This window comes from Notamacropus eugenii, chromosome 5 (assembly GCF_028372415.1).
Source record: "Notamacropus eugenii isolate mMacEug1 chromosome 5, mMacEug1.pri_v2, whole genome shotgun sequence".
NCBI classification, from domain to species: Eukaryota; Metazoa; Chordata; class Mammalia; order Diprotodontia; family Macropodidae; genus Notamacropus; species Notamacropus eugenii.
In genome coordinates, this window is record NC_092876.1 from 79230727 (window position 1) to 79353616 (window position 122890).

The 122890-nt window shown below is 40.6% G+C and overlaps 1 protein-coding gene and 1 pseudogene across 1 annotated transcript; one reads left to right on the plus strand and one right to left on the minus strand.

Annotated features, from left to right (window-relative positions):
- The first annotated feature begins 5777 nt into the window (after positions 1 to 5777).
- TRIT1 (tRNA isopentenyltransferase 1) lies at positions 5778 to 93333 on the plus strand. The gene is made up of 11 exons (XM_072609940.1): positions 5778 to 5992; positions 54763 to 54903; positions 57795 to 57893; positions 58967 to 59133; positions 64730 to 64872; positions 79561 to 79672; positions 80354 to 80466; positions 80841 to 80918; positions 87873 to 87982; positions 89861 to 89978; positions 92386 to 93333. The coding sequence occupies exons 1-11, from the start codon at positions 5813 to 5815 to the stop codon at positions 92505 to 92507; spliced, it is 1383 nt and encodes a 460-aa protein (XP_072466041.1). The 5' UTR covers positions 5778 to 5812; the 3' UTR covers positions 92508 to 93333.
- Positions 24023 to 24672, minus strand: LOC140504674 (barrier-to-autointegration factor pseudogene; annotated as a pseudogene).
- Positions 93334 to 122890: the final 29557 nt, after the last annotated feature.

Below are 122890 nucleotides of genomic sequence, written 5' to 3' on the forward strand. Positions count from 1 at the left end.
CCCCTCCCATCCCCTCCCCTCCCCTCCCTTTCCCTTCCCTTCCCCTCCCTCCCTTCTCTTCCTTTCCCTTCCTTCTTTCTTTCTCGTCTCCTTGGACCCTAAAGCCTTGGACCCCATGTACTCTGAAGCCCATGGATTGAACAGGGAAGGGTTCCTGCCCAACGGCTGGTTTTGGACCCTCCTGGCTTAGAGTGAAAGTCAATAGTAACAGTTTCTCTTCAAAACAACAACCCTGAGGCTGCTGCCCTTCCCAGAGTGATTTATTCATTTGCTTCTATTAAAGGGGCCATCCCCTTAAAGATGCCTATTCACTGAATAGGCATTATCTCACTCTAAGTGAGTACCTGAAAAGTCCTTAGCCTAAAAGGCCAAGGTCTCTAGTCATCCTGATGAATATCTGGTCACTGGATCCAGATGGCTCAGGAGGGAGAAAGTGAGACTGGTGACCTTGTACAACCCTCCCTCACTTGAAACAGAGTCAAGTGCAAGTCATGTCATCATTTCTCTGATGTCATGGTCCTCTTCAAAAACGAAGGACAAACACAACAATCCTTCTATTCTTGGCTACCTGGGTTTTATTTATACAAGAAAATTTTATAATTGAATGAATTTTATAATTTAAATTACCCCTTTTTTTTATTTCAGCAATGCTGTCATCATATGATATAGTTTAATGTTTGAAACTGCTGAATCTACTTCCTTTACATCTTTTTCCCCTGGCTTCTTTGAAATTTTTGATCTTTTGTTCTTCCAAATGAACTTTGTTATTATTTTTTCTAACTCAGTAAAAATAATTTTTTTTAGTAATTGGGATGACATTGAATAAATAGATTAGTTAGGTAAAATTGTCATTTTAAAAATGATACTCGTTTTATCTACTTATGAATAATAAATATTACTTTAATAATTTAGATATGTTTATGTGTATAAAAAGTATTTTATGTTTATGTTCATATAGTTCCTGTGTCTGTTTTGGCAGGCCTGTGCTCAGGTCTTTTATACTGCCTATGTATTTTAAATGGTCTAAAACTATATTGAATAATATTGCTTACACATAGTGTAGTTTCTATATCTTTCACTTTTGGTTAAATTTATTTTAACTTTAACTTTGTCTGACATCATGATTACTATCTCTGCTTTTTTTCATACTAAATTCTATTCCTGCCCTTTATTTTATCTTTGTGTGTATCTCTCATTTTTATACTGTTTCCTGAAAGCAACATATTGTTGAATTCAAATTTTTAATCTGCTATGTTTGCATTTTATAGGTTAATTCAGCCCATTCACATTCTAAGCTACCATTACTTGGATAATTCTTTCTTCCTATTTTTCCTCACTATGCTTCTCACCCTATTTGCTCTATCCCTCCTCACTCCTCTGCTTTACTTCTACCTGCTCCCTTGCCCTTCACCTATCCACCCCTCTGAGTCTCTTCCTTATCCTCTCCCCCCCCAATCTTAATCTACACATCCTTCTATACCCCCTCATCCTGTTCCCTCACCCTCTTATTTCTTTATAAATTTAGAAGATTTTTATACCTTTCTAAGTGTATATATTGTTCTCTCTTTAGCCCAGATCTGATGTGAGTAGGGTTTCAGCAGTACCAGTTCTGCTCCCTGATCTGATTCTTCCATATCAGGTCTTTTTCTCTCTTCTCATTTGTATGAGATAATTACTCTCTTTACCTTTTCCTACATAATTTTCCTTTTCAGGATCCTATCATACTCAACTCTATCTCAATCTTTCTTTCAAACTACCCAATTACTAATGACAATCTTAAGCATATAGTTTATATTTCCATGTTTAAAAAGTAAACAATTTGTCCTTATTGAGTCCCTTGTAATTGGTCTGTGATGTTTACCTTATATTTCTCCTGGATCCTGTATGTCAAATTTTCTATTAAGTTGTGGTCTTTTTACGACAAAATCCTGAGTGTATCAATTCATTGAATGTCCTTTTTAAAATTTATTTATTCAGGATTATACTTAACTTTACTGGGTGTGATATTTTTGGCTGTAACCCCAGTTCTTTTGTTCTTTGATAGATGGTGTTACAAGACCTTCAGTCATCTAGCATAGGCAGCGCTAAGTCTCATGTAATTGGGGCTCTGCAATATTTGAATTGTTTGTTAACATTCATTTAAAAAATTTTGAATTCCAAGTTCTCTCCCTCCCTACTGCTCCTCCCCCACCCCTTAAGAAGGCAAGTGATATGCTATTGATTATACATGCTAAGTCATGCAAAACATTTCCATATTACCATGTCTCAAAAGAAAAGACATACAAAAAAAGAAAAACAAAGAAAGAGAAAAAGGTATGCTTTGATCAGTACTCATCTGTCCTATCTCTCTGGAGAAGGATAGCACTTTTCATCATAGTTCCTTTGGAATTGTACTGATCAGAGTAGCTAAGTCTTTCACAGCTGATCATCATACAATATTGCTGTCATTGCGTACAATGCTCTGGTTCTGATTACTTCACTTTACATCAGTTAATATATGATTTCCCAAGTTTTTCTGAAACTACAGGATGTATTTTTTTAAAAACATATTTTGATAACTGTATTTCAATAAATTAGCTTCCTTCTTGATACTGTGTAATTTATTTTATGCATCTAAGAGCATTATTCTGAGAAACATTCCATAAGCTTTGCCAGATAGGTTGCTAAAAGGTCAATACTGAAATAGAACTCCTGGACCAAAGGAAGGTTTTCAAGCTGCTCTATGAATTATCTGTGGGAGGATTATGGGCAGTACCATAGGATGAGATGTGGGTAGCTTGGAATGTCCCTCTTGTAGGAAATATCTATACAGACAATACCAAGAATGAGCTAGAGGAGAGAAAGCACAATTCCCAGCCCTGAGGACTCCTCCCTCATCCGGGGCAATCTGTTAGTCCATCAACTGTTGTTTAATTGTTCAGTTTTGTCCAACTCTATGTGGCCCCATATATATGTCCATTAGGTTTTCTTGGCAAAGCTACTGGAGTGGTTTTCCGTGTCCTTTTCCAATGTGTTCCCATTTTACAGATGAGTAACTGAGGCAAGCAGGGATTAAGTGACTTGCCCAGGGTCACACAGCTAGAAGGTTTCTGAGATTTGAACTCAGATCTTCTTTACTCCAGGCCCAGTGCTCTATCTAGGGCACCACCTAACTGCCTTCATTGATAGCTTTACCAAGAGTGTATTCCTACCCCAGACAAACAGCATTTAATAAATGCCCACTTATGTGCCCAGCACTGTGATTGGTTGGTTGGTAACCTTCGTTCTTGAAGAGGACCAAAATGATATCACCACGATAAAGCTAAAGCTTCAATGTGTCTGACTGTGGTTGATCAGACCAATATGAGCTTGAAATGCTCTACCATAGATTGGGCACAGATAGTCCCTGTGAACATTTGAGGTGAATATTCCAAATTTGCTCATCCTACATTTCCTTTGTGCTGTCTCAATTCTGCTTTGCTCATAGAGCACAGCACCCTGTCTGATGTGAGCATGCCATGCTGAGCATGTCTTCCATGTCGCACAATCAAATCCAAAGTTGTTGAGAGAGACCTTGAGAGTGTTCTTGTATCCCTTCTTCTGACCACCGCTTGATCACTTGCACCATGATGAGTTCTCCATAAAATAGTCTTTTTGGCAAGCGTACATTGTGCATTTGAACAATGTGGCCAGCCCATCAGACTTGCTCTCTCTGAAGCATAGTTTACTAGGATAGGTAGGAATACAAAGAAAGATAAAAGACAGCCCCTACCTTCAAAAAGCCCAGTCTAATGGATGCTAGGAGCAGGGGCAGGAGACAACATGCCAACAACTACTTAAACAAAAGGTAGAGAAAGGATAACTTGGATTTGACCAACAAAGAAAAGGTACTAGCATTAATGAGGATCAGAAAAGGCTTCCTATAGAAGGTGGAATTTTTAGCCTGAATTGGGTTCACCAACATTTACTGATGTCAAAACATAGTATTAAAAATGACTCTGGGCTCTGGGAGGCTAGGCCCAGTAGGGCACAAGCTCTGACCAAAAGGCTTTCTAGCACAGTTGAAACAACTGATGGTGTCAGTTGTCTAAAGGCCAGCCTAGCTAACTTTGGAGAGTCATATAACTAGCTGGTTGGCCAGGGATACCCATGAAAGAGGTAAATACCTGCTATACTAGGACAAAGTCTATTAAGTTCCTTTAGCTCAGGGTTCTATGTATGTAATTTAAACATTTTTTCATAAACAAATGAGTAATTCACTGGGCTCTGCCACTAATTGGTTGTTTGAATTAGGGCAAATCCTTTCTTCCCCCCAGGCCTCAGTTTCCTTATCTGTAAAATAAAGATATTGGATCAGGGGGTCCCCTCTAGCTCCAAGATCCTACATTTCCTTTTGGTCATTTCAAAGGAGAACAGTTCTAACCAGTCTCTGGGGCCTAGTAATGCCTTCTTAGCCTAATTCAGCCAAACTCTAAACATCCAGAGATGGTCTCCTGGGGTAATAGTGGCAGGACACCATCTTTTTGTGGCGCTCATCTCCTTCCTTCTTAGGTCAGAGCCACTATTGCTGAACGATCTGATACTGCTATTAGTGAATGCTATTTTCTCTGGTCCCATGGGTGAACCAGCACAGTACAGTGGGCAGTTGTAGGGGTGGGTAGGGGTCTACTGGAAGCCTGGTTGATGGTGGGAATCTTCAGAAGGCCAGTTAAAAGTGACTGAGGCTCTCTGGGCCTCAGTTTCCTCTGCTAGAAAACAAGGAGGTTAGATTAGATGGTCTCTGAGGTCCTTTCCAGATGTGTATCTGTATCCTGTGAATGTTACAGTATCTGCTGCGAAGACCTATTTCTATAAATAAAATAAAAATTTCTATAAAGACAGTCTTCTGGACAGCTCTGGTTCTGAAGTTGTTTTCCTCAGCAGAAATTAAGTGATAATGATAACGCCCTCCTGTCTCTAGTGTAGTGCTTGGTGATCCTACAGGGAAGGGGAAGGAACAAGCCTTTATGAAGAGCCTACTATGGGCAAGCTAAGGGCTTTACAAATATTCTTCCATTGGATAACAGCGCTTTTCTACAACGCTGCACAGTTAGTGGGACCTGGGTCATCATCCCCACTTACATGATACATGAGGACAATGAGTCCCAAAGATAGACTTGTCCCAGGTCAATGGACTCAGACCTTATTGGCCTTTGGCAACATCCCTTAATTTCTCAGAGGCAGCGGACGTACAGGGGAGAAAGCCCTAGGGAGGGTGTCAAAAGACCTGGACAGAGATCGCTGGTCTGCGGCTTATTAGCGGGAGATCCTTAAGAAATCCCTCCCTTTCTCTTATCATGGGCCACGTGGGAGAAGACCAGAAGCGCAGTGGAGAGGAGCTGTGAGCTGAAAATCGCCCCGAGACGTTTCCTAGCGGTGGGACCGCTGCCTGCCTCGGTCTCCTCTTCTGTGAGATGGGGATAAGGTAGAGAGGCGCTCCCAGGGTCGCTGCGAGAACCCGGGGAGATCATGATGCTCAAGTGCTCAGCCGGGCGCGCACGCAGCAGGCCTTCACACAGGCTGCGCAGCAGCAGCAGAGACCCTTCCAGCTCGGACGTTCTGGGATTCCGCGGATCCGCCCCCGCCTGCAGAGACTCCGCCCTTTCTTTTTCTTTCTCCACCTGCCTCGCACAATCTGGGTCGCCGTGGCCCCGCCCCCTCCTTCCCCCACACCCCCGGCGCCGCGGTTACCATGGGGATGGCTTACAGGGGGCGGGGCGGGATGCCGATCTGCGCGCGCGCTCACTGGGCGTGCTCTCGCGATGCTTCCGGCGCGGCCGTGGTTCCGGTGTGGATGGCGGCCGCGGCCATGGCGGCTGCTAACGCGGCTCGGGCAGGGCCCAGGGCTCGGGCCCTGCGCGGGTCTCTGCCGCTCGTGGTAATTCTCGGGGCCACGGGGACGGGCAAGTCCAAGCTGGCGCTGCAGCTGGGGCAGCGGCTCGGCGGCGAGATCGTCAGCGCCGACTCCATGCAGGTAAACGCGGCCCCGGCCGGCCCGGGGATGAGGGGCGAGCGAGCGAGGAAGGCCTGGGGTGGCGGGAGGCGGGAGCGGGACAGAGCGGGGAGGGAGAGGCCTGCTCCGCGTGGCCCTCCCCGAGGTGGCCACGCTGGGCCCTTCGCCCCTCACCGGGCCAGGCTGTCCCAACTCTTCCCCTCCCCCTTCCCCTTCCCTCTCTCTCCGCCCTTCCCTTCTTTTCTCTTCTCCCCTTTTCCTTCCCCTTTCCTGCTCCCTTCCCTCCTTTCCTTTCCTTTCTCTCTTGGGTGTTTTCCTCCCCTATGGCCTTCCTTCTCTAATTTTTCTTGCCTGATATTTCCCTTCCTTCCTTTTTCTCCCTATCATGCCCCCTCTAGTCTCCTTATTTCATTCAAGATGGTGACACATAGCAAAGAATGTAAAAAGGACCCGAGTTAAAATACTGGTCTCTTCTTATTACCTTTGTGACCTTGGAGCAGCCATGTAGCCGCCTTCTCTTCTTGAGGTCAGGAGCCCATTTGTTCCTGTCTTTGTATCTCTAGCACCTAGCATAGTGCCTTATATAGAGTAGGTGTACGAAAGGAGTTGGGCCATATGTTCACTATGGTCCTTCCCAGCTCTAAATCCGTGATTCTCTTCTCTCCTTAACCTTCTCTGCTTCTCTCCCACTTCTCCCCCACCCCTTTCTCAGAATCATAGAAATACATAGACCTTTCTCCTCCCTATAAAGGTTCTTTAGGATACCATGCTTAGTTAGGAATGCTGGGTCCTGGTGCCTATTTAGGAGTGTTGAAGGATTGTGGAAAGGATTCTATAAGTATTCAGTAAATATTAAATGACTGCTCTCTATCCCCTGTATGTTAGGTGTGAGTGTTTGGGTGGAAAGGGAATGGATACGTACAGAGACCCTTATTTTTTAGATCTTCTCTTAGTGGCAGGGAACAGACATTTAAATTTCTTTTTCAGAGAGAAGCCTGTCCTCGGGCCTGTGGAATATAGAGAATTACTTAGATTGCTTTTCTTAGTGTTTGAATGTTCTGTTTTAAAAGTGAGAAATGATGGAAGAATGAGAGTAAAATATTACTGATTTTGAAGTAATCTGTTGATATTTGAGTGCCGGGAATATGCCCATTACCAAACTGGAAATTAGAGAAGGAATATAAACTATGGTCCTCAGCCTCAAAAAGACTAGTAACTGGGGAGATAAGACAAGTGAAACTCACCAAATGATATGACAGTAGCGAATTATGTTCTCAACTTTAAGGGACAAACCAAGTACTGTCCAAGTTCAGAGAAGAGGAAAGTAAATGAAGGAAGGCTTCCTCTGGGAGGTAGTACTTGAGTTGTACCATTAGAATAGACAGAAATGGGAAAGGCCACAGGAGGGAGGGAGGGTGTAGAGATTATGGGGAAGGGAGCAAAGGCTTGAAGAAAAAAATGAATGTGAGATGTTTGAGTAAATAGAGAAGAGCCTTTATTTTGGAAGGAACAGTACAAAAATAATTTTATGTATAGAGAGATTTAGAACCTTTCAACCCCTACTGTAGATTTCAAGGACTAGGTTCTGAAAAGTTGTGGTAGAAGGTAGGGAGTCGTGAAAGGTTTGATCCCTCTTAATTGTAGCACTTTCCCTCTCTTGATGATTTCCGGTTTATACTGTAGCTAGTTTGTTTGTACATTGTTGTTTGCATGTTGTCTCCCACATTAGACTGTAATCTTTTTGAGAACAGCCACTATCTTTTGCCTTTCTTTGTATCCCCAACTCTTCAGTGCCTGAAACATAGTAGGTGCTTAATAAAAGCTTATTGACTGACTTAGCAGTAAGGTGAAGTCTTCTTTCCGGAGGACATAACTAACACATTCTCCTACAGATTGTTTTTCCTATTGCTTGGATTCATAAAGACAGCAGGCAGAGTTGGTGTATTTCAGAGCTTTCCTTCTTTCATTGCTGCTTCCAAATTTTTCTGTTTCCTGACTTTCATGACTTCTCTTTTCAGGTCCATGCAATCTGTCTGAGTTACCTCCTCCCCAATCATATTGTTGACAAGCAGTTTCCAGATGACTTCCTCAGCTTTCCTCAGTGACTGTAATACCTCTTCCATTCCTTGCTATCATCCTCAGGAATTTTACAGTTCATATTGAAGACTTTTCTAACAACTTGACTGCATAATATTTTGATTCCAGTGATGTTCTCAACCCTACATCAGCCTTTATGGTCATGACTTAGCCTTCTTGTAATTTCACTGTGTACAAGATTATTTTTTTTAAGTTGTATTTTTTTTTCAGTTCCAAATTCTTTCCCCCTTCCTTCCTCATTGAAAAGGCAAGAAATATAAAAAACCCGTTACAAATGTGAAGTTATACATCCAAGATTCTAAGGGTTGAAATTTTATTTTCCAACCACAGACTGATCTGCTTTTATCTCTTCCAGTCTTTTACTTATGCTAAATCTATTCTTTGCCCTTGTCACTATCAGGGCTTTTGACCTGTCTTATTGCTTACCACCGTTTTACTTTTTCTTTTGCTCTCAGCTTTGAATTTATGGTCTGCCATTTTAATATTTCACCAACCACTATGCTAGAGTCTTGTACTTGACCCCTAGATTTTTTAATATTCCAGATAAACCTCATCTCTGGTTAAATACTACTATATGATTCTTTGACTTCTTACTTTTGGACTGCAGAGTGTTGCTGGAGAAAGTCAAGAAATTGAGCTGATTGGTGCATAACCTCAACCAGACCTTTGCTGCTGATTGTCAGCCCTTCTGCTCTTACTGATTATCTTCTCCTCCCTGTACTAAGCCTTTTCTTCTCCTCTTGAACTGCCAACACACAGCATATAGCTTAGGATAATAAGTTTGTAGACCTAGAACTGGAAGAGATTTTTGAGGTTCAGCTCACTCCATATATCCAGGAAAGTAAACTGATTTGCCCAGGGGTGAAGGTAGGAAATGGCAGAGCCTAGATTGAAACCCAGATCTTCTGCCTCCGAAGGCAGCATTTAACTGTCCCCTCTCTACGCAGGTGACTTCTAAAACTGTATTTGCAGTCCTGATCTGCCTTCTGAGCTCCAGGTCTAGAGCTCCATTATTCTCCCAACGTCCAACGAGACTTGGAAGTCCTACATGACATCTCACACTCAACCAGTCTAAAACAAAGGCCTTTCCTCCTAAATCTTTTCCTCCTAAATCCGTTTTTCCTATTGGCTGCTCTCTTCTTGCCTGTAACAGTTACTATTCATCTGGTTTCCTGTTTTTGAGATCGTTATTTTTATTTTTACTGTACCATCACCTTTCACATCCAACCAAATTCCTTAGATTTTGGGATAATTGATTTCAGAGGATTCATAGTCTCCACCCATTTACAGAAGTAACACCATAATCTACATTTTGCCTTTGTAATGGTCTCCTAATTGGTCTTCTGACTCAGGTGTCTCTCCTCATCATTCTGTCCTCCACATTTTCCTAAAGTGTCAATCCGACTATGTTACTCCCCTACTCAGGAAACTCTAGGTTCTTAATCTGAATTCTGTGAACTTAAAAAAATTCTTTTTGCTGGCATACAAGCATTTCTGTAACTTAGTATAATAAAAAAGATGATTGCACATAAAACTACAACTCTGTTATGTACAACTTGCTATTCCTTTCAAATAATATACGCATTTTTTTCTTCCCTCCTCCCCAGTGACTACCATTAGATACATTAGGTATACACACACACACCTCATTCTCTACATGCTTCTATTTATTAATTCTTTCTCTGGATGCAGATAATATCTTCTTTCATATGTCCTTGGTAATTATAATAGTCAGAATGACTTGGTCACTCAAAGTTGTTCTTAAAACAGTATTGCTGTTACTATATACAACACTCATTTTGCTCTTCTTTATTTTGTGGAAGTTTATCTGTATTTTTCTAAAACCACTTATTTCTCATTATACAGTAGTATTCCATCACAATCACATCTTGTTCAGCCATTCCCCAATTGATGGACATCCCTGCAATTTCCAGCTCTTTGCCACCACAAAGACGACTGCTATAAACATTTCAGAACACATAGATTTTTTCCTTTTTTCCATAATCATCTTTGGAAATAGACCTAGTAATGGTATTATGAGTCAAAGGGGATAGGCAGTTTAAAAACTCTTTGGGCATAATTCCATCTTACTCTCCAAAATGATTGGCTCAGTTCACAATTCCACCAATAATTAATTAGTGTCTCAGTTTCTCAACATCCCCACCAACATTCCTTGCTTTCCCTTTCAATCATTTTAGTCAGTCTGATAGGTATAAAAACGATATCTCAAGGTTATTTTAATTTGCATTTCTTTAATCAGTGATGATTTAGAGCATTTTTTATATGACGTAAATTGTCTTGATTTCATCTGAAAACTGCATGATTATATTCTTTGACCTGTTTATATCATTTAAAAAAATATTTTATTTTTTCAGTCAGCTAAAATCTGCCTCTTCCTCACATCCTACCCCTTTCTCCTTTGTTAAGAATGAAAAACCCCAAACCTCTGTTTCAAACATGTGTAGTCAAGCAAAATAAATTTTTACACAGGCAGTATTAAAAAAATTGTCTCATTCTGTACTCCTGAGCCCTTCACTTCTGTCAGGAGATGGCTAGCATGTTTCATCATTGGAATTGTGGTTGGTCATAGCAATGATCAGAGTCTGTGATTCTTTTTTTTTTTTTTAAATTAGTTTATTTTTAGTTTTCACCATTCATTTCTACAAGATTTTGAGTTCCAAATTTTCTCCCCATCTCTCGCCTCCCCCCACCCCAAGATACCATGCATTCTGATTACCCCTTTCCCCAATCTGCCCCCCCTTCCCTTATCCCCATCTCTCTTTTCTTGTAGGGCAAGATAGATTTCTGTACCCCATTACCTGTATTTCTTATTTCCCAGTTGCATGTAAAAACAATTCTCAACATTCGTTCCTAAAACTTTTGAGTTCCGACTTCTCTCACTTCCTCCCTCCCCACTCATCCCCACTGAGAAGGTAAGCAATTCAGTATAGGCTATATATGTGTAGTTTTGCAAAAGACTTCCATAATAGTCATGTTGTGAAAGACGAACTATATTTCCCTCCATCCTATCCTGCCCTGTATTTATTCTATTCTTTTGACCTTGTCCTTCCCCTAAAGTGTTTACTTCTAATTACTCCCTCCTCCCATTTGCCCTCCCTTCTGTCACCCCCCCCCCCACAACCCATTTATCCCCATCTCCCCTACTTTCCTGTAGTGTAAGATAGATTTTCATATCAAATTGAGTGTGCATGTTGTTCCCTGCTTATGCCAAATGTGAGGAGAGTAAGCTTCACTTTTTCACTTTCACCTCCACCCCCTTTCCCTCTCCATTGAAAAAACTTTTTCTTGCCTCTTTTATGAGAGATAATTTGCCCCATTCCATTTCTCCCTTTGTCCTCCCAATATATTCCTCTCTCACTCCTTAATTTTATTTTTTTAGATATCCCTTCCTATTCATTTCACCCTGTGCCCTCTGTCTATATATATATGTGTATAATCCCTCCAACTACCCAATACTGAGAAAAGTTTCAAGAGTTACAAATATTATCTTTCCATATAGGAATGTAAACAGTTCAACTTTAGTAAGTCTCTTATGATTTCTCTTTCCTATTTACCTTTTCATGCTTCTGTTGATTCTTGTGTTTGAAAGTAAAATTTTCTATTCAGCTCTGGTCTTTTCATCAAGAATGCTTGAAAGTCCTCTATTTCATTGAATGACCATTTTTTCCCCTAAAGTTTTATTTTTTTTATTTTTTATTTTTATTATTTATTTATTTAACTTTTAACATTCATTTTAACAAAATTTTGGGTTCCAAATTTTCTCCCCTTTTGTCCCCTCCCCCCTCCCCAAAACACCAAGTGTTCTAATTGCCCCTGTCTGCCAATCTGCCCTCTCTTCTATCATCCCTCTCTGCCCTTGTCTCCATCCTATACCCCTTTACCTGTATTTCTTATTTCCTAGTAGCAAGAACAGTACTCAACAGTTGTTCCTAAAACTTTGAGTTCCAACTTCTCTTCCTCCCTCCTTCCCCACCCCTTCCCTTTGGAAGGCAAGCAATTGAATATAGGCCAAATCTGTGTAGTTTTGCAAATGACTTCCATAATAGTAGTGTTGTGTAAGAACTAATTATATTTCCCTCCATCCTATCCTGTCCCCCATTACTTCTGTTCTCTCTTTTGATCCTGTCCCTCCCCATGAGTGTTGACCTCAAATTGCTCCCTCCTCCCCATGCCCTCCCTTCCATCATCTCCTCCACCCTGCTTATCCCCTTATCCCCCACTCTCCTGTATTGTAAGATAGGTTTTCATACCAAAATGAGTGTGCATTTTATTCCTTCTTTTAGTGGAATGTGATGAGAGTAAACTTCATGTTTTTCTCTCACCTCCCCTCTTTATCCCTCCACTAATAAGTCTTTTGCTTGCCTCTTTTATGAGAGATAATTTGCCCCATTCCATTTCTCCCTTTCTCCTCCCAATATATTTCTCTCTCACTGCTTGATTTCATTTTTTTAAGATATGATCCCATCCTCTTCAATTCACTCTGTGCACTCTGTCTCTATGTGTGTGTGCGTGTGCGTGTGCATGTGTGTGTGTGTAATCCCACCCAGTACCCAGATACTGAATAGTTTCAAGAGTTACAAATATTGTCTTTCCATGTAGGAATGTAAACAGTTCAACTTTAGTAAAGTCCCTTATGACTTTTCTTTGCTATTTACTTTTTCATGCTTCTCTTCATTCTTGTGTTTGAAAGTCAAATTTTCTATTCAGCTCTGGTCTTTTCATCAAGAATGCTTGAAAGTCCTCTATTTCATTGAATGACCATTTTTTCCCCTAATGTTTTATACTCAGTTTTGCTGGGTAGGTGATTCTTGGTTTTAATCCTAATTCCTTTGATTTCTGGAATATCATATTCCAAGCCCTTTGATCCCTTAATGTAGAAGCTGCTAGATCTTGTGTTATCCTGATTGTATTTCCACAGTGCTCAAATTGTTTCTTTCCGGATGCTTGCAGTATTTTCTCCTTGACCTGGGAACTCTGGAATTTGGCTACAATATTTCTAGGGTTTTTTTTTTCAGATCTCTTTCAGGAGGTGATCGGTGGATTCTTTCAATGTTTATTTTGCCCTCTGGTTCTAGAATATCAGGACAGTTTTCCTTGATAATTTCTTGGAAGATGATGTCAACACTCTCTTTTTGATCATGGCTTTCAGGTAGTCCCATAATTTTTAAATTGTCTCTCTTGGATCTATTTTACAGGTCACTTGTTTTTCCAATGAGATGTTCCACATTTTCTGCTATTTTTTCATTCTTTTGGTTTTGTTTTGTAATTTCTTGGTTTCTCATAAAGTCATTAGCTTCTATCTGCTTCATTTTAATTTTTAAACAACTATTTTCTTCAGTGAGCTTTTGAACCTCCTTTTCCATTTGGCTAATTCTGCTTTTTAAAGCATTCTTCTCCTCAGTGGCTTTTTGCACTTCTTTTTATCATTTGAGTTAGTCTATTTTTAAAGGTATTATTTTCTTCAGCATTTTTTTGAATCTCATTTAACAATCTGTTGACTCGCTTTTCATGATTTTTTTGTATCACTCTCATTTCTCTTCCCAATTTTTCCTCAACGTCTCCTACTTGATTTTCAAAATCCTTTTTGAGTTCTTCCATGGCTTGAGACCATTGCATATTTATTTTGGAGTTTTTGGATGCAGAAGACTTATGTCTTCCTCTGAATGGTATTCTTTGTTCTTCCTCATCTGAAAGGATGGAAGAAAATACCTGTTCACCAAGAAAGTAACCTTCTATAAGTCTTATTTTTTTTCTCCTTTTTTGGGTATTTCCCCAGCTAGTTATTTGACTTTTGAGTCTTTTGTCAAGAGTAGGGTATACTCTAGGGACCTATAAGTTCTCAGTTCCTCCAAGACGGCACAATCAAGGGAGAGGAGTTTATCCTCTCCTGTCCTGCACTCTGATCTGGGAGCAACCACAAGCTTTTCTGCCCAGGATCTGCAAGTAGAATTCCTTCTCCAGAGCCTCCACCAGCTCTACCAGTCAATGCTCCTCCTCACCCAGGACTGCCACTCAGGGCTAAGATCCAGATCAGCTGCTCAATTCCCCCAGAATCTTTAGGCTAAGGGCTCAAAAAAAAAAAATGGACGCTGCAGCTGCTTGGGACCAGGGCTAGGGCAGGACCCTACTCCCTTCTCACCCAGGTGAGAGGACTTTCTCACTGACCTTTGAAGCTGTCTTTGGCGTTTGTGGGTTGAATAATCTGGGAATCACAGCTGCTACCCAGGATTCCGTGCCCTGAAGCCTGTTCTGGTCCTGTCGTTTGCATTCAGCTTGAGTTTGGTGTGACAGATCTTTCCTGTCAGCCTTTCAGGCTGTCTTGGGCTGGAAATCTGTTTCACTCTGTCGTTTTGTGGCTTCTGCTGCTCTAGAATCTGTTTAGAGTCATTTTTTACAGTTATTTTATGGGCTGTGAGGGGAGAGCTTCTACAGGTCCGTCCTTATACTCTGTCATCTGGGCTCCCCCCTCCCTCCACCCCAGAGTCCTTGAGTCTTTTGAAGTTTTTTTTTCCCTATTGTTGTCTTTGTATAAGTTGTTTTTCTGGTTCAGCTTACTTCACTCTGCATCTGTTCATATAAGTCTTACCATGAGTTTTTGAAATCCATCCCCCTTATCATTTCTTACAGCACAGTAGCATTCCATCACATATACCATATGTTCATCCATTACCCAGTTTATGAATATCCTTTCATATTCCGATCCTTTAACCTTAGTTAAGAGTTTGTTTTGCATAGGACTAATCTATTCCTTAATCTACCCTCTCTCTAATCACCCTTTCTCTCATCTTTTTCCTCTTATTTCCCCTTGGAGTGAATTTTGTTTCTCTCTCTCTCTCTGTATTTTTTCCTTTCTTTGACCATTTCACATGAGAGTGAGGTCCAAGTTTTAGCCATTTCCCCTTCCCCTTCTTCCTTATTTGTATAGATGTTTACTTCATCTGGCTTATATGGGATAGTTTTCCCTAACCTTCCTTTCCCTTTAGTCCTAGAATATTCCTCTTCCCTTTTCTTTCCACTTTTCCCTTAAGACCATCAAGATATAATAGAAACCCTCCCAGACCTTGTATGGTTAGACTTTCTCTATGTCCCCAGCCGATGCTAGGGGTGAGAGGGATCACATGTGTCATCCTTCTGTATTTGAATGTAAATAGTTTATTCTTGTTTATTACTTCTTTATGATTATATATTTTTATGTTTCTCTTAATTTCTGTGTTTGAACAAGAAAGTGTCTATGCACCTCTGGTCTTTTTATCAGGAATGCTTGGAAGTTCTCCATTTCATTAAAGGTCCATTTTTTCCCCTGTAGGATTATACTCAGTTTTAGTAGGTAAGTTGATTTTGGCTGTAGTCCTTTATCTTCTGCCTTCTGCTGTATCATATTTTAACTTCTCCATTCCTCTATTAGAAGTGGTTACTGCTAATTCATGTGTGATCTTAACTGTGACTCCTTGGTACTTGAATTCTATCTTTCTGGCTGTTTGCAGTATTTTTTCTTTGACCAGCAGTGATGTTCTTGAGAGTTTTCATTTGAGAGTGATGATTGTATTTCAATATAACGAATTTCTTTTATAGTCATAGGTATTCCATTTTATGTATTTATAAACATTTAGAGCAGGGCAGGGGTTCATAAGCCTTCATCAGAGGGGGCTGTGATGCAAAGGTTAAGAACTTTGCTGTGGTGGCTTCTTCTCTGTTTATTCTTTAAAGCCCTTTACTGCCTAGCCTCAGTCTACCTTTATTTCATGTTACTTCCCTTGATGCTTTTTGTGTTTCAACCACATTGGCCTTCTTACTTTTCTTCTTATGGGACATTTCTCTTCCTGTCTCTTGTGTCTTTGCACTGGCTGCCCTCCATGCCTGGAATGGATTCTGTCCTCTCTTCTCCCTCTTAGAATCCATCATTTCCTTTAGGACTCAACTCAGTGATCAAGAATTCCTTCTATAGGAGATAGTAACATATTCCTCCCCCAAGTTATCCTGTACTGTTTATGTATATGTTGTCTCCTCCTTTAGAAGGCAAGGGCTTTTTCATCCTTACTCCCCAGTTCTTAGCACAACAGCTTCACTGGATTAATTTTCCTTGTGTTTTGTTCTAGACATATCATCTCTTTCTAAAGTGGTCTTCAGTTGCTCCTTATTGCTTGGCAAGTAAGGTTCAAATTTCTCACCCTGGCATTCAAGGCCCTTCACTGTCTGGAGCTACTTTTCCTTTGCAGTTTTGTCTCATTTTGTTCTTTTCTGAGTACTCTAGATTCCAACCACACAGCTTTTCTCTGCCCCTGTATTTATCTTTTGCTCATGCTGTTCCTTTTGCCTGAACATTTTTAAATTTGAAAAAAAAAAATTCTGAACTTAAGAATATCCTCCAAAGAGCGTTTCCTTACATACAGAACAAAAATAGAATTGCTTATGAAACTGAATCTACATTTCATATGCTTGCTTTTGTTATAAAAAAAAGTAGTATATTCCACACATTACTTTCAAAACTTCCCTAGTTCTGTGCTTTCTCCTTTCTGCTCTAATCCACAATTCATTTTGTCTTGCCTTCTCTTTCTTCTGTAGCAGTCAGAACAGAACCAATGCATCCCTAAGGCCTGTTTTTCTTAGTTAATTCCCTCAATACCCTTTGAAGACTTTAGGATTCTGAAGATTACATATTTATTTTTCCTTTCTTAGAATATTAGCACAACATCATCATAGAGCTCTTTCCTTGCTCAAATAAAATTACCTTTCTAGGTTTCTCTTGACTCTTGGGTTTGCATCTCATAGTTGCCGCTCAGCTATGGGCTTTTCATCAGAATTGAAAATTCTCTGTTCCATTAAGAGATATTATTTTTCCCATTGGAATTATACTGAACTTTTATGCAGTATTTTATACTCATTAAGTTATTCTTGGTCATAAGCCTCTATATTTTTTGTCTTTGAAATATTGTATTTCAAGCACTTTCCTTTTTAGTGGAAGGTTACAGGTCTTAATGTGATCCTGACAGTCTGTGATTTTTGGGTACTTGAACTGCTTCTTTCTGGATGTTTACCGTGTTTTTTCTTTGATGTAGGGCCTCTGGTTTTGGCTAAGACATATCTGGGAGTTTTCTTTTTGGGTTTTCTTAAAGGAAGTGATCTTTGATCAGTGGTTTCTTTCCATGCTTTCCCTTGGGGTTTTAATGGATTTGGTCTACTTAATTCCTAGCTGTCCTTTAAAGCCCAACTGAGATGACATTTATTACATGGAGCCCTCCATGAGCACTTTGCTATAAACAGTTTCAGGCATGCTTGTTCTACTTATTTGATGGTATGTTTCCATGTTTTTGTTTTATCTCTCATCTAGATGGTAAACTCCATGAGGGATGAAAAGCATATCTTTATCTAAACTTGTCATCTCTCCCAGCAATCAGAATGATGTTTTACACAAGTGAATATTTAATATTGATGTCTATTGAATTTGAATCATATATATATGTGGGAATAATATATATATATGTGGGAATAAAGAGGGGGACCTAGTTTTTAAGAAACTATAGGCCGTAGAAATATATCATTATTGTAGGTACAGACTAGATTTTGGTTAATAGGTCTGGTAATAAATATTTGGGAATTCATCATCATAGAAAAGATTGGATGAACTTTTCAGGGGAGAGACTGTAAAGAAGAAAAGAAGGGAGTTCAAGGTCTACATTGTAGAAAACATTCATAGCTGAGAAGCAAGAGGAGAATGAATCCCTGGAATGAGAGACCCAACAGTGGTGATTAAAGTGGCCTCTGGAAAATCAGGATGTATTAGAGAAGACTAGAAGAAAATATTATTGAAAAAGGGGGCTGATTAACAGTATCAAATGGAGAACAGAAGCCAAGAATGAGTCCTGAGAAATGATAAATGAATCACTGCATTTGGCAATAAAAGCCTTTGAAAAGAACATTTTTATTCTGATAGTAACTAGGAGGTAACAGAGATGTGGAACTTGGTTGTAAAATACTTGTAATAGAAATTTTCCCTTGAAAGGATTGAGGAAAATTGAACTTTAGAAAAAGGGAGCTGTAATCTGAAATAAAAGTTTCTTTTTTCTTTTTCTTTTTTTAAAGCAATGGAGACCGGTGTATCTTATTAGGAAATCAACAAGAGATGAATAAAAGTATTGTTACCAAGTTGCAGGAGCTCACCTAAAGTTGGCCAGGATGCACTTGTAATGGGCCGTTTTTATATAGTTCTGTTTTTTTTTATTCTGAACTTAAACTTATGGTTGGAATGCAATCCCTTAATTGCTTTAAACACCAAATAATATGATCATTTCCATATACATAGAGTGACAAGAAGATTGTGCATGAAACTGGAAATCTGTTAGGTAGCACTTGCTTTTCTTTTTACATCTATAATAAATTCAAAATGTAACTTTCAAAGCTGTCCTGCTTGTCTGCCAAATTAAGGCATCAAGCATTTATTAAGAGCCTACTATGTGCTAGGTATTGTTTCTTCTGGCCTTCCCTTTCCCTCTGTTCCCTTCTCATTTGGGGGGAGGGAGGAACCTAATCCTACCCTCCTTTTACCTCCCATTTCCTCCCTTCATTGAAAAAAAAAAAAGACAACCAAAACGTTTGTAATGCAAATGCATAGTCAAGCAAAACATCGCCGCTTTAATCAGGTCCAAAAATGTCTGTCTTTTTTAGCATCTTTATTCCATCATCTCTCTCAGGAAAGGGGTAGCATCAGAGTTCTTAAGTCTTTCAAGTATAAATGGTTCTCATTCTATTCACTATACTCTATCACTTTATATAAATCTTCCTTGGTTTCTCTCAAATTGTCCATTCCATCATTATTTATGGAACTGTAATAATTCTTTTGCACTCATATGTAAAAATTGTTCAGCTCTTTCCCAATAAATGGGTGCTCTCTTTGTTTCCAGTTTTCTGCCACTTCAGAAGGAGAAGTGATAGTTTTGTTTTGGGTCAAAGGATATGCATGGTTTAGTGCATTTTTGTTTATGGTTCCAAATTATTTTCCAGAATATTCCATCTAATTCATAGCTTTACCAAAAGTGCATCAGTGTGCTTATTTCCCGGAAGCCCTTTGCAGCATTTGTCATTTTTCTTTTTTGTTGTTTCGTTGTTCTGATGGATTTAAGGTAGATCCCCAAAATTGCTTTAATTTTCACTTCTCAATATTAGTGATTTGGAGTTTTTTTTCATGTGACAGCTAGGTGGTTCAGTGCATAGAGCTCTGTACTTGAAGTCAGGAACACCTGAGTTCAGATTTGGTTTCTGACACTAGCTATATGACCCTGGGTAAATTACTTCTCTGCTTCAGTTTCCTCATCTGTAAAATGGGATCTCCATCTGTAATAATAGCACTGACTTCTCAGGAGGATCAAAAAAGATAACGATTGTAAAGCTCTTAGCACAGGACCTGGCACATAGCAAGTGGTATGTGTTTAGCTGTAGTTATTATTGTTGATAGCTTGGGTTGCTGGGAAAATTGCATGTCCTTATCCTTTTACCACTTGTCTGTTGGGAAAAGTTCTGTGATTTTCTTCAGCTATGCTAGTTAGCCTCAGGAGAAGAGAAGAGATACACTGACAGGGTTGTGTCTCTGGGGATTGGTACAGCAGGTGTGATGGTTGATATGAGAGTTCATAGGGAGGATTGAAGTATCTGACCACAAAGTATGTGGTCATTGGGAAAAGCTAACAGATTGGGTGAAGTGAAAGGGGTGGCATGTAGCCTTTGTTCCTGGAGGCTTTGTTTAAATATTGCAGTGATGTTTAGAATCCATTTACATTAATGTTACAGACTCCATTATCATATCATGAGTAATAATGTCCATACAGAGATAATAGTTTAGCTAGTGTTGTGCCCTGCCCCTGAGGAACTTAAATTTACTATCATGGGAGACAGAATCCATATAAATTCATACAAAATATGTAATAAAGAAATATGAGATTTTTTGGGAGAGGTACTAGTAGCCGGGAATCGGGAAATGCTTCATGCAGATGAAGCTTTGCACTGGGTTTTGAAGTAAACCCATTTGCAGTTTTGAAGGAAAATAGGGATTCTTTGTTGGTGGAGGTATAGAAAGTACATTCCAACCATAAGGAACAGCTGGTGCAAAGGCAAAAGGATGAGAGATGGGAGTGTTGTACATGAGGAACAGCAAGAAGGGCAATTTGATTATGTTGTAGAGCATGTGAAGGTGATATATCATAAGGCTGGAAAGGGAGGCTAGGGGCCGCTCAAATGCCAAGTAGAGGAATTTGTATTTGACCCTAGGTGAAATAGGGAGCCACTGATGGAATGGCCAGATCTGTGCTTTAGGAGAATCATTATGGGAGAGATGTAGAGAGTAGATGGGAATAAACAGTATTAGCTGAGAAACAAAGTAGGAGGCTATTATGGTAGTCTAGGTGAGAGGGAATGAGGGCTGGAGCCAGAGTGATGGCTCTGAGCAGAGGGAAGGGGACAAATTTGAGAAATATGTTTTCTACCTTGTGAACAAGACTTTAAAAAATTATTTAATTTTCAATTTAAAAAGATAAAAATCTTAACATATATGCATAAGTCAAGCAAAACAAAAGTCAGCATTACCAATCCATCTTTCTTGTTAAAAGAGCTCCAACAAAATTTAATAGCTGATTAGCTATATAGTCTGAGGGATAGTGGGAAGAGGAGGGAGATATGTGTGGAACTTGGGTGACTGGAATTATGATGATGTCCTCAGCAGAGGGAATTTCATCTTGGGAGTAAGATGATGAGCTCTGGTTTGACCATATTGAATTTGAAATCTCTTGTACATCCATTTTGTCTCATATGCAATTGGTAATGTGGACCTGGAGCTTGGAGAGAGATGCTGGCTAGATATCTAGGTCTGGAGGTAATCTGTTTAGAGAAGATAAAATTAAGCCCATGAGAGCTAATGAAACTTTAAGAGAGGTAAGAGAGAATAGGGTTAGGACTGAGCTGTAGATCAGATGAAATAATATATGTAAAGCATTTTGCACAACTCAAATTGCAATGTAAATGCTAGCTATTATTATTAATACTATTATAGATGAAGATCCAGCAAAGGGAGACTGAGAATGAGCAGTCAGGCAGATAGGAAAACATAGAGCAGTGACAGAAAATCCCAGAGAAGAGGAAGAATCCTGAGAGGGTGATGAACAGTGTTGGATGCTGCAGAGAGGTCAAGAAAGAAGAGGATCAAGAAAAGCCATTAGATCTGTCAGTTAAGAAATCATTGGTAACTTTGGGGAGTAGTTTCAGTTGGATGATGAGGCAAGTCCAATTGAAAGGTTTGAGAGGTGAGAGGAGTGGGGCTAAACTTCTAGGAATTTAACTGTAAAAGAGAGGAAAGATAGAGGGAGACGAGTTTAAGCGAGGATTTTTAGGAAATGGGTGATAATATTCTCATTATTCACAAGGAAATCATAAACAACATCTGGAAAGTGAAGTTAGGTTTGTTTTCTATGCCAGAGATTAATATATAAAATCATGGAGATTAACATATAAAAAGTTTTTTAAAGATTATTGATCTTGGACTTGCTAGTTGGCATTTACTTTTAATAATATCTTGAGTTTCTGTGTAATTTCTTAACTCAGACAGTGAAGACAGCTTGTTCTGATTCACTGTACCCATTTAGAGCAAGGTACTTTGTTGCTTTATACTTCCGCTTTCTGAACTTCATCTTGTACTCCTCTATCTTATTTTAGACTACTGAGGGCACATGCTTTTAATTCTTAACTCTTTCTGCAAACATTCTGTTAAATGTAATTTTAAACCAAGATGGCATTTAGATGGCCAATAGATTATTCTTCTCCCCAGTTTACATACTCTCTGGTAAATTTGAATGAAAATTGACTGGAATTAGTGGATTAAGCAGCTCAGTTTTACAGTGGATAGAGTGCTTGTCCTGGAGTCAAGAAGACCCATCTTCATGAGTTGAAATCTGGCCTCAGAAGTTTACTAGCTGTTTGATCGTGGGCAAGTCACTTAACCCCTTTTGCTTCAGTTATTTCATCTGTAAAATGAGCTGGAGAAGGAAATGGCAAACTACTCCGGTATTTTTGCCAAGAAAACCCCAAATGAGGTCCCAGAGAAGCAGGATTGAAAAACACCAGCAACAATTGGATTAAACTATTGAACAGTTTTAGAATTTGAGAGGCAGTGTGGACTGAGAACCCTGGATTTAGAGTCAGAAAAAGCCCGCATTCAAATTCTCTTTCCACTTATAAGCTATAATTGTGACAAGTCACTTCACCTCTTTGCTCATCTGTAAAATGACACCTGTGCTGCCTGTCTCATGGAGCTATTGTTAAGATCTTACTGTGATGTGCAAAACATTTTAGATTTTGGAGAAATATTTGTTTAATTTAGAAAATTATTTTATTTTCCCCTACATCTTCTTCTCATTAAAAAAAAAAATTTGCCATAAATATGCATAGTCAAGTGAAATAAATTCCTCCATTATCCATGCCCCCAAAACTTTTGTCTCATTTTATACCTCTGGTGTATGAAGCACTTCTTTCTTAAACCCTAAAACATGTTATATGTTTGATGTTTGCCTTTGGGGCACGTTGTCACTGCCCTCCCTGCTCTGCTCTCTGTAATATTATCTGTAGGACTTTCAGCTTATCGACCAACTGCCTGACACATAGTAAGCCCTTATGAAATACTTACCAAATGGATGATGTTACACTTCCCAATCCCCCACTGATTGTCTCCCTCTCTCCTTCTCTCTGCCAAGACTGTATCTCAAAGGGATTTTTAAAAAGGGAAAAGAACATATTTGTATAAAAATGTTTATAATCGTTTTGGGTTTTTTTGTGGTAGCTAAGAATTGGAAATGGAAGGGATACCCATAAATTGGGGAACGACTGAACAAGTTGTGGCATATGATTATAATGGAATATACTGGAATATTACTGTGCTATTAGAAATGATGACCAGGGTGATTTTGGAAAAACCTGGGGAGGCTTAGATGGACTGATACAAAGTAAAGTGAGCAGAACCAGGAGAACCATAACCAACAGAATATCAATATCATCTGACAAACAACTGTGAATGACTTAGCTCTTTTCAGTAATACAGTGACCCAAGACAATCCCAAAGGACTCATGATGAAAACTGCTTCCCGCCTCCAGAGAAGTAACTGATGTGCTCTAAATACAGATTGATGATACAATTTTTCTTTCTTTTGAATCTTCTTGCACAAAATGATTCATAGGGAAATGTTTTACATAACTGCAACCTGTATCAGATTGCTAACCCTCTCAGGGAAGGGGGAAGGAGGGATAGAATTTAGAACTCAAAACTTAAAAAAATCCCAAAAAGTGTAAAAAAAGTTGTTTTTACATGTAATTGGGGAAAATATTATTTAAAAAAACTCGTGTAACCATAAATTCTTTTTTAACCTTTTTCAATCTAAGTTTACTGTCTGGAAAATGGAGACAGTAATGCCTTAACTCCCTAAGTTAAGGGCTTGTTGAGGGACTCAAATGAGATAGTTTATGTAAAGTGTTCTGCAAACCTTGAAGTACAATATATATATGTCAGCTATTGTTGTTAGTAGGGAGAACTGTAGAATTGAAAGCTAACATAACTTTTTTCCGTCTTCACTTTCTTTTTCTTGACTGTGGAAAACCAGTTCCCTTAACCTTTCTTTTTAATCTGTCAAAAGAAAGGAAGAGGAAGAGAATGAAATAAGCATCTGTTAAATTTCTACTATGTGCCTGGTACTGTACTAATAAGCACCTTACAAATGTTATCTCATTTGATTCTTACAACAACTCTGGAAGTTAGGTGCCCCCATTTTACAGTTGAGGAAACTGAGGTAAGGAGAGGTTAAGTGATGTAGTGTCAGAGGCTGGATTTGAATTCAAGTCTTCCTGTCTCCTGGCTCAGAGCTCTATCCATCAGGCCACCAGATTGTTTCTGCTTAGGGATTTTTTTTTTCCAAGGCTGCTGACTTTATTGGTTTTAAAAAAACTCTTTAGCAGTGAATGTCCTTCTGCCAAAGTTATCCAAACGGCATAAAAGAGATCAAAAGTGGGGGGTTAGGGGATAGGGAAGCCACTCCAGAAACCCACCCAGAAAAGCTAATAACTATTGCCGCTGAAATTTACAGCACCAGGAGGCATGCTGAGGTGTGGACAGGGAGGCTTGAGTCACAATGGTGGTGGAGAGGGGGAAGGTGTCTCAGGTGGGGGCTGCAGCAAAAATCTTTCCTTCCGTTGGGAGGTGGGAAGGGAGAGAGGGGCAGGATTTCCCACTTGGGGGTGCTAAGACCCATTGGAGGGGATAAGAGGGGCCGGCCCCCAGGCACCGGGCTCACAAGAAGGCGTCACACCATTCTCGAAAGCAGTCAAAGCAATCCCGAGACTGCTTGGCATTGGCCCCACAGGTGTCTTTCAGCCACTCTCGGAAGAGGTCTTTGTCTTTTTTCAGCACCAGGAATTGGCCCAGAACCTCATAGGCCTTGTCGAAGCCCTTGTCCTTGAGCTTCTTGCCCAGCACTTCTCCGATGCCCACCAGGCTCCCCACGGGCTTCTCTCCCCATGGGCTCGGCCACGAAATCCCGGTGCTTCTGGGAGGTCGTCATCGCTCCTCACCACAGACCTGCTCTGGCTCCTGTAATGGTCACACTCCCACTTAACCCGCCTCTCCCACCGCTGCCTCAATACTGCCTGCTTAGGGATTTTAAAAAGAGCTTTAGTACCTGAATCTTCTGGAATAGAGGTCTGCAAGATACAGCCTGCTGATTGTAAATTTTGTATGAGCCTTTGAGTTAAGAATGTGTGTGTATATTTATGTTTATGTTCATATTCATATAAATACAATAAAACTTTATTTAAAAATTTAAAAACCATTCTTAACTTGCCTGTAAATTACCTACCTCTGCTTTAGACCAGAATTTAACTTTTTTTTGTCATGGACCTCTTTGATATTCTGCTGAAGCCTATGAATCCCGTCTCAGATTGTTTTTCAAGTGCTTAAAATCACGCTGATGGTGTTTACAGTTAAATTGAAATACAGAAGACATGCCATCTAGGGGTAGGTTTTAACTACAGTAATTTTGAAGTACTGATGAATACAAACCTTTTGAGCCATTTGCAACAAATGTAGTATGATAAGTATATTTGATTTCTCTTGGCATGTCATGGGGACTACTAAAACTTTTGTTTTTTGTCTACATTTGTAACTGAAGGAAATAGTAAATTTCAGTTAGAAGTTAAGATGCAATTTTTTTCCCTGTTAGAATTCATGGATGCCTTAGACCTTCCCAGTGGCCAACCCTGCTCCTCCTTCAACTCTTCAGATATGGTTATATCTCATCATGCTTGTGTTTTTTATATCAAGTGTGACAGTGATTATAGGATCATAGATATAGAGCTGGAAAGGACTCCAGAGAACATCTAGTCCAATCTTTTCATTTTACAGATGAAGAAACTGAGGCCCAGAGATGTTAAGTGACATGTCTAAAGTCACACAGGGTAATAAAGAGTAGAGCTAGGATTCTAACATATATCTTGACTCCATATCCAGCTTTTTTCCGTTGTACCATGCTTTACCTTAAATGTTGAACACTGGATAAAAGAACATGCTAATGTAGTGGAATAATTAGCATTCTATTCTAGGGAGGTTAGCTGTGGCTAGGTAATGTTTACAAATCATCACTCGTAATTTATGCTAATCATCTTTAACAAAATCAGTTCAGCATACTTGTAGGCTGTATTCTATGGACATACTTTGACCCCTTTTCCCACTCCCCCCAGTTTATGGATTGTATGTTTTTGTAATTGCTGTAATTATGATTAAAGTGTGTTTAGATTCTTCAGTTAAAGGCCAAATAGAGGTATGAAATTTAGTTATTTGGGAAATGTGATCTGTTATTAATATTTTCTCCTTCTTTGACTTCTGAAATGCTGTTTTTTCTTGATTATTTCTCTTCTCTGACCATTCCTTGATTTCCTTCACTGGTTCCTTTCTTTTCCACCCCCTTCATGTGGACCTCCAGGTCTCCTTTCTTTAAGCTTTTTCTTATTCTGCTCCCACTTTGTGGATCTTGTCCACTCACATAACTTCAGTTAGCACTGTTCATCCTTCTTTATTGACTTCAGTTATTGCCTCTATGCTAATGACTCTCAAACCTCCATTTGTATTACAAACTTAACTCTTCAACTGCACCCTATACCCCCAACTAGGCCTCTTCCCTAATTTTGCTATATTGTTAAAGATCACAGTGTTTTCTCAACCATACCCAGGAAACTTTGAGTCTTTCTTCTCCCCCTCACGGCTGTTTATAATCCTGTTGCTGGTTTATGAACCAGCTAATGAAGTCTGTTAGGAATGTATGTAAAGTAAGAGTAAGCTGGGGCTGCCTATGAATTAAGTATTCTTCTGTGAGTAGTCTTAGTGTTTGTGCTTTGTGACATTTATTTTGATTCTTTAGAGGCTTGTATCTTTTCTTTTTTTTTCCTTTGTTCTTGGGTCTTGATTGTGGTGTGATGAAGTTCAGCTTTGAATGGAGGTGAACCAAAAACCTCAGGGTAAAAGTCTCCCAAAGTGTACTTATTTAATACTTAAATTCACTGACATTTGATATGTTGTAAGTCTTACTCAAAATAATAATAACAACCAACATTTCATATAGTGCTTTAAGGTTTGTAAAATACTTCATGTTCTCTCATTTGATCATCACAGCACCTCTGTGAAGTAGGTACTATTATTAACTTTATTTTACGGATAAGGAAACCAATGCTGAGTTATGGCTAAGTGATTGGTCCAGGTTCACACAGCTAGGAAGAATCTGAGGCAGGATTCAAACTCAGGTCATTATGAGTCCTGTGCTAGCACTCTCTGACATTTTGCCAATCCTAGAAAAATGCAGAACAGAACTATGTAATCTACCAATTGTACAACCCCAAAATTTTTTTACTGCTTTCAATTTATTGCTTAGTGCTAGGGTTACAGAGGTGAAAGTGACTCAATTCCTGATCTCAAGGAGTTTACACTCAATTTAATAGGAGTTTTAAAATTAAAATCCTGCTTTCCTCAAGGCTTATTTCCCTTTATTAAGAGGACACTCAAATTAATTGAGATCATATTAATACTGTGCATTATATCTGCAGAGATTTGTTGTACTTTTTTTTTTCCTATAAGTATTTTAATAGGCAGGTTGGGGGTAGTTTGAGAAGCACAAGGATGAAAATAGTGGGATTGAGGAGATCTATGTTTTTGTATTGTCTCTACTCCATGCTGGTGGTTTGACCTTGGGCTAGTCCCTTTTCTTTGGGCCCCAATTTCCTCCTTTGTAAAATGAGGAGATTGGTCTAGATGAGGACTGGAAGGTCCCTCCTGGTTCTGCTATCCTATGATTCTGTGAATGTTTATAGAGTATAATACCCTTACAATTTGCCCTGTCAGCTTATCATTCTGTACCATTTGACAGAGGCTAAGTTCCAACCCTCTGTCCATTCATGGGAAATGCCTGGTCCTGGTTTTGCAAACATCAGACAAATGCTGGCAGTGTTTGGGCAGCTGTTGGAGTAGAAGTCATGGTGGGGTGGGCTGGGGAGTATGTGAGGGTGAGGGGGGTTCCAGAGACCACCTGTTGTGATAATGTAGGCATGAGGCCTGGTACACAGTGCCCCCTTTATTAATGGAATACTTTTGTAGCTAAGCACTAGAGCCACAGTGCCCAGAGGGTACTGGACTAACCCTCCCTGCAGTGGCTCAGATGCCCAATTATTCTGATTTAGGCTTTCAGTCTCCTGCTTGTTCAGCATAAGCAGTCTCTATGGGGAGTTGACATCCTCTGTCTATGAGGCATTGCTCATTTTTGGGTGAAGACAGATGGTCCCCTGCAAGGCTGAGCTGTGGATTCCTGCACAGCTGACAGGGCAAATGTAAGGGCTCTCTAATCTGCTCTCAAAGCCTTGCACGGGAAACATTGGTTTTTCTATTGTACTATTGTTGCTTTGCTTTAATTTTTTTCTCAAACCCCAAATGCTTCACATTAAATCAGTGAATCATGGATGTGCTTATTCATCTTGATATTTCTGAAGTAAGCAATTAGTTACTTCCTTTTTTTTTTCCATATGGAAAAACTGAGGCACAGAAAAACTAGAGGATGTACAGTTGAGCAAATGGCAGGGCTGGGAACTAAATCAGGTTTTCAGGATCATTTGTAATGCCTGAGGTATTTCAGGAAGAATCCTGAGTTTGTTCTCTGTTCATGTTCGAGGCCTCAGCAACTAGATGAAGTGTTGTACTGAGAAACGTGAAGGCACTTGGCAAAAGACGTACAAAGATGATCTAATATTACAGACTCCCAACTGTAAGTTAAGGAAAACAAACAAGTGCAGCATTGTGATTTCTAGAGAGAGGAAGCATCTCTGTTTTAGCCCATCCTGCACTGGAGCATAGTCCCCTTTGTGTTAGAGTGAAGTGTTGGAGAAAGCATCAGATAAGTCAGGCACTACTCAGTGCAGTCTGACCAGCAGACAGGGTTTCATGGATATAGGTTTTCTTTCTTTCTGCTTGGATTCATCCTCTAGAAGCAGCATTTTGTACCAGAGGCAGGTCTGTTTTATTGCTGCTCCAGGAAGGGATAAAGAGGGAATGTGAAATTACATGAATGAGCACTCTTGTCATCTCCAGTGTGATGGGGATATCAGCTACAAGTGGTAGAGACAGATTATATTTTTTCAAAGGACTTGAGTTTTTAGCAGCTTGACAGAGTGAGAGAATAGTCAACATATTTGACTCATCTAACCTTTACTGAGTTCGTGGGCCCCTTGGCACCTTCTGCAGTGTGAAGAGTATTTGTGTGAACCCTGTGGCTCCAGGATTGTGTGGGATGAGGTGCATGCATTTTGTAACTTTCCTGTAATGCCTTGAAAGAAGAGGTTTGGAGGCAAACTCAAGTTTGTTTGGAAGGGGAAGTGACCATTGGTCAGGAGGGTAGAGAAGAAGACATTTAGAAAGAGTTTTCTGGATTTACATTGCTAAGGATGAACATTCTGTGTTGAGGCTGGCACCGCAAAGGGTAGAAGTGGCAGCAGTGTTTCAGAAGCAGAATATTTGGATCTAGGATTGGTTGTATCCAGTTTATTTTAGGTGCCTGGAAATTTGCACATGAGATTCTATATGTGCTGAAGTGAAACCCGACCTGATTTGGTTTGATCTATTCTGTGTAGGCAGGAAGAGTCTCTTTGAGACTTGGCAGGTGGTAGAATCATAAGATCAGACAGGCTATCCTGTCTTACCCTCCAATTTTTTTTAGAGGGTTTGGAAGCTAAGGCCTAATCTTAGGCTGCATTAATAGAAATATAATGCCCCAAACCAAGGAGGTAATGATACTGTTGTTCTTTGTTCTGGTTGGACTACATCTAGAAGTGTTGTGTAGAGATCTGAGTGTCATGTTTTAGGAAAGACCTTGACAAATTGGACTGGGTCCAGAGGCCCACTAGCAGGGCCTCAAATCATGTTGTAGGAGGATTGATTGAAGGAACTAGGGGTATTTTTCTTGAAGAAGACTATTCACTCCCCCCTACCCCCATCTGAAAAAGTCATCATGGGAAAGATTATAAACCTGTTCTGTTTGGCATAGGAAGGCAGAACTAGAATTAGTGTATAAAATGAGAAGGTTGGAGAGGGAGTGAGGGAAAGAGAGACAGAGAGAAAGAGAGAGTGAGCGAGAGAGAGAGAATGAATGAATACAATTCTTTAAGGTTCTAAACTGCATAGAGGCAGATTGCTGCTCTCTCTTGTGAAAAGCTTTCCAGTAATCAGAGCTGTCCAAAAGTGGAGGGATAAGTGAGTTCCCCATCATCGGAGATCTTCAGTTGGGTTACTGGATGATGATTCTTTGGGATGTTCTGAAGAGTATTCTCCTGTCAGCAAACTCTGTTGCCACCTGGTTTTGTACTGGTTGCTGAGTTGAGAATGGTTTTTACATTTTAAAATAAAGTTTTATTGTATTTTAAAATGTAAAAAATTATTCTTAGCTCAGGGCATTAGGTGAAATGGAATTAGAGTGCTGGTAAGTCTTTGAGGATTTCAGGTAGTCTGAAGTTTGGCATCTTTTGATGAGATGAAAATGAAAATAAGCCCATGGTTTGCTTTCAGCTCAGCCACCACGCAAAGTTTTGGGGCCCTGCTTTCAATTATGATCTTGAGAACACAGTCTTCCCCCTTATCTCCTAGACTCTTTGGTGGTTCTCAGAACAGCTGCACTTACTCTCAGACCACTCTTACAGAGTTCAACAAAAGTTATTGATGGTGCCAGGGTTATTTGAGGCTACAGATGTATTCATTGGAATATAAGCTATATTTTTTTCCTCCAAATCTAGTTTATAAAACCTGCCAGTGGCATATACCTACAGAGTTGGGGTTGTCCCCCTTTCAAAGGGATCTAATTTTAGGGGTACAGTCTGTATTTGAACTAAAAGGGTATAAGATAGTTACAGATCAAATACTGACTGAATCCATGCATTGATGGTTCTTAATGTGATTGTAAGATTTAGAGCCAGCAGGACTTCTTTAATCCAACCTCTTCCTCCCTCTGTTTTACAGATGAGGAAACTGAGGTCAATACAAGGGAAGTTACTTGTTCAAGATCACTTAGGCAGTAAGTTCCATACCAGGTATTGAAAACCAAGTCTTCTGACTCCACATTCCAGCCCTTTATACTTTACCATACTGCCTAATCCTCGACCGCTTTTCAGCCTTTGACACTGTTGTTTATCTTCTTTTCCCCTAGATTTTAGTGACACTACTTTTTCCTGGTTCTCTTCCTACCTATGTGAACCCTCCTTAGTCTCCCTTGTTGCATCTTCATCCAGGTCATGCTTGATAACCATGAGAGTCCCTGGGCTCTCTCCTGGACTCTCATGTCTTCTGCCTCTGTACCATTTCACTTGTTGATCTTAATAGTTCCCATGTATTCAACTATCATTTTTATGCAGATGACCCTCAGATCTTGTTGTCCAGTCCTAAACTTCAGTCTTGCCTTTCCAACTAACTGCCTTTTAGACATTTGAATTGTATGTCCTATAGACATCCTAAACTCAGCATATCCCAAACTGAACTCATTATCTTTTTCCTCCAACTCTCTCCTCTTCTAAGTTATCTGTTACTGTTAAGGGTACCATCATCCTCTCAGTTATGCAGGCTTGCAGTGCAAAGTGGTATGTACAACTTTCTCTTCCTCCCTCCCCCAATCTCTCCAATCTAATCTGTTTCCAAGGTCTGCAAATTTTGCCTTCATAACATCACAGGTATTTTCCCCTTTTTTCCTTTGACATTGACAGCACCCCATTATAGGCCCTCATCACCTTATACCTGGTGTATTGCAATAGTCTGTAGTTTTGTCTGTCTGCTACAAGTCTCTCTTTTTTTAAACAATTTATTTATGTTTAGTTTACAACATTCAGTTCCACAACCTTTTGAGCTTTAAATTTTCTCCCCCTCCCTCCCCTTCCCCAAGATAGTGTGCAATCTGATATAGGCTCTACATACACATTCACGTATTTTCACATTAGTCATGTTGTAAAGAAAAATTATAACCAGTGGAAAGAACCATGAGAAAGAAGAAACAAAACAAAACAAAAACGAGAGAGCAAATAGTATGCTTCAGTCTGCATCCAGACTCTGTAATTCGTTCTCTGGATGTGGACAGCAACATGAGCCTTTTGGAGTTGTCTTAAGAACCTTGCATTGCTGAGAAGAGGTGTGTCTATCAAGTTAGTAGCAGTGTGGCTGTTACTGTGTACAGTGTTCTCCTGGTTCTGCTCCCCTCACACAGCATCAGTTCATATAACTGTCCAGGTTTTTCTGAAGTCTGCCTGCTCATCATTTCTTTTTTTTTTTTTTTTTAACATTCATTCATTCTTTCATTTCATTTTATTTTTTTATTAATTTATTTGTTTTCCGTTTTCTACAGTCACTTCCATATATCTTAGATTTTTCCCCCTGCCCTCCCTGAGACAGTGTGCAGTCTTATATAGGTTCTACACATACATTCTTATTAAATACATTTTCACCTTAGTCATGTTGCGTAGAAGAATTAAAATGAATGGGAGAAGCCATGAAAACAAAACAAAACATAACACAAGAAAAAATGGTCTGCTTCATTCTGCGATCCAATCCCATAGTTCTTTCTCTGGATGTGGAAGGTATTTTGCCTCGAGTCCATTGGGAATTTTTTAGGTCCTTGCATTGCTGTGAAGGGGTAAGCCTATAAGAAAAATTCCTCACATACTGTATTTGTTGCTGTGTACAGAGTTCTCCTGGTTCTGCTCCTTTCACTCAGCATCAGTTCCTATAAGTCCTTCCGGACCTCTCTGAAGTCTTCCTGTTCATCATTTTTTATAGCACAATAGTATTCCATTACATTCACATACCACAACTTGTTTAGCCATTTCCCAACTGTATGGCGCGTAATAAGTTCCTGAAAAAGATTTATTGATGGCTAACTCCAGGGTCAGGTTTCCTCCTGCCTGCCATTTATGAATGTCCTCCTTATTCCACATACCTACAGTTTTTGAGTCCTCCACAGGGCCTTGCAGAGTTGCTCGGTAAATGTAAAAGACTGTTAATAAATGTGTTGGTTAATTGATTTTGCCTGCTAACCTTTGAAGTATGTATTATCTTTCTAATTCTAGTCTGCTTCTGTTCTGGAACATGCCAGATTCCTTCCTCCTGTCTGCCTTTCCATGAAACATATTCCTTCTCTGATGAACATGAAAGAATCCCTTGCTATTTCTCTCTCTACGTTATCTGCTGTCTTCCTCCCTTTTGATCCATATGTTGTGTTGTAGAAAGGGCATGAAATTTAGCAGTTAACACTTTGTTCTAGGTTCAGCTCTTTCATCCATTCACTGTGTGACTTTGGGGAAATCCCTTCCCCTCTCTGGGTCTTGGTTTCCCTATCTGTAAAATGATAGTGAACTAGATCCTCGGCTCTGTGGAGCTCCAAGGGGTTGGTGGATAGATTTCAGGAGGCCTGTGAGGTTGGATGAGGAAAAAAAAAATTACATCTCCAAACTGAAATTTAGCATTTCTTTCAATTATTTAAAAATATATAAGGGAGCTAGAGGCTTCAAAAAGCCTGGCAAAGAAATTGTCCTTGACCAGAAAAAAAAAAAGAAAAAAAAAGGTCTAGAATCCCACTCCCACTCCCACTCGATGGACTCTAGTGCTACTTCCAGTTCTCATGTTCCTTACTTTTGTGATCCTCTTCTCTCAGGTGGGGTAGCCCAGGGGTCCCATGTGGAAAAGCCTGAGAGCCATTCTGTTTATCCATTATCAGTGAGTTGTGCTGGTTTATTTTTATACATAAATATACAGACATCAGCATAATTATACACTATTGTTATCACGCTTGGCACATGGTGGGGAGGATGGGAGAGGGGGAAGGCAAGCTGCCACAAATATTATCAATGACGATGGCCACAGAATGAAGCTTAATTGTTCATTTTATTTCACCATCTTCAAAAGACCCCTTTCTTTTACTCTCAGCAGCATACTGATACAACGTTCTTTCTCCAGGTTTCTAATTTGGGGGGAGGGCCTCTCAAGTCTTTTCCTAGGAGAACTTTGAAGGAGGGGCTGTGCCTTCTCTTCTGCTCTTGCTGGGCTTCCAGTTGTTCTAAACTCTCACTTTTTCAGGTACTTCATGACAAAATTGAGGAGAAGTATTCTATTGGTAATAAGTGGTACTCTTTCCTTTGACTGGGGAGGCAGCAAGGAGTTTAAACGCCATTTCACAACTGCTTCATAGAATTGTAGAATTTTACTGCATGAAAGGACCTTAGGCATTCATTGGTTCATTCCTCAATGGGTGAGTGAGTACCCAAGATAAAATAGCTAGCTAGGAATAGAGCTGATACTAGAACCCTGTTCTCCAGACCCATAAATACAATGATCTCAACACTAACCCACACTGGTGCTATATAAACAGAGCTCTTAAGGTCCTCCTTCTTCTCGGAAGCAGTGACTTAGCTCTACCACCCAGACCTCTCAGACAGTTCAAGGGTTCCTTTCTATTGTGAGTTTATGTTGAGTAAGGAATTTTAATGATTGAAGACTTTCTCCCATTTCCTGCATTCTTACGGTTTCTCAGCAGTGTGAATAAGGCCCAAGTAGTAAGTGACTCAAGGTTTTGCCATATTTATGGCATTTCTAGCACTTCTTTCTAATATGCATTTTCTGGAGATGACTGAACAGTGGATAAGGGAAAAGACCTTGGATTTAGAAAGATTTGTATTCAAGTCCTCCCAGTGATATATACTTGCTGTGTGGCCCTGTGCAAGTTACTGAATTGTTCATTGCTTGGACAACTCTTTAAGGATATAAGTTGCAGTGTTTTGAAACTGGGAGTTTTGTGTATGGGTGATGAAATCTCAGGTCCAGATTTCTTCTTTCCCCTCATTTCTCTTCCCCCAAATCTGAATATTTACTATTGTAGTATATGTTGTTTCTGGAAAGCCTCAGTTTTTTCATCTGAAAAATGGGGTAATATTAGTTGTGCTTTCCCCTGAAGGTTTCCTTTCTCTGCTCAAATTTTTCCAAAGTACTTCTCTAGGCCTCTCCTTTGTTCAGTCTTGTCTACTGCATACATGTTGGGGGAGCAGCGGGTTACATGTATAGAGTGCTGGATTTGGAATCTGACGATGGGAGTTTGAAGCCTGCCTCTGCTTAATTCCTGTGTGACTTAAGGCAAGTGCCTGTTCTTTGGTACCTTAATTGATAATAACAAAGACATTGCTATCATGTGACTTTGGGCCAGTAAGTGGTTCCCTATTGCCTTTTAAATAAAGTTCATTTTTTTGGTGGTGTTTTTTGCTTTTTTTGGCATGGTACTCATAAGCCTTCCACAGTTGGGGTTTGTATATGAGGGTGATGTCATACTTAACTCTTATCTGTTCCCTGTACCTGCTGTCTGCTTTCTGACTTCTGCCATTAGTAGTTTTGATCTCCATGTCTGGGATATCTCTGTCACTCCCCCTACCTGTTGAATTTGTCATCATCCTTTATTTTTTTCTTTTGATTATATATTTTATTTTCTTCCCCAATTACATGTTAAAACAACTTATGTCATATATCTTCCATGTTTCTTTGTGTTCTTCATATTCATTATCTGTTATGGTATGTTAATATTCCATTACATTCATGAATATCACAGTTTCCTAAGCCATTCTCCAAACTATGGGCCTTTATTTTGTTTTTAGCTTTTGCTATTAAAAAAGGTTGTCAAAAATTTTTTTGGTATTATCTGGGGAACTTTTTTATCTTTGACTTCCTTGGAGTATATATCTAGAAGTGAGGTCTTCTGGTCAAAGGGTAGTCACGTTAGTCATTTTTTTAGCGTAAGTTCAGATTACTTTCTGCAATAGTTGAACTTCAGTAGAACTTTTAAATAAATTTGTGGGATTTAAAATATCATAATGGCTTCTATATACGACATCTGAAAAAATAGCCCTTCTTGTGATGTAATAGGCCACTGGGTCTATAGAAGAAGGTTTATTGTGTATTATCTTGAATCATTTAATAAAATCTCTGGTACTGTTCTATAGCTTTTAGAGATTAGAAGTTGAAGAAAAAGAAAAACGAAGCCCTTATAATAAAGAGTGGAATCATGGTTGTCATTGCATCAGTCAGAGTTCTCAAGCCTTTCAAAGTTGTTTTTGTTTACAGTGGTATTGTTCTGATTCTATTGATTTCACTCTGCATTAGTTCATATAGGTTTTCCTATGTTTCTCTGAAGCCAACCATTTTATAGGACAATAATTTTCCATTACATTCATGTACCATAATTTGTGTAGCCATTCCTCACAAGATGGGTACTCCCTCAGTTCCCAGTTCTGTGAAGCTACATGTAAAAAACTGCTATAAATAATTTTGTACATGAGTTAGTTTCCTTTTTCTTTGATTTGTTTAGGTGATGGGCCTACTAATGGTATAGCTGTGTCAAAGGTTATGCAGGGTTTAGTGACTTTTGGGGGCCTAGTGCCAAATTGCTTTCCAGAATAAGAAATAGTTATTAGTATGTGCCTGTTTTCCCAAAACCCTTCCATCAGTTGTTATTTTTGTTTTTTTGTCATCTTTGCCAATCAGATGGATGTGAGGTAGAACCTCAGAGTTCTTTTAATTTGATTACTCTTTAATTACTAGCAGTTTGGAACATTTTGATTTCTTCCTTTGAAAACTACCTGTTCAGGCAAACTAATGCATTGTTGGTGGAGCTGGTCCAGGCATTCTGGAAAGTAATTTAAAATTATGCCCCAAAGATTATTAAATTGTGTGTACCTTTGGACCTAGCAACACTGCTACTAGGACTGTAACCCAAGAAGATCAAAGAACTCATGTGTATAAAAATATTTATAACAATTCTTTTTTGTGATGGCAAAGAATTGAAAACTAAGGGGATGCCCATCAACTGGAAAGGGCTAAATAAGTTGTGGTATGTGAATGTGATAGCATACTATTGTGCTGTAAGAAATGATGAAAGGGACTGTTTCAAAAATAACTGAGAAGACCTTTATGAACTGATATCAAGTGAAGTGAGCAGAATCTGGAGAACAATATTGTAATGATAATCAACTTGGAAATTCTGAGTAACTGTGATCTTGATTTTCCTTGACAGTTCCAAAGCACTCATGATAAAACGTGCTTTGTACCTTCAGTTAAAGACTGAAGCATATTTTCTTCTCTTTCTTTTTCTTGCTTTTTTCTTTTTCTTTTTTTTGAGGGGTGGGGGAGGTAATGTGTCTAATACAGAAATTTGTTTTGTATGACTGTAATTGTAATAGATTTTGGTTTTATTTCCTTCTTGAATTGGGGAGGGAGAGAATTTGGAAATGGGAAAAAAATTTTTTAAAGTGTCTGCTTTAAAAAAAAAAAGGAAGCCCTAGCAGGAGGGGTTTATGAAGAAAGCTGTTTGGTGGCCATTTAATCACTGATGAATATCTCTTGTTCTTATAAATTTGAATCTGATCTTTTTGTATCTTGAATATATGATACTTTTAGAAAAACTTGCTGTGAAGTTTTTTCCCCCTGGTTACCTGTTTCCCTTCTAATTTTAGCTGCATTGGTTTTGTTTATATAAAGCCTTTTCAATTTTTTATAATCATAGTTTTCATTTTCTCTTCTGTGATCTTCTGTATCCCCTTCTTGTTTGTTCATGAACTCTATCCTTATCCAGATTGAAAATGTTAGTTTTTTCCTTGTTCCTCTAACTTGTTTAATTATATCTTTCTTTATTTTTCTAAGTCAGATATTTATTTGGAACTTACTTTGTGAGAAGCTTATCTATGCACAGTTTCTGCCAGGCTCCTTTGCAGTTTGCATCAGTTATTGTTGAATAGGGCTTTCTTACCCTGGAAACTGGGTTCATTGATCACAGTTGTACTGTATTTATTTGTCTTTAAATGTTGTGTGCCTGATCTTTTGATGAAGCTTTTTCTTTTTGATCAGTAGCAAATTGTTTTGATGCTTACTGCTTTGTAATATATTTGAGAACTAGTACTGCTGGGTCCCCTTTCTCAATTTTTTCCATTATTTCTCTTGAGATTATAGCCTTCTTTTCTTCTTGGTGAATTTCCTTATTTTTTTTCTAGTTTTATAAAATAATATCTTCTTTAAATTTCAGTGTTTGTCCTTTATTGCTGAAGAAGACCATGCTGTTAGAGAAATAATGCCATGACTTGCACTTGACTTTGTTTTTGAGTGAGGGAGGACTGTGCAGGTCACCAGCCTTTCTTCTCCTCCAGAGCCATCTGAATCCAGTGACCAGATATTCATCAGGATGACTGGAGATGACCCAGGATTAGGCAATTGGGGTTAAGTGACTTGCGCAAGGTCACACAGCTAGTGAGTGTCAAGTGTCCTGAAGTGAGATATGAGCTCAGGTCTGACTCCTGCACTGGTTCTCTCTCCACTGCACCACCTAGCTGCCCCTTTCTTTAAATTGAGATGTTACTGAAGTATTAACTTCTAGAAGTTCTTCTTTAGTATTAAGTTGGGGTTTATTTGTCATTACTAGGTGTGTGTTTTTTTAGTTGTATGTCCAGTTCTTTTGTTGATGAAAGCATTTAGAGAAAAAAGTTTTCTCTAAGGACTGCTTTAGTCATATCCCATCAGTTTGGGTATGTTATAAATTTCTATTTCTGTGACTTATTCCTTGACCAGTTATTTAAGATTATTATTTAGTCTAATTTTAAATGATTGGTTTATAAACCTATTATTGAATATAATTTTTATTTCATTGTGGTCAGTAAAGGATGTTGATAGTATATTTGTAACTTCTGGAAGCTAGGATAGCAGAGTAAGCAGTAAATCGCCATAACTCTCCCATATTCACCCCCAAACAGTAGTGCCCTGAAACAAATCCTGAAACAGCAGAACCAGTGAAAAGACAGGGTGAAACAGTCTTTTAGCCCAAGAAACTTAGAAGATTGGCAGGAAAAGTCTGTCTTACTATAGTAAAAGGGGAATGTAGTCCAGGACAGGAAGCATCCCAACAAACCAGCAAGTCACACCTTAGCAAATCCAGAAGAGATCCTGAGCCTCAGTGGAATGGAGGCAGCAAATGCCAACACAAAGATATCTCCACCACCACCACCCCCCCCCCCCCCGCCCCACACACACACACTCCTACACCCCCATGCCTCAGCATAGCAAGGGGAATAGGCAGGCTCCAGTTCCACCAACCACATGCTTCAGCATAGCCTTGGGCAAACAGGCAGCTTCCAGCTGCCAGATTTCCTACTCATTCTTCAGTGTAGCCTTGGGGAAATGCAGAAATACCCCACCAGCCTCAACACATGCCAGATACCAGCACTAAGACCCTGGCTCAGCACCAGGTAAGCCAACAGACCCCTATGGCCTTAAGCACCACCAGCCACACCCCACCCCACTCCCTCAACTCAGCGCTAGACCCAAAAGTCTCCTTTGGGCTTTAGGGCAACATCGGTGCAGCACCAGTGAGAGTCCATAGCCCCTCGAACAAAAAGCCTGAGACAGTGCCCTTTCTACCCCAGGAACAGAGCTCAAATTTAAAAAGAAAGGGAAAAGGCTGAAAAAGATGAGCAAAAAATAATCCAAGAAGCTTCTGACCATGGAAGTTATTATGGTGACGGAAGATCAGGACACAAACTCAGGACAACAATGTCAAAACACCCATGGGCAACCCCCCCCCCCCCCCCCAAAAGAAGTTCTTTCAAGCCCAGAAAGAACTTATGGAAGAGCCCAAAAACAAGTTTAAAAATCATATAAGAGAAGTAGAAGAAAAATTTGAAAAAAAAATGAGAACAATGCAAAAGAATTATGAAAAAAGATCCAGCCGTTTGGAAAAAGAAAACAAATGCCTTAAAAGTAGAATTGGCCAAATGGAAAAGGAAGCACAAAAATCCACTGATGAAAACTCCTTAAAAAATCAATTAGCCAAATTGAAAAGGAATTACAAAAGCTACCTGAGGAAAACAACTCCTTAAAAGTTATTGGTGGTGATTTCACTACTTCCATGGTAATTTCTTCTTTCCTTTTAAAAATCAAATTAGCCAATGGTTTATTTATTTTAGTTTTTTTTCATAAAACCAGCTCTTCATTTTATTGGTTTGGTGGTGGTGTTTTTTTTTTAAACTTCAGTTTTATTAATCTTGCTTTTGATTTTCAGGATTTGCAATTTGGTGTTGAATTGTAGATTTTTAATTTCTTCTTTTCCTAGTTTTTTAATTGCATACTCAATTTATTGATCTGTTTTTTCTCTGTTTTCTCTATTTTATCGATGTTAGTGAGTAGAGATATACATTTCCCCCTAAGTACTGTTTTGGCTGCATCCCATAAATATTGGAATGCTGTTTCATTATTGTCTCTCTTTAACAAAATTATTTTTTTTAATGATTTGTTCTTTGACACACCTATTCTTTAGGATTAGGTTATTTAGATTCCAATTAGTTTTTAATTGGTCTTCTACTGCCCTTTATTGAATGTAATTTTTATTGCATTCTCCTCTAAAAAGGGTGAATTTAATATTTCTGTTTTTCTGCATTTGGTTTTGAGGTTTTTATACCTTAATATGTGGTTAGTTTTTGTGTAGGTGCCATGTACTGCTGAGAAAAAAAGTATATTTCTTTATATTTATATTCATTTTTCTGCAGAGATCTCTCATATCTAACTTTTCTAAAATTCTATTCATCTTCTTAACTTGTTTATTTTATGGTTAGATTTTTCTATTTCTGAAAGGGAAAGTTGAGGTTCCCCACTGGTATAGTTTTCATGTTTTCTCCTGTAGCTCATTTCAATGCACAGGGTCCAAGGCTTTAGGGGAGACAAGAAAGAAAGGAAGGGAGTTACCCAGCTAGCTGGTCCCCATTTGGGCAACTTGATCTCCTCACAGGTTGTGTTGGTTTTTCTTTCTCAAAGAGGACCATGAATTCATTCTCTTTCTCCTCTCTCTCTCTCTCTCTCTCTCTCTCTCACTCTTTCTCTCTCCCTCTCTCTTCCTCTTCCTCTTTCCTGAGACATTTTACATTTTTCTTTGAGGCTTTGTGTGTAGCCATTTTGCCACTGTTGTTTTCTTTTATGGTTGTGCCTTGATCCTTTCTGTCACTGTAGTGACTTTCTATGTTCAGATTCTATTTTTTGCGGGGGAAGGCTTATTTTTCTGCCTATTTGGGACTTTTTACTTTATATCAAAGTTAAACTCTGCTCCTTGAGTGGAAAAGGCACTAACCTAAGCTTCTTGTGCCTGGGCTTGGGACCTTGCTGCTGGCTTGTACTGGGGGTAGGGCCTTGCTGCAGGCTGGCTTGCTTGGAACCATGTTCTTCCTCCCCAGTGAAATAGAACTTTCCTGTTGAACTCTCCAAGCTGTCCTGGGCTGGAAAACTGCTTCATTGCTCTACAATTGATTTTTGAGGCATTGTTCCAAGGTTGTTTGGAGGGGAATTTGGGAAAGCTCAGATGAGTTCCTACCTCACTGTGCCATTTTGGCTCCAGAGTAACCTCATTACTTTTTTAAACTTAGCACATTAGTGGAATTATGTAAAAATAGTATTTAAATTACCAGAAAGAATTTGATGACTTTATGTTGTCCTTGTGGTTGAGATGAAGAGATATGGGCTAGATCAGAGGTGTTAGACTTGAAACCTATAAAAGTCCCTAGTGTAGCCAAACCAAATTAAAATGTAATTGGAAAATATTTAACAAAGTAAATAAAGATGCAATACCACAGAGATAATGTTAATATATAGATTTCTAAGTTAATATGTGGCAACCAGGGATCTCTCAGTCTGAGTTTGACACCACTGGGATAGGTGATAGTATGGTTGTTAAGTTGATTCTGGATTAGTTGATGCATCTGATGAATTGTTAAAGGGGTCTCTATTGATATGCCTAGGGTTCTGTCTTTCATAACTCTGTGCCATTCAAAATGTTTGTTATTGAGTTGGAAAGTTGATATGTGTGTCTTCCTAGTGACACAATGCTTAGGGGACTAGCTCATAGATTGGATCATAGAAACAGATCCAAAAAGATCCTGATAGACAGGAGCAAAGAAAGAGCTGCATCATTAAAAAAAAATTAATTAGAAAATTGTAAATTTCCATTAAGTTCTAAAAGATTAGCTTTATGAATATAGCATGAGGCTGACTTGATGTAACTAGGAAAATAGATCCTTTTGGGAAGTCTGAGGGTTTTTATGGGCTGTGAATTTGGAGTATAAAACTGTTTGATTTGGTAACCAAAAAGATAATGCTCCCCTATGTAATGTTAAAAGAGGTAGAGTGTCCTGATTGAGGGAAGCAATAGTTCTCTATAATCTATACCAGGTGGGCCCTCTTTGAAGTACTGTTCACTTATGGAACCACAGATAGACTGGAGTATGTCTGGAAAAGGATGACCATGATGACAAGAGGACTGAAGAACATGCTTCTTTCCATATATAATCACTCGAATGGAATAGTAATATTTAGCTTACATAAGGGAAGAGGTTTATATGTGTCTTTGGGTATTTGAAGGGTTGTAATAAGGAAGAGGAATTGGACTTTCTCTGGCTCCAGGGAGGAGAACTGGGGAACAGAGAAGTTGCAGAATTATATATAGGTTGGATGTGATGTTATACTTTTTAAGAGCTGTTCAAAAATAGATTTATCCTTTTGGGAGACAGTGGATCTTCCCCTTCATTGGGGATCTTCAGTGAGAGGTTGGATGACTACTTGTTGAGAATATTGTAGAAAAGAGTTTTGTTCACATATGTGATGGACTAGATTACCTGTAAGGGAAGCCTTCTTAGGAAAAATAGCTCGTGATCTAATCCTTAAAAGAAGGGAAGTATTCTGAAAGGGATGGCCGCTGTTCCAACTTTGAAGTTGTGTGATGCTGAAAAATTTTATAAAAAGGAATACTTTGCAAGGAGTGCTTTGAGGGGGCAGCTTGTGAGATTGTATGAGGTAGGAAAGAACATGGTGAGACTAGGTCACAGTAGTTTGCTATCCACTCCAGGTCTAGAACATGGAACTCATGGAGAAGGAAAGTAATGTGAATGGGGCTGTTTACATATGGTGAACTTAACTTAAGGGTTCTACCAAATATTAAAAGAGCAAAGTTGTTTCTACTGTGTATTGTGCCAGGATACAGATCTGGGACTAGTTCTGATATTTATTCAATTTGTTGGTTTCTACATATTCAGAGACTTTATCTTTTTGTGTTCTTTGGATCTAGGCAATGGCTGTCTACATACAACTGTGATTAGTGCAGAAAATCCTCTCCATAAATGCTTAGTTTTTATATATATGTGATATGTATTTTTACTCCTTGGAATAGGTGAGGAAAACCAGAGAATTTGATTATAAAACTTGATAGCTTTGTGATTTCATTCTGTGGGTGTTGGATGTAGACCTTAACCTCTTCCTTTTCTTAAAAAAATTCAGCCCACAGTGACCATTCCTGCTTCCCTAGATGAGTCTTATTCTATCATAAAGAGGCAGAGTGACAAAAGAAAAAAGAGCGTTGCCTGTGGGAGTCAGGACCCGGGTTCATGTGTCACTGGTACTCCTTGGACTGCCTCTCTGGCCATGGGCAACTTTCTTGAGACTCACTGGCATAGCTGTAAAACAGGAAGGATTGAACTAAATTAACTCGAGGTTAATCCTTTCCAAGTCTAAAATCCTGTGAATCTACTGAGATATTCTTTAATCTGTTGTCTCTGTCTTACAAAGCCAAAACTCTCTTCTTCATTTGCAATGAGATTTCTGTTCCCTTATTCCCTCAGTACCTGGTGAGCCACTTGAACTCTTTGCCATCTGTTTCTTTCCTGTCCCTTGTCCTTTCATACTGTGGGGGATCTTGCTCTTCCAAACCTCAGCCTTGGATTATTCCCATAATCCATTGCTTTTCCTCCTGTTCCTGGGCTGCTGAACAAAACAAGAAAATCATGAAACTCTACAGAGTCTATTACAAATTTATGTTACATAACCTCAACTGGGCCCTCACTGCCATACGGCCATCATTTTGCACCTTTCCAGTGGATTCACTATCCCATTCACCACAAAACTTTTGTAAACTTTTTCATCGCTCCTCAGACTTTTCATAGTTGCCCCATCCTTTCAGACAAGAGAGTCTTGTCTCATGTTTTGGTGAAAAAATTGAGGCCATTCTTAATCAGCATGCTTTTCTCCCCTCTTCTTTTTTCACATCACTCAAACACCTTCTGCTACTCTCTCCTCTTTCACCTGTTTCACATAAAGAGGTGTCCTTTCTCCTTATTAAGGCTAACCTTTCTGGTACAAGTGATTCTATTCTATCCCATCTTCTCCAGAAGATTGACTTCTCTTCCATAACTGTGCATTCATTTGTCAACTGACTACTTTTCTACTGTCTGCAAACATATCTGCATCTTTCTCATTTAAAAAAAAAACTTCACTTGATCTGACCACCCGTGCTAGGTATCATCCCTTATCTTTTTTCTCTTGTAGCTAAACTCCTTGAGAAGGCTGTCTGCAAGACCTGCCTCTGCTGGAAATACTTTTCCTGGAAAATACCTTTCCTTTCACTCTTTTAAAAAAAACCCTTTACAGGTTGACTTTGAACCTCATCCTTCAATTGAAACTGCTCTCTTCAAAGGTACCAGTGATCTAATTGCTAAATCCAATGCCCTTTTCTCAACTCTCATCCTTCTTGACCTCTCTGCAGTCTTTGATAACCATTGATCATTTTCTTCTTTTCTCTCTAGGTTTTTGTGACACTGTTCTGTCCAGATTCTCCTCCTACTCATCTGACTGATCTTCTGTCTCTTTTGCTGGATCTTTATCTGAGTCATGCCAATTAACTGTAGGTGTCCCACAGGGCACAGGGTTCTGTCCTGTGCCCTCTTCTTTTTTCTTTTGTATTATTTAACTTAATATTCTCATCAGTTCCCGTGAATTCAGTTATCATCTGTATGTGGGAGATTTTCAGATCTAGTTGTCTAGCCCTAACTCTTCTTCTGACCTTCTGTCTCGCATCTCAAATTAACTTTTAGACATTTGAATTATATCTACTGTGGATAGCTTAAACTCAACATGTCTAAGACTGTACCAATTACCTCCTCCTCTTCCTAACTTTCCTGCTTACTGTGTAGGGTACCACCATCCTCCCAGTCACCCAGACTTGCTACTTAAGTACCATCCCGTACCTCCTTGTATCTGATCTTTTGCTGATTTTACCTTCCTGACACCTCTGGCGGTCACCTCTTTCTTTCCTGTGACACTACCAGTGTCCTGTTGCAGGCCCTCCTAGCCTTATACCTGGACTGTTGCAGTAGCCTGCAGGTTGGTCTCCCTGCTACAAGTCTCTCCACACTCTGGTGCATCCTTCAAACTCAACTGCCAAATTCTTCTTCCTTTCTAATCTTATCACCCTCTATTCAGTAAACTCCAGTGGTTCTCTCTTACTTCCAGGATCAAATATAAAATTCTGTTTGAAGGCATTCAAAGCCCTTCATAATCTGACCCCTTCTGCCTCTCCAGTCTTTTATCTTCCTGTCTTCCATGTACTGACACTGACCTCCTTGCTATTTTTCACTTTCCTGTCATTTACTGACTAAGCATTTTTACTGACTGTGTCTCATGCCTGGAACACTTTCTCTCTCATCATTTCCACTGCCTGACTTCCCTGGATTCCTTCAAATCTTAGTATTTGCAGAAAGGTCTTTCTTAATCTTAGGGCTTTGCCTTTGAGATGATCTTCAATTTATTGTGACTATATCTTGTTTGAACATATTGTTTTCATGCCATCTTCCCCATTACACTGTGAATCCCTTGAGAGCAGAGACTTTTTATGCTTTCTGTATCACCATCACTTAGCACAATACCTGGTGCTTAATAAATGCTAGTTAACTCTAAATGTATACTTGCAGATTGAAGGGGAAAAAGGTACAATTGTGAGTTGCATAGTTGTTATGTTTCTACCATTTAACTGTGGTGTAGATTTTATATTGTTCCTGTAAGCAACATTTGGAGTCAGAAAACCTGGGTTGATATTCCAGCTCTGCTACTTCAGACTTTTGTGACCTTGAAGAAGTCACAAAATTGCAGCATTTCAAATCGAAAGGGACCTCAACTGCCATCTTGCCTAATGTATTCCTGAAAGGAGTCTCTGGCATAGTTCACCATGATAATGATTATATGGACACTGTCTCCTCAAGAAGCTCCTTCTACTTTGAGACAGTCATCTTTGAGTTTTTGTCTTTTACTGAATATTTAATGCAGCATGTTGTGTAGATAAACTACCATGAAATGTCATTATCTTAATGGGCATACAGAAAATAAAATGCCATATGTGGTACAGACAGTTGAACTCATGGAGAATAGCTACTTGTTTTTATAACTTTTTCTTGACATCAAGTCTCAGTCTTCCTCTTGGCACCTTATATTCATTGCTCCTGTTTCTGCCTTCTGAGACCAAACAGAATAAATCTAATCTCTCTTCATCTTAACAGCTTTTCGTATACTTAAAACAGCTGTCATGTTCCCCTGAGTCACCTCTCCAGCCTCATTCCTTCAACTGATTCTCATAGGATTGAGACTCAAGGCACTTTAGCATCTGGGTTTCCCTCCTGGATGAACTCTTAACTTATCCTTGTCCTTGTTGAACTGTGGCCCTCGCAGCTGCAGTCCTCTCGATGTGGTGTGACCAGAGTAGACTGCAGGACTGTGGTTTCTTTAGGGTTGCTCTTGATGCAGCACAAAATCACATCAGCTGTTTGGGCTGCCACACTGATTGACTTGAGCTGATAGTTCCCTGATAATACCAGATCTTGTTCAAACTGCTGTAGAAGTGTTTCTCCCATATTGTACTTTGAAGCTGATTTTCGTACAACCTGAGTAAAACTTCACCTTTCCTTTTTTATATAATGGGGTTATTGGATTAGATGACTTCTGAACCCCTTTCCAGCTCTAAATCTGTGACCTGGTTTTGTAAAGTTCCTTCATTGCCAGTAGTTATTGTCATGTACCTGAAAAGCTGAACTTTTATTCATAGGGCTCTTTCTAGTCTTCTGAGTGAAATTAGGAATCAAAGCATGAGGTGTTTAGTTTCATCTTTAAGCTGGGTTTGAGATTTTGTGTACCATTGTTGTAAAGCTTTTAGTTTGGAGTCGTAGAAATAAGATGTGAACTGCTGCTTTTCTAGAGCTGTCAAATCTTTCTGTGAGTTACTTGGACATTTTAGAGACCAGGGAAAATTCAAACTATTACTTTTAGTAAACAGGACTATTGGGGGTTGGGGTGAGAAGCCATTTTCTCTTCCTGAGTCAAGTCCACTTACTCTACATTTTCATGATCAGTTTACCTATATATCAGTTTACCTATATATCTATCTATAAACCTATAGACAAGTTAGGGGAAATTTAACTAGGCTTTAAAGGACCAACCTATGATAGACAAGAGGAGAGAGAGATATTTTCCAGCTGCCCTCTCTCCTAGCAGCACTTGGTATAGGTAGATAGACATTTTTAGCTCATATTTTCTTTTGAATGTGCTTTGCTGGAGTGGAGTATCCTCATAGGAAATAATATTGACGTCTACTTCTCTGGGCACTGATGCCACTAGGCAGTTGCTTCCAGTGGTTGTTTAAATTTCTGAAATTCAGATTATAGTATCAAATTTTGAGCCACAGCAAAACCAAACTTCACCAAAACTATATTAGAAGGCTCCTTTCCTTTCTTGCTTGGGGAACCTGTCAGATCCTGCTCTGCTGGTATAGCCTTTGAGCATCCACAGACCTCTGTACCAAGATGAGATAGCATCTAGACACCAAGATTCACATTTTTGTAATGTATAATGTTTATAAATTACTTTTCCTGTGAATTTTAGTAGTTCAAGTATTCTGTCGGTTTATAGATGAGGAAGCTGAGGGCTGGAAAGATGAAGTGACTCAATACTGAGTAGCCCAGCGAGACTGAGTCGGCCATATTGTGCCGTGCTGACTCTCAGGGATGGGGTTGTATGGAACAACTAGCTCTGTGATTTTCTTCAAATTCCTTCCCCTCTCTGGACCTCTGCTTCTCATCACTAAAATGAAGGAGCCCAATTAAATGAGCTTAAAGAGGCCTTTCAGCTTGACAGCATGGTATAGTTAAAAAAAAATGCACTGGACTTTTGGCAAAGCTGACAATAAAGAAAGTGTTAAAGGTGTGCTGCAGGAGAAGAAGCTATTGGTGGAGCTTTGACTTGGTCCTGCCATTTTGGAACACAATTTGAAACTGTGTCTCCAGAATTGCTAAATTTTGAGCCAACTGTACTGCCTACTATGCCTGTGCCCTAAAGAGATCACAGAAAGAGGAAAAGGGCCTATAGAAATAAAAATGTTTTTGTAGTAGTAAAGAACTAGAAAGTAAAGGTATACCCATCCATTGGGTGATGACTGAATATGGCATATGAATGTAATGAAATCCTATAGAGCTGTAAGAAATAATGAGGAAGAAGAGATAGGGAAGGGGAATAAGTATTTCAGACTCTGTGCTAAGACTTTACAATTACTGCGAAGTAGGTATTGATATTCCCATTTTACAGTTGAGGAAATGGAGGCAAATAGGTGAAGTGATTTGCCCAGGATTATACAGCTCCTAAGTGTCTGAGGCTCGATTTGAGCTCAGCACTGTGTGATTCCAAGCCCAATGCTCTATTCACCATGCCACCTATCTGCTTTTGAAGGATGGAAAAACTCTGATTAACATAGTGACCGGCCACAATTCTAAAGCCAGAGTAGGCATATTCTGAGCTCACAAACAGTAAATAAATGGACTTTGGTGGGATTTGGCGTATTTGACCATAGGGGCTTAGTTTGCTGCCCCCTGTTCTAGAGGACCAATGAAACATTCCACGCAACCTCACGGAAATGATGAAAGGCTACAGAATGAGACATAAGATTTCTAGACATGCTTGGGGTAGGGATTTCTTTTAGTTGGTTATGCTTATTTGTTGCAGGGATGTTCTTTTCTTTTTCAGTGCGGGCGGGAATACGAAGGAGAAAAATAGATTTTTCTTAAATAAAAAATGATGTAATTATGTTTTATTATTTTATTTGTTTTCAGTATTCTACAGTCACTTAGATTTTTTCCCCCTCTCCCTCCTTTCCCCCTCCTTCCCCCGTCCCTCCCCTAGTCAGCATACAATTTTATATAGGTTTTACACATATGTTCCTATTAAATACATTTTCACCTTAGTCATGTTGCATAGAAGAATTAAAATGAATGGGAGAAATCATAAAACAAACCAAAACATAATACAAAAGAAAATGATCTGCTACATTCTGTGATCGAATTCCATAGTTCTTTCTCTGGATGTGGAAGGCATTTTGCATTGAGACTATTGGGAATATTTTAAGTCCTTGCATTGCCATGAAGCTCTAAGTCTACCAGAAAAAATCCTCACACACTGTGGTTGTTGCTGTGTATAAAGTTCTCCTGGTTCTGCTTCTTTCACTCAGCATCAGTTCATATAAGTTTTTCCAGGCCTCTCTGACATTTTCCTGTTCATCATTTCTTACAGCACAGTAGTATTCCATTACATTCATATACCACAGTTTATCCACCCATTCCCCAGTTGATGGGCATCCCCTTGATTTCCAGTTTTTTGCCACCACAAAGAGTGCTGCTATAAATATTTTTGTACATATGGGACCCTTTCCCATTTTATCTCTTGGGGATACAGTCCTAGATGTGGTTTTGCTGGGTCAAAGGGTATGCACATTTTTGTAGCCCTTTGGGCATATTTCCAAATTGCTCTCCAGAATGGTTGAATCAGCTCACAGCTCCACCAATAATGAACTAGTGTTCCAACTCTCCCACATCTTCTCCAGCATTTATCATTATCCTGTTTTGTCATGTTAGCCAATCTGATAGGTGTGATGTGGTACCTCAGAGTTGTTTTGATTTGTGTCTCTCTAATCAATAGTGATTTAGGGCATTTTTTCATGTTACTATAGTTTTGATTTTGTCCTCTGAAAACTGCCTGTTCATATCCTTTGACCATTTATCAATTGGGGAATGACTTGTATTCTTGTACATTTGACTCAGTTCTCTATATATTTTAGAAATGAGGCCTTTATCTATCTGAGTAATTGTTGAAAGAAGGGGAGAGACAAGAAGGACGATGAGATACTAATTGTATTTACTTTTGACTTTTGGATAAAATCTGAAAATGTCAGAGCCGAGTGGGACCTTCATGTTTTAGATGAGAAAACTGAAATTCCTAGCAAAGCAAAATGTCCAAGGTCATATGGCTGGTAAGTAGCAGACTTGGGCCTAGTTCTCAGCTCTCTTGAGTGCCTTTGTCTTTCAACCAAGCATTGTTTGCTTTGAAAGTTTTCAGAGTCATATAGTTGATACCCACAGCATTTTTTGAACAGTTGTAGAGGTTTGTTAACGAAGTCATAATCGAGAAAGAACACCATGGCTTCACTATGCTGAGATTCAGTGAGTAATACTGCCACAAAGATAACTTATAGTTGGAAGCTGATCCTTCCTGTATTATTACTTTTTCTTTTTCTTGTTTCCTCATTTTCTAACTTTATTTCTGCTGGAGATGGTTCGTCTCTACTACATTAAATTCAGCAGTAATTATGTTGTTTTTCTGCTGTTTTCAGAAATATCACTATTGAATTCTAGGTGAAAACTGTAGTTGGCAAGAACACGCCCTCATCCTTTCTTGCCAACATTTTTGGAATATTCTAATAAGACTTCCTCACGTGTCTATCCAGTCCATTATCCATAGGCTGCCCAAGTAATCTTAACCAGTTCCCTGCTGTGATCATGCCATTACTCTATTCCAAAACCTCCAGGCTTCCTGTTGCCTACCAAATAAAGTATGAACTTCTGACTTTGCATTTGGGGGCCTCCGTAGTCTGACTCCAGCTGACTTGTCCAGCATCATGCCATTCTGTTCCCTTTTGTTCCAACTAAAGTGGGCTCCTACACCTCACATTGTCCCTCCCTCTATAATCTCCCTGCTTTGCATGCCAATTCCTGAAATGGATGTCCTTCAAGCCTTCCTCTCCTCCATTATCCAGTAGTTAAAATCCTTCTTTCGTTTTGTAGGGCTGACTTTGATTTAGTAGATGCTGAACTGAATGATCTAGATTCTGTTGGGAACTCTCTTCTCTTCCTGAGACACTCTTGGTAACCTTATCAACTCACAGGAGTTTAGTTCTTATCTCTGCATAGGTGACAGACATAAAGGATGATACCTTTATGTATAAATCATGTGTCTGTTTTGACCTTATCTTAGTAAATGGTGTGAGATGGGGAAACTGATGTTTGGTCTGTACCTAGTTCCTGTCAAACTGCTTTCCAGTTTTCCCAGAAGTTTTTGTCAAATAGTGAATTCTGGTTCCAAAAGTTTGGTTCTGCGCATTTATCGAACACAGATTGCTATGTTCATTTGCTACTGTATATTGTTGCTCATCCCTACCTTTGGTGTCCACCTTTCACCCAACTCTCACTTAAGGCTGCAAGAACCTGTAGCATATGTAGTGGTCACACCCTGGTGAAATCATCTTGGCAGATGGGCTAAAACCATACTGAAGGAAACTGACAGGCCTCAGACCTGTTCATGAGTTAGGCGGGTGTCTACCCCAAGCATGTGAAGCAGAATGGGAAGATGAGAACAATATGTTTTAGTGACCATGAAGCAGGCACTGTGCAGTGCTTAGAGCTGTGACAGACACCAAAGACACCAAGGTCATCTATTTCATTTTGGGTCGTTGCCAATAGTCCTGACTTCTGTCCTGTCACTGAACTTTGATGACTCTGGAAGAGATCATGAGACTGACTACTGTGCACAACTCTGCCTCACTTAAAATTCCAGTTCCCACACAAGTCAAGACATCTCACCCTGTGATATCATTGATCTTTGAAATGAAGGGTGAGCAACATGTAGGCGACTCACATATCCATTGCATATCCAGCATCAGCCACTTTTCAACACAACTTTTTCAATCCTGTGTCACCAGTTGCCTATTAGACATTTTCAATTGGATGTCTTAGAGACATCTAAAGTTCAGTGTCCAGAATGGAACTCATCATCTTTCCCCCCAAACCCTCCCTTCTTCTAAACTTCCATATTTCTACATAGGATACCTTAATCTTTCTGGTATCCCAGTATCTCCATATTATCCTTAACTCTTTAATCTCTCTCACCTCACATAACCAGTCACTTGTCAGATCATACCATTTCTACTTTTATAACATCTCTCCCAACCAACTCCCTTCTCTCTGTTCACACATCCCATCACCGTAGTTCAGGTTGTAATCACTCCCACATGGATGACTCTTAATAGCCTCCTGAATGTTCTTTGCTTCAAGTCCCTCATCTCTCTAATCCATCCCACATACAGCTGTTGGAGTGATTTTAATTGGGGATCTGACCATGTCACTCCCCTACTCATTCAATTCCAGTGGTCCTTTATTGCCTCTAGGATAAAATATAAACTTATGTTTAGTTTTTTAAATCTTCATAACCTGTCTTCAGTCTTTTTCTAGCCTCAGTGAACATCACTTCCTCTGTTACCCTCACTCTGTTACCCATCTCAGTTGGGCTTCTCTCTCTACCTCTTAACATTTAATTTCCCTTCTCTATCTATACTTTTAAATTGTCCCTTCTTCTTCATGCCTTTAATATGCACTCAGTCCTCACCTCCACTTCACCTTCCTCTCTTGTTTCATGATGAAGCCCAAATACCTTCTATATAAAGCCTTTCCTGATTTCCCCAACTGCTAGTATCCTCTCTCCAAACTACTCGTGTGTATTTGTTGTCATGCCCATTAGGCTATTCCCCATTAGTAAATTCCTTGCAAATAGGGGTTGTTATTCATGTTTTTTGTTTCCTCACCACCTGTCACTTAGGTTAGGACTTAAATCTTTGATTGATGTCCCACTGTCAGTGGGGTGTTAGTGAAATTTTCAGTCTTCTCTTCGGTTATTTGGTTAGAAAATGTATAAGCAAGGGAAAATGTAGAGTAAGAAAAGCTTTTAATATTTGCAAGAGTGCTTATTATTTGTGTTTACTCGGGTAACTATGTATCTTGGAAGGATCAATCTTTTTCAAACAAATATTTTCAGACATGTCTTTACCTGAGACCCTGTGTTTGGAACAGGGTGGCTCCGAAATTTTACTAGTTGGAATGACAGCTAAAGAGCCAACAGACAAGATGTTCTTGTTTGGTTGGTGAGACTTTGCCTTAGTGACCTTCAGAATAGAGTTCAGGGAAATCAAACACTCCTTTTCTATTAGTGTGAAATGCTATGGTTTCATGGTATGGCTATACCACTAACTTGTATGACAATGGGTAGGTGAGTTAGCCTTTTTTAGCCTCAGTTTCCTCAGTTATAAAAATGGGGATAATGATACTTGTACTACTCATCTGACTGAGTGGTTATGAGAAGGCACTTTGTGCCCCAGTGTAAGAAGCATTAATTGTTGTTTTGTTTAAGATACTGTGCTAGGTGCTAGTGATATACAAAATGAACATCATTCCCTGCCTCCAGGGCTTCTGTATGAGGTTGCTGGGAGTGGGGATGGGCAGGAAGGATATGATATATGAACAGATAGAAGTATATAATGGATAATTTGAGATAAAAGGACAGAGCACTAATATGATCAGGAAAGGTTTCCCATAACCTTGGCATGTGGCACACAAATTGAGCATGGAAGGAAGCTAGGAATTCCAAGGGGCCAGAGATGAGGAGGGAGTTCATTTCAGGCATAGGGGACAGCTGGTGGAAAGGCAGCAGTTCACACAAGTGAGATGATTGATGAGTTTAGGAAATACTATAATAAGCTGGTGTGAATATGAAATATGTAATGGAGGCTGACAGCAGATTTTGTGATATCCTTTAAATGCCAAGTTGAACTTCTAGAGGCAAGAGGGAGCCACTAAAGGTTCTTAAGCAGGAGAGTAACAGTATTAGTCTTGTGCTTTAGGAAAATTGTTTTGGCAGTTCTGTGTAGAATTAGAGAAAAGAGTGAAGGCTAGGAATCAGAGGATGATGCAGTGGTTCAGGGGATAGTGTGAGAAGCCATGCTAGGGTAGTGACTTTGGGAATGGAGAGAAAGAGATTGTACCAAAGATGGTGGGGAGGTAAATGGACAAGACTGGAGAACCAGTTGGATGTGGGGAGAGGGATAATGGAAAGTGAAGAGTGAAGTATGATTTTGAAGGTTGCAAATCTAGGTGGTTGGGAGGATGATGGTGCCCTCAAAAGAAATAGGAGCATTTTGATGAGGGAGGGGTTTTGGGGAAAGGTAAGTACTATAGTTGAACATGTTGCATTTGGGAAGCTTTAAGACATCCATTCAGAGATGCCTAGTGGGGAGCTGGATGACTGTAGTTCAGAAGAGAAACTGAGAATATAGATTGGACTTGAGATGATTATCCCATTAGAGCAGATGGAATCACAAAAAGACAGGTTAGAGAGAGACAAAAAGAAGGGTCCAAGAGAGAGGGGGTGGAGTGGGTCCACATTGTGGGATGTGAATGAAGATCTAGAAAGGGAGACTAAATAGTGGTCAGACGGGTAGGAGGAGAACCAGGAGAGAACAGTGTCATAAAAGTGTAGGAAAGAGTGGGCTAACAATGTCTGGTGCAGCTTGGTGCCACTGGAGATGGAGCCTGGAGCCTGGAAGACCTGAGTTCAAAGTCAGCTTCAGACATTTACCTGGGTAACCTTGGGCAAGTCACTTAACCTTTATTTGTTTCAATTTTTTTCACCTGTAAAGAGGAGGTGATCATGATAATAATAGCACCTGCTTTGTTAGCTGTGAGGATCAAATGAGATGATACTTGTAAAACTAATAGCCCTAATTTGATAGAAAAGATGTCTACTTCCAGGCTGTCCAGACTCTATAAAGTTGTTTTTTTAAATATTTTGATAACTATTTCAGTATAATTGGCTTCTTCTTATATTTTATGCATTTAAAAACATTTTGAGAAAGGGTCCATTGACTTCACCAAATTGCCAGAAGTGTCTCTGACATAAAAACAGTTAAGAATCCCTGGTCCCAGGGTCCTACATAAATGGAAGTCTTTAGTGCCCAGGAAAGCCCCAATCTGCCCCTCCCTCCCCCACCTCACCAGTATTTGATCTGCATTATTTGATTATGTGAAAAGGCAGTTTGATTTTCTGATTTTAATTTTTTGTTCTGTAGGTGTATGAGGGCCTAAATATCATCACCAACAAGGTCTCTCCCCAAGAACAGAGACTCTGCCAACACCATATGATCAGCTTTGTGGATCCCCTTGTGATGAATTACACTGTGGTGGACTTCAGGAACAAAGCAACTGCCCTAATATCCTTCAAGAAAATAGGCATCTGGTTTTGGAAGATGGGGAGGGGGGAAGGGGAGGAAACAATAACCAGAGAGGCAGAAAAAATGTCTTCTCCTTGTAGTAATGTTTTCCCCCTGCACCAAGAGGGCCTAAAGCCTTGGACTAGAAGATTCTAAGGACCCTTCCAATTCTAGTTTCTGTGACCAAATAGCAATATTTGATCATTTTCTAATGCAAATACCAACAGTGTGCCAAATCGTTTTACCCTGGTGGCTTACCCCACAAGATCCCCTTCAGATCCCCAAAGCTTTGAGAAGAGCAGTGAAGAAGAGTGAATCATAAATAGTCCAATTATTCATGAAGGTTGTTTTTACTAAGTTTTTTTCTTAAGCTGATTTTTTTTTTTTAAACTAAAGTGGCCCAGAAATTCTCAGACAGATACAACAATAAAGTGTTTTCAAAGGAATATTGAACAGTGGCTTGTCTTAAACGTGTTTTCTGGCTGGTTGGAAATTCTACCTGAAGTGTTCAGACCTAATTTTTGTGCATTAATTAAATATCAGTATATATTTTGGATGAGCAAAAGGGAGAGTCTCTGACATAAAAACAGTTAAGAATCCCAGGTCCTAGATATTTGAAATTCACAGTAATACAGTTTGATTCTTAACTATGATTAAAAGAAACAGTAGTGTTCTTTTTTATCAGATGTTTCTCACAAGTAAAGTAGTAGTAAATTCAGATCCATTGTAATATGCATTACACAATTAGAAAGCAACATAAAACATTGAAAATCAGATCTGCAAGAAATATAGATGGTTAAAACAAATGCATCAAGTACTGTAGTTCTTAAACTCTCGTTTGATAAAGGTTCTTCCTTTCCACAAACAGCATGAAATCATAGACTGATGAAAGGGTTTAAGAAAGCTTTACAAAAACTCAATTCCAGTTGCACCTTTTTGAGGGAAGCGGCAGAGAGTAATTCCTTCCAGGGCCATATCCCTGATCATCATGTCTTGGGGGATGACCGCCTGGGTCTCCTAGTAGTTGACATCGGTTTTGCTGAAATGCTGTATTTCGGTATTGTAGCATACCTCCATACCTCCTTATTAGGATCCAAGTAACCCTTCTTTACCCTCAGCACCCAAACAGAACAAAACACTTTTGAATTGTTTGGGAAAAACAAATATAGCACAATGAATTGAATACTTTTTTCAAAGTTTCTTTCTGAAATAAAGTTATTGCTGAAATAAAGTTGTCTCTCAAAGTACAAAATGTGGTATAATGGAACAAATACTGAACCGAGCAGAAGCATCAACACTCTCCATGGTCACTTCTTGTCTCTGGTCCCCACTTCCCTTATTTGCAGAATGAAGGAGCTGAACTAAATTATCTATAAGTCTTTCCCACCTGGAAAGCTGTGGCCATAAAATGGGAATGAGGGTACCTATCCTTGGTTGTTTCAAAAATCAGATGACTTCATATTTGTGAAAGCTCCTTATTCACTTAATCGTAAAATGCTTTACAAATCTAAGATGCTATTAAGCAGATTACTTTTAGTGTAGAAACATCCATTTCAGACTGGAGTGATAATGAGAATTCAAAAGGATAGTGATTATATTATTTATATGTTCATAGCATAAGTAAACACATAAAGAATAATTTAGTTACAGCCTACTGAGCATTGGGCAGTGAGGTGGTGCACTAGAGTTTTATTTTTCCTTTAAGTTAAATTTAAAAGCTGTGGGTGGAAAGTTTCGCTTAGAACAAACAAACAGCTTTTTATTTGAGTGGGGTCTTTGTTTCTTTTTAAAATTTGTGTGGTTTTAGATTGCTTATTTCTCTCTGTGGTCCTCCAAAAGAGAAAAAGAATTGCTACCTCTGCCCTCTAGGCTTTACTATCCAGGGATTCTTGGGAAGACATTTATAAGTAATCCTTTATCTGAGTGTTGAAAGACTTCTTTATGCCTTTGGGTGTAAGGCACTCCATAGTGCAAATGACCTGTTCTATAGTCATTGTGAAGACAGGATTCAAATGTCCCAGGTAGATCTAGTTCTTTCTCTGTGAATTAGAACATTTATCACCACATGACTTTGGAGAAGGGATCCTAAAAGTAACTGATTGCTTAGGAACATGTAGTACAACATGCTTACTTCCTCTATCAGGTGGAAGGGTTGTAGAAATAGGAGTCACAAGAGTTGGGTTTAAGCCCCAGCCCAAACACTGACTTCATGTATGGCTTGGAGTAAGTCATGTTTTCTCTTTGGCCCTCACTGTCCTCCTCTTTAAAATGAGGTCAGACTAAATGATCTCCAAAATTCCTTCCACATATAATAATCTGTGATTCCAAGTAGCTGATAGGTGTTATTCTACAAGAAATACATCTATTTTTGGCTCATTTTCTACAGAACCACTGTCCATCTGCACATGTTTAGGCAGCAAAGGCCTGGCTACAAAGCAGGGAACTGGAAGGTGTTTACAAAGTAATTATAGTAAAGTACAGACTCCTTTTCTTAAATGTATACATTGTTCTGGATTGACTAATTTCCCCTGTGATCTTCTGGTAGAAAAAGGTCTCTGTTAACTATAGCTTACCTTTTCCCCTTCAGCCTTCCAACCAGAGGAATATAGCTTCTTGTTGGTGTCATCATTCACAGATAAGACAAGAAGAATAGTGTTCTGATGCAACATGCCCTAGTTTAGTGGAGAAGTCTTGGATGCAAGGTCAAGAGATAGGGGTTCTAATTCAAGCTCTGCTGCTAACTGGTGTGACCTTAAGTTTGTCATTGCCTGGTTCTTGGCTAAGTGTCCTCTTATATAAAAGTGGGGGAGTTGAACTCAGTGGGCTCCAAGGACTCTTCCAACTTAAAAACTCTGATTACACCATTTGATGCTATATTTCTTAATGTTTACATTGAAGATATATTTGCTCGAGAGAAGATCCCAATTGTTGTGGGAGGTACTAATTATTATATTGAATCTTTGCTCTGGAAAGTTCTGATCAACACCAAGGTATGCTGCTTTAACGATTTCTAGTTTTTCCCATGGTGAATTTTATTAGGAAGAGGAAGCGAATCCTTACAAGTCTCTTTTTGTTATGAACAGCAGCTGTCATTTTCCCACTTATTATTCTGAAGGAAATGCCAGCTGCATGTATGCAGTTTGTTTCTCCAGGCTGGCCTAAGGGCAGGCATGTGGGGGGCAAACTGCCTTTTCTAGGGTTAATTAGCATCTTAGTACAAAGTACTATAGCTTTTATAATGCACTTCTATAAATATTGCCTGCTGTATAAAGCTTGGCTCTTTGGGTAGTGGTGGATATCTTTAAATAAGACTTCTTTCATGGCCCCTACAGTTTTTTGGGAGATATGGCATATATATAAATAAATGTTTTACAAAATGTTGTGTGATAAGTGCTTCAGAGAGGTCCCAAAAGTACTGTACTCTAAGTGAGAGGAAGGGTCATGACAGACTAGGACTTTAGAAAGGCCTCCTGAAAGAAGTAGCCTTTGAGTTTGACTTTATCAGATGGGTAGAATTTCGATAGGACAGGGAGAGAGACCTCTAGGTGTTAGATATAGTCATGAGTAAAAACACAGAGTTGAGAGGGAACAGAGCATTTCAGCAGACAGCGCATGGGCCAATTTGCCTGGAGTGTAATAAACAGTGAGGTGGAGTAGTATGAATTGGGACTGGATAGGTAGGATGGCATCAGACTGTGGAAGGCATTGAATGCCATGCTAAGGAGTTTAAACAGTACATTGTAGACATTTAAGGAACCATTAAACATTTTCTTTTCCAGAGAAGTAGAAATCTTACCAGATCACTGAATAAGAAAGTCTTAATCATCATTTGGCAGCTGGCCTCAGAAATCTGAAACTGTGGACGTTTTTAAACTGTCTGAGCCTTATCTTTCTTATAGGGGACTTGCCTCATGTGAGAAAACTAAATGCTTTATTGTAGTTAACAGCTTTGCTGTTTGTAGGTAGTGCTGTCAAGATTAAAGCCTTCAGCATGATGGGGGTAGTCCTAGCTCCCTGAAAGCAGGATATCTTCATTTTAAAATTATTTTTTTGATGATCCCAGGGGGAAGCTCTCCATTCTTCACAGGAAATATGTAAGGGGAAAAAAGTGATCGACAGGAAAATGGAATTGGAAAAAATGGATGGCTATGAATTGCATTACCGGCTAAGCCAGGTGGACCCAGAAATGGCAGCCAAACTGCACCCACATGATAAACGCAAGGTAGCCAGGTGAGATGACCTGGCCAAGGCTGGCTGATTTCAAATTCCTGGGAAAATTTTTGTGACTTGTAAGCAGTTCCCAACCTCTTCCAAAGGAGAAATTCTAGTGTGAAAGTTGGGGGGAGGGGGAAAAAAAGAGATTGCAACAGGCGTGGTGGATTTTGACAACCCAAATCATTTGGAGACTGACAGTGCAAGACGTTTGGGGGATGGGGTGGAAGGAGCTGCTGCTAATCTGGAAATCCCCATAGACCAGTGGGAGGGTAGCATGGCAGCTGTTCAGAGAGTTGCTTCAAGATTGACTGGTTGATCCTGCTATACCTGTTGGGGAGCCCTAGGCTATTGTCTCAATACCACTCCCCCATAAATAGTTGTGCCCTACTTTCTTGGTACACGATTCCCTGGGGCCTCTGTGTTCTTGGTTCATTTTCTATTTGATCTTTGCTTGAATAACAGTTTTCATGTATTTTTCTTTCCGGCATCCAGTCCATTTACATTGGGATTTTATTTGTTTTGCTCAGTCTTTTGTGCAATACCAGGTTCCACACTCAACTTCTTTCACATCAGAGGGGTGTGTGGGAGGTGAATTTTTTTTGAACATGCCTGCTCAGCTTCTGTCTCCATACTTATGGAATCTCCCTGAGGGATGAGATCAAATGAGGTAGCAGCAGTGTGTAGTGGTGAGTGAGCTGGATATGGAATCTGGAGGGAGTCCTCTTCCTAGTACTGGGGAAGTTAGACAAGGTCTCATGTATAGTAGCAAATTCCACAACTTCCTTGGATACTATGAACTGAAGTCATGTCCAAATAGAAATGGAAGAGCAAATCATATGAGATTCTGGTACCTGGCCAGGCTAATTTTTCTGTTAAAGATGACACCAAATTGTCTTGATGGTGGAAAAGGAAAGATTGAATATTTCATGTTGTTATTACTAGAAAGCTACTTCATCTAGTGGTCTTATCAGGCATTGTGTTTTTACTCTGTGTAAGTGAGTTTACCAGCTAAATGGTAATTATTACTTCAGTGAACGAATCTTTGACTTTCAGCTGGGATAGAAATAAAGTGTCTGATAGACTTCCTTCCTTTCTTGAGCAAAAAATAATTAGTATCATTATTGTTTTGGTCTGCATCAGGTAATTGTTGAGATTATCCATAACTATACTATGCAAACCACTTATTTTTAGATTTTTACCTTCCTAAAGTTCCACCTACAACTTTTCACTGCTGGAATTCAATTCAGTAAACATTTAATTAACCACATACCATAGGCATAACACTATTAGGTGTTGGGAAAGATATGGCAAATTTTAGATAGCTATAGTGACCTCCTTCTTAGAGTGTATGGATGATAGAATAATATGGGTTATGTAAGATCTGTACAAGAAAAGGTTATTGCTTGGGGTCCAGGTAAGGCTTTTAGGAAGAGATGACATTGGAGTTGGGCTTTAGAGAGTGGCTAAGAATTTAGTACTTGACGAGAGGAAGTTGCAGGGAGGACATTTCCTGATGGAACTGGGCATAAGGAACAGTTAGAAAAAGTGGAACGTGCAAGACACATTTGGCGCACAGTAAGTAGTTTTGTTTGGCTAGAGCAGAGATCTTAACCCGGGGCATTGGGTATGTGGAGCCTTTGCAGGGAGGATGGGGCATGTTTGGTGAGTAACTATTATTATCCTATTGAAATACTCAAAAGTAGTGGTAACAGAAAAGTTACGTATAGAACACAAGTTTTCTTTATGAAAAATTAATCTCTCTGTGCATGTGCGTGGAAATACTAGAATTTATTTTCTTTCATATTGAATTGAGCCGTTAAAGATTTTTTACCAGAGGATGGCTTGACCTAGTATATGCATAAATAGCTGCTTTTGATGCTCTACCCACCTCTTCTAGTTAGCTGGTGTTAACCCAGTAGCTACGTCTATTAGAATTGTGTGCTTAATTTAATAAGCTTTGAGCCAGAACCTGGACCTTAGGCCCTCTCTTATGTGGAGACGTTGCCTGGCTTCATATAGGATGTACTTAGTTACATGTAGTGCTTTAAGTAGTGTGCTCAGATGTTTTTTGTTTCATTTTGTTGTTCTGTTTTGTTTTCATTTACTGTTAAGGTAGAAGCCTCTATAACAAATCTGAACAATTGTGATCTTTCTGCAAGTGAGGTGTGGCTGTATTTGTCAGTTCATTCAGTCACCACTAATTTGAAAAGATGGGGAGTCTTTTCAATAATCTAGGTTCAGGAAATAGAATAGAATAGGGAGAAATGTTCTTTCAAGCTGGAAAAATGTGGTCACCTGAGTGACTAAGTATGGCTATAGGAGTTGAGTTTTCTGATTCTGCCTGCCTTCCTTAATGTATTCAGAAGGGGAAAATGATCATAGTATAAGAGCATGTGTGTTCACTCTCTTATCCAAGCATATTCTTTATTCATTCTGATATTTAAGTTGAAGTGTGTTAGATATGTCAGTGTACCCCTGTGCTATGGAAAAAGTAATCTAGAGAAACCTGACTTGACTTGGAATAAACTTTCCAAAATATAATTTTAACAAAGATGTATTAAGTGACTACTGTGTCATTTAAAAATAGTGCTGTACACTGGAAATTAAAATATGAAGAAAAGACTCCCTGCTCTCAAGGAACTTAAAATCTAATGGAGGGATGAGATTACAGGTATACAGATGAGTATGACAATGTGATAGGTGCAGAAAAGATGGCTTTTCATTAAGGGAAGACCAGGGAAAGCAGCATGTGGGAAGAGAGATGGATGGCCTTTAAGTTTTAAAGAAGGAGAAGGATTTCAGTGGATTGGTGATGAGGAGATAGTGTGTCCTAGGCATGGAGAACAGCTTGTACAAGTGTATAGAGATGGGAGAGTACAAGATAAGATCTAGTTTGCCTAAAATGTTGAATGGGTGAAGGGAGATGGGGAGAATAGACATTTTGGGTTCATTTAAGGAAACATTTCCTAGCAAAACTTTCTGAAAGTAGAATAGGCTGCCTCAGCAGATTTAATGGGACAGTTCTCATTCACTAGTGTTCTTAAAAGAGGCTAGATGATTGCTTGTCAGGAATGGTGTGAGACTGAGATCTCTTTTCAGCGTGAGGTGCTGTAATTTTCAGAGAGATAAAAGCCTGGGTGGAAACAGATTTTGGACAGTCTCCCAGTCTAGCAAAGGAATTTGTGTTTATGTGCGACAAGGGGCAGCAGCCAGGGCATGGTGGGTAGAGGCCAGTAGACTTGAAGTCAGAACGATCTGGATTTGAATCTTGCTTCTGATTCTTAACTCTATAAACATGACTAGCTTAGTTTTCTGAACCTAGCTTCAGCATCTATAAAAACGAAGATCATCACTGTTGTTTTTGTTGGTCATCCATTTTATTAGTGCTCAATTGATCATGACCTTGTTTGGGGTTTTCTTAGCAAAGGTACTGGAGTGGTTTGCCATTTCCTTCTCCAGCTCATTTTACAGATGAAGAAACTGACAGTGTTAAATGACTTACCCAAGGTCACACAGCTGGTATGTGTCTGAGAACAGATTTGACATTAGGTGTTCCTGACTCCAGGCTTGCAGCACTGAGCTGCCTTGAAGATCTTAATACCTGGGGTGGGAAAAGGAAGAAGGCTGGTTGTACAATTACAGAATCATAGATTGCAAGCTGGAAGAGACCTTGAAGGCCATTGAGTCCAAACTCATTTTACAGAGGAGTAAATTGAGGCTCAGCATCACACACTTAGTAAGTGCTTGTGATGGGATTTGAACCTAGGTTTTCTCAACTCTTAAAACAGTGCCTTCAAAAGGTAGCCAAATGGCTAGTCTCTGTGCAACATCACAACAGCACAACATCAAGAAATGTAGAGAAAACCCCTGAGCATGGTGCATAGACCCCTTTGGTGGGATTTACAGAAGGACATAGAGACAGGTCTGAGATATGAGAGTTTGTACATCAGTCAGATTAAAAGTGTCAGAGAAGCACCTCGAATTCTGAACTCAGATAAGGTGTTCTGTGTTTAAGAGCTCTGTAAACCTTTAAACAGCCCATGAGCATCAGGGACACTGTAAAAGAGCATACAGTTAGTCAAGTTAGGAAGTATTTACTAAGTCCTTACCGTGGACCAGGCACTGTGCTGAGCTCTGGGAATAAAAACAAGACAAAAGATAGTCCCTGCTCTCAAGGAACTTCCATTCTACTGCAGGAAGATAACAGTAAAATGGAGATAAAAAGGGCTTGGGGTAGAAGGAACCATGTGAGAGTGTGGGCTGAAGTCCGGAATTTGGGGACCAAACCAAGAGATGAGTGAAGGATGTCTCACTGGGGTGCTTCTTCAAAATGCAGGTCCCACAAGGAATTCCTTGCTAGGAGGATGGGCCTGCTGGGTTCGGCATTACAAAGGCTGCTGACACATGCTGGTAACATCTGAGGAGTGAGAAGTTAGGAGAGGGGATGGAGTGACGTATGTGAGGAACAGCAAAAGACCAGCTCGACTTGACTGGTAGAATGAATGAAAAAACATTGATTAAGCATCTGCTATGGGCCAGGAACTGTGTATGAAAGTATTCTAAATCTAAAAATGTATGTTAGAGCCAAGTTGTGAATATACCAAATACCATATTTGTATTTGACCCTAAAGATAATACCAAATGACTGGAGCTTTTTAAGGAATCAGTCGATAAACATTTATAAAGAGCCCACTATGTGCCAGGCACACTAAGCAAATGGGAATATAAAAAGAAGCAAGACAGCCCCTGTCTTCAAGGAGTTTATAATCTAGTAGGAGAAACAGTGCGTGCACACACACACACACACACACATACACACACAAAGCAGGATTAATAGGAAATAGCTGAAGGAAAGCACTGGAATTAAGAGAGGGGTTGGGGAAGGCTTCCTTTAGAAAATGATATTTTAGTTAGGACTTACTAAAGGCCAAGGATATCCACTAGTTGGAGAGGAGAGGAGAGGGGAGAATGTTCTAGGCATGGAGGACAGCCAGAAAAAATACATGGAGCTGAGAGATGGAGTGTCTTGTTCATGCAACAACCAGGAGGCCAGTGTCACTAGATGGAAGAGTATACTGGGACTAAGGTATAAGAAGACTGGAAAGGTGGTTGGGGGTGGGAAATGTCTACTTATTATTATGAATTTATACTTCAGGCAACAGGAAGCCATTCAAGGTTTTTGAGCAATAGGTAACATAATTAGACTTTTGCATTAAGAAGATTTGGGAGATAGCAGTCTGAAAGGATGTTTTAGAGAAGGAAGAATATGAAGGTGTAGGGTGCCTGGTTAGGAGATTTATAAATAGTTGTGCCTATGTCTAAATGAAAGGAGCTAGAGAGAGAGAAAAATACCAGGTTTAAAAGATTAGTCCTATTTCTGACCCTTTTTCTGCTTTTATTTAGAGACTTTTTCTGATAGGTAGATTTGGAGTAGCTTTGAGTTTTCATACCAACAAGAAATTTAGTCATAATTATGTTGTGAGAATGAATTTGCCAGTTTGCTAACAGCTTCCCTCCTGTCTGAGCCTGTTAACACAGACTAAACATCTGTTTCCTATTGGTCTTTCAGGGAGTGCCCATCTTTTTTTTTTTTTCTTTTTTAACTTTTCAGGAGTTTGCAAGTGTTTGAAGAAACAGGAATCTCACATAGTGAACTTCTCAGTCGTCAACATGCAGAAGAAGGTGGGGGTCCCTTAGGGGGGCCCTTGAAGTTCCCTAACCCCTGTATCTTCTGGCTGCATGCAGATCAAGCAGGTAAGAGAATAATTCCCGAAGATTTTTCTAAAAATGTGATGCTCTGAGAAATGTAGACTCTCCACACCACATGATTTCCAGTATCCATTGACCAAGAGAAGGATAATACTGTCACCATTCTGGAGAATTCATTTTCCAGATCAGAGGAAAGTGAGTACCAGCATCACCTCTAATGCTAACTTTGTATGAAAAGAGGAGAGAGAGACTTGCAATGAGACTTATGGAAGACCTGAGGCAGGAAGAGAGGGAGAAGAGGATCTTGGTGAAAAATGTCTACGAACTAGTTGGATCACCAGTTAATCTGGAATGGTCAGGGTCAAGATGGAGTATATAGCTGACTCTTGTGTTGTGAGTACCTACTAGGAGACTTTGAAATTGCTAGGGCACAATGGAGCTCAAATATCATAGTTTTGTCCTACTATGGGAAAAGATTGTAGGACCATATATATATATTTTTAAAATTTATTTGTTTTTAGTTTTCATCACACACTTCCACAAGATTTTGAGTTCCAAATTTTCTCCCCATCTCTCCCCTCCACCCACCCCAAGAGAGTGCATTCTGATTATCACTTCTCCCAATCTGCCCTCCCTTCTATCATACCCCCTCCCTTCTCTTATCCCCATCCCCTCCATTTTCTTGTAGGGCAAGATAGATTTCTATACCTCATTGCCTGCATATCTTATTTCCCAGTTGCATGTAAAAACAATTTTTAATGTTCATTTTTAAAACTTTGAATTCCAAGTTCTCCCCCTTACTCCTTCCCCACTCATCCGCACTGAGAAGGCAAGCAATTCAATACAGGTTACACATGTGTAGTTATGCAAAACACTTCTATAACAGTCATATTGTGAAAGACTAACTATATTTCCTTCCATCCTATCCTTCCTTCCCCCCCATTTATTCTATTCTTTCTTTTGACCCTATCCCTCCTCAAAAGTGTTTACTTCTTACTACCTCCTCCCATTTGCTCTCCCTTCTATCATCTCCCCCACTTCCCATTTATCCCCTTTCCCCCTACTTTCCTGTAGTATAAGATAGATTTTCATACTATATTGAGTGTGCATGTTATTCCCTCCTTAAGCCAAATGTAATGAGAGAAAGATTTACTCTTTCCCTCTCACCTCCCCCCTCTTCCCCTCCATTGAAAAAGCTTTTTCTTGCCTCTTTTATGTGAGATAACTTGCCCCATTCTATTTTCTCCCTTTTTCCTCCCAATATATTTCTCTCCCACCCCTTAATTTTATGTTTTTAGATATCATCCCTACCTATTCAACTCACCCTATACCCTCTGTCTATATGTATATAATCCCTCCAACTACCCTAATACTGAGAAAAATATTAAGAGCTACAAATATGATCTTTCCATGTAGGAATGTAAAGAGTTTAACTTTAGTAAATCCCTTATTATTTCTTTTTCCTGTTTACCTTTTCATGCTTCTCTTGATTCTTGTGTTTGAAAGTCAGATTTTCTATTCAGCTCTGGTCATTTCAACAAGAATGCTTGAATGTCCTCTTATTTCATTGAATGACCATTTTTTCCCCCCAAAGTATTATACTCAGTTTTGCTGAGTAGGTGATTCTTGGTTTTAATCCTAGTTTCTTTGACCTCTGGAATATCATACTCCAAGCTCTGCAACCCCTTAATATAGAAGCTGCTAGATATTGTGTTATCCTGATTGTATTTCCACAGTACTCAAAGTGTTTCTTTCTGGATGCTTGCAATATTTTCTCCTTGACCTGAGAGCTCTGGAATTTGGTGACAATATTTCTGGGAATTTTCCTTTTGGGATCTCTTTAGAAGGTAATCGGTAGATTCTTTCAATATCTATTTTACCCTCTGGCTCTAGAATATCGGGGCAGTTTTCCTTGATAATTTCTTGAAAGTTGATGTTGTTTAGGCTCTTTTTTTGATCATGGCTTTCAGGTAGTCCCATAATTTTTAAATTGTCTTTCCTGGATCTATATTCCAAGTCAGTTGTTTTGCCAGTGAGATATTTCATAGTCTGCTATTTTTTCATTCCTTTGGTTTTGTTTTATAATTTCTTTATTTTTCATAAAGTTATTAGCTTCCATCTGCTCCATTCTAATCTTTAAGGAATTATTTTCTTCAGTGAGCTTTTGGACCTTCTTTTCCATCTGGCCAATTTTGCTTTTTAAGGCATTCTACTCATTGGCTTTTTGGATCTCCTTTACCATTTGTGTTAGTCTCATTTTTAAAGTGTTATTTTCTTCAGCATTTTTTTGGGCTCCTTTAGCAAGTAGTTGACTGATTTTTCATAATTTTCTTGCATCACTTTCATTTCTCTTCCCAGTTTTTTCTCTGATTCTCTTACTTGATTTTCAAAATCCTTTTTGAGCTCTTCCATGGCCTGAGACCTAATATTTTTCTTGGAGTCTTTGGATGGAGGAGCTTTGACTTTGTTGTCTTCTAATTTGTATACTTTGGTCTTCCTTGTCACCAAAGTAAGATTCTATTGTCTGATTCTTTTTCTGGTTTTTGCTCATTTCCTCAGCCATTTACTTGACTTTTGAGCTCTTTGCTAAGGTAGTTCTCCGTTTCCTGTGGGGATGGGGGCGGGATGTACTGTCAGTCACTCAATCCCCCCATAGTCTGTGGGCCTAGAGCTCCAGAAGAAGTAGCTGCTGCTGCCCCTGCTCCTGCTGCTGCTGCCCTGGGCTTCTCCTCCGTGGGCTCCTCCACCCCCTCCACCACGATGGAGCTGGGACCTGACCACTCTACTCTCTCATATAGGTCCCACAGGTTTTTTTACACCGACCTTTCAATTTGTCCTTGATGTTTTGGGGTCATGAAGTCTGGAAGCTACTACAGGTGCCCAAGATTCAGTCCCCCCTAGGCCTCCTCAAGTCCTGTCTATGCTGATGTGGCCCATGCTGCACTGCACTCTGCTCTCAGCGTGGCATGATAGACATTTTCTGATGACCTTCCAGGCTGTCTTGGGCTGGAGATTGCTTCACTTCATCATTCTGTGGGTCCTGCAGCTCCAGAATTTGTTTAGAGTAATTTTTTATAGGTATTTGGGGGGAGAGCGCTAGCAAATCTGTGCTGTTACTCTGCCATCTTGGCTCTGCCCCCAACCTGTAGAACCATATTTTTAGAACTGTAAAGGACCCTCGAGGTTGTGAGCTCCACTTCACTGGGTAAGTAAAGGGACATAGACCTGTGGTCTCATTGTTGAGGAAATAATCTCTGCTACAATGCAGTTCAGCACCTTCTCTACAGCTGATAATCTTAAAGAGTCACTTGGAGCCCTGAGAGAGGGTGAGTGATTTGTCACATAACCAGTATATATCAGAGGTAGCCCTTGACCCCAGGTCTTCCTGGCTTCTAGATATCCTCTCCATCTGCTATACCTGTGGTATGAAACTTAGGGATATGAGTGAGGTTGCATACTAACTTTAGAAAATAAAAATAAACATTATCTTTGTTGAATTGTGTTTTTATTTTGTTAAACATTTCCTAATTACATTTTAATGTGGTTTAGGCCCCATTGGGAGCCAAGTTTGACACTATTCTGCCTCATATCTGCTTCAGCTTCTCTGGTCAGAAAGAAGCTAAAGGCTAGGCATCCCAGGTCATCTTACACCAAATCTATTGTTTTTTCACCTGTACCATAATGCCTAAAATACATTAAGGAAATCCTAGGAGGAAATTTCTACAACATGATGAAGATAAAGGACAAAGTGCAGATTGAGAGACTGTACACACAGATCATGTCAGGAAAAAACTCACAAATTATTTCACCTAAAAATAGAGTAACCCTATAAAAAGAAGAAAGTTACAGAAGAAGGGATTAGAAAAGGCTGTTTTCAAATTGATGCCAGTTGTGTGCTTATTTGAAGGAAAGAAATATTTCTTTAATGGCAAACATTTTATTTTATTTTATTTTTTATTTGAATCTGTTTATTTAAGTTTTAAACATTCATTTCCACAAAATTTTGGGTTCCAAATTTTCTCCCCATTTCTCCCCTTCCCCTACCCCAAAACGCTGAGCATTCTAATTACCCCTATCACCAATCTGCCCTCCCTTCTAACATTCCTCCCTTCCCTTATCCGCATCTTCTCTTTTGTCCTGTAGGGCAAGATAACTTTCTGTACACCATTACCTGTATTTCTCATTTCCTAGTTGTATGCAAGAACAATACTCAACAGTTGTTCCTAAAACTTTGAGTTCCAACTTCTCTTCCTCCCTCCCTCCCCACCCATCCCCTTTGGGAAGGCAAGCAATTCAATATAGCTCATATCTGTGTAGTTTTGCAAATGACTTCCATAGTAGTCATGTTGTGTAAGACTAACTATATTTCCCTCCATTCTATCCTGCCCCCCATTTCTTCTGTTCTCTTTTGACCCTGTCCCTCCCCAAGAGTGTTGACTTCTAATTGCTCTCTCCTCCCATTGCCCTCCCTTCCATCATCCTCCCCTAGCCTGCTTATCCCCTTCTCCCCCACTTTCCTGTATTGTAAGATAGGTCTTCATACCAAAATGAGTGTGCATTTTATTCCTTCCTTTAGTCGAATGTGATGAATAAGCTTCATGTTTTTTCTCTCACCTGCCTGCTTTTTCCCTCCACTGAAAAGTCTTTTACTTGCCTCTTTTATGAGAGATGATTAATGGCAAACATTTTAAAATAAACTTTATTATCCCTATTATAAACTTAAACCAAAAATGGCACCTTTAGATGATAATACCAGGCTCATCACATAGTTATAAGTGTGACTGCCAGGTATGAATCAGAGAATCACAGACTCTCAGAGGTGGAAGGGACTTTGGAAAGTCATTTTGGCCAAGCCACTCCCAAATCACAAATTTCCCTCTATGTTATTCTTTACAATAGTCTAGTTTCTTCTTGAGCAGTTCCAGTGAAGAGTTGTCCAGAACTTCATGAGGTAGCCCATAACACTTTTTGACAGTTCTAATTATCAGGAAAGTTTTTTTAGTATTTAGAGCTAGAAGTCATCTGGTTCAGCCCTCTCATTTTTACAGATAAAACAGATCCATAGAGGCTGTTACTTGCCTAAAGTTAAGTAGTAAGTGGCAGACTTACCATTTAAACCAGTCTTCTGAATCCACTACAGCACACATGTGTATATGAGCTGGAATTTCGCTTTCTGTAATCTTCGACCACAGATCCTAGTTCTGCCCTGTACAGCAAGAGAATAAAGAAATCAAATTCTTCTTCCACACCAGCTCATTAGATGTTTAAGGAGAGTTAAGTATTTATTAAATATCTGATATGAGCAAAGCTTTGTGCCAAGTGCTAGAGATACAAAGAGAAAGGAAAGAAGTTCCTGTCTTCAAAGAGTTTTCTGTTGAAGAGATATAGCACATAAACAGATGATTATGTGTGATAATTTGAAGAACAATACAGTGTTAACCACTAGGGCATCAGGAAAGCTTTCTGAAAGTTGTTGATTGCATAAGGGCTGAGCATTCAAGGAAGCCAGGGATTCTAAGGGGCAGAATTGAGAGGAGGTGTATTCTAGGCTTGGGGCATAGCCTAGGCAAAGGAGTAGAGAAGAGAGATGAGGGTGAGTTCATGAAATGTCAAGTTTCAGTCTGGCTGGAGCAGAGGGTACGTTTATAGAAGTAATTTGCATTAAGCCAGAAAGGCACATTAGAGCCACAGAATAAAGTGCCAGAGTGAGGAGTTCTTATTTTATCCCAGTAGAATTGCATAGCCACTAAAAGTTTGTGAACAGAGAAGTGATGTGGTCCAACTTGGACTTTAGAAAGATAAAAAATAATGTGCCCAAGGGATTGGGAAGGAAGAGATTGAGACTGGAAATCCAGCTAGGAAGCTGTAGAATAGTGCAGGTGAGAGGGAGGACGACCTGACTTTGAGTAGTGGTTGTATAAGTAGAGAAGAACGAAGGGAAATCATTTATTCAGCATCTACCATGTGCCAGGCACTGTGGTACGGGCTTTACAAATATCATCTCATTTGATCCTCACAACAATACTAAGAGGTAGATGCTAAAAATATCCCCTTTTTACAGAGAAGGAAACAGGCAGACAAGTATAGTGAATTGCCCAGGGTCAAGAGCTAGTAAGGATCTGAGACTTGATTTGAACTCAGATCTTCCTGATTCCATACTCAGCTCTCTGTCCGCTGCCCCCCACCTAACTGCCTTCAAAGAAAAGGAAGGATGTGAGTCATGCTGATAAGGCAGAATTGATAAGATTTAGCAATTGACTAGATATGGGGGTGGGTGGAAAGTTGAGAGATTGGAGGGCTTCCTCTCTCAAATTATTCTTAGAATATCTATCATGTTCAGGGTTTGATCTGGTGATGCTTCTTGATTTTCTTTCTTGACTACTTCAGTGTTACAGTGATCCCCTTATGTGGGTGCTCCCTGCTATGATACTGATTCTGTGTGGCCTTTGCCTCCATATCCTTAGACATTATGTAAGTGCCAGACTCTCTATCCATCAGCTGCCCTTTGCTCTTTATTTGTGATAATTCTTTCAACAGACCCTCTTTTTACCTGCTTTCTAGGCCTTTCACCATCCTTGTCATCCTCTAGATGTGCTCTGATTTGTCACATTCAGTCAGGAGGCTTATATTAAGTCCTTGCTGTGTGCCAGCCACCACACTTAGCACTGGAGACACAGAGAAAGGCAAAAACAGACCTTATCTTCAAGGAATTCAGATTCTAATGGGGGAAACAACAATCTAGCGATTCTATACAATTAAATTTTTCCTCTCTAGTCTGTACTCCAGTGCTGTAGGAACCTCTTCATCTTAGATTTCAACACATTGCATTGCCTGTGCCTCTGCAGCCTCTTCCTTTGCTTGGCTGGCTCCTCCTAGAACCTCTATTTAAGAGGGTGCCCAGGCCAGCCATTTCTCATTCTTTTCCAGTCTGCTCTCCTGACTCTGGGCACCTTCCTCTCTTCTCTCCCCCATCTTTTTGCCCCTTTTAGCTTCCTTCCCCTATTAGAATGGCAGTTTCTTGAGAACATGGACTGTCACTCCCAGTGCTTTGCAGTGTTCTGCACATGGAAAATGCTTAATAAATGCGTGTTGACTGGACTTGAAAATATATATAGGGTAAGTTGGAGGTAATCTCAAAAAGATGGCACTAGCGTTGAGGGGAATCAGGAATGGGTTCTTGCAGAGGTTGAGATTTTAGCTGGCACTAGAAGGAAGCCAAGAGGCAGAGACAAGAAGGGAGAGCATTCAAGTCAATAATCAACGGTGGAAATGCTCTGAGTCAGGAGATAGTGTTTTATGTGAGAGATCAGCAAAGAGACCTGTGTCCTTGGGTCAAAGAGCACTTATAGGAAGGAACCAGGAAAGGGTCAGTGTCCCTCTTACGTGGCCGTGCCCATTATTGGACACGGTACCCCATTTGTAGTCTGACCAATGCAGAATACAGTGGGGACTGTCACTTCCTCTTCTTGGACATTCATACGTTAATGTAGAGTGAGGAGGTATCAGTTTTTTGGGCAACTACCTAATTATTTTGATTGATTAACTTCTAAGTCTTTTTCACGTTAAGTTGTCCTCTTGTCTTGTTTTCTCTACATGTTCATTTTAGATTTGGAACTCAAGTAAGTGCAGGACTTTAAATTTAGAAATGTGTATTAAATCTCATTTTGTGATATACCTACTGATCAGTCTTCTTGAATCCAGATTCCATCATCCTGATTATTGACTATCCCTCTCAGCTTTGTGTCATCTATATATTTTATTTCTACAGATACTCAGTCTTCTCTACAAGTGTTGTGCTATCTTTCTTATGTCTTATTTGATGATTTGATGGGATACAAATTGAAATCTACCCATTTTGACCTTGTGTGTATCCCTTCTCCTCAGAAGACCCACCTACCTGCCTTGCTGATAGATTTCTTCCAGATCTGGTGGCCTGATGTGGACATCAGAGCAGCCCTGGAGTGGGCGTCAGTGACCCCTCACTCTTGCTCCCTCACCACATTTGTTTTCCAGTGGCATGTTTCTCTGATGTCCTCAACCCTGTTTCTTCTAAGCATTTCTTCATTCTCATTGCTCATGAGGAGGCTGGGTGGTGGTGTGGCTAGAATGCATTCACTGTGGGCAAGTTGCTTCTCTTTCATCCTCGCTTTCTGCATCCATAAAATAGGAATTATAGTAGGACCTGCCTCACTAGGTTGTTGTGGGGACCAGTGAGGTGTGTGAGGATTTGCAAACCTTAAAGAGCTATAAAAACATAGGCTATTATTTTTGCTTGTACACAGCATACCTTTGTGTCACCCATACCTTTCATTCTTCAGAGACTGTGAATTCCACTCTGTCATATCACCAGAATAATACTGATGCAAAAAAGATGACCTTTTGTTTCAGGGAGAAGTTTGATCCCATTAATAGCACTTGAGCAATTTCCCACACACAATGTGGCATACTCTCTTTCTTTTGGTCACTTCACCTGCAGTGTCTATTTCAAATGTACTTTGATAGACATTTTATCCAGATGCATCATCATAGACTGGGAAGTAGTAATTTTTCTCCTTAGGATTTTAATTTTGTTACTCTAAACTTGACAAACCTCAGCAAAAATTAATCAAATAGTTTCACATAGAAATCATGATTCATATAGAACTCTAAGTCTTTATTATATGCAGCTTGGTTTTTAAAATTAGATAAATTCATCACGTCAGTTTCTTTTTTTAAAAAATATATATTTTTTTGGTTTGTTTTTACCATTACCTAAGGTTCCCTTTTTATCACTTCTATATTTCTTTCTCCCTTCTGTCCCAAAGAATCATTGCTTATAGTAGACTTTTTACAGAAGGAAGAAGCAGGGAAAAAAATCAGCAAATCCAATCAGTGCATTGAAAAAAATTTGATGTCATATTTCAACATTTCACACCCATAAGGGTGTCCCACCCCCTCCCCAAAGGTCTGAGGGTAGGCTCCTAATTCTTCCTTGAGGTCCAGCTTATTCTGTGTAATTCTGACATTCACTTTTGATTGTTTTATGGTGGTTATTCTTCCATTTACATTGATGTCATTGTATAATAATTGTTGTCCTGATTGTTCACTTCACTTTATATTCGTTCATGTTAAGTTTTTCTATACTTTTCTGTCTTCATCATGTTTGTCGATTCTTAAAGCACAATGTTATTTCGTTACATTCAGGTACCATGATGTTTATGCCTTCCCAAATCCATGGACATCTAATCATTGTGTTCATTTTAAAGTTTTCTTTCTTGTCTATACCTCCTCTAGAAGTCCTTCTCTTTTTAGTGCACTTGTAGAAGTTTTAAAATCTTTTCTTTTTTGTTTGATATCTCTGTCATTAGTCCCCTCTCTGTCCCAACCTCTTGCCAAAACAAACGCAACCCTTCCCTTGTACAATTAAGGATAGTCAAGCTAAACAAATCCACTTCTCACATTTTGCCATGTTTGAAAATGTATGCCTTATTTTGTACCTCTGGTCTATCACCTTTCTGTCACCAATGGACAAATGCATGAACTAAGGAACCATTGAAATATTAGTGAAGCATTTACTATGTGTGAAGCCTTGTGCTAAGTTCTGAGGATAGAGATAGAAAAGGCAGTCCCTGCCCTCAAGGAGATCACATTCTAATAGCAGAAGACCCAAAATAGAGAGGGTAACATAGTTAAGTTAAATGGGAAGAGGCCAGCAAAGAAGTAGATGATGATACCTGTCTTTGAACTCATTTCCACTGATAAAATCATTTCACTTTCTGATGTTGAGCCACTGAACTTTGTCCAGGACCTTGGTGACAAGAACTTTCTCTTCTGAGTCTTCAGTAGCTGTGGCTGTAGCACCTGTAGGAATGGCTGCCAGACTGCATCTCTACAGGACTTGCTTTCCAGGATAATGGCTTAGGCTGCTGGGCCGAAAGCCCTGCTATTTAACAGTGCTCTTGGCTTCAGGGGCCTGGGTTATCCCCCTCAGTGTCTGAAGGGAGATGATGTGGTGGTTGTGGTTTGACTTGCTACCATCTGCTGCCTCTGGTCTCTTCCTCTGGGGGCCTTGCTTCATTGAGACTGGTTTGCCTCCCCTTGGATGGCAGTTGGTGGGGATGACTGGCCCCTTCTCCACAGGAGTTACTTCTCCAGATGATGGCTGAACTGGAAGCAGAATCAGGGGTCATGGAGGTGCTTCTGTTTCCAGGGCTCCTATGTTTCTTTGTCTGTTGAAGATAGTTGGTTAGCAGTTGCTAATGGTGATGAGGAGGAAGATGACCCCCCTCTTCACATGATTTCTGTGCTCAACGATGGTTGTAGCTTTTCCCAAAGTTCTTGAGTCTAGAGCTATCTCTTATCAGGGTCTGAGGAGAATTGGTGTTCAAAGTAATGGTTTTTCTTCCCTGCCATATGCTGTCTCCTGTCTTTTCCCTGTCCTGTATGTAGCAGTTGGATGGCAGTTGATGAAAATGATTGGCCCCTTCCTTCTCAATAATATACTATGTGCTCAATACACTGTTAAGCCCTGGTATTTTTTAAAAAATAGCTGCTGTCCTCCAGGAGCTTACAGTTTAATGAGGGAAGGCAACATATAAAAGAAGGTTGAAAAATTGCTCCATTCTCTAGTCAGAGGAAGAGGAAGGTGTTGAGTTTTAAAACTGAGACTGGTGTCTCTGTGATGATGAGATTTCAGGTGATGGAAGGAATGATGTTTGTGGAATGAAAGCCAAGCAGAGCAGCTGATGTGAAATGAAGCCCTCCTTCTCTGGGAGGAGTTTATCACTCTGCCTTCCAGTTAGAGAGGAGAGGCAGCTGAGCGTGCTGAGGAGGTACTGAAGAGGTCTCCACAGGCATGGCTTCTACAAATAGTGGCTTTGAGGGCTGGGCTGACCGCAGGACCGTTGGGGTTCATTGCCACTCCCAGAACCCCTGTGATTGGGTGGGACTTTATCATCCCTCTGTGGAGTCATGGTGTCTGTTGCATTGATCAGAGACATTTCAAGTTGTCTTTCTTGGCATGTTGTAGTCATTGTATGAGTTGTTTTTCTTGCATCTCTCATTTCACTCTGTATCAGTTTGTACGTGTGTTCCATCGTTTTTCTGGATCGGTACACCCTTTCATCCTCCTTATGATAAAATCATTCCGTTTTATCCGTATATCATAATCTGTTGAGTAGTTTCACAGTTAAATGGTGTCCCTTTACTTTCCAGTTCTTTGCTACAAAAATGCTGTGATGAATACTTTGGCGCATAGCAGTTCTTTTCCTTTTTCTTTTATTTGGATATATACCCACTCGTGATATGGCTAGGTCAAAGGATATGCTCCTTTTAATGATGGGGTGGAATGACATAGTTCCAACTGACTTTCCAGAGTGTATGGACTAATTCCATGAAGTTTTGTTATGCCTCTCCTCATACATGATCCAGCAATTGGCCATTTTCCTTTTTTTCTATCGTCTTTACCAGACACCTTGATTCAGGGTGGAACCTCCAAGTGGTTGTGATTTGCATTTTTCTTACAATTAGTGCTTTGGAGATTTTTTAATATAGGTGTCACAGGCTTTCCATTTTTTTTGTGGAGAACTCCCTGCTTCTGTTTTTTTACTTTATTTTTTGGGTAATAGATGTTATTTTTATATTTGTATTGATTCTCTATATATCTCAGATACCAGACCTTTATTAGAGAAATTTGCTCCAAAGACTTTTTTCCTAGTTTACCACTTTCTTTCTAAGTCACACTGCTTTCATTTTATTTGTGCAAAAACTTTTCAGCTTTATGTAATCAGAATTGTTTGTCTTCTGTGATCTCCATTCTATTCCTCGTTTGGTCAAGAACTCTTTACCTACCCATAGTTGAGAAAAGTGTTTCCTTCTCTGCTTTTCTAGTTTGTTTGATAAGACCTTTTGTGGCTGAGTCTTGTATCCATTGGTAGTGTGAGATTGTGGTCTAAACCTAATTTGTTACATTGCATTCTCTTTTCCCCAACAGTTTTTGTCAGATGGTAAGTCCATATTCCAGGATTTGGAGTCTTTGAATTTATTAAACACTATGCACTCGTGTGCACATGCGCACGTGTGTGTGTGTGTGTGTGTGTGTGTGTGTGTGTGTGTGTGTGTTGGTTTTCTAATTAGTATTGGTTTTGCCTTTGGCCGCCATATACCTCCACCTACCTAAGACAGCGTATGTTTGCTGGTTGAGATGGTATTTAGACTTTTGGTCTCTTCATCAGGGGCACTGATTAAAATTCTTTGGGAAATGAAGATACTGTGTCAATATTCTTTTATTCCCTTTCCATTTTTAAGTGTCAGTACATTACCTAAATAGGTCAAGTTTGGATTGTTTTAATTCCATGTCATGTCTTCTCATTTGTATGTTTCTAATTTGGGATTTATTCACAAGGAGTCCAATATAAGGTGACCATGTCCCATGGGATGGTGGATCTTCCTGTCTTTGGAAGTATGGTAAAATGGTTTCTTATTTGCCTGTCCAAAGGTAAAAAAACCTGTGAGCCATCCTTCTGCTTAGTAACCACTTCATTTTGTCTTCTTGTTTTATCTGTAAGGAGAGTATCAAGATGGATAAGCTGGAATTTGTCTAGCAGTGTCTCTGCTGTGGGGTTATTGGTTATAATTGTGGTTGTTATTCCCATTTGGAATACCAACAGCTAAGTTAGCGTTTATAGATAACTAAGAACTGTGACACTTTGTATTCTCCCTCCCTCTATCCAGTAAGTTTTATTTATGCCTCTTGTTTTTGTATCAGTCATCTCTCTGTATCTCCCATGTACCCTCTCCTTCTCCTCGCAGTAGACTTTGAACCCTTTTGGTAACCAGGAAAACATTTAAGCAAAATGCAATTGACATAGCGATCTCTTCTGACAGCACAGACAATATTTTCCATCTGTTGACCCTCCCAATCTCTCTCAGAAGGAGAAAAATACATTTCAGTATCTAATCCATGACGAGGATTGGTGACTCACAACTTTGATTTCCTCTTAGTGTTCCATTATTTACCTCCAGGATCAAGTAAAAAGCCCTTCCTTCCTCATTAAAGCTCTGTACAACTTAGCCGCTGCCTGCATTTCTAAGCTTCTTTAGACTTGACTGTGTTTAGTCTGTAATCCAATCAGATTGGCCTGCTTGGTATTCCTTACACATGTTGCTCCCTCTCCCATTTCTGTACCTTTGTATGGGCACCTGCTCAGAAATGCTCTGTCTCCTCACTGCTGCCTCTTTGTGTTGTCTCCCCCATTAGAGTGTGAGCTCCTTGAGGTCAGGTCTTGCTTTGTGTGATATCCTTGGCACATGATAAGTGCTCAATAAGTGCCTATTCCTTCATTCATTTTCTAGAATTTATAGCTTCTTTCATGACTTGGAGGCTACCCTTCGTAGGAGTCATCTTCTGTTTTTGTTTCTTGTCTTGCTCTGGTGAAAGAAGTCATTGCTCAGTGGCCACAGTACAGAGCTTGTCTGTACTTAGGTAGGCTTGTCTTGAAAAAGCAGACATCATCTTTTGCTAGGACTGTAGGAGTTTTTCTAGCATGATAGAGTGTGCATTTTGCATTTGAACCCAGGTTCACATCTACACTAGAATGAATCAGTAAGTAAAGTCAGTAAGACTTTATGGAGGCTTGTTGGTTCATTATGCCATCATCAGATAACAAACATTAAATATTTCACGCTACTTTCTTCCCCTGGGTGACAAAATCCTGAAACTTTGAAATAACTTACCTAGGTGAGAATGGCAAATGAAATAAATAGCTAAAGAGTGACTAGGAAAAAAAAATGAGTACAACTTGGATTAGGTGAATAAATAATTAGTTATAGGATCTTAGGTTCAAGATTGGAATGGAATTTTAGCCCCACTACCTTGTCCCCCAAAAATGCCAACTGTGTCATTTGTTCCTCTCATATCCCGGAATGAGTTATTTTTACCCTCTGGGCTTTAGTTTCTAAAAATTAGAGGCATAATGTGAAGACCACTGACTTGAAGTGACTCAGATTCTTTCTCGGCTCCAACCCTTCTAGCTGCATGATGGTAATTCACTGAACCTTTCTGCACCTCAATTCCTTCATCCGTAAAATGGGATTGATATTTGTATCACCTCACAGAGGTATTGTTAGAAAAGGGCTTTTGTAAACATTAATATACTTGTAAAAGCAGAAGTTATTTTTTCTTCTTCTATGTAATGTGGGAGCTGGACCAGATGGTTTCTGAGAGTCTAACAATCACTGAAAGAATGTTTCGTTGTTAGACTGGTACATCTGACTGCCAGCGAATTAGAAATTCTTCAGCTGACGTGGTCAGACGTACACCAGCATACCATTTTTGCATTTATGCTCTTGTCTGGCTGTTTTTGTCTGGTGTGGCAATGTGAAGTGATAATAACAGCTGGCATCTTATATTACTTTAAGGTTTGCAAAGCACCTTAGAAATATTATCTTATCTTGTCCTCACAGCAACCCTGGGAGGGAGGTGCTTTCATTTTACAGAGGAGGAAATTGTGGTAGACAGAATCTAAATGACTTGCCCAGGGTCACAGAGCTAGTAAGTGTCTTGAAGTAAATTTGAGCTCAAGTCTTCCTGACTCCAGGCCAGCACTGTAGTCGCCTAGTTTCCTTGGAATATATATGTATATATATTTTCTGATCTTTAGTAGTTCTGATTTTGTGTAATTAATTTTGCATAAGTCTGATAAGGGAAGATCCCAAGTAAATACAGGCTTGTTGGCTGATCGATTTCATCATCAGTTCTAGACCAGCGCCTGGACAAGAGGGTGGATGAAATGATAGCTGCCGGACTTCTAGAGGAGCTGAAAGAGTTTCACAGGCGCTACAACCGGGAGAAGGTTGCTGAGAATCGGTGAGCACACGGGGACGGTACTCAGCCCTTCCACCCCTTTCAGGTGTGTCCAGGACTTAGTGGGCCAAAAATTAGTTCTATCTGTATTATTGTTTGGCCTTATTCTGTTCCCTATTGGAAGAGGGTTATGGCATATGACCCATTTCAGTCCTGGTAGGTACTATGTTTTAGGAAGAGTATTGACAGATTGGAGGGTGACCAGGATATGAAAGAATTGGAGACTGTGCCACTTAAAGATTCCCTGAATGAACCCGAGGGTGTTCATTCAGAGAAAGAGGATACTTGGGGGGACCTGCTGGCTGCCTTCAAGTATTTGAAGACTTGTTCTTGATCCTGGATGGTCCAAGAGCGATACTGGGAAGTAACAGAGAGGCAGAGTTAAGAAGAACTAGATTTAAGGAATCTGACAAGGCTATACAGAAGTGGATGGTACAGATGCCAGAAGTAGTGGGATCCTCATCATTGGATATAGCACTGGCCGTCTGGCTGCTTGTCAGAGCTACTTTAGAGGATGCTCCTGTGCAGGTGTTCAGCTAGAGAGTCTCTGAGCTCTTTTTCCGCTCTTGAGTTTCTCTGGTGCTAAAACGTGTAAGACATTCTGAGGAATGTTTTTTAAGGGAGGGCAGTGAAAACCTCAGTAAAGAAAAGAAGATCATTTCTCTTTTGCTTTTCTTTTCCCAGCCAGAACTACCAGCATGGCATCTTTCAGTCCATTGGCTTTAAGGAGTTCCATGAATACCTGATCAGTGATGACCAGTGCAGTCCAGAAACCAGTGAACTTCTCCTTACGAAAGGTATGACATTTCTTGTTCAATCCTGGGGAATCTTGGGTCAAGATTGATAATACAAGCTTGGTAGCTCAGGGAGAAATGAAGGTAATAGCACTAATTCTCTCCTGTTTGGTGTTTTGAGCAAGGTCCTTTTCTCGAAGTCTGACTCCATCCATTGCCCTTGACATTTCTCCAGTCTGTCAAAGTAGCCATGTCCTCAAACCTGAGGGTTCTTAGGAATGAGGTCTCCTGGAACCTTAGTACAGTGGAGCTCAGATGTGCTTCTTTGCTGTCCAAGGGCTATCAATTCTCTGATCCCAAGTTCTGAGACTTTGTTTAGTGGGCCCTAAGGACGTTGATGCTGGTTACTTAACTTACTTTGTCTTATTTGCTTTCAGGTATTGAGGCTCTAAAACAAGTGACCAAGAGATATGCTCGGAAACAAAACAAATGGGTTAAAAACCGCTTCTTGAGTCGTAAGTTCCTTGTACTAGCCTATCGTATAATCTTTCATACTGAAGAAGAGTTACTGCTATCTCTACTTTTAGCAGGCTATAGTAAATGAAATTTAACTTCTACAGTCTTTCATAAAATGCAATAATTGACTTCTGAAGCACTTGCTTCTAAAGGTTTGTGTGTTTTCCTCACAACAATCCTGTGAGAGGTGTGTGTGTGTGTGTGTGTGTGTGTGTGTGTGTGTGTGTGTGTGTGTGTCACATGTACACATCGGAGGGGGGGGTGTGTGTGTGTATCACATGTACACATCTGATAAGTACTATCCCCATTTTATTGCTGATAAAACTGACACATATTAATGATTTGCTATGGTCAACAGCTGCTAAGTGTTAGAGCTGGGATTTGAACTTAAATCTCGAGTTTCCTGATTCAGTCAGTCATTCAGTAAACATTTATTGAGTGACTTATGTGTTCTAGGCACTGTGCTAATGTCTGGGGATACAAAAAGAGACACAAATAGGTAATAAAAGGTTTTGATGGTCAAACGGAGTATTTTGCTTTTGATCCTGGATGCAATAGGATGCAAAGTTTATTGAGGGGGAGGGGAAAGGAAGGCATTATTAGACTTGTGCTTTAAGAACATTATTTTGGTGGCCGAATGGAAGATGTATTGGAGTGGAGACAGCCTTGAGGCAGGCAGACCCACTAGCAGCTATTACAATAGTCTGGGCTTGGATTGGGAAGGGGGGAAGATAATTAGTTCTGCTTTGAACATGTTGAGTTTAGGATGTCTACTAAACATCTCACTTGACATGTCTAAAAGGGCTATGTGAGATTGGTCAGCAGAAAGGTTGGATTAAAATGGGTAGATTTGAGAATCATCAACTTACAGATGAGCTCACCAAGCTGCATAAAGAAGAGAAAAGGGCCCAGGACAGAACCCTATATAAGACACCCATGTATCTGGAGGAGGATACAGAAAGGGGGAGAGAGAGGAGAAAGACAGATAGGAGGAAAACCAGGAGAAAATTGTGTCCCAAAAACCTAGAGGAGAAAGGATAAAGAAAAGGGTGATCAGCATTGGCATAGGCTGCAGGGAGGTTTGAGGATAATGAGAATTGAGAAGAGACCATTAGATGTGGCAGCTAAGAGATCATCAGTACTTTTGGAAAGTAGTTTTGGTGGAATAATGAGTCAGAAGCCAGATTTGTAAGAAGACAGCGAGAGGAAAGAAGGTGGAGGTGCTTTTGTAGATGGCTTTTCCAGGTAGTTTAGCAATACAGAGTAGAAGACATATAGGATGATAGTTAGCAGGGATGGAAGGTTCAAGTGAAGATTTTGATTGCGGGGTAGAAATGAATTGCATCAACCTCAAAGGAGGTGAGGTTACTAGGTGATTGAGGTGGGGAGAGAATCTAGAGATGTCAGCATAGAACTAGAAGTATTCCTTGAGTGAATGAAGGTGCAACCAGTACTGGAAAGGTGGATAGTGAGGCTTTATCATCAGGAGGGAACCAGGGTTCAGTAGCAGATTAAAGGCTTGGGGGAGAAAAAGATTTAGGATGAAGAGAAATTTATTGCCAATAGAATAAGCATTCAGAGGGTCCATTGGAAGGGGTAGTTGGTATTTGATTGGAATTTGGAGGCGGGAGAATGGAGGGGTGGAGAATGATTCCAAATTCTTCACTCATTCCATTCCAGTGTACCACACTCTCCTGTGTTAGATGGGAGAGCCATTGTTGAAGTGAATAATTGGGTTCAAGTCATAGAATCATAGGTCTAGAACTAGAAGGGACATCTAGTACAATCCTCTCATTTCATAGATGAGGGGCCCAAGCCCATTAACTGGCTTACCACAAATGATATAGATAAGAAGCAGAGGATGACCAGCCATGTCGCCTTATTCCAATTTCTTTACCTCTCTGAGATTGTGTCAAATGGGCGTGATGCCTGAAGATCAGTGCATGCCTGAGGAGATGTTGTATACACATGTGAAACATTTTCATTCTCTAGATTTTGCTACCTCTGGAAAAAATATCTCAGAGGTGAAGTCTGTCTCCTCCTCATCATACTGTGATGGATAGTCTGCCAAAACGTATAGGACAGAGACAGGAAAATATGTACCAATTTAAGCTTTTTTTAAAAAAAAACCCAACAACTTGATACGTAATTGTTTCTACATCACCATCATTTCCAAACATGTCCTTTCTTCCCACACAGGGAATCTAAAGATAGAGAACTGACCCGGAAGTTAGGAGGACCTGGGTTCAGATCCCACCTCTGACAGATACGGAGCTTGTGACTTTGGTCAAGTCCTTTAACCTTTCGGTGCTCCAAACCTTTCTCTTAAGACAGGAATTTGCAGAGAAAGTGTCAACCTGCCTTGGTAGGGCAGTTTTCTCATCCAAGTGTTTTCTGTGTCAGTGAAATTAGGTCTACTTGGTAGTGGAACCTCTGCTTTAAAGGGCATATACAGGTCAGTTAATTTCTTATCAAGATTCCAAGTTGCTTTCTAGAATTGTTGTACCAGTTCCCAACTCTACCAAGAGTATATTCCTACGTTTCTTTCTACAACCCCACAACGTTGGCCATTCCCATCTTCTGTCATCTTTGCCAATTTGCTAGGTATGAATTGACACTTTGGGGTTGATTTCTAATTTTTTTTGCCTTTTTATTATTTATTTTATTTATTATTATTTATTAATGATCTGGCACAATCTTTCATATGGTTGTTAATAGTTTATGGTTTGTCTTTTTCGTATCTTATGGGGGTAAATCTTGGTCTCATATCATACCCTTATCACAAATGTTTGATAAAAAAGTTTTTCCTCCACTCAATACCTTTTCTTCTTATCCTAGGTGCATTAATTTTACTGGTGCAAAAGATTTTCAATTTAATGTAATCACAATTTAAGCTTAAGTTTTATTACCCTAGAACAAGAATTCTTAACCTTTATGTCATGGACCCCTTTGCTGTCTGGTGAAAAGAAACTTTTCAGAATATTTTTAAATGCATTAAATAAATGATTACAAAGGATACCAATTAATTATGTTGAAATATTGTTATCAAAATATGTTTTAGAAAACAAGTTCCCAAACCCCCAAGTTAAGAACTTTACCCTTTAACATTTCATCTTTGCCAAGGAATTCCTTTGCAAAGTCAAGAGTGAACAGTCCTTAGAAGGTTACAGAAATTTAAGCTGTCCAGCCTTTGGAATCTCCTGTAGGTTTCCCATTCCTTATTCATACTAACACTAGGCCTTCTGAGTTTTTCTGGTAGTTTAGGCAGCAAATTGTAGTTCCATCCCTGCCAACAACTCAGTTACCTGAGCAACATCAGCATGGTGTCAGAAGTTATATGGCAGCAGGCCAAAAGAAGCTTAGCTTGTTAGAAACCACCTTACAACTTGTAGGTGGGTGTGCCAGGGTAGCTTCTGAATAAATAACCTTTAACAGACTCTTTGGCTTCGGGCAGTATGTTTTCTTTTATAGATAAGGACAGCTGAGGGAATGCATTTTCATCCAGCATGGATTCAACATTTCTCCTAGCAGTCTCTCTTTTCTTTATAGGCCCAGCCCAGAAGCTATTGCTCTCATTAATTTTCCCTCCTCAGATTTTCTTAGTGTATTCTTCCTGGATTTTCTTCGCCCTGTCACATCCTACCTCATCTCTCTCCACAAATTCCTCCATTAGATCATAGGGTCTGGAGTATAGGGGCTATGCCATTTTTCATTCTTAACCCTAGCAAGGAGCACAGGGCCTGAAATCCATCTGTATTTGAATCACCAACTTTAATAAAATGTTATTTGATTTGGGATATTATTTTGGGCTACTGTGTTGTGGTGCTTTCCTTTGAGCAGATGTGCCTTGGGCTCTTAGACATTCTTTGGACTTGCCTAATTCAGTGATTTCCCCCATCTACAGACTGTCATTTGGCCCCTGATAGTCAGAGATGACTTTCTAGCCTTGAGGCACACTGGTCACTCTACTCTTTTTCTCTCTTTTCACTGTTTCTCCAGTTAGGCAGGAGAAACTTGGTCATTAGCTAGAATGAAAACTTGGTATACCACAAACTTCTGCTGTAGTTTCTCTTCTCCCAATATCCTTGACTTCCTGAAATAAGTATTTTCTGACAGACAACACTTTTCATTGCTGGAACTTTATAATCTTGAAAAACCATAGAATTCTGGCCCTGCCCTCACCCTTTTGAAGCATATGGAGTTGATGGCGTAGCATGTCATATGTCTGCTTCTCCTGCACACAAACACATGCAGCGCCAGAGTGAAAGACACAGCCGCCTTCCTGATCAGGAGCCCATCCTATTGGCCTGGGTCTCTTCTGTTGGGGAGACATCACTTTGGCAGGAAGCCAGAGGGACTTCCCCAGTCGAGCTCAGCCTTGGATTAGAGCCATGGACAGCAGCTGGGAGCTGAGCACTTGTGGAAAGGGGCCGAGGGCAGACACAGAAGCCTAACAAAGGATTGGAGGAGAGGAGAGTGTAGAGTGGCCCTGAAACAGGTGCAGAGCTTACCCCAAGCCAGGTGGAATGTGGACATTGCCCGCACCTCCCAGTCTCACCTTTCCTTGGAAGGGCAGGTGGAGGGCAGGTGCAACTCAGGCTTCTCTCTGAAGAAGCTCATTTGTGGTGGGCACAGTAAAAGGGCCAGCACCTGCCAGCCGTTGGCACGATGTGGCCTTTGATGTTTTTGTCCAGGTCTTGGTGCTCTTTGCCTGTCTGCAACTGAATCAAACCAGGATGCCTGCCTCCACCTCTCCTGATGGTAGGTGCCTCAGTCTCCATTAGCAGTAAACTTCCACTAGTGTTAGGGTGTGGGTGTTTTTAATATCATAAATATAGAGGCATACTCTCTGCCACTCCATGTCCTATTGCCATTTTTTATTAAGTTCCTAGTATGTGCAGAGCCCTCTGCCAGGTGCAATAGGATATTCAAACACTCTGGCTCTTATGAGAATTACAGAGTAGTAGGCTAAGGAGTTAGAGATAACTGGTGAGTGCTGTAGAGAGGTACAAACAGTGGTCTGTGAGGTGTTTGAGGACATGTTAGTGTTGACATTGAAGACTTTGTAGAGCAGGTATTACTTGGGTCAGGATTTAAAGGATTGGTGAATCATTAGGACTTACTGGTAATTATTGAGAGAGGAGGAAGAGTCCAGGATAACCTCTGGAGAGAGAGGATCATTGATGGTGCCACAGACAAAATGGTGCCTGAATTGTGGAACAGAGAAAGAGAGAGAGAAGGAGGGAAGACATTCTAGATGTAGGGAAGTACCTGAGCAAAAAGACAGTCAGTAAGTATTAAGCATCAACTGTGGTGGCAGGGGGTTGGATCTGAATCAGGAAGGCTCATCGTCCTGAGTTCAGTCCTATCCTCAGACACTTTCTAGCTATGTGACCATGAGCAAGTCACTTCACTCTGTTTGCCTCAGTTTCCTCTTCTTTAAAATGACCTGGAGAAGGAAATGGCAAAGCCCTCCAGTGTCTCTGCTAAGGAAACCTCAAAATGGGGTCAGGAAGAATTGGAAACAACTGAACAACAACAAATACTGTGCCAGGCACTGGGGTAAATGGGAGTACAGAGACATCAGTATAAGAAAACTCGAGGCACACAGGGAGACTCGGGATCCATTCTGGCTGGTACCTACAAGTAGAAAGAGAGAACAATATGAGATGAGGTTAGAAAGGTCAGGTTGTGTTAGATTGGGGGGGGGGGGGGGTCTTAAGTATCAGAGGGAGTATGAGCTTTGCTCCATGGGCAGTGGGAAATTTCAGGAAATTTTTGACCAGAAGTAATGGCGAGATCTATCCAAAAGTTTAATCCTAACAAAGGTATGAAGGATAAATTGAAAAGGCCTGACATCAGAGACAGGAAGAACCTTTAGGGTTGTTGGCTTGGGGCACACATGTCTTTAATATAACAATGGAAGTATGCTTTCGGTTACCAGAAAGGTTTCTTGCAGTCATTCACGTAGATGGTGAAGAATGCGTTTTTACCAAGGTAGAGACAGTGGATGCATTTCATGCAAGGGATTGCCAAGGTGGAATCATTAAGACTCACCAGTAATTGTCAAGAAAGGGGGAAGAGTACAGGATAACCCCAGGGGAGAGAGAATCATTGGTGGTGCCACCGACAGAATGGTGTCTGAAAGGGGCAATAGTTGTAGGAGAGTGAATAATAAGCCAGTTAGGGATAACTTGAATGTGAGGTGCATGTGAGGCAGAAGCATCCTATCAGCAATTGAATTATTCAGCTCTGGAACTTGGAAGAGAGAGTTCAGGACTGGAGATTGACATTTCGGAGTCATGTGCCTAGACGTGGTAGTGGAAGGCATTCAGAAGTATTTTCCAGGGACTATTTCTTATAGGAGAAATGCCTACTTTATCATAATAGCTCATATTGATATGGCATTTTTACATATGTTATCTCATTGACTCAATAATAGCCCTTGTGAGATAAACAAGGCAAATAAAAGGGAAGTGACTGGCACAGAGTCAGGCGTGTAATAAGTGATGGATCTAGAGCTGAAACCAGGTCTTCTTAATGGCGTTTCTTCCTCTACCATACACTGCCTTTTGCATAAGAAGCTGATGGTGTGTTTCCTGCTGTGGTGAGTTGGCAATTCCTCCTTTGTGTGCATATATTTAGCCACAGATTTCTTGGTCAGTTTTCACCTCTTAGGAGTCAGGCAGCTGGGGCTACTGTCAGTCAGACTGTCTTGGACTTTATGCAGTCATTGTCATTGATGTTAAGATACCCAAAGTGGACCACAGCTCTTGAGGCTATTTCCTTTTGACCTCAAGATAAGGTAGCATGTTTATCTTCAGGTGTGAATTGGATTCTGAGCAGTGAATGTTTGTCTCAGGAATTTTAGTATTATCAAGCCACAGAACGTTTGGGGCAAGGTTAGTTTGGGTTTGAACTCTGGCAACTAATAGTTTCTCTTTTTTTGTCAGGCCCTGGACCCAATGTGCCCCCAATTTATGGTTTGGAGGTAACTGATGCCTTAAAATGGGAGGAGTCAGTTCTGGGACCTGCTCTGCAGATTGTGGGAAGCTTCATCCAGGTACCTTCCAGGTGTATTAATGTCTGGATAGGGTTCTGAACACCCTTCCTCAGGAGAGATGTTTGTTGCTTTGAACCTGCCTTTAAGGTACCAAGCTTTGCTAGCTTGTTTTTAGTGCTTTCTCCATGCTTTTTGAGTTTTCCCTTTCCAAGGTCTTCCTCAAAACCAAGAAGTATATTGTTAAACAAAATATACATGGCTGTGTCTTAGTCTGTAATCAATCCATCATTGAGACAAAGATCTTTATACTTAAAAGTGTCCTGGCAAAACCTTTTTTGTTTTTTGTGGGTGGAGGGAAGGGGAGTTTAATTTTGTTTTTAACATTAACAAGTGCTTATTTCCTCTCCCTCTCAATTCCCCCACCCCAAATTGAATGATAAAAAGGATAAATAAAACCCTCATAAAAACATATAGTCAAGCAACAAATTTTTAAACATCAGCCATGTTCAGAAAGTATGTATCATTTAACATTTTTTTGTCCATCATGGAGGGAAGGTATGTTTCATATTCAGTACTCTGAAATCAAGATTAGTCATTGCATTAATCAGAGTTCAAGATTACTTTCCTTTACATTATTGTGGTCATTGTATAAATTGTTCCTTTGGTTTTGCTTGCTTCACTCTGCATCGGTTCATAAAGGTGTTCCCTAATTTTTCTGTATCCATTGTTTCTTACAGTGTCTTAATTTTTTGTGTCTGCCCTGTACCACAATTTGTTCAGCCATTTCCCATAGGATAGGAACCCACTTTACCTCCAGTTTCTTTGCTAACACAAAAAGGTGCTGCTATACATTTTAGATCTTTTTTTCCATCCTTGATCTCATTCTGGGATCTCTGCCCACTAGTGGTGTCACTGCATCAAAGGGTATGAATAGTCAATTACTTTTCTGGTATAGTCCCAAATTAGTTTTCAGAACATTTGAACTCATTCATAGCTCCAGCAGGGAAGGTTGATTGTCCTAGATTGTCTTCCTTGAACCCCTCTCATTTGGATTGTCTATCTTTTGTATTCTTTACAAGTCTTGTTGTTCTGCGGACAAACCTCAACGTTGTCTTCATCTGCTTTCTCTCCTTAGTGTTCTAAAGCATTCCTTTATTTGATACCTTGCATTTCTTTTTTGAAAACTGTTGGCTCATATTCTTTGACCATTTATCATTTGGATATCATTGAATATCATTTAGATATCCTTTTTTTCTATATTTGTATTAGTTTCCTGTATTTTACTAGATATATGTACTGAACTACTATCCCCTCACTGGTCATTTCTCTTATTATAGCTGCATCGGTTCTGTTTAAGTTTTTTCAATTTATGTAATCAAAATTGCCCATTTTATTCTTTGTGATCATATCAGTCTCTTAAGAATGAAACAAAACATTACTTTGGAGCTTCGTCTGTCTTTCCTCTTGGTAGACTTGTTTCAGGTTTTAGCTTCTCTCTCCACTTATCATGTTTGTAAAGTATGTTGCCAGAATCAGTACTCCCACCATGTCTCTGACCTGAACTGGGATAATACCTGAACAATAACTTCATAGTTATGTAAAACTTTGAGGGGTTATTAGTAACTTTGTTTCAAAAGGTGACAGAAAGCTTTGTTCACAAGAGGGTAACATAGTATAAATATTATCCCCATTTTACTGATTAGGAAACAAAGAGAGACAGGTTGGGGTAAGTTATTTTTTCTGAGCTTCTGTTCCCTCATCTGTAAAATCGAGATAATAATTAATATGCATATTACCACTTCTTTGACAGGCTTGTTGTGAGGAAGGTGTTCTGTAAGCTGTGAAACACTATAGAAATCAGAGCTGTTATCTCAGATAATTGAAAATAAAATAGAAATCTCTCAGTCAAATGCTTTTTTATTGATTTGCTTTCCCCAGGGCAAGCAACCTGTAGCCATTCCCATAAGATTGCAGTGTGATGTAACTGAGAATAAGCGGAGTCATCACAGATGTGAACTGTGTGATAGAATCATCATTGGGGACCGTGAATGGGCAGGTAAGCCTGATAAAGGAATTGTGGGGAAGAGATGTGGAAGAATTCTTAGCTTGGGTATTTTTAAGGTTTTTGGTGGAATAGTAGCTTCTAAATCATTTCTGGAAATGGTAGTTTTTTCCAATGAAAACTGATACAATTAAAAGCAGACTTTCTTGGGAGAGCTGTTAATTCATCTGGAATTTCAGAAAACTCAGAGTCACTTCAGGTTTGAACTGAAGTAGATATTATAGAGAGCAAATTCTTTTAGTAATGTCCTGTACATGATTTCATGAAGATCTTCTGAACAAGACCACAGAGGCGCTCATTGGACAGTTAATTCGACTGTCTCTGTAAGCCCAGAGTAATCCCATATCGAAGTTAGCAAACCAGAATGTACATATATACTTCAAGCCCCATCTCTCTACAAGAAGATGGACTTTTAATGAAGTTAGAGTCATAGGATGTCAGAGCCAGAAGACATTTAGTTCGGACACCTCATTTACATTTGGAGAAACTGGGTAATAAGTAATGAATTCTCCACTGTTTGAGTATTCAGTTAAGTCTGAATAGTCAAAGCTTGTTTTACAGAGTATTCCTGTCTAGGTAGAGATGCTCTTTGGACTAGATCCCTCTTAGAAGTTGTCTTCTAGCGCAGATACTGTGGGACTAGATACTACCTCAAGTTATCATCTTTACAGAAGACTTAAAGTCCATTTAAAGTTAGTAGGGGTCTTTTTGTTATCTTAGACTGTGAGAAAGCCGTTTGACCTTTGTGGTCCTCAGTTTTTCCTCTGTTATAAAATAAGAGGATTGAAATAGATGGACCTTTCCAGTTACATACATTCTGTCAGTTGCCAGAGTTCACACAGCTCGGAAGTAGCAGACAAAACTGAGGCTTGAACTCAGGTTTTCCTGGTTCACTGCTGTTTCTGTTAGACTATACTTTGATAGAGACGGTTACTGGAAGGTTTTTGGGCAGGACATCCTTGTATTACAACCACTTTTAAAATGCAAAAATAGTGAAATTTAGGTTCTATTTTGCCCATATTGACTTCTTTACCATCTCTTAAGTGGTAATTTCATAAATTAGTCTCCATTGTCAGAAAACAGGAATTGCCATATGGGGTCAGACCCTCTACTGTCTAGCAGGGTATTCTGGTGCCAGTAGCAGTCCCGATTGTAATTGGTCTGTGGTGTTGATAGAAGAGGAGAGAATACCATATTGGTGCTAATAGAGGTAGCTCCTGAATACAGATCACCGTCTGAAAGTGAGAGCTCCAAATTTGTATGTTTACACTTAAAAATGTCACCAGTTACAGGGCATATTCAGGTTTTACACAAGCCAGATTCGGAGGTAGGGGAAGAAAAGAGAATGTGGCTGATGTAGAGAAACTCAGTTGTACCACCTGCAGAAAGCGTTTTTGGGATTGTCTCCATTCCTCTTATAGGAGCGCACTTGTGAGCTTTTGTGAGGGTGGGTTGTGTAAGACATTCTATAGTACCATCTGTCAGTCCCCTTCTTTCTTCTCTTGTTGCCAGTGAAAAGAGAAGCCAGAACCCTATGCTTTGCCATAGGGCCTGGATTGAGGATGATGATAACTGAACTTCCTAATCTTTTGCACTATGGATTTCTTTCAAACCATTACTAATGATCAGTTTGTAGTACCTGCACAGGAAAATATGTACATGTCTTCATGCCTTCCCAGATGATCTTTCTTTGGTAATGTACAGGCTGTTAAAAATGTGACTCCTTAAACTCATTTTAGGGTGGAGATTGTTCCAGGATAGAGGCCTAGGATAAGACCAGGTGATTGAGCCTTCTGCATTTGAGGCTTTCAATGGGATCTCAGATCCATGCTGTCTATTTTCTCCCTGGAAGGAGATCATACTTGCCATCTATTCAGGGGTGCTGCTTATTTGGAGAACTCCAGCCCTACACAGTCAACTTGCTGGATATGGAGAAGAACTTTAATTTGACTCTTGCTGGCCTGAACTAAAAATGGAGATGAAGGGGCGGGAGTGGCAAACTGATAGGTGTAGTACAGTTTCCCCTAACATGGCCAGAGGGTTCCAGGATTGCTGGTTGGAAAAGACATCTGCAGTCCTCCCAGCACTAACAGATGACCCCTTTCCATTGTTGAGAAGTGCTACTTTAGGTAATTGGACCTGCCTTCTGGAGGGTTGAAATGTCCCTAGAAGGGGAGGAGGAGCAGAGCCCTGGCTCTCCGAGAAGATGCATGATGGAACCACATGAAAGCAGAATAACAAATAGAGAAAGACGTTAGGCTTGTTTCCTTACTTATCTTGAGTAAGGAGTCCAGACACCACCCACCCACCCCCCTTGTTGAGTTAGCCCCATTGCTGCTGGAGGCGGTTTAGAAAAATCTTACTGATGGCCTTTTGTTTGTTTTCCTGTCTTTGCCTCCAGCACATACAAAGTCCAAGTCACACCTGCACCAGCTGAAGAAAAGAAGAAAATTGGATCCTGATGCTGTTGCCACCTCACCAAGTCAAAGCCATTTCCCTGAACCTGATGAAAGAACTCCATGAGAGGGGTTCCCCAGAGCAGAGGGATCAAGGGATTACATTTCTCATTTGAGAAGCAGGTGGCCAACCAGGTCACAGGCCGACTGACCTCAGTGGCCAGAAAGCAATGCTTAGCATGGGAGAAGAAGGAGGGAAGGCGGTGAAGCGCAGGCCCTTCCAGAAGTGATGGGAGCCTCTGGTCTGAAGGGCTACAGAGTGGACTGTCTTTGTAGCCCTGGCTGTTCATGTCAGTCCCTCCACAGGGGCTGGTAATAGAGGGTGGCCTCGGGGCAGAAGGATATTAGCACAAGTAGTACAAAGGCTTGGCCAGGAGGGTGACTGAGGCCCCCAGGCTCCCTAATCCAGAGTGATGAAGCATTCATTCATTCATTCAGCAAACATCTGAGTGCCTGCTGTACATGGAAGGCCCTCTGGTGTCTTACAGTCAATCACTGAATCAGCTGAACCAGCTTCTAGCCCTTTAACTAGGAACGTTTTACCGTAGTTGTGGAAGTCAGGCTGGGATCCTACGATCAAGAAAATGCGAGCAAAGGCCAGGAAACAAGGACCTTTGTATTTATGGAGCTCTGCCTACTCAAAGTTCTTTCCTTATCAGTAGGAAGGACCCAGGGCCTTGGCTCTGAAGATTTGAAATGTGAATACTCATGCTGTGAGATGGTTGTCTTGTCACCTTACTAAGAGCCTGGCTCCACAGTTTGAATAAAGGAGGTGCTCCAGATAAAGCCAAGTCCTCTGGCTTGTTCAGACATAGGTTTATTTCCATAGCTGTCATGAACTGTTGATAATTGATTTTTGTGTCTCTTTAGGGATAAAATTTATTATCACTGTACTTTGTGTTGTGTAGGTATTGGGAGCCTTATTCATCCTGCACACATTTATTAAGCATCTGTTGTGTGATGGGCCCTGAACTGGGGGATACGCATCAATCTATACGACACAGAGTCTGTTCTTAACAAGATTTGCTAAAGAGGGACAATGAAGTACATGCACAGGACAGGTGTGGGCAAAGGGCTGTGAGCAGCATAGTGGGTGACATGTGAAGCAAGGCTTCCTGGAAGAGATGGTACCTGAGTTGGGCCTTGAAGGAAAAGAGAGGGTCAGGGAGAATGGAGTTCATTTCAGATGTGGGAGTGGTATGAGCAAAGCCACAGAGATGAAGAGGACAGAATGGGAATAGGACCCACTGCAAGGTAGTATACTGGGGCCCTGAATGCTAGGATCAGGAGGCTGGTGGTAGTGGGGAAGTTACTTGTTTTAAGCAAAGGAGAACCAGTGGTTTGACTTAAGTGCAAAGTTATATCCAGTTACTCTTTCAGGAGTGTGTTGAATTCCTGCCCATCCTGAGGGAAATGCAATATGTTGTCATAAGGACATAGGAAATAGTCTATGCAGAGGCATAGGGTGGATGGAGAGTATGGAAGGGCTGAGTCTTTGTGCTCCTAGGGCCCAGCACAGTGTCATGGCACCAAGTGGGTGCTAAGTAAAGGATTGTTAAAGGAAGGAGAGGAGAGGAAAAGCAGTGCAGTGTGTCACCTGTCTGAAAAAGAAAATTGGGCCTGCCTGATAGAAACTTTCAGTGATTTGTCCACCATGGTTTTTGAGAGATGGTGCTAGCATAAAGAAGCCAAGTATTGAGCTGGGACACCTGTTTTCAGTCTTCCAAGCAGCTCCACATCTTAGTACGGAGCAGCTAGGTGGTGCAGTGGATACAGCACCAGTGCAGCAGTCAGGAGGACCTGAGTTCAAATCTCACCTCAGACACTTGACACTCACTAGCTGTGTGACCTTGGGCAAGTCACTTAACCCCAATTGCCTCATCCTGATGAATATCTGATCACTGGATTCAGATGTCTCTGGAGGAGAAGTGAGACTGGTGACCTGCACAGCCCTTCCTCACTCAAAACAAAGTCAAGTGCAAGTCATGCCATTATTTCTCTGATGGCATGGTCTTCTTCTGCAAGAAAGGACGAACACCCACACATCTTAGACTCCAGGCTAAGTTTCTCCAGTGGAAGGTTTAAATGTCAGGGACAAGCCCAACTTGTGCTCTGTGAGAGAGAGGAGAGAGTTTATTGCTATTTCAACCCTATCTTGTTCTTCATGTTAGAAATTTACTAGATTGTCCTAACAAGTTTGATAAATATTTCAGGATTCCCAAACCATGAACATTATGGCAGGTGAAATTGTGACTGCTGGTCCATGGATTTTACCAAACTCATAGAAAAGAACCCTTTGGGGCTGGGAATTTATCTCTGACCATGCTCCCTTATGTCCTGTTTTGGGGTGAACAGTGAGAAAAATAAGTGCTTTAATTCCTTTAGTGCTTGAAAGTTACAAAGTGAGGTACAGTAGTCCAAGTATTTATGTTATGTTGTATTATGAATTTAACTTGAGAATCTCCAGAGGTTCGTTCCTATGTAAGGATCTGTTATCCTTTCATAAAACTGGTATCTACGTAGCAGTTTAGCTTTTATTGTACCAAGTGCTTTCTATACATTTTCTCTTTTGATCTTCTCAGAAATCAATATTGGTCAGTATTGGAGGTAATATTCCTATTTTACAGGGAGAGAAAATGAGACTCTTCAATAAAATGATTACCCCAACCCACACAACTGCTTAAAGACAAAATCAAGATTTGAACTCAGGACTTTTAACTTCAGATCAGGCAGGTTTCTTTTTTTTAAATTCTGTTTTGTTTTCTGTTCCAAATTATCTTCTTCCACCTATTGAGAAGATGAGAAAAAACAACCCATTACAAATAAGGTATTAGCTATGTTCATCCACTGCCCTCTCCTATCTCTACCCCCTCCCCCCCCAAAAAAAAGAATGAAAAGAAAAGATGCTTCAGTTGCTCTCTGAGTTTGTCAACTCTCATTCTAGAAGTGGATAACATGTTTTATCCATGAGTCTGTTGGAATTGTGATTGATCATTGTGTTAATCAGTTACTGAGACTTTCAAAGTTGCATTCATTTTTACAATATTGTTATGATACAAATTGTTCTGGTTACATTCCCTTCACTTTGGATCATTTCATATTAATCTTCCCAGATATCTCTGAAAACACTTCATCATTTCTTACAACACAATCCTATTCCATTACATTCATATACCTTAACTTGTTCTACCATTTCCCAGTTGATGGGCATTTCCTTAGTTTCCACTTCTCTTCCAAATCAAATCTTTTTGTCTCTGTCTGGGAGCCGAGCTGCAAAATAAGGTCAAGGCATTTCCCCTTCATTATGCACTATCATCCAGGCTCTCCATTTTATCCGCTAATGTTATCTCAGCCTGGAATGCTGCTGTCATCCAGCAGAGCCTCCATCGGGAGGGTTTAAAGTGCAGTCAGGTTAGCCCATGTGGTTTACAGATGAGACTTGCCCAAGGTCACCCAGCTTTTAGGAATGACTTGGGTCTTTGACCAAACATAGGTGCTATCCAAACTGCCTGCTATCCCTCACTGCCGCTGCATTCAGAGGCTAAGACTTTACTTGAATTGCTAATGTCTTTTAGATCTCTTTTTAAAAATGTGTTTTAGTGGAAGAACTGGAAAGACTAGTTTTAGGAATCCTGTCTCAAACCCAAACTCTGTTGTCTTTGTTCCTGAAAAACCTTTAGCAGCATGTTATTGGTTCAGTATCCACTTTCTCAGGGAGGTGTGAGAAGTCCTAGACTAGACAGTGGTAGTCAGGGGCCCTGGATTCAAGTCTGCACTGTTGATAGTATTTGTGTGACTGTGGTTAAACCACAACATTTCAGATCCAGAAGGGATGTGTGACTTCAAAGCATGGGTCTGTGTAGAGGACCTCCTTCAGTTGCGGCTCTACCACTTAGGGGTGACCTCTGGGCCTTGGTTTGCTCATCTGTCAGATGAAGGCATCTGACTAGAGGGCCTCTGAGGTCTCTTGCACCTCTAAATCTGTCGTTTTAGGACTTCTGGTGAGGGGCCCCTAATCCATTCCACTTGGGATTATTCTCACTGTTAGATCCAGCTGAGGCTGGCCTCTGCAACTCTCCCTCTTTGGTACTCATTTCACCCTCTTGGCCTAAGCAGAGCAAAGCTAATTTTTCAACTTTGCCTTTCAGATATTTAAAAGACCTTGTGTTCTCCCTATTCTGACCTCTAGCCCCTGAATCTTTTCCATTCTCAGTTGTAACATACAGCCTCAAAGAGGGGAAGTCACTTGTCTCCAAGGTCATTCAAGCTTGTAAGAGGCTGCTTCCACTGTATCAAGCTGTATCTCTTAAGATGAAGTTTTGGGGCAGACAAATGCCATTGCCTAGGCTTCCCAGACTTAGTCTTGCCCTCTAGAAAATCCTTTTGGGGCTCTATTCTTCCTCCAAAGGGTCTATTCTGCTGGCTTCAGGAGCTGCAGGGAAAGGAAGCAGTTTCTTCAAATAGGAGCAAAGTTGTTGGGAGTCAGAAACATTACATTTTCAAGCTAGAAAAGACCTTAAGATAGCAGCTTTGGGCTGTTCTTGCAGAGTGGAATGAGGATAAAGAATGCCATTTAATACCATCTGTCTGTGAATCCCCAGACAAATGGAGCCCTTCCATCTGGGCAGCTAGAGTCTCTGTGCCTATCACACCAGTCACTTTATCTAAATGGCTTTGGCCAAGAAGAAGGTCACTAATTACAATGGAATTAGAAAACCTTATGAGTACAGCTCTGTGCATGTCTCCATCAATTACAATCCCAAACACTCAGCCTGCCTTCCAAGTGGAGACAGCCTGCTTTGTTTAAACATGTAGCAGATACTTTGGCTCTAGAAAGAAAGCTCAGCTCCCTCCTTTTGTAACAGTTTAATTGAGCTTCAAGGGTGGTATGTGGGAGAACAGAGCTCCCAGAGCTAGGGCACTTGGATTGACCCTCGGGGGAAACTTGGAATAATCACTTATGCTCTCTCGACCTCAGCCTAAATGAAAGGGGGGGGGGGGGCAGGGAGCAAGGGGGCTGAGACACTACAGGCTTTCAAGCTGCAAAGAACCTTAGTGATTGTCTAAAATATTTTTCAGAAAAGGAAACTGAGACCCAGAGAGGGAAAGGAATTTGAGGGTGTGTGGCAAGTGATAGAACTGGCATATGAACCTAGCTCTTAGGATTTCGAATCTTTACGTTAGGAACATTCTAGTCCTGACTTTAAAATACCTCCTTGGCCAAGAAGAAAAACAATATTTGAGGCAAGCGGCAAAGAAATAAGGTTTTCTCTGTCTTTTTTTTTTTTTTCGTATTATTGGAGAGGAACAGAGTATAGGGGTGGGGAGGTGATACATGGGAGGGAATCTGTTCAGTAGTTTCTACTGTCCGTTGCAGTAGCTGTTCGATTGAGGGGGAAATGTGGATATGAGAAATGCAGCTGTCTTACCACTTTCCATTTAGTTTAACAGCTGCTTCATAGTACTGCTGTCCTCAAGCTTCTGCCTCAGAGAAAGATTCCCAAGCCAGAAGGTGAGAGTTCGTCATGCTTAGCCACCCTGAGTGAAGCAGGCAGCAAGCTGGGATAGCATGTCAACGAGTGATGAGTACATGTGTGAAGACACATGGCAGCTGCAAGATACAAACCCAGAGTTACTCTGGATTAGTGTCAGGGAGCTGAAACCTTAATATTTGGTCTTGAGATTGGATTTGGCCTTTGGAAACTGGGGTGGGGCCAGTGTCATGCTGGGAGCCCTCCCACAGTGTCAGAATTTCATTAAGAAGCCTCAGCTGTTCTGTGTCTGAGAATTGGGGGTGGGGTGAGGAAGCTTTTCCCCCCTTAACTGATTTGCAGTGACATTCTCCTAGGCCTCATGATAGTGTGGCTAAGGAATTGGGTACTGGGTACCAGTGAAACCCAGCCTTCCAAGGCTGAAAGAATTTAGACAAAGGCCTGTTGGTGGACTGTTTATCTTGTTTTTGAAGACAAGGCTAATTTAAGAGAGCCTCATCACCAGGGGGTGAACCACCTGGGGATGCGTTTTTTCTGGCCATTCATAAAGCTAAGACCCAGACAGGGACTGTGACTTGCCTCAGTGGAGGGAGTGGCCAAGTTGATAAAATCCCCTTGAAGTGTTAAAGGACACAGCTGCTGGTCCTTTTAATGACTGAGCTCCTGGAAGCTTGTTGTAAAATTACCACTAATAAACTTCATGAAGGTGACCTCCTAAGGAGGGTGGGAGAGGTGCAGGAAGCAGTTGGAAGCTGTGGGGAAGGTGAAAGCCTCGGGATGTTCCATCTGCTCCTCCCTGGGGGCATGGGTGGGAAAAGGAGAGTGGGTCCTGACAGGTGGGGGACAGCAGCCCCCAGGGAAGACTTAATTGCCTGGAGAAGTCCATTGGGAAACAAGATTCACATTTTCAGTGACCTGAAAGAGCGGATTCAGCCTGAGTGAGGGCAGAATACCTCCCTCATGTATCATACGGGCTGTTGCTCTTCGGTGGTTGGTGACACACTGCCTTTGGGACAGCCCTGGCAGGTGTTGTCCCCTTCCCCTCCTCCTCTTTTCTTCCACTGAGGCTGTGATTTCATTGGTATAGGGTACTCCTCTCCAGGAAACCACCAATGCAGATTAGCCACCTTAGTGCAGATTATCGTCTTAGCTGCCTGGCACTGAAAAGTGGCTTGCCCAGCTTCACAGCCAATATGTGTCAGACAGGATTCAAACCCAGGTCTTTGAAGCTGGCTGCTTATCTAGTACAGTGAGCTGCTTATCAGATCCTCGTTTTACAGATGGAGAAAGGAAGTGTGGTGTAATGGAAAGCACAGTGGATTGGGCACCAGCAAGCCCAGGTTTGAATTTGAGCTCTTATTTCCTGAATGAACTTGGCCAATAATAATTACTCATTTCTTGGGTACCTTACAGTCTGGAAAGCATTTTGTTTATGATAACTGTATGAAGTGGGTATTGCTTTATCCTAATTTTACAAGTGAAAACAGGGAGATTGTGACCTACTTGCAAGTTACATGTCTAGGAAGTGTCAGGTCCTCATGTCCTCCAAACTGAGGCCAGTACTGGGCCCTTGAGGTATCTCCTTCTGGGCCTCTGTTTACTCCTTTGATTGAGGGGCTTAGGCTAAATGAGCTCTAAGGCCCGTTCCTGCTGAAAGTTTCAGGGTTGACTTCAGATTATAGAATGTAAAGCTGGATCAGACTTGCCTAAGGTCACCTAGCTGGTAACCAAACAAGTACTGAGCACATATGTGCCAGACACGGAGGAGCAAATAAAGTGTATAATGAAACAATCAATTAACTCATTAAGTGGCAGAGCAGAAGCTTTGGTCTGCTGGTGCCAGAGTTGGTGTTTTTTTTGCAGCCCTGCAAAATCCTTGATGATGGCTAATTCCTCAAATCAATTCTTTTTTCCTGTTTTAGTCTATGATTTCTAGCCTGATCACTCTAAGCACGTTTCTAACATCTTTCTCCCTATTCTTAAACACAGTCAAGTGGATTAGTTCAACTTTGGTTTGAAAGGCATAATGCCAAAGGAAGCCATCTACCTGTCAAGCCTCTCACATCTCATCTTGGAAGATTCATAGGAAAGTTTCTAGGGGCGTGGATATTGCCTCAGTGTCCCCCTTGAACCTTTTTACTTTTCAAGGCAAAAATGAACAAGCGCCACTCTTTATTTATTTATTTATTTATTATTATTTTTTAATGTTTAACGATCACTGCCATACAATTGTGATTTTATCCCCCCCCCTACCCCCCACTACCCCCCTCCCTCCCCACGACTGCATACAATTCTGTATAGATTCTACGTATACTTTCCTATTGAGTATATTTTCACTATAGTCATGCTATGTAGTCAGACTAAAATAAATGAAAGAAATCGTATAACAAATCAGAACATGCAAGTGCCACTTTTTACATGAAGCCTTCCTTGATTTCCAACGAGCTGAAAATGATCCCTCCTTTCTGCTCCTAGAGCATTTGGTATGACTGTCCTATGCTGCAACAACATTCTTTAGTACCTTGCTTCATATATCTGTATGTGTGCTAGCCTTGTTAGAGCTCTAGCCCTTTGAGGGCAAGGTCTGATATTTTTCACTTATTTTTCACTTTTTTATGTCTAGTGCCCATCCATTTAGTGGACGTTTAATAAATGTTGGTTGGATTTAATTGATTGGAAAGTGGCCTACAGTGACCAGAGCTCTGTACTTGGAATCTGATCAGTTGGGTTCCAAGATGAGGCTAGAGACACTTCCACTTTAATAGGTGTGTGTTGTTGTTCAGTCATGCCTGACTCTTCATAACCCCATTTGGGCTTTTTTGTGGCAAAGATACTAGAGTAGTTCGCCATTTCCTTCTCTAGCTCATTTTATCAAAGAGGAAACTCAGGTAAACAAAGTGACTTGTCCAGGGTCACTCAGCTAGTAAGTGTCTGAAGCCATATTTAAACTCAGGAAGATGAACCAGGTGTTCCAGGCCACTGTGTACCTGAAGCATATGACCTGAAGCAAATTACTTATCCCTTTAGACTGTTTCCTTCTTTCTTAAAGCAGAATCATTCTTTTATTTCCTACTCATTGATTTTATTTTCATTTTCTAGGCTAGAATGCTATGAAGATGCAAATATTGCTTGGATAGGTATCACTGTTGAGCTTCTCTGGTTGTACCTCAATGAGAGTGAGATTCTTTGAGAGTACCAGACCCTGAAGGCTGGAAAGGTGGGTCATAGAATGGAATGTCTACAAGTGTGGGGTGATTGTGAGATTGCCTGCTGGTGCACTGGACTTAGAAAATCTGGTTGATTTTTCCTTAACCTGAGTCTGAGTCTTTTTTGTAATCTAAATAAATATAAACATTGTCTTATTACCTACTTCACAAGACTGTTATGAGGAGCTTGGTCTTGTAAACTCTTTAAGACGCTATAGAAAAGGGAGATGGTATTAGTAACAATCCACAAAGTTCTGTACTGGTACTTCGTTGCACTGCAGAGGTGAAGCTATGCCAGCTGGGCCCAATTTCCACTCTACTAAAAAAGCTGTGAGTAGGGTTCTGGCAACTCTCATGAAAGCACATAGAGACTCTACCAAAAGTAGGCTGGCCATGGCAGTCCCGAAAACAGAAATACAAAATGATCTTTGGTCATGTGGCGTCCCCTACAGCAAGAACAAGTGTTAGAAAGTACTAAGAATCATGCTGTTTTTAAACAGTTTTTAAGCAGAACCCAACTTAGCTGTTGGTTCTCTGAGTATGAGATCCTTGTCTAGAGGGCAGACACTCCACGAGAATAAATTAATTTGATCAATCTTGACCTTGCTATAAGTGAAACCAGAAGATGCAAGGAACTTGCACCTGAGTTGAAGGATGACAAATATAAGAGGTGATAGAGCTGATTTTATCTTGAACCCAAATGCAACAAGATGCATCATTTCATGGGATACTTGGTCACTTCATGTAATAAGTGCTTTTGATGAGCATTTGATTTCCAGAAAGACCACCATAAGATAATTGTCATTTGTGTGTCAACATCTACTGCAGATGAGAGAATAATTCCATAAAGAACCTGAAAAGATTCTCCAAATTAAATACATATATGCTTTAGTGCTCAGTACCTTTAATGCAAAGATGAGCATGAGGATGCCAGCAAAATGATTTTTGGAAAGATAGTTTGGGGGTAAAACATGAGAGGTAATGGCATATATACTCTGTAGACTCCATATAACTGTATCACATTCTTCAAGAAGAGAACCAGGAGGTGCTGGACGTGGCAAATTCCAAATAGCTTTTTAAAAATGGAATTCATATTATTTTTACTGACAGGTTACTAGAGTCATCTCTGAATCACCTGCTATTGCTCAGTCAGCTTGTTAGAGCAATGTTTAAAAATAGCAAATTAAACAAAAATGTCAAAATACAGTGTATAATTAAAGCCATTGAAATCTGACTTATTAGTTAAACTACTGATGCCAGAAAATGGGAAATGGATAAGAGAGCAAACATTGACATAGACTATCACTTTTGCTTAAGGAAAATTTAATAGATCACCAGAAGACCAAAAGAGCCTAGAGACCACCCCACCCAAAAGAAGAAAGCTGGCAGCCCCAAGCAGTTTAGAATATAAATTTGTTGGCAAAATCTTACAGAGTAAGATGGCAGGAAATTATGAGCAGTATTGCTTCATAAAACTGAAGAGTGATAATTTACAAATACCTTGGCAAGAAAACCATCTAAACTAAAGATTACACAGAGGGGCGTTGACTGAAAGGATAGCTATAAACATGAAAAATAGTAATAAACTTCCCATCTATGACAGTGAAGCCATTACATTTGAACATCACAATCGCCACTGTGTTGATGAGGAAATAGGAATGTCACTAAAAATAAAGGACATTATTGGTGAATGTGTGAGAAGGGAACACACTGTCTAGCAAGTGATGGATACCTCTACAGTCACATAGTTGATGACTGAAAGGATCAGAAAATGTAAGATTCTTTTTTTAAAAATTTTGGCTATTTGACTATAAAGGGTTTTGATTCAGTAGAACAAAATGCCACCTTTCTGGGAGATAGAGAAGACTATTTCAGCAAGGTCTCCATGCATGTCCAAGTCCTGCAGTATTCCTTTAAAGATACTACAGCAGAGAAAGAAACTTTTTTACTCTGATTATGATGTTAAAGTAGTCATAAATCATGAAGATGGAGGCTTGTCAGGGCTATTCGAGACTGTTGTTGGTGATGCTTAGTGTAGTGTCCAAATGAGAAGGATTTCCTGTAGATGGTGAGGTCCTCCATATTCTCCTGCTTGCAGATGACCATGTGCTAATTGCATTCCAACCCCAGAACACTGCAGAACTTCCTGCATGAGGTCTGTAATCACATAAAATGGCTTGGCTTAACCATTCACACAGAAAAAACCAAGTTAATAAAGAATGCCGATTGTCCAGACTAGAAATCATTTGAATGGGTCATCGAGCTAGTCCAATGGTACACATGTACTTGTACATCGCCTTAGATGGACAACAGTCTGAACCCAGAATCAAGGAGAAAGGTGAACAGGCTGAAAAAGAAATTTTCCCAAATTTGTCTTTGAAAAGTCATGTGGTACTTTTAAGGACCCCAAGCTTTTTTCTGAAATAAAGTTCCATCTTCCTAAGATCAGTCAGTATTCTTGCATTGGTGAAGTATGGCTACAAGCCATGGAAGACTGAAGTGTTTGAAGATTGAAGTTGTGGTTGTCCAAAGAGACAGACATGGTGGGTCTGAATGAGCTGCATCTTCTTAATAATGGGAAATTCCTCATGTCTGTATAAAGGATATACAGAGAAGGTGTATGGCCAGAAAAAGAGGGGGAATGGTCATGAAGTAAGAGCGAGAGCTAACCTAATGGCCATCGCCAGCCCATAGGCAGCATCAGGAGAGAAGGGAAGGAGAGGATTTATGGGAGGACAAGCATAGGAGTCGTCCCACAGGATGAAAAGGCACTACACCCACATGAATAAAATCGCAAGTATCAAAGCATAATAAAAGACTAGGGGAGTGGGGAATGATCACTTACTGTCTTCAAAAATCTCAAGTACTGTCTTGTGACAGTAGGCATAGGCTTGTCCTGTTTAGCTTCAGAAAGCATGACCGAGCCTGAATGGTGTAGTTGGAAGAGTACTGGTTTTTGGAGTCAGCTGGAACCTGGTTATGAGGTGCTATAAATTGAACTGGTTTAATCAGATGAACTCTGCACTTCCTCAATCTTAGGGTCCCCAGGTACCGAATCTTGGCAAGATGTCAAAGAATTTCTCAACAGCTTTCCAAGAGTAGGAAGGGCTTCCGAAAGAGTCCCAAACTGGCCAAATGCCCTTCTATACATGAGGAAATCGGACCCAGAGAATTGATTTGCCTAAAGTCTCAAGTAATAAGTAGAGTCAGGATTCAACCCTAGCTCATCTAACTGCGAGTCCACTGTTCTTTTCCTTTTATGAGAGCAGAACTTAATGAGCCTAAAGGTAGGAAACAACAAAAGAACCTTGGTGCTTTTAACAATATGGGATTGGGGGTGGGGGAGGGAGAAGATAGAGACAAGGCCTCTGGGGAGGGACTGTGCAGCCAGTGGGGACAGGGCCAGAAAATGTAGCAGGTGAGGACTCAGTCCAGCTGTTGGGAGGGGTTTTCTGAGACATTTCCAGGTACAGAACCCAGCCCCGTTTCTGTGCTCAGACTTGCCCTGCCAGTGGGGCTTAACCAGTAGGAGGAAGCTAGATCTGCAGGTGTTGGTAAATAGGCAAATTTCATCTTCCATCCCTGTCTGACTTCCCTTTGGGAGCAGTGCCTTTAGGTGGCAGTAAGATGCATGATGGGCCTCTTCCTGGGTGCTGTTTGCCAGCCCCACCAGGGTAAATATGGTAAAGCACACACTGGCCTAGAGCATTTCTAGTCCCACATCCGTGATGGGGTATGGACTCAGGTACCCATATGGCTTTAGAACCACAGGCTTTTGGGTTGGTGACTGGATTTGGACAATAGGTGGAGCTTTTCTCCTGCCTCCTTGTCCTAACAAATGACAGCCATGGGATCATAGGATTATCGAAGGTAGAAGGAGCCTTAGGAATTATGTAATCAGATGTTCCCTTTTTTCACCCAGAGAAGAAAAAACAGATTAGGATAGGGATTTACCCAGGGTCACATAGCTAGTAAGTGACAGCTGAAATTCAAATCTGGTTCCTTGTACTCTAAATCAAAGGTGGTGGTGCTTTCATTCTCTCTCTCTCCCTCCCCCTCCCCCCCTCCCTCTCCCCCTTTCCCCCTCTCCTTCCTCCATGTGACAGTTATGATTAATAGCAGTCGTCCGTGTCTGTGGGGAAACCGTTTGTGCAACTCCTACAAAAAATAGGAAATTTAGGATATAGCATCCTGGTGTCATGGAAGTTGCAGTGTTTGGGACCTGGCGGCCTGGGTTCAAGTCTTGACCTCAGATAAATGACAACCAACTTGGACCTCAGTTCCCACCTTACAGAATGAAGTGGTTCAACAACTAGATAGTCTCAGGTCGATTTAAAGGCTATGGGTCTGTAATAATACTGCATTACAGCTGAGATTGGAGGGACTGGTAACCAGGGAGGAAGCAAGAGGATCAGGGAAGACTTCCTGGAGGAGGTGGCATTTCTGGTTTGTAAGCCCTTTCTCAACCATTGTGTGATCCTCTCAACAGCCCAGTGAGGGCAATAATTGTCTCTATTTGATCGACAGAAACTAAGACTCCAAGATGAGACTCTCCAGGGGAATTCTCTTGCCATGGAGAGAGGGAGTGGCAGGGCTGAAGACCCAAGCCTGGAGTCCCTGCCTTCCACTCCTAGGCTTCTTTCCAGAACGGCATTATTTACTATCCCCTGAATCCATTGCTGCTGTTATCACCAAGACATGGGGAAGAGTCCTCACATATTCACAGAATATTAGACCGGTCAGGGGCCTGAGAGTTCCTCTCCAGCCCCTCGTTTTACAGAACTGACTTGCCCAGGTTTGCATAGTTAGGAAGGGCCTGTGCCAAGCCCCCAAACTGGCCTTCTGGTTTCAAATCTTGTGGTCTTTCCACCTAAGCCTGCCAGGCTAGCCTTGGAGCTTGACATGAAGCTGACCCCTTGCTGGTCTCCAGAGGCAAAGGGAACTCCCGGGAGCCTGCTGGCAGCAGCTTCTGATTCCTGGCGGGCTTGGAGGAGGAAGCGCGGGAACTCAGCCTGGCCAGGGCGTGAGGTCAGAGGGCTTGGCGGCAACCTGGCAGCCTCACATTCAGGGGCTTACTCTGTGAGGCTGGAGTTTGGCCACTCCCCAGCGGGTGCCTGGCTTGAGGCCCAGCCTACAGTTACAAAGGAACTCGTCAGCCTCCCTCTCCTGCTTCCCCCTAGGCTCCTCTGCCTGAGCCTTGGTGGGGCCCCACTCAGCTCCCAGGAGGAGGAGGCTGAACCTCCCGGACCTGGAGAGGGGACATGATAGCATACCATATTTCTACCACATTTTATGGCTTACACAGCACTTAACTGGCGGCACCCCTGGGAGGAAAGGGGTGGGAGGAGGGCCATCCCCACTGTACAGATGAAGAGACAGGTGCAGCAAGCAGTGACATGACCTGCCTGTGGTCACATAGCTTAGCAGAGTCAAAGCATCACAGCATCGTGGGGTTTAGAGCTTTGGAGGGACTTCAAAGGCCCTAAGTGTAACCCCATCATTTTACAGATGGGGAAACCGAGGTCCAAGAGCTTCAGTGACTTGTCCTATGTCCAGGGTCACGGCTTGTGAATGTCTGAGTTGGGATTTCACAGGAGTGTAGATTGTAGAGCTGAACAAACTTCAGAGGTCATTTAATCCAACTCTCGTTTTTGCACCCACGGACACAGACCCAGAGAGCTTGAATGACCTGCCCGAATTAGTCAGCAGCAAATGCCAGGTAAGCACTGTGGATGCAACGACTGGGACTTGAATCCAGAACTGACTAAATTCAGTGTTCTTTCCAGGGTACCTAACTGCTTCTCTTTTTCCCCCCATCAATGAAAAGAGCCTAAATTTGAATAGGGAAAAGGCGCCCTGGCCAAGAACTTCCCTGGGGATTGTAGCCATCCCCAGGGCCCAGCACCCTCTGGATAGCTTAGCCCAATATAGCACAGAAAGCTGATCTTTCAAGTCAGAAGAGTCCTTTAGTAGATGTACATGTGCCTTTAGGGAGATCATCAGCTTGTGTTCTTACCTGTAAAAGAGGGATGTTTGCACTACCTCTGTTACAGAGTTGAGAAAAGCACTTTGTAAACAAAATGGGCAGTTGTCTTTATAGGTACCTTACAGAGCATCTGCTAGAAGACCATCCACAGTAGCTGCCCTACTTCCCTCAATTCTTCCCTTAATTCTGTGCTCTGGCTTCCGATGTAATTCAACCATAACTGCCCCTGCAAAGTCCAAACCATCTCCTTGTCGCCTCATCTAAGGCCTGCTCTCAATCTTTGACCTCTCGGTAGCCTTTGACCTTGTGGATCACCTCCTTGAGACTCCTTTCTCTAGGTTTTTGGGAAACCTCTCCTGGTTCCCCTCCCACCTTCCTGGTTGCTCCTACTGGAGCTTCAGCCTAGTCCTGCTAGTTAACTGTGGGTGTCCCAAAGGGTTCCATCCTGGGCCCTCTTCTCTCCTCTCTTGATACTGTTTCACTTGGTAATAGCAGCATCCGTGGATTCAATGATGATCCTCAAATCTGCTTACCCAGCCCTAACCTCTCAGCTGAACTCTAGTCTTATATCTCCAGCTACCTGCTGGACTCTCAGACTAGATGTATCGTACTTATATTAAACTCATCTTGTCCAAAACTGAACTCTTCTTTCTCCCTGGAGCCTCTTCTCTTCAAAACTGCCCTATTACTATTGAGGGTCTCACCATCTTCCCAGTCACGTGGGTTCTCAACTAGATATCCACCTCAACTAAGACTTTCTCACTATCTCCCCTGCCCCCTTATCCAGTTTTTTGCCAAGATCTGTCAATTTTACCTTCATAACCTCCTGGATCTATGCTTCCTTCTTGGACACTGTCCCCTCCCTAGTGCAGGCTCTTGTCCCCCCTGCCACAAGTCTTTCCCTACTCCCATTCATTTTCCATTTACTTTCCAAAGTATAGGTCTGACCCTTCTCCATAAACTCCAGTAGTTTCCCTATAATCTCCAGGATCCAATGGATCCAATCCTTTGTTCTCATAATGCTTAGTAATGTACCTGGCACATTGAGAGTAGGTGCTTAGTGTGTGTGTTTGTCCTTCATTGCCGAAGAAGACCATACCATCAGAGAAATGATGACATGACTTGTACTTGACTTTGTTTTTTGAATGAGGGAAGGCTGTGCAGGTCACCAGCCTCACTTCTCCTCCAGAGCCATCTGAATCCAGTGATCAGATATTCATCGGGATGACTGGAGATGACCCAGGATGAGGCAGTTGGGGTTAAGTGACTTGCCCAAGGTCACACAGCTAGTGAGTGTCAAGTGTCAGAGGTAAGATTTGAACTCAGGTCGTCCTGACTCCTGCACTGATGCTCTATCCACTGCACCGCCTAAGCTGCCCAACAGCAAATTTTTATTGATTGACTGATAGCCTCCTTTCATTGGAAGGAACCACAGAAACCACACCTCTAGCAGAGATTCTTAACCTGGAGTCTGAGAACTTTAAAAAATATTTTCAAATAACTATTTCATTACAATTGGTTTCTTTTATGCAGTTAATTTTATGCATGATTCTAAGAGGGGGTCCATAGATTTCACTGGAAGACTCAGGGGTCCATGATAACAAAAAGGTTAACATCTCCTGAGGCCATTTGTGGGATAAATGGCTTTCCAGTCTCAGCTTGAACACCTTCAGTAATGGGGAGCTCATTACCTTTAGAGGTAGCCTCTGGTTGGGCAACTGTTAGGAAGCAAGACCTTAAAAATGGAAACAAGAAGAAACATGAAGTACCTGCAGGCTAGCCCCAACAGCTGCCTTGTATCTGAAAGGAGAAAGTCTCCTTTAAGGCAAACTCCTAATCCAGGGAGACCTGGTGGATGTGGGCTTTTCTGTATATATCATACATACACACATGGTGGAGTAAAGCCTTGGATTCAGAAAACCTGGGTCTCAATCCTAGGTCTTCTTCGAGCAAGTCACTTCCCCTTTCTGAGGCTCAGTTTCCCCATCTGTAAAATGAGAATAGCATTTACCCCTCCAGTCTCTGCAGAATGGTTGGGAGAAAAGCACTTTGTAAACTGAAGCTTGGTCTTAGAATTGGGAGATGTGTTTGAGACCATGCTGTGTGACCTTGGTCAAGTCTGACCTCTCTAGCCCCTCTCTCATCTTGAAAATGTGGATAATGATACTTGCATTACCTATTTATACAGCTGATGTAAGGAAAGCAGGTCAGGAGCGTAAGGGGACCCCTAAACTAGCCAATCAGTCAGATTGGTCAGTAAGCATTTATGAGGCACCTATTATGTGCCAGGTACTGGGCTAAGACTGGAGGTGCAAAGACAGGACATGCCCACAGTTTAAGAGGGGAGACAACATCGAAACAAGAATATACAAATCTACTCTATACATCTTAAGTAAGTTGGAAATAATAAACAAAAGGAAGGAACAAACAATAAGAGAAATTGGGAAAGGTTGGTGCAGAGGGTGAGATTTTAGCTGGGACTTGAAAGGAGGCAGTTCTGGGGACAGGCGGCGAAAATGCTCAGAATCCCAGCCCTGTGAATGGAGGGTGTGCACCTGCCCCTCCAGGCACTAGCTGGCTGTCATAGGGGATGGAGTGCTCTCTGATCCTCGAGGGATGGAGGCATGTGGTTTGCCCCTCACAATGGAAGGGAGAGAAATCTTTCAAGTACTATTCGCGCGGGACAGCTAGGTGGTGTAATGGATAGAGTGCTGACCTAGAGTCAGGAAGACCTGAGTTCTGGTGCGGCCTCAGATGCTGACTAGCTCTGTGAACCAGTTTCCTCATCTGTAAAATGAGTTGGAGAAGGAAATGGAGATACCACTCTAGTATCTTTGCCAGGAATACCCCATTGGGGTCCTAAAGAGTCAGATACAATTGAACAACAATACTATGCATACATGAGCTGTTTGGTTTTTTTCTCCTCTGGAGTCAAAGGACCTAGGTTTAAGTGCTGCCTTCTTGGGCAAATCACTTAAATCTCCCTGATCCTCAGTTCCCTCATTTGTAAAATGGAGTTGTTGAGTCATGTCTGACTCTCCATGAGCCCATGTGGGGTTTTCTTGGTAGAGATACTGGAATGATTTGCCATTTCCCTCTCTAGTTCATTTTACAGATGAAGAAACTGAGGCAGAGTTCAGTGACTTGCGCAGTCACACAGCTAGTACGTGTCTGAGGCTGGATTTGAATTCAGGAAGACTCATCTTCCTGACTCCAGGCCCAGTGCCCTATTGAATTCACTGCCTAGATGCCCTAGAATTAGCTCTCTGACCTTAAGAAACAGAGAGCTGAACAGAGCAATAGATGTGTAGTCACCAGTGTTAACTCTGGGCAAATCACTTAACCTCTCTGGGCCTCAGTTTGTTCATCTATAAAATGGTGTTAGATGAATGACCTCTAAAGGCCTTTCCATCCCTAAATCTATGATCCTTTGAAGAGTAGAGCCCAGAAGGCTCTTGCTACAAATTTCTCCATACAAGGGTCTTATGAGTGAGAAGAGGCAGCCTCCCTCTCGCCCTTCTGTGCCTCAGTTTCTCCATCTGTGCTATGCAGCATTAGGCCTCGATGCATCCAAGAGTGACCCCGTTCAGCCCTCAGTGATCCATGGCTCCCTCAGCTTTGTGGCTGGAGGGTTTAGAGCCCAGTGGGCTACACATCGAGCTCCTCAGAGGGAGGTTTTCTCTGGAAGTGGAGCATGGTGGAGGGACTTGGGCTCCCACAGGCTCACTCTGCCCCCTAGTGGGCCTGAGCTGCCCATGCAGATGCGCAGGTACTCACCAATAAATTCATTCATCCTCTATGTGGCACAGGACTGAGCTGCCTAAGAACCTTTCCCACCATCCACTCAGTGCCACCCCATCCAGCCCCCCGCAGCCCTCCACACTCTGAGAAGGAGAGGAAGAAATCACCTTATGTAACCTAGGATTAGAATCTAAGAAGATGTAAAGTGGGGAGGGCCCTTAGAACACAGGATGTCAGAGCTGGGAGGGCCCTTAGAACACAGGATGTCAGGGCTGGGAGGGCCCTTAGAACACAGGATGTCAGAGCTGGGAGGGCCCTTAGAACCCAGGATGTCAGAGCTGGGAGGGCCCTTAGAACCCAGGATGTCAGAGCTGGGAGGGCCCTTAGAACCCAGGATGTCAGAGCTGGGAGGGCCCTTAGAACACAGGATGTCAGAGCTGGGAGGGCCCTTAGAATGCAGGATGTCAGAGCTGGGAGGGCCCTTAGAACACAGGATGTCAGGACTGGGGGGACCCTTAGAACTTAATCAAATATGAGTTAGAGGACCCTGGCCTCTAGCCCATATCTAAATAAGAAAAATGTTAAGAGTTGGGAGGAACCTAGCAGGAAGGAAGAAAGGAAATAGCTGTTCATCAAGCACCTCCCCTTTGTTAAGTACTTCGAAAATATCTCACATGATCCTCCCAGCATCCCTTTGTAGGTATTGTTACTATCTCCATTTCACAGTTGAGGAAGGTATGAAACAGAGGTTAAATGACTTGCCCTGGTTCATGTTTGCCCTGGTTTGTGTCTAAGGCTAGATTTAAATTTAGATCTACCTGACTATAGGGCCAGCTCTCTATCCACTGCACCACTTAGCCACCTGTTTCTAGCATAATGCCTTCATTGAATCCCTGGACTTTTAAAGCCCTTCATGACTTGACTAATTCCTACCTTAACAATCTTCTCATACTTTCTTCCTGCTGGATGGCTCAGTGAATTGTGCCCTGGGTGTGGAGTTCAAATCCAGCTTTAGCTCTGTCCCCTCCCCACCCCTGCCAATGCAGACACATTCACACATGTATCTTCTTTGCACCTAATTACATATTAGAATATTAGCTACTTGAGAACAGAGATGATGTTTTTGCCTTTCTTAGTGTGAGGTCCATTGAATCAAGCAATCGCCCCACTCCACTTAGAGAATCAGGTGAGAACAGGTCCACTGAACACATCAATCAGCCATAAACTAAGTGTGAACAAGGCTTAGACTTGTTCATTATAGAATTACAGAATCGTTACAGAATCAACTCAATTCAAGGTATTAGACTAAGAGTAAGACGTTCTTGAAAGTAATGGGGTGGAGTGGAATGATACTGAAAAGGGTTGTGGTTGCACTGAGATTGGGAAAAAACCAAGACCCTGTCATTTTGTATTAAATAGCAGACCGAGGGGCAGAGGCAAGATGGTACAGTAGCAGGAAGTATGGTGAACTCCCCTCACCCACTGCCAGCCTCCTTCAGACAGATCTAGAAAATGCATGTGAACAAATCCTGATCAGAAAATCTAAGGAAAAAAAACACGTCATTTTTCAAGTCCAGAAACATAGGGATACAGCAGAGAGGTCTGCAGACACTGGAGAAGGGATATAGCCAGGGCACACAGTGAGGAACATTCTAGCTGAGAGAGAGGCTATGTATCTATGTAAAAAGAGGTCCCACATCCAGCATAGAAGGACCTAAACCTGTGGAAGGTGTGGGGACAGGGACCAGCTGGCAGCTCTGTTACTCACCATTGAGTTCTGGAAAATAGATGCAGGATGGATTGAGTGACCTGTGCCTCAGATGGGAGTACAGGGTGAGGAGTGGTAGGTCCCAGGCCCTGGGCTGTATATTTAGCAAGGAGAAAGCTCTGAAGCAAACAGCAGCTGTGTGGACCAGAGTCTTCGTTCTAGGTTCTAGCCCAGTCTGAAATTTACAGAGATATAGCTAGGGTCAAAATCCCAAACAAAAGGAAAATGTACAGTTCTATCACCCTGAACCAACAAAGCTTTCTGGTTGACTGCTTAACACTGTGTCTGGCACAGAGTAGGTACTTAATAAATGTTTATTGAATTGGCTGATAGTGGCTGAGTCCAGCAATAGTCTAGTGGTACTTGAAATAAGGCAAGCCCACAGGTCTATAGCTCAGACTCAAACCCAGGTGAGAACATCATAGCCAAAGTTAGAAACTTGCAGTGCTCAGATCAGGGGGACAGTGGTCAGGCTTTGCCCAAAATCAGTCAGTTTTGGAAGCCCTGAAAGCTTACAGGTTGTCAGAGATCTTGGAATAACACAGCACTTGATACTCGAAGAAAGCAATAATAGTGGACCAGTCCAGACCTTTCCTTCAGAAATGCCACAGAGCCTGGTTCTAACATGAAGTTTGAAGTCAGGAAAGAGGCTGGAAGAATGACAATCAGAAAAATAATTCTACCATAAAAGACTATTAAGGTGACTGGAATACTCAAGGGAAAAAACAACAACAAAAGAAAAGGACTCCAAAATACCTACAAGCAAAGCCTCAAAGGAAAACTCAGCTTAGGCACAAATTCAACTAGAATTCCTAGAAGTGATGAAGCAAAAATTTAAAAGTGTTTTTTTTAAACAAATGAAATGAGAATGCTTGAAGAAAAAGAAACAGAAAAGAAATGAGAACTATGGAAGAAAGAAGTGATAAAGGAATTAACAGGTTGGCGTAAGAAGTACATAAACTTGCCCAAGTAACAAACTCCCTGAAAATGAGAATGGAGCTAAGAAAAGCCAATGATTTCTCAATGAGTCAGCAAGAAATATTTTTAAATTTTTAAAAGTTAAAAAACCAAAGGGAGAAAAAGAAAATTTAAGTTATCTAATAGCAACAACAACTGACCTGAAAAACAGTTCAAAAAGAAAAAATTTAAGGATCCTTGAAAGCCATGACCAGAAAAACAAAAGTCTAGACATCATATTTCAAGAAATACTTAAAGAAAATTACCTAGATCTCTTAGAATGCAAGGGCAAGGTAGAAATATAACCCCACTGGTTATCTCCTGAAAGAAAACCTGAAATGAAAACTCCCAGGAACACCACAGCAAAATTGGGAACTTCTAGGCCAAAAGAAAAATATTACAAGCAACCAGAAAGAAAAAATTCAAATACTGAGGAGCCACAGTAAGGATTACACATAATTTAGTAGCTGCCACTGTGTGTGTGTGTGTGTGTATACATATGTGTGTGTGTGTGCGTGTGTGTGTAAGAGAGAGAGTGAGAGAAATACAATATTTCAAAAGACAAAGGATATAAACTTACAATCAAGAATAACTTATCCAGCAAAGCTGAATATAAACCTAGAAGAGGAAAATAAATCTTTGATGAAACAAAAGACTTCCAAGCATTCTTGGTGAAAAAACCAAAGCTGCATGAATTTTTAAAAGTGTAAACACAGGAATCAAGAGAAACAAAAAGGGAGATATGAAAAATCATAAGGGACCAAACAAGGATAAACTTCTTTTCCTATGAGGAGAGGATACCTGTTTTATCTCTACACCTTACTATATCAGGGGTTATAGAGGGAGTCTCATTAGACAGAGGGCCTAGGAGGGGGTTTGTGTGTCTTTATGATCCTAAAAGAAAGGAAAAGGAGGAGAAGAGGAATATACAAGAGAGTGGGGGAAAGGAGAGGAAAATTAGGGAAAAATATCTCACTTGATTGGGGTAGGCATATAGAAGCTGTAGAAAAAGGAACAAGGACTGGGGGAGTGGCTGATAATTGAACTTCTTTCTCATCTGAATTGGTCAAAGGAAGGAAGGATACATATATACCTAGATACAATTAAATACAGAAATATATTTCAGAAGAAGAGGAGAGGGAAAGAAGATTAAAGATGGAATTAGTCCTAAACAAACTCTAAGGATGCATGAAAAATTTATAACTCTTTTTGTGATGGCAAAGTATTAGAAACTAAAGGGGTACCCATCAAATGGGGAATGGTGGATCAAGTTATTTGCATATAAATGTGATACAATACTATTGTAATGTAAGAAATGATGAAGGGGATGGTTTCAGGGAAACCTGGGAAAACTTGTATGAACTGATACAGAATGAAATACGCAAGATCAGAACAATTTTACAATGACAACAATGTTGTAAAAACAAACAATTTTGAAAGACTTAGGAACTCTGATCAACACAATGACCAACTATGATTCCAGAGAATCATCATTAATGAAATTAATGATTTCACACTTCCTGTCTTGATAGAGAAGTAGACTCAGGGTAACAAATGAGACTTTTTTTTTTTTTAAATAGCCAATGTGGAAATTTGTTTTGTTTGGTGATACAATTTATTATAGGAGTTTTGCTTTTCTTTCTCAGTTGGGGTAGGGTTGGGGGCTGTAGGTGGGGGCGAGAGAGACAGAGACTGAGACACACAAAGAGAGCAAGAACAGATTTTTACTAATTAAAATTTTTAATTAGCAATCCAGTTCTGAACGTAGGAGATTCCAGTGGCAAGGCAGGAGAGAGCAATTCCAGATAAGTATCCCAAAGGGTGAGGTGGGAGGGAGAAAGAGAAGAAGGGAACATCAGTCTCTTCTCTCTCCCCACCCCCCAGTAGAGGATGACTTTGTGAACTTTGGAGGGTCAGAAGATTTTGGACTTCCTAGAACTATCCCTGGAACAGTTGACTGCAGTACGTGTACTAGGAGCCTAGGAAAAAATAGCCACACTAAAAAAAAGCAAAAAAAACTACCTTATGTACCACCTCATACCCATTAGATTTGAAAAGTTGACAAACATGGGAGGGATATGGGAAAACAAGTACACTAATGCCCTGTGGTGGAGCTGTGAATTGGTCCAGGCATTCTGGAAAGCAATTTGAAGCTATGCCCCCAAAGCTATTATTTGGCTTATTGATACTGCTGTCAGGTTTACTCTGCCTCAATCAGATCAAAGAAAAAGAAAAAAAGACCCATATGTACAAAAATATAACAGCTCTTTTTTATTTAGGCAAAGTACTGGAAACCAAAGAGGCTCCCATCAACTGGGGAACAGCTGAACAAATTATAGTATATGAGTGTGATGGAACACTATTGTGCTGTTAAGAAATAATAAAGGAGATTGTTTCAGAAAAACCTGGGAAAACTCATATGAACTGATACAAAATGAAGTGATCAGAACCAGGCAAACAATTTATATATTAATAATATTGTAAAGAAAAATAACTTTGAAAGATTTAGGAACTCCAATGGACAATGACCAACCACGATTCCAGAGGACTTGAAATGAAACATATTCCCCACCTACTAATGGAGACCTGATGGATTCATAGTGCAAATTGAGGCATAGATTTTTTTGGACGTAACTAAGTGGGGGTTTTGTTCTGCTTGATTATACATGTTTGTGACAAGTTTTGTTTATCTTGCTCTCTCTTTAAATTTTTTTTTTAACCTTTAAAAAATTTTCTCAATGGGGGAAACAAGGGTGGGGAGAGATTTCATGCTAAATTTTTTTTTTAAGAAGAGATAACTTCTGGGAAAACTAGAAAGTAGTTGGGTGGAAAAATAAAACTATTCAACTGAAAAAAAAAAGCAGCCTCGATGGTGCCTAAGGGGAACTTTCTGAGTACCCTTCACAGTGGAGGAAAGGACTTTCAGCAATCAAGAGGTAAGAATTGATCCTTTGCCCTGGTATCCCTTAAGCATGAACCCATTTTCCTTGTGGGAAAGTGTGTCACAGAGTCTTAGGGGTATGTTTTGTATCAACTGTTTATTATCACTTGGTTGTTGTCCTTCATTTTCAAAGAGGACCAAAATGAAGTTTCAGTGTGTCCTACTGTGGCTGATCAGACCAATATGAGTTCGGAATGCTCTACCACAGATTGAGCACAAATAGTCCGTGTGAATATTTGGGGTGGTCACTCCAAATCTGCACATCCTACGTTTACTTTGTGCTGTCTCAATTTTGCTTTTCTTAAAGAGTACAGCACCCTTTCTGATGTGGGCATGCCATGCTGAGCGGTTCTGTGCCAGAGTCTCCCATGTTGCACAGTCAAATCCAAAGTTCTTGAGAGAGACCTTGAGAGTGTCTTTGTATTGCTTCTTCTGGCCACCAGGTAATCACCTGCCCCATGCAAGTTCTCTACAAAATTGTCTTTTTGGCAAGTGTACATTTTGCATTTGAACAATGTGACCAGCCCATTGGAGTTGCACTCTCTGAAGCATAGTTTGAATGCTTGGCAGTTCAGTTCGAGCAAGGACTTCAGTGTCTGGTACCTTATCCTGCCAGGTGATTCTCAGAATCTTCCTAAGACAGTTCAAATGGAAGCAATTCAGTTTCCTGGCATGGTACTGGTAGACTGTCCATGTTTCACAAGCACATAACAATGAGGTCAACACATTGGCTCTGTAGACCTTCAGTTTGGTAGTCAGTGTAATACCTCTTCTCTCCCAAACTTTTCTTTGGAGCCTCATTGTCAATGTGTTCATCCCTGGAAAGTACGCTAACAAAGTAAGTGAACTTATCCACAGCATTCAAAACTTCTCTATTTGCTGTACTTGATGGTTCCACATATGGATGGTGTGGTAGTGACTGATGGAGCACCTGTGTTTTCTTGGTGTTAATTATTAGGCCAAAATTAGCACAGGCAGCAGAGAATTGATCCATGCTTTGTTGCATCTTAGTTTCAGAGGCTGCACTGAGTGCACAATCATCTGCACACAGAAAATCATGCACCAACACTCCCTCCACTTTGATTTTGGCTTGTAGCCTTTTCAGATTGAAGAACTTACCATCAGTATGGTAGTTGACCTTGATGCTGTGTTCATCCTTATTGAAGGCTTTTGACAACATGACTGAAAACATCATGCTAAAAAGCATGGGAGCAAGCACACAGCCCTGTTTCACTCCATTGGTGATTGGGAAGGCATGAGAGCATTGTCCACTATCTAAACATGTTATTATGAAATTGATGTACAATACTGAAGAACTTCTCCAGACAACCAAATTTTGACATAATTTTCCATAAGCCCTCACAACTATAGTGTCAAAGGCCTTGGTCAGATCTACAAACGTTGGGTACAGACCTCTGTTGTGGGCAGCAAACACGATATTGATGATTCCTTGGCCCTTTCTGAAGCCATACTGGCTCTCAGGTATATGACCATCTTCCAGATGAAGAATCAGTCTATTAAGGAGGACTCTAGCAAGAATCTTGCCATCAATCACTAAGAGAGAGAGACCCCCCCTGTGATTGTCGCAGGACAATCTATTCCCTTTATCTTTATAGAGATGGACAATGAAGGGGGGCATCCTTGAACTCCTAGGGGATAGCTTCCTCTTGCCATATAACTTGGAAAATTTCAGTCAGCTTTTGTATGAGCAATGATCCCCCTACCTTGTAAATCTCAGCTGGAATAGAATCAGCACCAGATGCTTTGCCACATGAAAGAGCCTAATGGCCCTCAAACCTCTTCTTCAGTTGGAAGTTCAGTTAAGGAGGGATTGAGTTCAACCTGAGGTAAACAGTCAATGGCCTCAGCATTGACTGATGATGGTCTGTTGATAATACTATGGAAGTGTTCAGCCCATCTCTCTAGGATCATGTCCTTATCACTGTAATAGTAATTTAAATGGAAAGATCTTTCTCATTAATTAATAGGCCCATATGATCTGCTTAAATCACCTGGAAGCCTAAATCACAAGTGGTAGGAGGAGCTTGCTGAAGAGATGGAACAGGAAGGGTGGAGCAGAACCAGAAGGAAGTGAATGAGAGGGGTCAGGTCAGAGGGCATAGAATGTAGACCAATTGACACAGCATGACAGTTGATAGTGAGAAGGCCCTGGCTAGGGGAGGGGAGGTTTGAGAATGGCTTTGCCCTCTGCTGTGAACATGTTTATTAACTTCTTGGTCACCATGATGGATTTTGCTTTCTGGTTCTGGGATTTGGCTTTCTGGTGTTTAAATAAATGTTTTTCTTCTGCCTTCTATATGGAGAGTCTTTTTTACTTGGCGATTGAGAACTATGCTAGCATATTCATAGTCACCACCAGTGCTATAAATATTGCTTTGGCGATACATTTGGCATCACGAACAGGATCTCAAGGTATAAAAATCTCTATTTGGAGAAAGAAAGGATTTAGAGGAAGACATTAATATTCCAGAATGGGAGGATTTACCATATTCCTCACTAGCAAGGGAATGGGCCAAAAGCACTGGTCCCTGGGAAGAGATGTTACAGGAAGGGGAACCTGGAGATTTGGAAAGGTGTTTTCAAGGAATACCAATAAGACCAGGGAAGGAGTTGGCAGGAGTAAGTAGGAGAGGCTGGATTTTACTAACGGCTTACTGTATTATGTGTAGAAACAAATGAGCTGCGCAAGGAAAAAATTCAGATGGAAAAAGAGTATAAGAGCAGTCTGGAGGAGGGAGTCTCAAGTGGAAGAAAAGACTGTTCATTTAGCTTAGAAGAAGCTGAAGGTTAACAAAAGAAATGTGCATCTCCTTTCTGTAAAGACCCAGCCTAGTTGCCACTGTGACAAAGGAAGTGAAATAATTTTAGAGGAAAAAGTTTCTCAGTTAGAAGCACACCCAATAATGAGGTGGAAACAGGAGAACCAAGGAGGTAACTCAGTGTTTAGGGAAATAATAGAGGATTTTACTCAGCAGGAGGTCACAGAAGTTTTGAGTAAATTCACCCAAAAAATGGGAGAATCGTTAATATCTTGGATAGTGAGAATAGGTAATGACAGAGCTGGAGGAATAGCTATTGATCCCGTTGACTGCCTGAAATTTATAGGGATTAGTCAGAATCCTTTTGTACAGCAAACTGCAAGGAGGTAACAATACAACTAATCTGTTAGCCCTGACTGCAGAAGGCTACAGTAGGCAGTATCCTACTGACTCTTTGTGACCTAGGGGAGACAGACCCTGGTATTCATTTAGGGACTGTATAAGAAAGTTAAAGGAGGAGGTAATGAAGACTGCCATAATGATCAGAAATGCAGATGTCTACTATGAAACTCCCTTTGGAATTTACCATAGGAATATAATAGTGAAGATGGCTTCTCCTATTTACAAGCGTTTGATTTTGACTCTAATAATTGGGGAAATAGGGCACCCTCTTTCAGAGCTGCTGGACAGGATTTCACAGGTGACTTGGGAGACTGGGGAAAAGACAACATTGCTAGAGAGAGAAGAGTAAATAGCCACTGGATTCAAAATCAGAATAAATTGACAAGGACAGAATTGTTTACTGCTCTATTGAGATCAGGGGTTGATTTTAGAAGCATAGATGGTATTCCAACTAATGAACTATACAGAATATACTGAGAAAAGGGACTTGATACAAGACAAAATAGAGAAGTAAGAACTGCCCCTACAGATCCTGCTGAATCCTTGTATCCAAGTTTGTCGCACCTTCAAGGAAAATAGGAAGTTGGCCAAACCCCAGCTCAGATTAAAGAAGTACACCTCCAGCCAGAATGATGACCCCAAATCTGCAAATTGGAAAACAACAAACACATAAGATCCCAAATGTTGAGTGTTGGACTGTGAGGCCAGATGTTCCAGCACTGTATCCAGGGACACCTGGCTTGGCAGTGTATGATTTACATTGCTTAGATGACTTTTGGTTGGATAGAAAAGAAATAAGAACAATCTCTACTGGAATACATATGAGAATCCCAAAAAGTCATTTTGGACAGATATTACCCAAATCAGGATTAGCTCAAGGAATACATGTATTGGCTGGAATGATAGATTCTAATTATCAGGGAGAAATTATTGTAACATTTCAAAATTTAGGTGATGTACCCATACAGTTTTGTAAAAATGATAGAACAGTTCAAGTGATTATTATTCCTTGTGAAACAATACCCTTTGTGAAAACTGACCCTCCTTCTGAAATAACTAACAAAGGAACTGAAGCATTGGGTTCTACTGATAGAATAAAATTGGGAGCTAAAGTAGGGGTAAAATGGAAGCCAGACGACGTTCCAGAGGCTGTGGAAATTGTAGCACATGGGAACGATAATACCATAACTGTTGTTTATTCCAGAAAGGATAATTACTAAATTGTATCCTTAACTCATATATTCTACCGGGAATATGACTGTGACAGTGGGTTTGTGGACTCCAGAACCACAGCTGACCCTGTATCTACCCTGCTTCTGGTTATTGTTTCCTTGGTTTTTGTTTGTTTGTTTGTTTGTTTGGCTTTTCATCTGTTAAACTTGTTTGCTAGATTTGTTTCCTATAGGTTTAGTACCCTCCACCTGCAGATGCCTGATTGCTTAAGCTGGATGTCACCTCCTGTCCATGATGGTGATGTGTCATCTCTGGACCTGAAGTTGACCAAACTCCAGATGCCAGGTGAGAGTTGGGTGGAACAGGTGAACACCAAAGGTGGAAAGAGCCCTGAAAAGGGCTCGGCAGCCATCATACCAAAGGTACTGGTCCTCCATGAACACATGCTATACCCCACTGTTTATTACATCATCTTAGTAAATATAGCTTTCTCAAATGAATTGGCTAGCTGACTGATAGCATGAGTATGGGAGGAAGGGTACCTGTGGGGGCTTATGAGCCATAGCATTATAAAGACATTTTCCGAGTTGCCTAAACATCTACTTGAATTTTGAAGGAAAAAGTCTAAGCTACCCTCTAGGGACTTGGACCCCTAGGATCCCCTAGGGGGTTGGAAAAGTGAGCCCTAGAGCCTGTCCTTCCTTTGTGTCCCCATGGGTTAGTACAGTTCCTGGCACACAGCTGACTGATTGATTTGGCACATCCTTAATGAATGTGTGCTGAATGAAATTGAACCTTACATTATCCAGTGTAGCCAAGAGAGATTTGTCCAAGCATAGCCTTGCAACCTAATGTTGGAGTCAAGACTTGAACTCACATCCTTTGACTCTCAGTACGGAATTTATTTCAACCATGCCACACAAGGAGTCTAGATTTTTCCTAGATTTTGGGGGAGAGTGGTGAGGTTCAGAACAAGTAAAGTATGATGTATTATTTCTCTGATCTACCACAACCACTAATCCCATCCCCCCACTTCCATCCCAACAGTCAGACAAAATAAAATCCAAGATATAGTTCTGGTTGGAAGAAGTCCTGCAATGATTGGCTATGTGACTTTGGGCAGTCTGCTTCAATTATCTGAGCCTTAATATACTCATCTGTGAAATGGGGTTAATATCCATCCTGTGTCCCTCCCATGGTAGAGGAGGCACGAGATAGCGGGAAGCCAAGTCCATGAAAGGATTGTTACTAGAATCAATAACTGTCTGAGAAGGGAAAACAGCATTGTCTTATTCATCCCACTGTCTCTAAACTGAGCTGCTTTGTACCTATTTCTGATTGGGGAGTAGGGAGAAAGTGGTCAGGGGGAGGAAACCACTGCATAATGTTCAGGGTTTTTTTTTTTAATGGTGTTTTTAAATGTGCATAGAAAGCAGAAAAAGTTATAAATAGGACAGGAAGCTCTCACAGTTAAAATGAAGGCAATTAGCAATCTTTATACTGAGGAGCAGTCAAGTAAATGGCTAGACACTATGAATTGCCCGTGAGATAGCACTGGAGGTGAGAAAAAAGTAAAGATCTTCCTCACAGTGAAAAACCAAATTTAGTTAAGTATTGGCAACTGATCAATGCATTTTCTGCATCTGCATCTGCAACTGTACACCAGTTTGTACCCAAGTGTTTACATTTCTTTATATCTTGCTTTAACTTGGGTTAGAAGAACAATGTCTAAAAGTAGAATTTAGCTATTTATCAAGGCATGCTATTATTTTAATTAAAAATTCATGGTGTTTTTTTTTTTAATGCAAAGAAAAAGCAAGTAGATCATTTTCTTGAAGTGCTACCTCGGCAATTGTTACTATGAGTAGTGTAAACCGCTGTTTCCCTGATGGTAGCCATTTGACAGCAAAGTATAATAAATTTTTGTTGAATGTAGAAAGGAATGTATGAATGAGTGTGGTAGAGGAAACAACCAGGAGCTAGACTTGCAACCCCAACATTCAT

Excerpts from the sequence above, each read along its gene's own strand:
- TRIT1 (XM_072609940.1), top strand. The coding sequence starts at position 5,813 with ATGGCGGCCGCGGCCATGGCGGCTGCTAACGCGGCTCGGGCAGGGCCC. Across the intron at positions 57,894-58,966 it reads AAGTTCTGATCAACACCAAG|GGGGAAGCTCTCCATTCTTC; the intron begins GTATGCTGCTTT and ends TGATGATCCCAG. Across the intron at positions 89,979-92,385 it reads TGGGGACCGTGAATGGGCAG|CACATACAAAGTCCAAGTCA; the intron begins GTAAGCCTGATA and ends CTTTGCCTCCAG.